Source organism: Saccostrea echinata, unplaced genomic scaffold, assembly GCF_033153115.1.
Source record: "Saccostrea echinata isolate AGI-Se365-2 ecotype Australia unplaced genomic scaffold, CSIRO_AGI_Sech_v1 ptg000003l, whole genome shotgun sequence".
NCBI classification, from domain to species: domain Eukaryota; kingdom Metazoa; phylum Mollusca; class Bivalvia; order Ostreida; family Ostreidae; genus Saccostrea; species Saccostrea echinata.
In genome coordinates, this window is record NW_026889752.1 from 9,703,718 (window position 1) to 9,846,031 (window position 142,314).

Genomic DNA, 142,314 nt, shown 5'->3' on the forward strand with positions numbered 1-142,314 from the left:
CTGGTCGACGCCTTAATTCCTTTGCAAGCACTTTAGTTCAGTCTGAAGGGGTGCCGTCATTTCATACCCTGATATTACAGCACAATCCAACATGCTGAACAGTGATGGAGTTCATCTAATAAAACTAGGTAATTCAATTCTATTGAATACAATACAATGGGTCTAGATCTCGAAGCTACAGATGTATAATGTGTCAAAGCATTGCATACTTTCTGAGTAGTCATTACAAGTACGGTTTAATAATACCCTAGTGCAGCTCTACCCCCACTCCATTGTTGGCGGATTTTCCTACCATTAATGCCAAAGCTTGCACATATGGTAGGAAACTTGTGGCACTTATGAGCGGCACTGTCGGACTTTATGATGAAATATAAATGTGTAGAAGTCCTTGACCCCTGCACCTCCCAGGGTCAAGGTCACGAGCTGCTTGACCTCTGCACCTCCCAGGGTCAAGGTCACGAGCTGCTTGACCTCTGCACCACCCAGGGTCACGCACTCTTTAACATTACTTTGAATTGTGAATGTGGAGATATGTCTTTGTAACTTGGCCTATGAATTTTGTAATAATTTGGAAAGAAAATACGTCGTGTACCTAAATTGTAGATATTTGATGTTAATATGCTTTTTGATGTTGCTTTTGTTGTTTATTGGGGCAAGCCCTTAGGTATGTTGGCTGCCAAGCCATTTTGTTTGTATATACAGCCGTGCCCAAAAACGTCATATTAAAGAATTATATGTACTCCTATTTTCTCTGTTTCTTCATTGCACTGTCCTGAGATAAATTAAGACAAAGACAAGACCAACACTTACAAACTACAAGATGAGGCAAATACCACACTTTATGATATAAACATCTAATTTCCTTGACGGTCTGGCGCTAACTGCACGAATTTTAGAACCGCACGTGATACCAAAGTATTTGGGTATGGCTAATTGCCGTTAACATGAAAATCAACCCCCCCAAACCTGTACACTACCAATCAATAAAATCTTTATTGCTGTAGAAATATCTTGTAGCGATCTCAAAAGCAAATTGCTTCGTGTTCCTCTTTTTTGAAAATTAATTAAAGTGAGGTAATCTCTTCTTCTACCGGTATATGGTAAGGATGGACGTTCGATTGAAATGAAACTTTTTAGGTGCATGACATTTCAAAATGCTTGAACTAAAATGATATATTATAAAAGGTTTTGAAACAATATGGAAACATTTTTATAGATGAACTAATAAAATGAAAAATTTCTTAAGATTCTGTATAAAAGAGAAATGTTCATGTAATATTTATCAATTATCCCACATTGATATTATCTTCTTTTACGAAAACAAGATAGCATCATAATTATTGAACATATTTTATTATAAAATTGAACTCTTTTATGATGATAAATACACAAACTGAATGGATGAAGTGTAAAAGTTATTTTTCTGTATATCTGTTTATTAATGAAAAAGGATAGATATGACACACAAATTAAAATTTTTGCATCTGGCGCATCAAGTCTTTCCCGATTATGGCATCATCGAATGAACTTTTCTGAGCACGATTCTGAGGCAATCAAAAAGAATGAAAAGAAGAAAAAAAGTGCAAAAATCCTGGCTGGTCACAACATTTGTTCCAGATGTCTTTATCAAACTGTGAAGAGCATTATTTATTCAACGAAAAAAGGAAAAAAATGTCCTTGACCATACATGTTAATATTACACATTCGACTCATGTCAGAGTTTCAACTATACGGATCGGGATGTATGTATTTGCCTAAGAAAATCTGAATGAATAAATCCGTGTTTCAATAGGATATATGTATTTGATAAATAAAACCTATATGAACAAATCCGTGGCAATGTATTTCCAAAAGTATCATTTACGAAAATGATTCATGAATGTATCAGGGTGTAATTTGTGATATAGACAACTTTAGTGACACGTTACGTTTTAGCTGATTTAGAAATATACTTCAAAGTATCTATAATTTCTTTTAACACCCTGAAGACTATCCCAATTAATGTTTCTTACTGTGTTACTCAAAATGTGTCAATTCAATCAATTTATTTATCATGAGTTATTCCATCTACGCCATCTGATCTTCATGCTCAAAGTTGCATAAAGTTGCACTAGTTGTCTTTGTTATATTTTTTATTATTTATGTGTTACATACATCTGTGTTAATCAGAGAAGTGAACGGCTTCGGATTTTTGGGGTGCAAATTTTGGATTTCCAGAAACCGACCTAAGTTTATCACGAAGTGCTATTCCATTGTTAGCATTTTTATATTTCATTGTTGCAGGAAAGTTTTATACTTAATTTCCTCCGTGATAATTTGTTGGAGAAATCGTAAGGTTACAACACCCGGGACTGTTGCATGTATTTTGAAGCAGTTTGATTCTGAGTACCAGAAACTAAGCGAGTTTCCCCAAGACGGTCAGCAATTCCAAATAATACATCACCATGCAAACCTAGAGAAAAGGATTTCACTGCTCCTCCCCAACATCTATCCAGCTTCATTGTCTTTCACGTCCTTGAATATCACCAAGAACTTCACGAATTTTCTCTACACATGGATCCAGTCCAAAGTGCTATAGGTGCCGGGAATCCCTTTTCCATGGCCACCTATTCACGTGTCCAGCTACACTTTCCGAGTGTTTCGTGTGCTGAAAACTTCATCATCATGCAAAAGTATGTTTCTCTTCCGCAACTATACCTTACCGTTTCTCCAAAAGGATAACATATCCAGTGGCGTCCATCGATAATTCATCGATCAAAATGATCAAATCCAGGAGTCAAGACGGGCCTGTTTGAAGACAAATCCAGGAAAGCATTCTGTAAGATTGACTGACGAGTCAGTAAAATACGATTCTACTTGAGGTATGTATATTTCTCGGACGGCTACCAAATACAATCCGAAGAGTGTTGCTGTTGCGAAAACTCAAAGGAGGAGTAACCTTTATCTACAGACCAAGTCCGTAATCAAACGGCGCAGAAATTCAAGAAGGATAAAGGAGTATTACAATAGATTGCAGTTAGTGAAATCTTTACTTTTCAAAGACCTAAGTTCCGAAGATATTTGCAATGATTTTAAACCAACGGGCCATAGCATCCAACTACCTGCAATACAGAATAAAAATAAGACTTTAAGACAAAAATTAGTGAAGAAATGAGGAAATGCGAAAATTTTCAAACGTTGAAATCCGCTCTTCATAAGCGCATATCTAAGTTGCATAGACGTTATGCGCGATGTTGATGACATTTAAGGTCAAGATCTAGTAAATGAAAGGTGCCTTCAGATTTCTCAAATTTGAGAAACAAGTTCTTTCAACGATCCTTTACAAATATAGCTTGGCGAAATTAGGTGTATCGGGGCATAATTTTTAGATAAACTCAACGAAAAAAGATACTTTAAACTGTTATATTCAATGAAAAATGAAGGAAGTCAGGTATAAATATGGGAGTTTTTTCCTTCTCAGAGAAAGAAAATGTTTCAATATTGCCTACAGTCTCTCAGAAAACAGTTTTTCATATCTTCTTGACCTCTTCTTTAAAATGATATTAATTTGAATATAGGTATCGGGGTTAATTTTGACATGATTTCAATTGAATTACATGAAAATGTTTCATTTTCTACATAATTCTATAATAGCCGTAAAGTATGGGAAAAATTAAGTTCAAATCAATTATGACGTCATAATGGATCTAGCACCAAAAAGACAGTCTAAACTCATTTACTAGATCTTGACCTTAACGTTACGCTTTAATAGCGTTACGGAAGTATAGACGTAACACTTCTATTAAAGCTACCATTATTTGTTCTTGAAATATGCTTAAAAAATCTTTGACTACTTTTAAAACAAATGAACCAAAAGGAGTGAGTCTTTATGTAGGTGATAAAGTTTGTCAATTACTTATAGACGTATCTTTGTCATTACAATGAAGCAAAACGAATTACGCGTCATATTTATAAAAGAACGTCGACTGCACAAATATGTCGAACCTCCTAAATGTTGTGTAAAATATTCATAAATTGAGTGAAACTATTAGTCTGATATTCATTCTGACCATTTGTTTTAGTATATTGTGCATATTCAACAAAGAACAAGGTACGGTTTCAATGCAAATCTTGCCCTGTGTTTTTCTTTGAAAATGAAAGCGATGTAAAAAATAAAAAAACTCATGCTTTCTGAGTCATTGAAATTACATGCAGAAAAGTCATAAAAATCATTTTTCTCACATAATCTTCTACATGCTAATTGTGACGTCATAAACTTGTGCATTTTCACGCATTTTCTTAAAAAGTTCCAGATGACACCTTTTTTCAATGGAATTTTCTTGCAGATAATATAGAGCACAAGCATCGCCCACAAGGATTTTGAGGTATGTGATTTTTCAAAGAATTTAAAACAACATATCCGAAAATAAAAGTGGGCGATGGATGAAAACACTGTTTTCTTAAGGAAAATAACCCTTGAAATGGGACATTTTGAGGCTTTTTCTGTTTAAAATACATGTAGAGAAATGCATAAAATTAATGACGTCATATTTCCAGAATGGTACTCCTTCATCCAATATTCTTTCCTAATTTATCACATTCATATACTCAAGTAATATTTAAGCCAGTTTCAAAACTGTTTGAAAACAAATTTGTTTTTTGTTTAGATATTGCTGCTACAAAATAAAAGGTGGGAACGGCCTTTGAATGAAAATTTTCAGAAAATGAAATATATGGAGATAATGAAAAGTATTCAAGCTCAAAAGTCCATTAAATATTACAAAATAGGTGCAGAGCAAACACGGACTTCCAAAACATCAGAGGTGGGATCAGGTGCCATGGAGGAGTAAGCATCCCCTGCCGACCGGTCACACCCGCCGTGTGCTTCTTGTTATGAATCGGGAAATAACGGAAATATCCGTCGACAATTCAGTGACTGTGTAAATAATGGCCTAACAATTAGTATGAAAAAACGTCAGTCAGCATTTGACTCAATGATAAATTGTTTTGCTGACAATGTCATTGTATCGACCGTAGAACTTACGAAATGATTTAAAACAAAAGATTATTTTTAAATAATGAGAGAAGGACCTCCTACCCTACTTGGTACTCCTGACCTGCAGAAAATTGGAAAAAAAGAGCACAACGATAATAATTTGACGTAGTGTGTAAAATGACGTTTTTCGTACCTGTGACAAAATGGCTACATTTTTATTGATGCTTGCATTTATTTCATGTAGACGATTACCGTAAAAATATGTTATTATCTAATACAGTAGGAAATGTTCTTTCAAGATACAGTAATAATTGGTATATATATGATATTAATTTATGTATTTTTGATATGAACTGGGACATATTACGTAATAGTACAGCGACTCGTACGTGCATAACAAAATGGCTACACTTAACAAAGTCTTACTAATATTTAGGTATTAGCAGTAATATGACATGTATCAACATAACTAATTTTAGAAACATATGTACTCATCAAAATTTTTCTTTGTTTGGCATTTATGTCTAGTACACTTCGCCATGTGGGCTAATGTCAGCGTTAGGAAACGATTTTTTTCTGTTGGACATTTTACCTACGCACTGGAGATTCATCCCAAACTCATGAAATTGAGAAAATGATGTTAAAAATTTAACAATATCACAAAGAATGCATACATATTATTGTATATCCAAAATTTCATTTATTTTAGAGGATTGGAAGTGGATATTTTTTTCTTATCTTGTAGTTGCGCGAACAATAATTTAGGTAAAGTTGGGCATGGGAATTTCGCCGTAATAACCAATAATGGATAAAGCCATATCATAACTAAAATATTTTTAGATTATTAAAGAGAGAATTTTTGGAACAATTTATTACCTTGGATAAATTAATTAATTTCATTTTTAATTTCTAGTAACTTTAACATCTTAAAACGCCAGTTTCTTTACGATATCTAAAGAGTCAGATTTTAAAGTACCAACACCGTGCGCAAAGTCATAATACAAAACATCTTTTGGAAGTAATAGACCTTAACATCCGAGGACAACATTATAGAATAGACATTGGAATGAAAGCCAAAGAAAGAGAAAAAAGGACTTAAGTTATAGAGTAGGAAAATTGTCAAAACTTTTGTTTTTAATGAGCAAAGCCTACTCGATTTGTAAGTTATATTCTATTTAAGTTATACATCTCTTTTGCTTAATTCATTATCAAAGGTTTATATTTTAAGAATATTATTTTGTTTTCTATTTTTTGCTTACTTGAACTTATTGCTGAACTACAAACACGTGTTATGTCACATTGCTCACCCTATTTTTCATAGATCCTATCGTCTTAACACAAACTCTAACTTTGGACAATATCTTCACTTTATGCATTGCACTTTTTAAACACAATTCTTATATCATTTGCTAACCTCTTTCGTAATTTGTATATTACAAAATTCAGAAATTCATCTCTGGAACTCTCAAATTCATTATCATTTTATGATTCCAGGATGTTTTCTGCTCATCATATGATTTTCCAATGTCCCTACTAGAAAGGGAATTGCAATGAATTCAATTATGATCTTCTAAATAATTCAGTCATTTCTCTTTACACGTTTAAAGTGAACTCTGTTCTAATTTATTTTTTATTAAAAACCACAAAATGATTATAAGACTGAGTATATAAATTATTTTGTTCATCGATGGAGAAATGAGCCTAAAGACGAATCCAAACTTCACGAAAACCTTCGCATATGGAGAAATGATGTTCATTCTGCTGATTTGCATATCGGCCATTTTGGAACTATAATGGCGGCCGAATTTATAAAGGTTTATATAGAGAAAATACAAAAAATCGCGAATTTATATATCATAACTATTTCGGATAAAGTTTTTCCGCCGATGGTTTGATTCTTCTTACTATCTTCTACCGGAAATGACAAGATTGTTGATACCAAAGTGAAAGTTGCGACCGCCTTTTTGATTTGAAAATTCGAAGCGAGGGTATATTGGTTTAATGAAGGAAAGAACACAGAATTGGTGTTTTTATCATTTTTTATGAGGAAATGTAAGTGTTTATTACAAGTTGACAGAGTTCTTCCGCCGATTAAGAGGTGCAGGAGAGGGACTATTTTTATAAAATACATATGTTTTACCATTCCACGAAGAGTTACGACCGCCTTTTTAATTTGAAAATGGCAGTTTTTTGCTTCAGTGTGACCTACTTTATATCGGGAAAACGGTGTCCTGAAACCTTGAAGAAAAAACAAAATGAAACAGGCTTGCAGGTTTAAACATAAAAATTTAAAGAAATGGAATTTCGGGTTTATTCAATATCTTATTAATATTAATGAGAAATAAATCACGTGGAAGCAATCTCATGAATAAATTGCACACAATTTCTCCATATGGGCCTTCATAAAAATAGTGTGCAATTCGTTTTTTAGATTCTTCTCGATAAAGAAAATAATTTATATAATCAATGCTTACAAATATATTTTATTGAAAAAATGCTACTTTTTATGTACATACTCGGTGCATGTATTGAGCAAACTCAACATAATGTGCACGAAATTCGCGGTTAGGATAAGGCTGTCCGATAAATATCACAGTGTACCAGCAGTTGTTACTTCTCCGAACTACCAAGATATGACGTCATAATAGAATATGACGTCAAGTCACTGCAAACTTGAGCAGTCATGACGGGGAAAGTGTCATAATTTTTACATTCCTTCCATGGCATGTAGATTTTATTTCGACGTTGATGTTAAAATCAGGTGGTGTCTGAATTGTTGGTTAAAGTTTCTATGTGCTGTTACATGTATGATGGTGATTATTTGCAATACTATATTCGTTATTCCTTTCTCTTTGTGATAATGTACGTATTCAGACAATAACAAAAAAATGAATAATGACCCCCCCCCTTACAGGTCCGTAGACAGAGTTAGAATTTATAAATCATGCATATATTAGACTGGCACAAGTGATTAATAGCGAGCGCAGCCAGCGGTGCGAAGCGCCGCTCGTCACTGTGAACTCTTAAAGTAACGCGTGGGCGAAAAGAAAATTCGGACTTTGCACATTGATCCAAATGAATTTTTTTTCGCAGTTACCTGTGGTCCCATAATGCTTTGCGAATTGCATCTCGCCGCAAACAACGTTCTCGCAGTAATAAGAAGTTCCAACAAAAATATAAACTCACGTTGATTTAATGGATATATAGCAGATAAATAGAAGATTAAACCTTCTTTATTAAAATAAGCACTGTTCAGACTTCGTTTTGGTAATGCAACTTACAAGCCACGTCATGTGACGTCAGAGTCTAGACGTACTAGAAGTCTCAAAAGGTTCGATCTAAATTAAAATTAATAAAGATAAACTGAAGATGTTCTATGTGAATCTACTAGAGCAGTGTGTCTTTTAACTGAATTTTGCTGGGGGATCGTACGTAAATTATCCTATTTTGTATAAATTGCGATGAAGTGTGGAAAATGCTTCCTTGAATGTGGGAAAGTTGAATTTCTCGTGAAATATTTTCCTAAGATGTAAAACTCAAACTTCCCCCCAGCACTTTATATATACCCAAGAATACGTTTAATTGACTAATGTAACAAACTGTTCTCAATAATTTTGTTTTTCACTTGTGCCGATGGGATTTTTGTGCAACAATTGGGAAAATTTATAAGTGCACACACGTGATCAACAAAGTCATGTGACATCACAGATCTGCTTTTTCACGATGTCTTATTAAACTCTCTTCACAAATTTACTGCACATGTGTACATAGATTGCAAATTGAAATCAAAATCTAGCTTAAAATATAATAACGTTTTTATAACGCATATTAAGCCTTCGGACAGTCTTAACATAGCCATGTTTACATGGCGACAGCTACGTAGAAATTCATCGATAGGAAAATCACACAATTCCTGTAGTACACAAGACGGAAATATCTTTTTTTTTTAGTTATAAAAATGAGGAATTCTCTGCGTTAACATTGATTATATAATTATTTACTAAGTTTATCAATTATGTAAGTAATGAAAATTTTTAAAGCAATTGCAAAAATGAAGCATACAGAAAGTGGCTTTGTTGTCAGTAAACAGTTAGTCAATGGTTACATGTACAAGTCGAGCAGAATTAAATTTAAAAAGAGATATCGTGATGTTAAAATATCATGAAATTAAGTTGCTTGTCGGTACACATTAGTACATATACAACTTGATTTTCAGTAAACACCCTCTATAACGTTTAAGTGCAACGAAATACGAACAGTAAAAATGAGAATAAGACTCACATCAAGCAATATATGGTTCTTTTTATTATTTTATTTTTTCTATAAGCTATATAATAAGTTCATATTTTTTCTCTAGTTTTGCCTTCAATTTGTACTAAATTCAATGTTATGTTACTTCTGAACACAATACGTGAAACACAAGCACCTTTACAGAGTTATACCCCTTCCCATCCCCGACATTAACCAAGGACAGTAATAATATCACTTAAAAATTTACATTTTTTTTCTTTTTTTCAATCAACATTTTTTTTTAATTAGGACATATGATTAAGCTAATTCTTTTAAATCCTACAGGGAGACAAAAAGAAGCTGAATTTAAATCATGAAAAGAACATAACCATTCTTTTGGGACAGTGTTAGAATGACAATGTTATTCTACTACTATTTCGTACTGACTTAAAATACTGACAAACATCATATTGATGCCTACCATAAAAAGTAGTTCGGTCACTTTAGTTACCATTAAATTCACTCGAAAATGAACAATCTCTCCTTAGAATTCCATTAGTTTAAAGTGATGAAATAAAGGAAAATTGAATTATTCGGTATAACATAGTATAAAAGAAACACTTTTTTATAAGTGGGGTTTGGACCTATAGGGCCGGGATCGGTTTAAGTCGTTACAAAAAGCTTGTTAATTTCCGTTCCGGTCATTGACTTAAGGCTACATACATGTACTTATTCGTTTCTCATAAATTATATTATTTCAGTATGTAGAGGTAGGAAGAATCTTTTCATAGAGATTAACTATGAAGCATGATATTGTAAAAGCATTTTGAGTTTGTTATCTCGAAATATTTGATATTTTCTCTACTTTTCATTGTAAATAATGGTAATGGCTATAGTCTTAATTCTTTTCTTGATATATGTTTATTTAACAACACATTTCCTTTGATATAATGAATATATGGCGATAATGTACACAAATTATACAATGAAATCCAAGGAAGTGCAGTTACTGATATGAAGCCCTATACTGTTTCAAAACTTGAGATCTGAGTTTAGAACATTGACTAAAACTTTGAAACTTTGATTTACTATAATAATAAAAACTTTGATACTTTAATTTACTATAGTGAAAACTTTGGAACTTTGATTTATCATAGTGAAAAATTTGGAATTTTGATAAACTATAGTTAACTGTAGTAAACTATAGCTAACTTTAGTTTACTTTAGTATTTTTATTTGTTAAGAAACCCATCTGTTTTAAACGATAATAATAAACTAGATTTTTAATGCTTGGCAATTGAACGGCAATAATAATTGATCTCGACACTAAAAAAGCAAAAACTGACATTGATATCAATGGAATAGGCCATATTTTTTTCTCTTTGCTATCTTCTTCTGTAAGGGTACATGTAAGTGATAATATTGACTTACGAAGCATGTTACCGGGTGTTTGACATGTGTATCTTTCTTGGAAATTCAGAATGGTTTCATTTGTATCCCGTAGCAAATCGCTAAACCAAATCATGTCACAACCACAGTCGAAAGGATTGTATGCAAGACTAAATGTCTCGAGATTGTTAAAAAATATACGGGGAAATTGATGTTTTGTTAATACAGCAATCCTACTCAATTCAAAATTCAACCGAGTTAAGTTTGTGAGGTTTAAAAAAAAACAGTGTCTTTCCATCCGATAAGTTTATTTCGTTTCAAAGAAATTTTTTCAATGCTTTCAAACATTTAAAGGTGTCTTCATGAATGGTGTCCATTCTCTTCCAGGGACAGTGTTGCTAATTTATGTAAGGGCTTTTGAAAGTAGCACGTTTCCTAGAGATCCTGTTGGAAAATGGTTTCTATCAAGATATAGCTTGTTTACAATTGAGCACCATTTAAACATGTGTTCAGGGTAGTATTTTGTGGTAGCCTCAAAATTGAAATCATTATAGGTAAACTTCATAGTAAGTAAGCTGGATATATGAAATGCATATTTAGAAATTCTTTTCAGACTTTTTACATATCCTACTTGAAACCACTTATGAGATCTAAGCGGACTAAATATGTTATTGGAAAGTTGATATAATCGGTACTGACCATATTCAAGGTTTGAAGACACTGAAGACAAGGAAAGTTGTTTTTAAATAGTTATTTTAGTTTTTCGCATCTGACAAAAACAAATCTTTTAGATTTGGGTGTAAATTACGCCCTGATTGATTGCAAAACACTGCCATTTCTGAAAAGTAGCTGAAACAGAGGTCTAATGTTTTCAGTCGTGGTAGATATTGAAATCGATAGCCTTTTAATGTTATTATGCCTGTTTTTGAGAGGTAAAGATTCGTTAAATTTGGGGTAAGGTTTTAACGTCTTTCACCACAAAAGTTTGGAATATATCTCTTAATATTATTCCTAAGATGTAGGATGCGAAGAGCTAGAAGGCACTTAAAAGAGTTATTGCTTAGTTTAGACAAAGAAGAAAATTGAAGTCGAAATCTTCAAGACCTGGAACATTGCTTTTTCCCTCTGGATTGCAAAAATTAGAAAAATTATTAATCTTATTCCTGCTAAGGTACAACTTTTTAAGGTTATTTAGGCATTGGCAAAGTTCCTAATGCACATTTTTTGTATACCAATATTTCCAAGATATAATTCCTCCAGTCTGTTGGTAACATTTTGAGAGTCAAAGCAGAAGTTTTCCAAGTTTTGTGTTTTGTAGATTCAGTATTTGAAGGTCTGGTAGACATTCTAATGTGAAATTTTGAAGGTTTTTAAGGAGTCTCGTTGGTGTAAGTCCCAAACATACGATTTTTGAAAAATTTTGTATGGTGAATTGTCAGTTCACAAGTTAACCCTGTACCAAAAAAGAAAAATATTCCCCGACTAGTTTGTCAGGTAACAGCGCTCAAAATATAGTCATTTTTATTGGTCCTACGTGTAATTTTACAAAGGATTATATAGGGAAAACGGACAATACCTTCTTCATTTTACTATTAAAAAAGACAAAAACATAGGATTTATTTGAAATTTATACCAAATCATCCTCAAATATTCACCTTCTGAAAAAAAAAATTGGGTGTTATGGACTAAATTTTCTTATCATTGACAAAAGTTCAAAAACTTTTACTGGTTTATCTGTTATATTGATTTATCAGGAAATGCAAGTTTTGAATGAATTCATAATAAATGCAAAATGTGTACCCATCAATTCCTACATTTAATTGTCTTTTAATTTTAATCACCTATGTCATCACAATAGATCATTTAATGTTCAAGGTCATAATTATAAGGTCAAGGTTATAAAATAAAATTAACTAGGACTGTCCAAAGTGGACTTATACCCCCCGCTAGGTTTTTCAGAGAAAGTGCCAAGTCATTGATACTAGTATTGGTGTTCACAACTCAGCTACGTTAAGGAAGGCCTGAGTTCACATTTGTGATGCACTGTATGGGAAGTTTCATTGTGACGTCATTAAAAATTTCACAAGCGACAAAAATCTATTTAACTACATGATAATGCGTAAATGATAACTTGCATTCATTTATTTTATCAATTATTTAAAAAAGAATGTAAAATCACAACATTTGATAACAACACTGCCGAGTAATTAGAAGCAAATCTCATGTCAGAAATGACGTCACTAGCCTTGACTTGACGCAGTACAAGTGATCCAGAGGAGTGGATCCATTGGTTTAATAATTACAAAAATGCTTAAATAAATATAAAACCATCGCAAATGTTTAAATCTAATCAATTAAATTGAAAGTAAATAATTTATTTAAAACACATATATAGATTATTATTTTATCTAGGTGCTATGGAGCTGCACAATGACATAGAATGTAAAGAATATCCTTAACACGATAATTGTATTCCTAATTAACCTCAAAAGTGCAAGGGCATAGAATACACTGTTTGAGCTGAAATACGGAATATCAATTGCTTATATCATGTATATTTTAAAAAGTGCTGGGAGCTGATTATGGTCGGCGTAGCATTATTTTTATTCATGACAGAATTAAAGCAAAGTACACATTGTAGGAATTTTTAGCTTTTGTACGCATTTTCAGCAAAATTACGAGTACTTCCGAAGCAGTTCAAACTAGCTCCCAGCACTTTTCGGGTAGCAGATGTAAATCTTTTTTAATATGTAACAATTTTTCTCTCCAAAAACTTGCGTATGCCCTTGCACTAGCGTCATTTTCTACATTCAGCTTATCAATTCTATTTTTATACCAGTCACGTGACACACAGCTGATACATGCGATATAAATGGTACTGTGTGCGGACCCAAACCTATCCATTATGGATATCTATATTACCTTTCCTACATGTTAACAGTTACTTTGTTATAAAGATTTTTAAAAATAATACATTTTAAGAAGGTAATTAGGTCGCATTTTCCATTTCCTTCCTTAACATAGCTGAGAATTTGTTTAAACATTTACTGGTAATTGATCATTATAAATTTTAATAAATGAAACTAAGGCATAGCCTTATTGAACATCAATACTGATGATATGGACCGAACACGAATTTTGAACTTTTTCCTTTCAGTGACCTTGAACTTGCACAAATGACCTTGGATCAAAGTCCTGACACACCCGTAGGTCATAAGCAATCTTTGTGTAAAATGGGAACTCACCAAGTTTATCCATAAGAAAGATATGGACCGGACACGAATTATGAACTTTTTCTTTCAGTGACCTTGAACTTGAAAAAATGACCTGGATTCAAGTTTTTGCATAAGAAAGATATGGACCGGACACGAATTATGAACTTTTTCTTTCAGTGACCTTGAACTTGCCCAAATGACCTGGATTCAAGTTTTTGTATAAGAAAGATATAGACCGAACACGAATTATGAACTTTTTCTGTCAGTGACCTTGAACTTGTCCCAAATGACCTTGGGTTAAGGACATGACACACCTTGAGGCCATGAGCAATCTTTGTGTGAAGTAGAAGATTCTAATTTCCTCCGTAAGAAGATATGAACCGGACATGTTTGCACAGACAGCTAGACAAGCGGACAGACGGGCAAGGTGATACCTATATACCCCCCCCCCCACAAACGCGTGGGGTATAATATAATAATAATTAATAGAATATGCATTTATAGTACATGTATTCTTGCATATGTTTATATACATTGCAAGAGAGAATGCACGATCATATATCTAGAGAAATGTGCATGCTTGCAAACATTTTTTAAAATAAACTTTCCAAATTTTAAGACCACAGGTCAAGGCCAATTGTAGGAGAGTTGGAATAAAAACTTCAATAAAACAGTGGCTTTACATCTTGAATTTTTAGAATATACATGTATATTTTATATGTTATGAGACTGTAGAAAATACAGCAGCACTGATCATGCTGATGTAGGAATAGAATCAAATTAAAATGCATGTATGCATCTTTTAAATATCATGTATAATGACAAAATTATAACAGGTATCAAAAAAATATAGAAATAATAGAACGATGGTTAACAAGCATTCTGTGAGCATTGCCATAGCAATACTAGTCCCCTATTGGCAAGTGAAATCTGGTTCCCATGAAAAATTGAAAATGTCCTAATTCAGTTAAAATTCAATGAAGCGGAATGAAATTCAAACTTGATCTATCAATTAATTTAAAGTCTTAAAACAAAAATTACCTCAATATGTTTAAGCTTTAAAAAAAAAAAATGGAAAACCATTAAAAATTTAAAAGGTCATAATTCCGTCAAAAATCAATGAAGCAAAACCAAATGCAAACTTCATCTATAACTCATCAGGATACATTCACATACCAAAAATGAGCTCAATATCTCCAAGCGTTTAGAAAAAAGTACGGAAAACCAAGTGGGACAGACTGACAGACAGAGAGACAGCTACGCAATTAGACAGACAGACAGATGGGCAGACAGACGAAGAGGAAACCTCTAGTGCCCTCTGGTTTCACTGGAAGGGGACTAATAATCAGATTGCTTTAAAGCAATATTCATTCCCCTTAACACACTGCATACTTTACAAATAATTCCTAAATTGCACGTAAATAAGTATTTCAATCAACTTAATTTCATACGAATATTTTTTAAGACTAGTCAATATATAAAATATTAATTATATTCAACTAGTAAATCTGTATTACAGTCTGAGTCATGTCAATTAAGATATATACCATATTTATAGCTAGATATAGGCTGCTTGAATTGAATCATTATCAATAACATATATATACAGGATGAAAACAAAGGAAGCATAAAACTTGTGAATAAGAAACATCTTCTATGATTTTTCAGCTTTATGAAGACTAAAGTGTATATACATGTATATTCATGGTGGAGGTTATTGAAATGTGTTTCTCACGTTCCAGCATGCACCATGCTTTTGAAATATAATCTCCAAATATTTCATTTTATAATTGAAATGCATACTGCATGTATATATACAGTGTACTTTACATGTAAACAATAATGCACATTTATAATTAACACATCATAACTATGATTATCTTGCTTAGTGCCAGGTTTGTGTCATCATATTGTACAAAAATCAGGAATAAAAAAGTTACTTTCCTCATTTTCATTACACGTTTTTATAATTTATCTAATAGACAGAATTATTTATTGACAAATAATACTCAAGAATATCATGTTTTCTATGTGAGAAAAGTGAGAAAAAATTATTAGAGCAATTAAAAGAAAAAGAATAAAGGTTTTCAACCTAAAGATTCTTATAAACAATTGACTTTATAATTTTGAAAGAAGAAGTAGGGAATAGTGAATCTGCAAACAGAAATATGAGATCCCGGGTTTCTGATTGAACACTGTGAAAATGAAGTTGTTTACCGAAAAACCGGAAGTGCATACATTTATATTTCTGATTATATTTTAATGAATCTAATTCACTGAAAACTCCTAGAAATATTGCTTTCTTATTATTTTAATAAGAATGACCATTTAAGACTTAGCTTTTGTTTAACGACTTATGCGCGTCATCATGCGCAGAAGGCGCGAATTTTTAAACCCACTACCTACCTTGAGCGTTGACTGAAGCTGTAAGCGTTTCCATTTGGAAACCCTCCTGTGTCTACCTGACAAAGAATTCTCAAATCTTTTAAACTGGAAAATAATAAATTTAAAGTAGTCAAATTTAGTCTCAAGCACATCAAAGGTAAAGTTGAACAACTGATTTTGCACTAACACTAATGTTCTCAGACTTGTATGTGAAACATATCTAAATACGTCCGGTATAATTTTCTTCCAATTATTAGAGGTCAGAAGGAGAACCTGTAAGGATGACGTCATATTTTTTAATAATCTCGTAGAATGAAATATATGGAGATAACGAACAGTATTCAAGCTCAAAAGTCTATCAAACATTACAAAATAGGTGCAGAGCGAACACGGACCTCCAAAACATCAGAGGTGGCATCAGGTGCCATGGAGGAGTGAGCATCCCCTGCCGACCGGTCACACCCGCCGTGTGCTCCTTGTCATGATCGGGAAATAACGGAAAAATCCGTCGACAATTCAGTATGTAAATAATGGCCTAACAATTAGTATGAAAAACGTTAGTCAGCATTTGACTCAATGATAAATTGTATTTGCTGACAAGGTCATTGTATCGACCATAGAACTTACGAAATGATGACTTTAAACGAGACTGCTGAAATTCTTGTTTCATCAACTTCTTTGTCAATAATTTACCTCGTTTTAAAAATTGTACATACGTAGAGCATGCTCTTGCATATCGAATCAACTGAGAGATATAAACGCCGTATGCAGGTGATGATGGTATATTGCTGCATAAGTAAGGGAAGTTGACGATTGAAAAGTTAAAGTCATCACGTTTATCATAAAGCTTGGTTGTTAGATTACCATTAACGTCCTTTTCAAGTAAAATGTCCAAATATGGAACAGATGTGTCAGACTCTTTAGTATCTTTTATCTCAAGCTCATCGGGATATATCGTATCGACATAAGAATGAAAATAACCATTGTTAATTGACAATACGTCGTCGATATATCTAAATGTCGAGTTGAAGGCCACAGCAAGTGTTTTCTTCTTTTCACGTATAAGACTTTGGACAAATTCTGCTTCATATGAATACAAAAAAGGTCTGCTGATAACGGGGCGCAATTGGTACCCATGGGAATTCCAATAGATTGTTGGAAGACCTGGTCTCCAAAAACCATAGATATTGTCAATCAGAAACTCAAGCATCTTTCTAATGTCAACTTCAGTGTACTTGTGTGTACAATCAGAATGTTATTTAACAAAATAATTTTGCATATGACCAATGACAAGGTAAGTAAATTCACGAGTTCCATTTTTTTTATTGAAAAAGCAGATGTCAATGATATCAAAAAGCTTGGATTTTAATTTATCGTGGGGGAATGGTTCTGTATAAAGTTGAAAAGTCGCAAGTTTTAAAGCTGTTGATTTTGGTAAAATCTTGTGATTTCAAATTTTCCAAAAGTTCCTTGGAATTTTTAAGTACCCACATCTGATTTACACCACTTCTCGAATAAATTGTTGCATAGTACTCTTGAAGTTTCCCCTCCACTACTGTTAATATCTTAGTGAGGAGTAAAGAAAGAGGCTTGGTTTAACATTTACTGGAACCCGCTATGCATCTTTGTTTGTAAGGATTTTTATGAAGTTTCGGAATCCAATATAGGTATGGTTGTTCAAATTCATTTTGGTTGTTTGGAATATTAAAAATATTCAAAACTGACATATGATTTTGAAGAATTTCTTCCTTAGAAAGAGAACTATGAGTATAAGTTGGATTACCACTTGTAGAATTAAATCCAAGTTCCTCTAAAATACATTTAATATAATGAGCCTTACAAACAAAGACAATGTTGTTACCTGCTTTGTCAGCAGGGACCAGTATGTACTGATCATGTAATCTATCTAATTCTTTTTTCACTTCTGGATTATTGAATACAGAAGAATAGATGGTTCTTATATTGCCTCTCAATCTTTTAATGCGCAATTTTAACATACATCTGATATATTTAATCCATTCTGACAAACTGTCAAGGTCTTCTTTTTCATGTCTGGCCCATCGCCTGGCGTAATCCTCTACAGAATCCATAATATTTATGAAATTCCGACGCCAGTTGAAGGATCGGGGTTCCCTATATTTAGGACCTTTTAAAATTAGTGATCTAAGGTCCTCATTATTAACTATATTTACGTCACCAGTAATAATGTGTCCAACAGGACTATAGTTATAGGGTGAAGAAGAACATGAACACGATGGAGGATTATGTTTCAGATATTCGATATCCAGGCACTGTAAAGTTTTCTTGTAATTAAAAAGTTTGGAAGCAATAGTCGATGTATATTTGTAGGAAATACAAGGTGTAGTCTTTAACTTGAAATATGGTGGAATACAAGACTGGACCCTTTTGTGATTAAAGATATTACTTATATTAACCACGTCAATTCCTTTGTTGGCATATTGAAGTTTAAGGAAAAAAGACCGTTTTAGCGGCTTCTTCTTCGGTAAAACGTGGGGGTCACAGAATCTGTGATGAAAGTTTTTTATTGTGAGTTTTTCGAAATTTTGGAAAATCGTGACTCCAAGTATTCCAAATTCAAATGTTCAAGCCTTAATGTTTCTAAAGGGAGACTTGTCAGACTTTTAAGCTCGTCTGCCGTTTAATTGTGACGTGTGAAATACCGGAAGGATACGTCTGATATGTGTGGGAATCTGGGACGAAACTGCAATGGTTGCTTCTTTTTTGCGGGTCTGCATATGGCTGAATGGACATTATGGTCACAAAAACACTTTCCAAGATTACAAGAGGTAACAGTCGGTGATATGGTTTTGAATAGGTGAAGAAAAAGAGGAAAACACATTTTTCATGTCAAACATTGTTAAAATACAGTTTGTAAAAAGTACATAGAAAAAAGAAGAAAAAAGCGAATATGTTTACATACCTATTACTCTCTCCACCCTCACTGCCTTTCTTATTTTTGGTGGCAGGTTCCCCATCCTGGCACACACTAGTGGTAGTTCGTCTGAGTATTGAAGGGTCCTTGTACATTAAGAAACATGCAAAATGTATTTTCCCCTCGAAATTCTCAACAACTATATCTCCATGTTCTATCATTTGAAAACATGCCCCTGAAATTCATCCTCCAGAACTGCTGAACACAGCTCTTCGTCATATATAACATGATTAACATCAGTTACAAAGGGAGTCTTGTCCTCCTCTGAACGTGCAACCTCACTATAATAGAAGATCAACATAATTGAAAGGCCATCATGTTTCAACTGTAATAACCCTTACCCATTAAATAATATACAAATCTATCTCTTTCCTCACTGCCTTCTCTATATTCTTTGACGAAGTCCACACCCTCGCGAACATGTCTGAGTATTGAAGGCTCACTGTACACAAAGAAGTTTATTACAACGAAAATTGAATATGGTAATGTCAAATATTCATAATATATGCCACATTTAAGTATAATAATTCTCTTTTTCTTCAAAGTTCTCTTCATCAATTTCTAGCACTTGAGACATACCCTTGAAATTCTACCTCCAGGACTGCCAAATCCAAATCTTTGTCGTATAAAACATCAGTTACAAAAGGGGCAATGTCCTCCTCTAAACGTGAAACATCGCTACAATAACAACAACAATAACTATGAAACAATACCACCATCATTGATTGGCCATAATATATATTTCTACTTCACAAACCATTCAAGTAGTCTAAAAAATTTCTTTCTTAAAAGCAGTTTTTTCTGCATTCGTCAAACTTTTCTCGGCAAAGTTTTTATGATGTGACCTGCTCTCCTCTCCATTACATTCAGGTTTTTATGAGATATATATCGGAGATCCGGTGTTGTGAGAAAGTTATTCACTCTCTGGGGTCCTCCAAATGGAGTCGATCATAGCTACATCGATTATTCATATTCTTTTATATAAGGTTTTTAAGATTCTCAAATCAAAAATTGAACAGTTATTTTATATTCTACTTATATGTATTTCAGCTATCCACATCATTTTGAATTAAAAAAGTACCTGCTACAAACCTGGTACTTGCTGTAAAGTTCTGTTGATCCCTCTTGTTGTGATCGATGTATGAACTGCCATACGCAACTCTGTTCATGGAACCACAAAGGCTACATTACAAATAACCATCTAATCCCATCTTCATCTCTCCTTTTGCATGTTGTGGTGTAAAAAGAAGCGGACCCAAACGACGATTAGTGCAGGACTGGAGGTCGTTAACTTGGGAAGCCCATTTTACTATACACGTCCCATTTGCCAGTCATTTGTTTTGATCTTCGTCGAAGATTTAAGTGACGAGAATCCAAGACAGCAAAGGTCACAACTATCCTGATTGTCATCGTGAAAATTGCATAATTTTTGTCTTAACCATTGGCTCATTTAAATTTTTGTTAAATTTTTGTTATTTTTCTTAGGGGCTGGCCTATCTTTTCTCTTTTTATCAGAGTAAAATGGCCCCGAGTGTCTCACGGCACTTTATCACTTGAGCCGCCATTGCTGTCACTGGAGATCACGCTTGCTCGAGATCGGACTTGAATTCGTGCAAATAATTTTTAATTTTGACTTAAATACTATTTTATTTGCATTTCAATCGTTTTGGATGAATAATTGCATATATTGTGTTAAAATAACGTTTTAAAGTTCATTTTGTTAAAATTACGGAGAATATGGACAGGACCCTGAATGTACCGACATGAAAGGATTTGTCAAGTGGTCTAATGTGATTCGGATACCTTAAAATCAAGCTAATTATAGACGCTATTTGTTTGGAAGTCACAGGAAATCGACTGCATGGTTAATGTTTTTTTCAACAATTAACACTATTGCAAGATTAGTGTGAAAAAGTCGTTCCGATCCTTGAAAAATTGCCGTCCGGATGAACGAGTCATTTTTCAATGAAATGCTACGTTTTGTAGAAGAAATCGACCACCTGGATGCGGAGCGCGATTTTCCCGATAAATGAGACAGAACAACATGGAAAATCGGTTTTCAAAAAATATCGTCAGGAACGTGCAGTGTCCGGATTAATTTCGTCCGAATTAACGCGGCGCAACTATACATGTCGGTATAGTTTTTAGGGGGTGGGGGCAATAAAACTTTTTTGGACTCTATTTTGACTCTAACTTTTGAATTTATGGGAGCTAATCATTTCACTACTGGCCTAAAAAATTACTCATAGTGCCACGTTTAACTGATAATTTCTGATAATTACTGATATTATACTGTTGGTACTGAGAATTTCTGATATTTGCTGATATATTTACTGTTGTTACTGATAATTGCTGTTGGTTCTGATAATTACTGATATTTACTGTCGTTTTTACTGTGGGTTCTGATAATTACTGATATTTGCTGAGAGTTACTGTTGGTACTGAGAATTGCTGATAATTACTGAGATTATTTTCCAAGTTCATGAAATGTAAAATTTAGAAAAGACCGGGGGTGGATGGATTTAATAAATTAAACAAATTAATTTAATTCTATAATTTATTCTTTATATTTTTTTTTAAACCCGTGATTATTAAGAATTTGTAACTTGAGTGACAGCAAGGAAAGTATACATTTTGTCATAAAAAAATATTTTTAAAGTAATCATATACATGAAAAAAAAACTTAAATATCTCTCTCTATAAGAAGATTCAATCTGCCACCCCCCCCCCCCCCCCACCCCACCCCTCTCATTTCATCCTGTTCCTTAGTTCCCAGGGACTTACGTGTATTTTTTCAATCGATGACTCGTAGGCCTAAAACGGACGTAATAAATCAGTTTCTTATCATAAAAACCAATTAAAAAAATTAATTGGATTCATATTTAATCTATACATATGATGCGGTGATGTTGGACATGGAGATCGGTCCTTCGGATGGGACTGTACATGTATAAACCGCGGTCTTCTGTCAAAGTAGGTGCTGGCACAAAAAAGATTCTTCGGTGATCAAATACACGAGTAAGTGCAGATTCACGAGAAAGATCCCTCTCTGCTCTTTGTTTATAAGTGCAGAGTACAGATCGAAATATGCAGGAGGCAGATTGCTCATAAATAAAAAATGCCGCCGTGTACATGTCAAAAGTTGAACACGGAAGATCATGCCACTGATTTATGAACATATACATACACATGTAAGTGCTGCGTACAAGTCGAAATTCGCAGCTTTTAATAGGAAAATAATTATAGCGTCCCAATATGAGTGAAACGTTATCTAAAGAACACATGTAAAAAAAAAAAATTAAAACCGTTCATTTTCAATGCCATATAAAGTACTGCAGTTATTTGTTTCAGTAAATTCTTGATCCGCCGCTCTTAAGTATTATAAGCGATTGGATAAAAGTAAGTCAAGATTGATACATCACCAGTCCGTTCACACATTGTAATGTTGAACATTTTCTACAGCATTACAGATTTTCATCGGAAACATGTAACAAGTAGTTCAAAACCTTTACTTGTTAAAACAGATACCGTATAATAATGTTTCTCGAATGCATTGATCATGATTCCATTTGTGTCGTCAAAGATATTTTTAAAAAATAAAGATTTCTCATGGACTGTCAGTAAATATTCGATACTCATAAAACCTCAGCGTAATTATTTCATATCCTTAGAAAAATTAACACAATTCATATATCATTTTACTGAACATGTATTGTCGTTAAAATAAATAAAATTAATCTTAATGCTAATATTTTATATGTTTTAATTGTTGGATATCTTAAAACGGGCTAATTACACGAAGAAGCTTAACCTTAAGTTTGTAGCAAATAAGTTTTGAAAAGGGGAGGGGGGGGGGGGGCACGCGCGATCTATTATCATCCTAAAATGAAGTATTAGAACTTTTTCCAACAGAATTGGTTTCTGGAAATAGCGCTTCCTTAATCAATGATGTGTCTTATTTAGGACTGAGTCTCTTTTTTGAAAAAAATATTTCGAAGATTTTTGCAGAAGGGTAGACATTTACATGTGTAAATGAGGACATACTGTACAAGTAGAATACACACGGAAGTATTGTTGATTTGTATAGGAAAACAAAAGATCTGGAATATTTTTATACAAAGTTTAGCGTCTTGAAGGAGTTAATTGAAACAAGCCAAGGAATATGCAAGGATTTGGCGTCAAATAAAATTTATTTATTAAACTTGAAAATGAAATAGTATTTTCACAATGTCATGTAACAGAGAATTAGCATGTTATATGTCAGTATGAATTATTTCTAACTTAATTCACAATCTATCCCTCATTTACAGTTACTGCGACTTATTTTCCTGTTGCACTTAGATTCATCAGAATATTAAAATAAGATTTGTTTTACATGAAAAAGTTCAAAATCCTGTTTGATTTACCACAAAAATATTATTATTCATCCCAAATGTTACAAGTATAATTATTTTAGTTTCTGAGTTCTGTAGTTTCTGATTACTTTTGAACACAGTGACGGGGTACTACATGTATGGGTATTGTACACAAACGGAAGCGCTGTTACATACACTGTACGGTGGCAAGAAAATAACGCAATAGGTGTCACTACTGTATATATACATGTATGACATGGCGAGTGAGAGAAAAGGGCACTCGAAGGCCGGGACTCACCGGATATCACTAACAGTCAGTTACGCAACAAGGAAATGACAGGTGGATAAAAATGTATGAAATAACGAACATGAAATATCTCTCTGTGTTATATATCTCACTTTCGTTCATGGGTTCGTTCATTTGCGAAAAAAGAACAGAAAGACAACAATTACATGAAAAAATAAAGAATTTAAATGTATCAAAATATGATGTTACATGTATCAACACTATACTTGTAAACTAGAACGTTTAAGCTAAAATTGTAGGGGGGGGGGGGGGGGGATTACTTCTATTTTTATATTTCCGGCTAAGCTTGATGAGTAAAACTCATAATTAAGAATGTCTCTTTTCAGAAGAAATAAATTCGTTACATATAAACAGATAGATAAATGAATGAAAAAAATGTTTATCCGTGTAACAGTCTACTTCGGGGTAAAGGGGAAGTAATTTAGTTTAAGTAAACAAGGGTCCAGGATGTATAGAATATGCAGTGTCAAACTTCATATTTCCGTGGTTCTAATCTTTTTATTTCTCCTCGAGGTTGGGTACATGTTATTGTGCATTATGGGGTATAATAAGCAGAATTCTTAACATGAATATTTATTTATTTGTTACAGGGTGATGGGAATGCATTTTTTTCGGTTTTAAAATTCTTCTCAATATAATTTAACATTACATCTAAGAAATGTTTTATTATTTAGATATTTACTTCAGATCAAGGTATAGACTCAAAGAAGACGTAGTTCAAGAATAATGCCGGGACAAGCACACATCTGTTGCATGTAATGAACTAATTGGAAGGAAATTTTAGAATTCTTTTCTGAAAACAATTTACATCAGGCACCGTTGTGATTAGTGAAAAAAGTACTTATCATTTGTATAATTATATTAATTTTCTAAGACTTGGAAGTACTCTTGAATATCTTCAAAATGAAAAAAAGAAATAAATAGATCGGGATATTGTCTTCTTCTCTAAATTTATTTCTGTAATCAAAGTTCTTTCAGTTGTAAGCATTAGATATAAATTACATCCTCTGTTCTTTGTTTTTGAATTTAAATTAAAAATTGTTTAACACGCCCGTGGGAAGCGAGAAAGAGTGACCGACTTCCAGATATGTTTACTGCAATACTTCCATCAGACTCATTATTATAATAATATGTGTGTGTCTTCTAAAAACGTCCTGTAATATTTGTTTGTTTTGTATTTATTGTTTTATTATTTTTTTTTTAAATAAGTAATCCTTTATTTAATTTTTTTTGACAAGAAATTCTGAAAGCGCTTTCAACAGAACTTTTTTATGTATAACAACTACTGCACTGAAAAAATGAGTACAAGCTTTAAAGGATTATTTTTTAATTACATGTAAAACTATTATTGTAGCAGGTAGAGTTTAACAAGTCTTTAAAAAGTTTCATCTACCAGTTTTTTTTTTTTTTTTTTTCTGAAATCATGTTTTAAAATAAGAACGATTCCTAACGATTTTAACGGATTTTCTTTCCTCATTCTTCCTTTCAACCAATTCCCCTCCATTTGTAGTCATTGTTAGGATTGTTTTACATCTTCTGGGTGCAGAAAAATATTCTCAGTAATTATCAGCAATTCTCAGTACCAACAGTAACTCTCAGCAAATATCAGTAATTATCAGAACCCACAGTAAAAACGACAGTAAATATCAGTAATTATCAGAAATAACAGCAATTATCAGTAACAACAGTAAAAATATCAGCAAATATCAGAAATTCTCAGCACCAACAGTATAATACTAGCAAATATCAGAAATTATCAGTAAAAAGTGGCACTATCAGTAATTATTTAGGCCTGTAGTGTTTACGATAACTTTCCATCATTGCCAAGAATTGTAAATCTACCTGTACATCCAGTGTTAGAGAATCCATAGTGGTATGGCTGACACTGGTCACACTTGAGTCCTGTAACGCCTGGCCGACACTGGCACTGTCCTGTTACCTGATTACAAACGTCTTTCAAAGATCCCAACGGATCACAATTACAGCTCTCACAGCCTGTAGACATAAAGATTTATGAAGTAATCCCTAAAAGTAAACTGGTAAAAGTCATAACAAGAGGCCCATGAGCCACATCGCTCACCTGAGCATTTTGGCTAGGAGAAAGCAGAATTCAGTTCAGTATTCAAAAGTTTAAAAATATAAGTAGTCCCAACCTACATGTATAAAGAGGGGTCATGAATTGAACAAATTTGAGTCTACACTATCTGAAAATGCTGCCATATAAATATGACCAATCGTCGCTTTGCTGTTTTTGGGAAGGGGATTTTAGAGATGTTTCAAATATATTCCAATGTAAAACTTTGGTAGCCTACTGTGACCTCATTCTAGCTCGATGGGGGGGGGGGGGGGTTGGTTCTTGATTTGATTAAAGTTGAATCTACACTATCTGAGGATAGCCCACATGTTTTATATCTTCTGGTCCATCGGATTTTAGGAAGAATTTTAAACGATGTCATAAGCTTTTCACAGTTTCACATTGATCTCCCCTTTGAAGAAGGCGTTGCCTTTCATTTGAAGATTCTTGGATTTCCTTCAAATAAGGATACTTTTTTGCAAGTTTGGTTGAAAATGGCCCAGTGGTTCTGTACAGGAAGATGAAATTGTAACAGTTAACGACGACAATAACAACGCCAACGACGACAGACAACAGACAAATTTTGATCAGAAAAGCTCACTTGAGCCTTCGGTTCAGGTGAGATAAAAAATATAAGCAGAGCTGCATGTTAAAAATGAACTCATTTTTATCCGTAATATAACTTATTTTTAAATCGTTGTGTGTCAAAACTGAATAAACAGTAACATAGCTTATTTTCAAATCTTTATGTGTCAAAACTGAATAAACATTGACATTTATATGAAAATAGAAAATTCTTTGGCTTGGAATTTTTTGCGTACGATTACAAGATTTCTTTCCTGATGGGTCAACTACATGTGCATAGGAACAAGAAATATATTTTTGATTTACGTTGAAAGCTGGAAACACACACAAACAAGGTCATATCAAAATATTTCTGTGGATGCACATGCACGTGAATTGGGCCATTTACCTGTCCCCGTGTTGATGTTCCAGTATCCCTCTTCACATAAGTCACACTGTCTCCCCACCACATGGTCCTGACAGGTGCACTGTCCATTTCTGGAGTCACACTGCAGGCCGCTAATCTCTAGTGTTCCAGGGGGATAGCAGTTACAGGCTAAAACAAGTTCAATGGTCAAGACTTGATATTTCATTAAGACTTAATAAAGAATTTTTTTCATACTGTCAACCATTTCTAATGATTTTATTTTTACAAGACACTGAACTAAACGTAGAGTTCTGAAGTAACCAAATGTTTAAATTTTTAAAAACAGAATTTAACTTTACTTGAAGAAAATCTCAGGAAAATAGATGAACTGGAAAACAAAGATCCTGAAAATAAAGCAATTTACAGCAGAAAATTAATTACCTGTGCAGTTCCCTTTAGGCATGGCTAAGGCATCACCATAGAAATTTGGTAAACATTTCTCACAATAAAATCCATCAGTGTTGTAGATACACCTTAAACATTCTCCACTTCGTCTGAAAGTAGATAATTTCATATCATTAAGCATTATTACACAAGGTTTTTCAGAACATGAAATGGATTTGTTAAATCTTTTATCCTACTTACGAATCACAGTTGCGGATGGCATGTTGGTCAATGTTCTTATTACAGAAACACTTCTGACAAGCTCTGTAATCCGCATGGACCCCATGTCCTTCTTTAGGATTTCCATGGTAACCATCCAAGCAAATATCACACAGATTTCCTATAATTAAATATAGAAATGAACATTACAATAAAGCTTAAGAACTATGTTTTCTTTTCAAAGGAGCTTTAATGCTCATTTGAGATACTCTACCGAATGTCCACTGATAATTCGTAACACCCTCTTTAAAAAATATCGTGACTGCTTTTAAATCTTAACATTGAAAGTACAGAATTTATCAGTCTTTGCCTTTATTTGATATAACGCATAACAATCAATATTTAGCATTTTAAGATGTCCTACATTATACTTAAACCTACTCTGAATATAACTCAGGGTAAATGGCAATACTTACCCCCATGGCCTTCTTTACAGGCTGTACATACAACATCCCCATTGTGTAGCTGGGTACAGGGCCCTCCATCAAGACAGGGACACGGCTTGCAGTCATACTCAGAGCCATTTTTAGGGTTACCATAGTAACCTGCAATACATCTCTCACAGAAATCTCCCTCTGTATTGTGCTGACAGATACATCTTCCTGGAAGCCAAGAGTAAAAATCATGAGTTGAATAAAATAAGGTTAGTTTCAATTAAACATTATTAAAGAAACTTTCTTTTGAATTTCCCATAATGTTTTTATACATATTTCACTAACTAAGCAATCCTTTTTGAAGATTTTTACGATCAACCTTAAAATTTGACAAGTTTTCCTCAGTTTATCTTTGTAATTCTCAATGATTTAAAAGAATAAAATAACAGAACCTGAATCTGGGTCACAGCTATCTGAGTGTCCAACACATTGGCAGGGCACACAGGAAGAGAATGGGCCACTATTGGGAGGGTCTCTCTTGTATCCCCCAGCACATGACTCACAGAACTGTCCTACAAATCCCTCAGGGCATGTGCACTGCTCCACCCAAGTGGCTGGGTCTTTCCCATTTGACCCAGCTCTAGCAGTTTCCAACCTAATGTTGTCAATGAAACCCACTCCTACAAACAGGGTTATGAGAATCATTCTGAACAGTCAAGGTTAATGAATGAATGAATCTTTATATCTGCTTTACCTAAAAGTACGAGGGTTGTTTGGAAAGTTCGTGGACCATGTCAATCTTCGTTATATTACTTTCAAAAAAATTTAAAAAATGAGCACATTATCATATGTGAAAATATCTATTTTGTTGATGTGTAAAGTGTCATACCATTCGATTTAATAGCAATCAATTTACTTAATTTTAAAATCGACATGTTTGGTCACCCCGGAGCAACATTATAACGTAAAAACATAGCGACATGAGGTTCTCAAAAATATTCTCCCTATAAATTTCACAGTCTGATCCAATATTCACTTATTAAGAACGTTTTTCTATCAATTGAATTTTATTTTGCTTAGCATTGTTCCAGGGGCATTATTTTGTTTGTCAATGTTTTTTTACCGCGTAACTGTGCTCTCACAAAATCAGCAACTGTGAAGTGCTTTTCTCTTTCCATCTTACCAAATTTGAGTTTTTTTTCAGATGTTTACAGACAATCCATTACCTCATAGATTGTTCTCGTCTGATACAGAGTCTATACCATTCAAATGCCGCCTGGGCCATTTACACACACACATGCAGGGATCGCTTGACATATTTCCTGCTTCCTCAAGCGTTTTCAGAGTTTCTATTTGAGTTTTCCAGAGTACATCACAAAATTGTATCGTTATCCGCTGCTTCGTGACGTTCTACGACGTCAGCTTTTTACCTTTCTCAATTATGACTACCTATCCTCTGAAATTAGTTTCTTTTCCACGAAGCAAACTATTTATTCATAATTTGGAATATGAAACGTTGTAACAATTCTTAATGTTAACGTTCAGAATTTTTTTGGTTTTGAGCCATTTTGAAAAGGATAATTTAGTGTATTGTTTGTAAATTACTAAATTTGAATAAGTTTGAAATAAATCACGATATCTTTAAAATTTTTAAAACAAATCACTTGAATTTATTGTTAAACATTTCTACCAAGTTTGGATATAATATGACGTTAAATAAAAAAAAAGATATGGCGTAAGTCCGCGAACTTTCCGAACAACCCTCATTGATCAAATTGTACAAACCCTGATTGTTGTAGGTGGCTCTGATCTTAAGTCCAGTCAAGTTAGCCAGTATGGAGATAAAAGCCTGGGAGTTAAGTCTAGGAACCCACTGGGATTCCTGCCTCTCATTCAGTCTGTACTTAAAGGTTTTGGTTTCTATTGAAGGCTTGTCATTTCCCTGGACAAAGATGGCTGTGGAGAATTGCTGACCAGCTCCCTCAAAGAGGATGTCCACCACTGAGGGCCTAGAGTCCTCCTCCCCAATTCTCAGGTCAAAGGTCAGATGCTGATTATAACTGAATCTCTGGTCACCCAAGTAACGAGCTGAAAAGCAACAATAGTCATTTTAACAAGAATCTGTGTTAATATGATTGAGAGTTGACTAAAATCCATACAAGTACATTTTCATAAAAACAAATGTAAAAACTTGAACTACACATTTTAAGAACTGTGCCATTTTCAGTTGTTATTTATTCGTCTTTCTACACAGAGTAATGGACAGTTCATGTATGCAGAAAACTGTAGTCTACACATCATCTCAAGGTGTCAAATATATACATACTATAAGATTAAAAGGGGAGAATATATGATGCCTTCACCAATATTCATTTTTTTGTGAAAAAAATATGATCTTGCATGTAGCAACCAGCATATAACTTACAGAACATGTATCTAATACTGATAAAACAATGAACTTTTCGAATTCACTGACTATTCAAGAAGAAAATTTCCTTGATTTACATTAGTTTACATAAGAACAAAAACATATTTATGCCATTGACACAGCAAGGTCAATAACCTGGTGCTACGAAATACACTTGTCCTGATCCTGGTGCTGACACCTCCAGGTTCTGTGCATTATACTCAGTGGCAATCATATTGTTAGCTCGGTCTGCAGCTGTCCATCTTTGCTTTCCTGTTAATGATGACGTGGTTTTACAATCAACACAGATATTTCCAATTTTTGGTTTAAAAAAAAAAATCTGCTTCAAAAAGTTTTTAATAGAAAAAGATGTATTAGTTTCTAATTCTCCTTTCATTGAAAAGCATACCTGTCTCAAAATCAGAAATAATGCTAGAAGCATAGTATCCCACTGCACTAGAACACTCAGAAGAATGACCGTAACAGAAGCAGGGGATACAACCTTTAGGATCATCCTCCCTCAGAGCAAAGTAACCCAGCTTACACCTAAAAGACAATGAATATATCAAGGGAATGAATACATCAAGGTAGACTCTTTACTGAGTTTTTAAAACAATAACAGAAAAAAAAAAAATAAAATTGGACTCATTCTTAACATTACATTGATCAAATACATGTAATATAATTCCATATGTACTTTTTATGTTAATTAAACATTACATGATCCGCAATGCAAATTTAATTTTCTCATTCTTAAGTTTTACATGAAGGTCTTTTACCACATTATATTTCATTACCTGTCACAGTTGCGACCATCGACATTTTCTTTACACATACATGTCCCATCCAAGGGATTACAACTAGGAATGTGATACTGGCTTCCACTGGCTTTACATCCACACGGCCTGTAAAATACAAATGATAAACTCTACAGACAAAAACCAAATACAACGTCTCTAAAATAGATTGGCATCACTGGCTGTTTTGCATATTATTACTTTTCATTCAAGACTTCAAAATTAAGTTGATTATGTAAGAAATATATTTGATTTTAAGAAAAACTGATGAAACTGAAGCCAAATAAGGGAAAGTGAAAGTAAAAACAGATAATCAAGCACAGAAATCCCTTAGCACCGTTATGGGAACAAAAAATTTTAAATTCAATTCTCTGCCAACATACCTGCATCCAGCCTGTCCAAAATCATAGTAGTTGTTTTTGCACCAGTCACATTTGACCCCTATGACCCCTGGTTTACACTGACAACGACCTGCGGCGTCACACTGTAGAATCTCAGAGCCTTGCAATAAATATAGAATCTCGATCAAAATCACTACCCAGAAACATCATAAAGCTCTGAATTGCACATGAGTCTATATGTTTGAAATCTTTTTAGTCATATGCCAAATCTAGACTTATAATCTTCCAAAAATGATTTTTGCTTTCTCATTATTTAAAACTGTATACAATAGCTACATGTACATTTTACGAGTTGACTCGGATTCCCTTCTTAGTTTCCTTTTTTTGTGGGAATGACAAAAAAGGTTCTAGAGTACTAGTCATACACATATTCATTTAACAGTATTTAATTCTTGCTGAATCATAAAAGGCATCCAAAAAAGATTTGCTACTTACATCTTGATTTTTCTCGACAATAAATACACACTAACCAGTGGTGTTACAATCACAGGGGGTACACTTCCGATCCTCAGGTCTGAGGTAGTGGTTGTCCTTGCACTCCTCACAGTGAGGTCCGTCTGTGTTGTCGCGGCAGTCAATACAGTGACCCCCACTACCCGTTCTCTGGTAAAGTTCCAAGTCAAAGAAACACTGGTCTGTCTTGTTGTTACACTCACAAGCTGTACAGAAAGGAAAACTGTTGTTGATAATGATTGTTGGTGAACATCAAGGAACTATTATTTTTTCTCTTTTCGTCAGCAGTATTTTAGTGTGTATCAACATGATAAAAACCCAATAATCTGTTTGAGTTTCTTGCTGACCTCAGACACATTTAAACAAAACGGTGTAAATGTTTTTTTTTTTATTTTTTATTTTTTTTATTTTTTATTTTCAGCATATAGACCCCCTCTGAAAAGCAAACAAGTTTATTTCTATGTCTCATAACTTTTGCATTTAAACTTCATACCATCAAATAAGAATGTATGCAAATAATATCAATTTTTCCCTTCAGTTTGAATCACGGAGTCAGTTTGATGACAGGCTTGGAGTAAAATATGGAGGATTGAGGCTCCAAAATGGAGTGTCACATAATGCAAGGGGTGTGGCCTCGTTAATTAACTGTTGCAAGGGTTGGGGAATCCTGTTGCAATTTTAGCACTTGCTTATTAGATCTGTCAATTCAATATCTTATTTTCCATGAGAACTTGTTAGAATGTCACATTATCCAAACAATTAAAAGATAAATCCTTTGGAGTTGACTGGATAAATTATTTCATGCCAAAACTCAATTTTGTGTAGACCATTTGAAAATTGATTTATAGTATGTTATGAGAAACAGGTAGGAAACAGTGAAACAATTTATGACCTTCGCTTGTCAACAACGGGAACGGATTTCCTTTTTATTTAAATGTTTAAAATAAGAGAAATTGAATGAAACCGAAACAGCGCCAAAATATCCTTAGTGCATTGTTGTCATTTCTTTCCTCAAAGAATGAGAAATGATCAAGAAACAACAAAACGAGATTCAATCCAAAAATAACCTCTATAAAAAAAAAAGAAAACAAAAGGGGCATACAGCTTGTGCTTCTGATTTAAATTTTGTTTGATGAAAGATGCTTAGTGCAAGGGAAACATTCAACTTTGATAAAATTTATGTTCTGTGCTGCTATCCCACAGTATCTCATAAAGTCTTGACAGATTTAATTAGGTCTAATGGTCCTAAACCGAATGAAAGATAAAATAAGCAATTTTTTTTAAAATTGAAGCTCCACCCCTTGCACTGTGACACTCCTCCGCATTTTACACGAAGCCTTCAATAACATGCCCCCCCCCCCCTTCCCCCGCAAAAAAAAAAAAAACTGATTTTGACATCATGCATTCATTTTTCTAATGAATAAATCTTGCCCATGTCAAGACATGTTCAAAACAAATGCACATCTTCTCCCCCAAAATTCCAGACAACCTCCTCCTGTCAAATTAGATTTTCATTTGCTCTCTTATCATACAACATGAAATCCTAATCCTGTATGTATGTGTGCATGTAGAAAAATAAAACAGAGGTCCAAGGGCCTAAACAGTCATCTGAGTATATTAATACAACAAAGTAAAAGGGTCCACAGAATTATAAAACAAGGGCACTGCAAAGCGGAGCATCCCCTCGCAAAAGAACATGTCAATCCTGATATGAATTATTACTTGGAATGCTTAACTTTTGTGATGCATCCACTCACGCATCCCACCCCCAACATATATCATCTCCAACTTCGTTGCGAGGGTATTTTCTTTTATTTTATTTTTTGCAAGGGAAACACAATTTTACCTTTTGTATTTTCCTTGGAAAATACTTTTATAATTCTAAGTAAATAACCAGAAGTCTCTGATGAGACTGTAGCTCTACTGGTCTGTATGTATAGCAAAAGAAAAGTAGCACTGGGATTTGAAACTTTGCAACATGCAGCAATAAATAGAATTATGTACCTTAATGTAGTCTACTTGTGTGCCAAGTTATATTGAAATCAAACAAAAACCGTAGGAGGAGTAGCATTTTGAAAGTATTTCACAGAAATTTCTATTTTAAGTAACCATGACAACACCACTTACTGAAATCAAAAACCGATAAATACTATTATGTATCGTAGTGTATGCTAATTGTGTGCCAAATTATATTAAAATCAAACCAAAACTGTAGCAGGAGTAATGTTTTAAAGGAATTCTACAGAATTTTCTATATAAAGTTACCATGGCAAAACCATGCATCAAAATCAATAACTAATTCATCAAATTATGTATCTTAGTGTAGTCTACATGTGTGCCAAAATTTATAAAAATTAGACCAAAACTCTAGCATGAGTAGCGTTTTAAAGGAATTTCACAGTAATATGTATTTTAAGTAACCATGGCAACAGTGCTCATCGAAATAAAAAAAAAAAGATAAAGGAATTTTACAGAAATTACTATTTTTGTAACCATGGCAACACCATTCATCGAAATCAAAAACCGATGCACTAAATTATGTATCTAAGTGTAGTCTGCTTATGTGCCAAGTTATATGAAATCAGACCAAAACTGTTAGAGGAGTAGCGTTTTGAAAAATTGTTTACAGACAGACGGAGACAGACACTAGACAGAATGACGGACGGACGACGGACACCTTACTATCGCATAAGCTCTTTTGGTCTCTGACCAGTAGAGCTAAAAAATTTACACAAGGTGATTGGCCACTTCACTGTAAGGGGCAAGCTACATGTATCTAGCTAAATATACAGTGATTATAGAAGAGCTGTTAAGAAGTACATGTAATTGTTTACATGCTTAAAAATACCGACAACAATCGTGGATGCGTACACCTATAATTGACGACTTCACTGTATGTAGGTAATTCAAGCTACATAGCTAAATATGCTGTTAACAAAAATTTCAAACCCGATTGCACACAACTCAATTATAACTTACACTTGGAAAAGCAAAATACTGATTGGTATATTTTATTATTCCCTTTTTCGGTATATATATTTATATATATTAAGGCAACATTCTATCCTGGTGCAAATTACGTCACCTCCGTTTTACACAAGGACAAATTAACCCACCCAGTAACTAACACATACGCAAATAGCGCGTTACTATATCCCCTCTGCAACTCCGTTGTGAGGGGATAATAAAACAAAAACAAAAAATAAAAAGACATTGACCGGAACGGAGCTTGACAGACTTTCTGTTAAGACTAAAACCAATTCCGGCCCTATAGGTAGGCGCTCCATCTATAATGAAGTGTACCTTTCCAAGGAAATCTTACGTTTGCATTCATTAGCACTGGTTTCTGTGGCCCTGGCCCAAGGTTTATTGTTGAACATTGGGAGACATTTCTCACAGTTGACCCCGTCTGTGTTGTGTTGACACCTGCAAACCTCCCTTCTCTCAAAAGTGGGTGCGGATCCCTGTCTCAGGTAACACTCATCGGCATGACCATTACATTTACACCTGAGTAATATTTGAAAACTATCATCAAATTTAAAAGAAACAAGCAGTTACACTTTAAGCATAAACATATTATAGATGCCAATGATTAGTATATACCTTAATCTCTGAAATTCATGACAGAACTAATCTACATCATATGACACTCTCTATCATTTTTGAAATATGAAATATTCTGAAAAAAAAGTTTTTCCGTGGGGGGGGGGGGGGGGTCCCTACCACATTCTTGAGGGGAGAAAAACATCTGTTCCAAGATTTTTTTTTCATATTGACAAGTTTGCAAAACTCAAATTCATTCACTAAAAGAATAAGCTACAATACATGTATGTACTTGGGCTGTGCAGGATCAGTTAAGAAGATCATGAAGCAAGTGCAACCTCTCAAATTTCTATAATGTATAAAAATATTCATCAGGAAATTCTCATGCACATTTTTCTGTTGTTGTGTTTATACCTTTTAATTAAAATGACTTGAATTTGACACATGAAAACTAGCTTTCATTCAAAAACACAAAAGGGTCATTCAACCATGTTAACAAGATTTTTGAGTTTATGTTTTCGAGATGGATCACATGATTTATAAGTGAAAATATGACCCACTCTCATTGTTAACATCTTGATTCACAATAACTTAAAATGGAAATAAAATTTATCATGCTGAAAATTTTTTGAAACTTTGAACAAAAAAAAAATATCATACAGGTACAGTACCTGGCTCCCACAGAAAAATCAGAGATGGCGTAAAAATAGGATTTCAGGACTTTTGCATCACCGAATACTTCATCACCAAAGGTGTTCATGCGTGTCAAGGAAATTCGAATGGCAGTAGCTGTTACCCATTCCTGCAAAATAATAAATCATCACTAGCAAAATTTTTCATCAAAAATTAATATCGTAGTTGATTTCATCCCCATTTTCTTATCATTACATAATGTGCAGGAATTGAAACAACATATTTTTTCTTTAGATTTTAATTCTGAAAATTCAATTCTCAGTCGGGATGATCTTTTGAGATGACTCCTGATAATTCCAGCTGACTGGAAAGTAGCATATGTTAACAGTGCATCCAGTGACCTTCTTTTCAGATGGACTTCCATAAAACATAAAATTTACACTAGCTTACTAGCTGATATTTAAAACTGTCCAAGACACCTCCCATACTTCACTGCTGTTGTTTTAGTTTTATACAATTAATCCCTGATTGAGTAAAAAGCTCAAAAATAACGGAGACCATTTTTCTCAGACCTGAGGAAATCAAGATTGTAAATTACTTTATATATATATATATATATATATATATATATATATATATATATATATATATATATATATATATATATATATATATATATATAGTTATAGTTATATATATATATATATATATATATATATATATATATATATATATATATATATATATATATATATATAATATATATATATTTACATACACATGATACACTTATCTAGGAATGCCAAAACATAAACAATATTCACTTTTTTTACAGTACATTGGCTACCACTAATCATGTAATACAACTAATAAAGAATATTTACATTCAGTGTTATTTTCTTTATAAAATCAATAGGAAATATACAACATTTAATACCATATAACACAGCAAAACCTTGTCACTGCGAGATAGAATACACAGTAGGAACTATATGCATTTTCTATACTTTGAAACACTGAAATGAATATTGTTTTGGCTCAATTTAATTATAAACAAGTAACCTTTTGAATTATCATACAAATATAACAATAATATTGTACATTTAAAATTAGTCATTTTCCACTCGCAATATTCATTTGCGTTATTTAAATTTCCACGTCTCAACTGCTCACTTTCCAAGTCACAACAGCTCAGCTTTCGTCTATTAAGCACAGTTTTTTTTTTCTGAAAGGCCCTTAATTCATTAAAAGGAATAACGAAATTAACAATTATGAAGAGAGAAATTAGAGAATGTAAATAAGAGCATTGAATTCTTATTTTTGGATGCTCGTGCCGACAAATTATTATACCGAGCGTTAGCGTTAGGACCTACGACATCAAAAAATAGGAATTCAATGCTTTAAAAAATGTTTTATGACCGGCCGGGTGTCATTATTTGAAGAAATTTGAATCTACAATACTTGATGATGCTTCTATATTTATATGACTAATCATGGCTTTGCTGTTCTTAAAAAAGATGATTTTTACAGATTTTTTCCTACAAATTCAGGTGAGTTAAAAAGAGAACAACTTTAACAAACAGGTAAAATGCCCTCTTTGTAAAGGTCAGACTTAAAAAAAGTCTCATTGAAATAAGAATGTAAAGGAGAAGACAAATAAAGAATTTCACACTTTCAATAAAATATTCATCCCTTATCACACCCTTGATGTTGTTTTTATCTACTCTGGTAATGCCCCTATGCACCCCTTTTATAAATTATATCTTTATCATTACAGACCACTCTTAGAATGTCCAGCCGATTTCTTTTGACTACAAATCTTTCTGAGGTCTTCACGTTTCTTTCTCCCTAATAAATATTTCTAAATACATCTGAAGCAAACATAACTTCTGGGCCAAAGCCTGTGTGAACTGCTAGGTGTAACAGACTGTACATGTACAGCGTAGATCTTATTTGTCTTATGCCATATATCTGCGATCTTTTAGATGTATACTACACTACACAACCTACAGTACATATAGTACATAAAATATATATCTGATGAATTCTCTCTCTCTCTCTCTCTCTCTCTCTCTCTCTCTGCATTCTACGCATACATTTCTAAACTTATACATATCTCAGAGGTCAAAACTAGAGGTACTGTGAGCACTGAGCTCACTAAATGATACCCCCGTCTCCCATATGATTACAATGGCAAAGTCCATGTTTTGCCCTGAGAGACCCGAAATAAGTGTCAGATCAAAAAGTAAAATAGGAGGTGCACAATGGCACTATGTAACAAAGATTCTGCGAAAGTCTCATTAAATTTCATTCAGTGGTATGAGGAGTTGCGGATAAGAGATAGGTACCCCAAAGCGTAACAGACGGACGGACGTATAGAAAGACGGGTGGACGGACGGACGGACACCCCGATCACTACATGTATATACCCTCCCACTTTTCAAGCGGGGGTATAATAAAGCTAATTTACACAAATTAGTTACACTTGCCACATTTAACATTGTTACTATTTTACGTCAAATAAACTTCGTTCTATTCTTCTTTAACAAATATTACAAGCACTTGACATTTCAAAGCTGGCTTGTTTGTATTAAATATATATGGAATAAAAAAATAATCCTTTGTAGTCTTGAAGTTCATTTTCTTAATTGCTTTTGAAGATGTTAAGTATTTGCAGTTTAGTGAATGACATTCATCTTCAAGTGTAATGCTGTGCACTCTTTGTTAATCGCTCCCAAACGAAATCTTTTTTTTTAACAAACTACCAATAAACTATTCTTTTATGATTTGTTAAAATAATTTGATAGTATAGCATTTAATGGAACACTAACATAGCACTGTTTCTAAAAATAACTTCAGTGGTTTGTTAGTCTTTCACCTCTGCTGATAGTTATTTCTTTATAGTTTGCTGGACTTGGCATCTTGCAAGAGTGTTTTCTTATTATAGCATGTGCATCTAACCGCATAGATAATAACTTATCAGACATGTTTAGGGATGAATTATCTACAGTAGTAAAAGTTTCCAAGAGCTTATCTCTTTACATCCGGTGTTAGACTATTTGTGCCAATTTTCAAATCAGCAGCAGGTCAGAAACAAAGAGATTGGAAAAGGGACATACAAACTGTTACTTAAATATTAGGACCCTGGTTAGAGAAAGCAGCAACACTATTAAAGCATGGAATGATCTGGATACTGAAGATGTATTTACTGTATATTCCTAAATATTCGCGAGGAATAAATTATCGAGTAATTTCGCGAGAAGCATCACTCGCCAAATAAAGTTACTTGCTTTTATTTTTATGATGCTGAAATCCATATGAAACCTTTTGATCAACCGTCCACTAGAGAATTATGATGTCAAAGAGCCATTTCGCAATATCAAATATTCGTCAAAAATAAGGAATCTACAGTTTTGCATGACATTAAGTTCTTTTTTATCTCACATAAGGCTGGACTATAGTAAACTTGAATGTGGATTGTTTTTATTGGATTTTTATTTATTTTCAGATTGACTTATAATCCCTTTACTAGCTTATAGCTTAGATCAGTTAAGCACTGAATTATATAATGAATACTTGAAAATTAGACAAGAAAAAGATCTTACAGATTACATCAAGGCCAGAAAAAAGATAATGCTGCATTTTCAATCATTTTGTAAAATGAAGCAGGGGATATTTTTTTTTATAAAGTCCTGACACACCCTTAGGTTATAAACAATCTTTGTGTAAAATGGGAACTCACCAAGTTTATCCATAAGAAAAACCCGACACGAATTATAAACTTTTTCTTTCAGTGACTTTGAACTTGCACAAATGATCTGGATTCAAGTTTTTATGGTAAATTGATATAATAACCTGTAGCAACCTTGACATTAATATCAAATATTCCCCGACCTTTGACTTTGTCTGCTGGATAAAGCGTCTTTGCTTAATACACTTTAGTAATGGAGACACAATCTTGGCACTGGACATACAGAATCCTTTTCATTGTATAATTTTTCTGATCTACTCTTTATTGAATGCATTTTACAGATGATAAGAATAATAATATCAGGGGAGTAGCTCCAATTGTGGCAACTGCCTCATTAGATTTCTCAGCAACATCCCTTAATACATTGCAGAAAATATTTGTTTTAAAACTAATGGTTTTTATCCCATGTTTACCCCTTTATCCCATGGATATCACTCATTGGATTTTTTTTTTATATTTGATAAAAGGAATGTCCCGTGATTTGTGATTGGATGTGATTTTTATCCAACATGTGTGTTTTTTTCCCCTCGCCAATGCCCAGGGATAAAAAAAAAACCACACAACTTGTTGGATAAAAATCATATTCAACCATTTATCATGGGAGATTCTATATATATAAATTAACATTTAAACTAATCTATAAAATGTATTTTCATATAAAATTAACAAGCATTCTGAGAGTATTGCATTAGCAATACTAGTCCCCTACCGGCAAGTGTAATCTGGTTCCCGTTAACAATTGAAAATGCCATAATTCCGCCAAAAATTAATGAAGTGGGACGAAATGCAAACTTGATCTTTAACTAATCAAGGTAAAGCCACATACCAAAAATCAGCTCAATATCTACAAGCGTTTAGAAGAAAATTGTGGAAAACCCTTAAAAATTGAAAAGGCTGTAATTCCGTCAAAAATCAATGAAGCGGAACGAAATGCAAACTTGATCTGTAACTCATCAAGATACACTCACATACCAAAAATCAGCTCAATATCTGCAAGCGTTTAAGAAAAAAGTGCGGAAAACCAAGTGGGACAGACTGACAGACAGACAGAGGGACAGACAGACAGACGGACAGACAGACAGACAGACGGACAGACAGACGGACGGACAGACTCAGAGGAAACCTATAGTCCCCTCCGGTTTCACCGGTAGGGGACTAATAAAATATGTATTGTAGGTACGTTATGTTGCATTTCCATAGCAAAGTCTAAATAGTGCCTATATTTCTTTATAACAAGAATAAAAAAAGTAAAATGTAAGTATAAGAAATAAAATATCATTTTCAGAGTTTCATCGGGATATGACAGTATAACGTCATTTGGGCATCATAGAATTTGATCACCTGACCGACTTCATGTCATATCCCAATGAAACTCTAAAAATGATATTTTATTTCTTAAATGTGTTAGAAGAACATGTTGAAAAAAACATTTTATATTTAATATATTAAACCTTTTTTAAAAAAATTGCAGCATCTAATGATTATATGCAAACTGAGGTTTGAATATTGAAACTGGTAAACCTTACGAAATTTCTGTCCAAGACAAGTATTATTTTTACATTCTAGGCCTAAAACCCCTACAATGCATTTTTCTTCCGATGGCTTCGCCCCCTGAACCCCCCCCCCCCTTCATGGTTCCTCCCTGGACCTACTGGGGGCCTAAGGTGCTCCCCACACCCCCGACTGCAAAAGTTTTGCCTCACTAGAATTTTAAGTCAAGCTAAGCCCCGGAATATACCTACAGTAATCGTTAACACACAAGATTGTTGTGCTTACCTTGTCATTCATTTTGTAAACACTGAAAATGCAGCACATTACAGAAGTTGTTGAACGTGAATGAATCGCTAAAATGTACATAGAAATAATTCCCATATTCTTATTATTTTAACCGTTCACGGTAGCTCAGTCGGTAGAGCGCTCGCTCCGTGATCGGGAGGTCGTGAGTTCGAATCTCGGCCGCGACAGACCTAAGTCGATAAAAAATAGGTAGCAACTGTTCCTTTGCCATGCGCTCGGCACTTTGAAGTGAAAGTTGCGGGTCCTTCGGATGAGACCTTAAAAACCGAGGCCCCGTGTCACGGCAGGCGTTGGCACGATAAAGATCCATCACTGCTCAATGGCCCTGAGTGCCGAGTAAAGGTCAAAATTTGAAGCCCTTCACCGGTATATGGTGACGTCTCTATATGAGTGAAAAATTCTCGAATGGGACGTAAAACAATATACAATCAATCAATCAATCTTATTATTTTGTTCATCATCTCTGACATTTCATTAAAGCGAAACACCCTGAATTAATGTTGAGATCCCGGGTTTCTGATCGAACACGGTGAAAATGAAGCTGTTTACCGATAAACCGGAAGTGCATACATTTATACTTCTGATTATATTTTAATGAATCTAATTCACTGAAAACTCCTAGAAGTATTGCTTTTTTTTATTATTTTAATAAGAATGACCATTTAAGACTGCTTAAGAATTGTTTTCAACTTAGGTTTTGTTTTACGACTTATGCGCGTCATCATGCGCATAAGTCGTAAAAACAATCTTGTTTGTTAACGATTTAGGGTTGTAGATGGACTAAAAAAATCCTTTGAAAAATATTGAGCGCATTTGCTTATATTTATTGAAATCTGGATTTAATCTTAAATGTCAATTGAAGAAATACGAATCTAATTTTAAATAATATTTCTAACTATTCTTTATAATTAGTTAATAAAGTCTATAAAAAAGGTGTTTGAAGAAGTATTTTTGTGATTTTCTATATTCTCCTCATAACCATGTACCCCTAAAAATGACTGAAAATTATAGTTGCAGGGTATAGTAATCATTAGCGGCTGTACTTCATTAAATAAAAGGAAACATGCCGTGTATTTTTAACTGATTAATAAGCAAGTGCTAATTATTCATTTTGAAAATCCTGTGACAAAGACTTTTCCGATATAGGTTCTGCCTTAAATATATATCCGTATTGCATATCTGCATATGCATCAGTCCTCTTCAAAGCATTTTAAGACAGCTAAATTTTATTTACAAGGTTTAATGTTTAGAAAGCATTCACATACCAATGTGATTATGTGCCGTGGCAGCAATAGCATCATGATTATAAAAGATTGCCAATTTTTAAAATTTACTTTTATTTTTTCAATTATATTTTGCCTGCTCTTTGCGACTCATAGCTTTGTATTTTTCAAACAATTACATGAATTGTCAAACTTGTAACTCAAGTGAACACCAGCAATACTCAAATCCTGATATTCTTCTATTACTCATTTAAAAATTAAGAAAAGAAATATATTGAATCTACTCCATGAAAATATGTACTGCATATATTACATACACACCTGCAGTAAAGTACTATTCTCAAAATCAAAAGCACTGGGTCGTCCCTCCAAAGTACTGAATGGCACTATGCCTCCTTTCAGGGGGGAGATGTTACTGTACTCATCTGTACAGATTGCCTTCCCTTCATTCTTTTTTGTGATTATACCCCGCTTTTCCTTTCCATACGTCCTTTCACAGGAACCACTGTAAAACTGGTAGGGAGTCCAGTCACTATCGTCTGTTGATTTCTTGTAGATGGCAAAACTTTCTGGTCTTGGGGAATGGAAACGTAGCCTTACGTAGGTTACATCATAGGCTTTGTCTGTTTAAAACAATAGAAAAGGGGTTGAGTTATTGTAAAAGCTTTTAAATGTATGCATATATCAATTGCATTGCTATGTGTAAACCTTTATAACGTACGGATTTTCAGAGAGAGATATGCATGGTAATAATCTCAAAAAGATGTACTTTGATTGAATACGAGACTGAATGACGATATTAACCATGATTAACCGTATTACTAGTTTCTGAATCAGATCAATCGCTTTATATTTATTTTGTTATTATAAATCAAAATAAACAGATAAGAATGTTTAGACAACTTGACTGCTGTTGTTCAAGTGCGTTGGCTCTCTCTCATACACACACACGTGCATTTCTTGTATACCATTGCATGAACATGTAATTGAAAACAAAGATCAGGGATGAAAAAGAAAAAAAGCAAGATAATTTCATTTATTCTGCATATTTTCCTTTAAATTATATGATACACTTTGAAGAATATGTTCATGCATAAGGACAATCTCTTTTCTAATTCAGCATTCTGGGGAAGCCTTTCTAGATAGTTTTCATGGCACATTCTAGCAAGTTCAGATGTGGACCTTTTCTTCTTCAAAGGTTGTTGCTGTTGCTCGATCTCGGGATCCGTATCATCATCTGCATCAGATACTGGTATTGCTTGTTTTCTATCTGGTTGATAGCTTGTTGATGCGGGGTTATTGGTTGGAGTTGCGGTATCATATTTTATCTGGCTTACTACAATGTGCAGCAGAATCCCCAGAATCTTCCACCGCGGACGGGGCGTCCGTGCAGCTTTTAAATGTCACACTCTGAAATAAATTTCAAAATTTAATCTCTTTCATGTTAGTTAATACATGTAATTATTCTAAAAATTAAAAATAGTATTTATTTTAGACTTTGAGAACTGGTTGGGGTGAAAATGAAAACATTTTGAATAATTATGGAGTAAACAAAGAAAACATGAAATATATTTATGGGGTTTCAAAAAAAACCCTGATAATTATCGGTAAATTTCTAGTCACTATGAAGTTTTATGTTACCATTCTATTTAAGAAAATATTGCTAAATAGTACATGTATATGTATTATGTATATGTTAGAAAAAAAGACCCTCGTTTTGATCGTTAAATGTCGTAAATAGCATATAAAACTACCATTAATATACATTTCCCTTAAATATGGACGAAAGAAAACAGCTTTTTCTGCTGGTAGCTTTCATGTTTCTTCAGTTCAGACGGAATGCTTTAATTCCTTGCTTTACGAAAAATAGTCGCAAAAGGCTATTTCTAATGATTCAGCTAATCATCAGTTTATCTTCAGTACAAAATTCATTGGACGGTACCGTTTCCTTATACAGAAAACAAAGAAGGGATTGGGTCCCTCCTTGTCTTAAATTTGTGACGCCAATATATGTCTTCCTCACGTCACCCTCCTCCAAGCGATACTTTCAAAACAGAGTCCAGAATATTGCAGAAAACCCTGCTATGTGAGTCCCAAGGAATACTTACTGAGAACTAAGGTCGAGGCCCTTTGAGGTCTGGATACTGAGTTGTGACACAGTTGATTCATTTCTAGAAATAATGAATCGAGTTTTCTTACACATTGAGCTGCATGGAAACCTGAGAAGTGGGCAGTAAATGGAGTTCTAATAACATTAATATGGCTTAGGCATTACCCAACATATCCAATGTTTTGGATTCAGAATTTCGCTGGCCAACAATAGAATGGTTATCCATAGGAGATCCAGGGGACAACATGCAAAACGTAGTACTAGGCACCATACGGAACCTCACATGAGATTTACATTCCATAAACGGAGCCTCAGCAGGAATTTTATAGTGGACACAAAAAAAATATCACTGTATCCAAGCAAATGAAAGAATTTAAAAATGAATATTTGTGAATTATAATTCAAATTTACATTTATATTTATGTTCACAATATTACAGGTAATACAAATTAAAAACATCCTGTTTAAAAATGCGTGTTTTACATGTTCTGAGAATTCCATTAGATTTGAACATTCGGAATACCTTGGACATGAGAATGATGCTCATGCATATGCTAATACCCTTGAGATAGGACCAGAACAAGAGCTTGATTTTCCAGTAGGACTTTTTATTTTAGCAGACAGTGGATATTCTCAAACTGAGCCACTTATAACTTCATACAAGACCGCTGACATCATTCAACAACCAAGAGATTAAAGACGTCGTCGAAAAAGTTTAGTATACGTCATCGATCAAAAGATCTTTGCGTTGAACATTAAAGATGTAAAGACGTTCGGGGTGATCGGATCCTTATATTGACACTCCTACATGGGAACTTGCATCTATTGTTGAACTATGCTCAACTCTTGTAAAGCGTTGTATTGATAATTATTACCACCTATAATACTCATTATCGTTATAAACAAAGGCCATCCTTTGATATAGTATGTATCAACGTTCATTTAATTTAACCAAAGCCTGACGCTAGAGCCTGAACATATGCATGTCAATATTATTTTCCTGATGCATGCTTGTTTTGTTATAACAACAATTAACAAAATCAAAAACGTTGCCCGCGTGGCGCAGTGGTTAGAGCATTTGCTCTAGACTCGCGAAGTAAGGAGTTGATCCTTACGTCACGGGTTCGAATCCCACTGCTGGACGTGGAGACCTATCCTTCGGATGAGACCGTATAAACCGAGGGCCTGTGTCGCAGTAGGTGTTGGCACGAAAAAGATCCATCATGATCACTGCTCAATGGCTCTGAGTGCCGAGTATAGGTCCAAATTTGCAGCCCTCCATCGACAAGTGGTGGCGTCTCCATGCAAGTGAAAAATTCTCGAGAGGGACGTTTAACAACAAACAAAAAAGAAACAAAAAAAAAAAAAAAAAAAAAAAAAAAAAAAAAAAAAAAAAAAAACCAAAACGGAACACCAAAATGATATACTAATCAAATTGACAAATTATTTTTCTATACGTCTGATTTTTCCGTACATTTCGTCAGTTACAGATGTAATCACAAAGTAAACAAGTTTACTGTTCGTAACACAGATATTCGTTCGTAACGTGTTTAATGTTCTCTAGTGATAGTAACTCAATTATATGTATGTCAGGACACATTTTAAATAGCTTGTATCCAAGAAAGGATTGAGGTGACTGAGGTAATAAACAGCAATAAATACAGACCCTAAAATGCGCTACTACACCTCAGAAACAAAACGAACCGTTCCGTGCAAGAAGCGTACTGCACCGTACACAAAACGAAACGAACCGTGCACAAAACGAAACCTACCGTTCAAAAAACGAACCGTATCGTGCACAAAACGAAATGAACCGTGCAAGAAACGAAACGAACCGTGCACAAAACGAAACGAACGGTTCACAAAACGAACAGGACCGTTCAAAAATCATTTTTGAAATAATTATGCAAGCCACGCCCCAAAAGTGTTTCGAACCGTGCAATGACCAAAGTTGTACAATTCTCTTTTATACTTAGACTTTCAGTACGGCGTGGCATTCTCGACGCTACATAATTAGCGTCTCCCAAATGGTGATCTAGATTCTCATTGGTTGCTAGCTCATCAATATTCATAACATAACACAAACAAGTAGAATGAAGTCAGTTCGAATTATTTTGTATTATTTCACGAAATTGTGGAGTGTTGATCATTTATTTCCGTGTGTTGTCATCAGTTAGAGTTTGTATTTCAATGACATTTTAAAAAGAAATTCATAGTTTTTGATGGCAATAAACAGTTCCTCGCGAGGGAGCACTTACGCTGGAAAAAAATTAGGATCCTGCATAGCAGATGTAAACTTGGATGGTCATTCAACAAACACTTTCCAATACGTAGGTTCATCGAAGTCAGGTCCGTAGCAATACTTTTTAAAGTAAAGGGGAAGCTCAAAAATGACGAGAGAGAAAGAGAGAGAGAACTACCTAAACTGCCCCAAGTCCAATTAAAAACACTTAATTTAGCATTTATTTGAAAGGAATCTACCAACACTATATGAAATACCTCGAAGTTAACATTTTAATATCATTACGACGTTGAAATTTTTATGACTTTTCATGAGGGGCTACCGTCGTGTACATGGTGATTTCCAACGGCTTCCTTCAAGTCGAGTCATATTAAAATGTCATCGAAAAGGCTTAAAAGAAGCTTTGAATTGAAATAATATTGATAACTTCCATCAAACACCAAAAAAAAAAATCTGTTACTAAATTTCAATATATTTATCTAAAGATCTAGTCACACATATACAATCATACTGCATACACATACCCCTCAACTCCCGGTCTCTCACCATTTTACACTACTATTTTATCTACAATGCTAGAGCTTGGTCTGATCGTCATTTTTCAAATTTGATTTAGAATTCGGTCAAATTACATAGAACGACAAACTAAAACTTACATAGCTTTTCACGGGTGAAATTTACTTGGGATAGAAAGTCGGGCAAATGTAAACGAGTGTAGCAAGGAATCAATGACAGGTTTCTTACAATAAGGCGGTGGATCTTATGTCATTTCATCGTTTTGTCAACAACGATCTAAAGTTGCTGATGTTATTGTCCCTCGTTTTCATGAAAGCGAGAGGACATTAAATCTCATTCGTCTGTCCGTCTATCCGTCTGTCACAAATACTTTAACCTTGGCCATAACTTTTGAATGAGAAGAGATAGGCCTTTCAAATTTCACATGTGCATTAACCTGTGAAAGACCTTTGACTTACTTTTTCAAAAATATTAACATTACTTAAAATTGGCCATAACTTTTGAAAAAGAAAAGATAGGGGTTTCATATCGCAGGTGTGTTAAGGAAAACTCAGATATTCTGACTTGACTAAATCCCTTGACCGTGATCAGTGACGTCATAATAGTCAATTTTCGAACAACAAGTTTTATTTATATTTGTATTTAGAGATGTTATCAAACTCCCGAAAATGAATAGAAACATGCAAATATAAAACAAAAATAAAATGTTTTTAATTCGTTTTGTCGTACACTGTATCTGTCACTTGGATTAAAATCTCTGATCGATGACTTCTTAACTGTTCAAAAAGTAACTTGAAAATTGATCATGTTGTGTAATGAGAATTTGGCTAAGACGGCATTTAAAAAGATATGTAAAAGGGGGTTTAGAAGTAAGTACCGTGAATATTGTGTGTGATTCATATGGAGTTAAAGTTTGTTAAACAGGTATGCTGATTTATTTTCATTGATTATATCTTCTATTGAAGACAGTCAGCTATTTATGTATCCCGGTCGGCCTTTCTTTTGTCATTCGTTACAACAATAATGCAAAAGAACAACACTTAGCTGGATACTTCAAAACATAAGATTTGTACAGATCGAAAGCTTGCCTTCTATAATACTTGAAAAGTGCTGCTAGAATTGAAGCAATATCTGGGGTTATATGTATGTTATGCAAAACATCGGGTAAGGTTTCGTGGGAATGTGTGGAATAATTATTTTCCAGACCGGACAGTGGCATTCTAGCAGCACTTTTTTAAGAGATGTTTTCAACTATATTATTTACTCATAGAAAATATTAAACCCCGGGGTAGTATTGTTCTGTTAACTTTTTTATTAAGGAATATTTTCCTATCAATAGCAGTCACGTGATGACGTCGTGCTGGTGCACTTATTTGCCTCAGACACTCTGTTGTCTTTATGTCATAGTTAATGATAGTTTACGTTTTATCGGTGGCTTTGATAAATTATCAAACTTAATGTTCTTAAAAAAGTCTAAATTTCCCGAGAAATGGTTTGAATGCTTCCTTAACATACCCGCGATTGCCTTAAACAAGTCCTTTCTAAATATACTATAATATTTTACCCCTTGACCGTGACCTTGAAGTTTGATTTACTTTCAAAAATTTAAACCTTGGTCATATTTTTCGAATAAGAAAAGATAGGGCTTTCATATTTCACATGTGTATTACCTGTTACAAACACTATGATTTTTGACCCCGTGATCTTGAAGTTTAACCTACATTTCAAAAATGTTATCTTTCCTTATAACTTTTGATAGAGAAGAGAAAGGGCTTTCATATTTGACATGTGCATTGCCTGTAACAGAGCATGCTATAATTTTTTACCCCTTCTCCCTGACCTTCATGTTTGACCTAATTGTCAAAAATTTTAACATTGGTGATTACTTTGGAATGACATATGATAGGGCGTACATATTTGACACAATATGCCATAAATAATGGTATCCCATCCACTAAGACACCGAAAGCAGAGGACCACAATTCTTTGAATTTGATTGTTAATTTCTTAATCAATGAGAATCTAGATCACCATTTGACTGACGGTAATTATCAAGCGTCTAGAATGTCATGTCCTACGGAAAAACCCAAGGTTAATAGAGATTTGTACTAATTAAAGTCATTTTCTTTTATTTCTTTCAATTGCGCCCGTTCAAGAAGGACGGAAATTAACCCTAACGATTCAAAACATTATTATCACGTATCAAGAATCTTGACTTACATCTTAAAATAAATAAACTACTTGAAACTAATTACGACTTCAAAACAACTCGACAGAGTGTGAGGCTATTCCTTATTCGCTATGAACACGTTGCGTTTGAGATATATTTGGCATGTTTTATTCTCATCTAAAATGCAATATCATTACATTTTCATGTACATTGTGTAAATCACAGTGAATTTAATACATGTACTTTGTTTAATTCTATAGCTTTCATATACCCATTACCTGTCGCTCTGAACTTTCTCGGAAACCACGACACAGTGAGATACAGTTTGTTGTAAAATGTGCTTTATGAATAAAAATTTAATTTCATTACAACGTGTATTGGTACATGTAACGATCCTCTAATAAAACTAATGTCCAAATAACTGTATCTCACTTCCATTCTCAATGACCGTGTAGTGTAGAGAAGCGCCGCGAGAATTCCATCGGCATCAAAAGCAAGTTTTTGGACTTGCCTAGATAGCCGAGCGATGTAGTGCGCTGTTCCTGTACTGCTAAGAGACAGATTCCTTAGGTCGAGAGTTCAACCCCGGGGCGGAAGTGGGTATCCTTATAAAAGTGAATTTCACTAATATTATACAGTTAAAAATTGGCATACATTAAAATCATTTTTTTTCAAATGATTCATATAAATTTCACTAAAATATCTCTGTATATAGCATTTTTCTCTTTTGTAAACGAATCATTCAAGCTGCCGGCGCAACACCGACCACGTCAAAACATAGCTCGTGGCGTTTTTAGTCCCCAACCGGTGAAACCGGAGGGGACTATAGGTTTCCTCTGAGTCTGTCCGTCCGTCTTTCTGTCTGTCTGTCTGTCTGTCCGTCTGTCTGTCTAGCTGTCCCTCTGTCTGTCTGTCAGTCTGTCCCACTTGGTTTTCCGCACTTTTTTCCTTAACCCTTGCAGATATTGAGCTGATTTTTGGTATGTGTTTACCTTGATAAGTTATAGATCAAGTTTGCATTTCGTTCCGCTTCATTGATTTTTGACGAAATTATAATGGCATTTTCAATATTTACGGGAACCAGATTACACGCAGGTAGGGGACTAGTATTGCTAAAGCAATACTCTCAGAATGCTTGTTAGTACCTTACCGGTGAAACCGGAGGATACTATAGGTTTCCTCTAAGTCTGTCCGTCTGTCTGTCGGTCTGTCTAGCTGTCCCTCTGTCTGTCTGTCTGTCTGTCTGTCCCACTTGGTTTTCTAAACGATTTTTGGTATGTGAGTGTATCTTGATGAGTTACAGATCAGGTTTGCATTTTGTTCCGCTTTAGTGATTTTCGACGGAATTACGACCTTTTCAATTTTTCAGGGTTTTCCGCACTTTTTTTTCTAAACGCTTGCAGATATTGAGCTATTTTTTGGTATGTCGACTTTACCTAGATGGGTTATAGATCACGTTCGCATTTCGTTCCGCTTCATTGATTTTTGACGGAATTATGGCATATTCAATTTTTAGCGGGAACCAGATTACACTTGCCTGTAGGGGACTACTATTGCTAATGCAATACTCTCAGATTGCTTGTTTACTTCGCGAAGCAGATAAATTCCAGGGTTTATAGTACATTTAAAGAACTTGCGTCGCTATTTACTCCTGTTATTTACTTTGCTTAATATACCTTATGGGTGTTTTGAACGTAATAAATAAATATGTTATATATGGACCGAAAATGAAAGGAGTAGAAGTGATTGCAATTGAAATCAGAAAGTGTAATTTTTGTCGTAAACATTTTCAAGGATGGGTTTGATGTTATCGTGAACGACGTCAAAATTATTTGCTTCGCGAAGATAATAACAGGATAATGCCAAAAACATTTGAAGTAAAATTAAAAAAGTTAAATATTGTATTATAGATATGTCATTCTATGCATAATTGATGGAAGAGCCGTTGCTAAAAAATCTATGCAGGTGGATTGCTTAGTGGAGCTTACTGACTGATAAACGGCAATGGTTTTCATAAAAAAAATTAAGGAAATAATATTCAGTGCATGTAAATATCTTGGCATGAACACATAAAGTCCGGTTTAATCTTCTTTACGCATGCTTAGTCCGTGCATGCATGTCCATCTACAAGTTAATAAGTTTTGTTTTTAGTAACACTGTACATCTCTTGCCATGGTCTCGAAAACTTGACTCATGTCTTTCTAAATTGTTGTTGTTTACTCTAAAATGCTATTGTGTAAACCGGCCTTTAGTCCTGATATACCCCAATCACACGTGTATAATAAGTTTACTAAAACAACAAGCATTCTGAGAGTATTGCATTAGCAATACTAGTCCCCTACCGGCAAGTGTAATCTGGTTCCCGTTAAGCATCGAAAATGCCATAATTCCGTCAAAAATCAATGAAGCAGGGTAAAATGCAAACTTGATCTATAACTGATGGTAAAGTCACGTATCAAAAATCAGCTCAATATCTGAAAGCGTTTAGAAGAAAATTGCGGAAAACCCTTAAAAATTAAAAAGGTCGAAATTCCGTCAAAAATTAATGAAGCGGAACGAAATGCAAACTTGATCTGTAACTCATCAAGATACACTCACACACCAAAAATCAGCTCAATATCTGCAAGCGTTTAGGAGAAAAGTGCGGAAAACCAAGTGGGACAGACAGACAGACAGACAGACGGACGGACGGACGGACTCAGAGGAAACCTATAGTGCCCTCCGGTTTCACCGATAGGGGACTAATTAAAGTGCCCGGTTTAATCAGCAGAAAAACAGAATTTCAGAATTTCCAACAATCTATTGGAATTCCTATGGGTACAAATTGCGCCCCGTTATTAGCAGACCTTTTTTGTATTCATATGAAGCAGAATTTGTCCAAAATCTTGTACGTGAAAAGAAGAAAACACTTGCTGTGGCTTTCAACTCGACATTTAGATATATCGACGATGTATTGTCAATTAACAATGGCTATTTTCATTCTTATGTCGATACGATATATCCTGGTGAACTTCAGATAAAAGATACCACAGAGTCTGACACATCTGTTTCATATTTGGATATTTTACTTGAAAAAGACGTTAATGGTAATCTAACAACCAAGCTTTATGATAAACGTGATGACTTTAACTTTTCAATCGTCAACTTCCCTTACTTATGCAGCAATATACCTTCATCACCTGCATACGGGGTATATATCTCTCAGTTGATTCGATACGCAAGAGCATGCTCTACGTATGTACAATTTCTAAAACGAGGTAAATTATTGACAAATAAGTTAATGAAACAAGAATATCAGCTCTCTCGTTTAAAGTCATCATTTCGTAAGTTCTATGGTCGATACAATGACCTTGTCAGCAAATACAATTTATCACTGAGTCAAATGCTGACTGACGTTTTTCATACTGGTTGTTAGGCCATTATTTACACACTGAATTGTCGACGGATTTTCCCGTTATTTCCCGATCATGACAAGGAGCACACGGCGGGTGTGACCGGTCGGCAGGGGATGCTCACTCCTCCATGGCACCTGATCCCACCTATGATGTTTGGAGGTCCGTGTTTGCTCTGCTCCTATTTTGTATTGTATAATGGACTTTTGAGCTTGAATACTGTTCGTTATCTCCATATATTTCATTTCAAGCGCAGTCAGAGCAGATCATTTTCTTCTTCAATGAAAAAAGTGAGTTTGACCAGAAAAAAGGGGCTGCTAAACTCCAAAACTCTATTTTTGAAAAGGGGGCGGGGTGGGGGTGGGGGTTAGTAGCAACGGACATGGACAAATTATTTATTTTCAATATTTTAGAGGAAATACATGCGTGCAGATTATTTATTTTTTTAGATAGATTAGAACCGATTATTTATTTTCAACATTTTGACAGATTACATATGTATTTATTTCGAAAATTTGTCATTGTAGTCTAATGTAATTTTATACAACCAAACATCCATATACATTGTAAATGGAAATGTAATTGCCTTAACTGTTTTCTTGATTATAACTTCCGTTTATGATGCGTTTTTACCCATCGAAAAAAATCAAATAAAAAAGAAAACATGTTATTACGCGCAGAGAAAATTAAGTAATATTTTGTACTAACTATGTGCATTTCTACTGTCAGATTACTTTTGAATGTATATTTTGCTAGTTAGCGAACACCTAAAGGATCGATTAGATTTTTTTAGACATCAATAATTCCTCACAAATAGAATAAAACGTACTTTTTTCATTGCTTGTTTGATCAAACCGTCAAGAAAATATGCTTTTTATACGAAGCAGCAACTAAGCAACTACAAGAACTCAAGAAAAAAAAAGTACGTTATTTTTTTCAATATGAAGCAGCAATGAAAAGAATTTAAAAGGAATGGTAGACGAAATAAAAGCGGGGGTTATAAAGTTTAACTTATTTATTTACAAATCCATTTCCAAAATATTCAACCATAAGGGTATGGTGTACAAAATAAAATAATAAATAAAGAGAAAAAAATAAACAACATAAAAAAAGAAACTAGCTCATACAAAACGTAAAATTAAAACAAAAAGATAAAAAAGACTGCTTACATGTATAACGAAAATACAGTTGTAAAAATTAAATATTCCTGACAGCTTTAATTGAAAAAACAATTTGTTAAAAAAATGCTTGCGACACCGTCCTTTCATTTACATAAAATAGAGAGATTAATAAAGAAAGAAATGGCTTTATCAAGTAGCCAATCATATACTAAAGCGTACAGATTCCTCTCACTTAATTTGCATACCGTTCACCAAAGCATACCGTTCACAAAACGAAACGTACCGTGCACAAAACCAAACAAAACGTTCACAAAACGAGCCGTATCATGCAGGAAACGAAACGAACATTACCTTGCAAGTGGTATATATATATATATATATATATATATATATAGTAGCACGTTTTAGGGGCTGTATATATGTACCTCTGTATATCTACATACTACAATAGTTGCTCTTAAGAACACTTTTGTACCACTAACACTATATTCCACTGAACTCCAGAAAATTTTACAATTTTCCCCACCATGTCCGACATTTACCAGGTTAAAGATCATTGACACAGAAGAAGACTTAGCGTTTCCCAATTTTGGTCAATGAATAAATGTAAGAAGCTCATTTGGTGTGCAAGTAGACATGAAAAACAAGCATTCTGAGAGTATTGCATGAGCAATACATGTCCCCTACCGGTATCCCCTTTTCTTTTAAGGATGTCATTTTACAAGACCCCGTATATGATAACTGCGCCCCCCCCCCCCCCCCCAAAAAAATGTGGACATTTCGGATTACTTGTTTATGAATGAACTGTTGGAATGGAATCTGTCTTACAAAGACATGTTTGACTAAAATCACATAATGTATGATGACATGACAATTACTAACGTTACTCGTTTTCCCTAACCTGGCACTTACCACCCGGTAAAAAATCTCTGCCTTTAACTCATAAATAAATAGGAATATAAAAACAATTCAAATCGGGAAAAATATTCAGTCTTTATTGCATCTGGTATTATTTCGCCAAGTGTATTAAGTATTCGCTGGTAGGAATTGCTGAAAACAATGCACAATATTACTTTATGGTTTACCGTCTTCTGTCACAGTCGACAACCTCGTTTTTGGAACATTTTAGTGCAGCACGAACCCGATCGTGAACCCGATTATAAAAAAAAAGAGGAGTGCTTAAAACTGATTTAGTCTATAGCTAGCACCTGTTGGTCAAACGTGACAGAATTCAAACTTGATTTATAGTTTGTCACTATAAAGCTACCTAGCAAGTTTGAAATCAATAATTTTAAATCTGAAAACCTTGTTTTGTAACATTAATATAGTGCAGCACGAATCCGATCTTGAACTATTATAAAAAAGAGGAATGTTTAAAACTGATTTACTCTCGAACCTTTTGGTTAAACGTGATAAAATTCAAACTTCATCTGCAGTTTATCACTATAAAGGTACATAACAAGTTTCTCAAAAGCATAAAGAAAAAAGTGAGGAAAACCAAGTGGGACAGACTGACAGACAGACAGAGGGACAGACAGACAGACACGCAGCTAGACAGACGGACGAACATACTCAGAGGAAACCTATAGTCCCCTCCGGTTTCACCAGTAGGGGACTAATAACTATACTGTAGTAGGAGTGATCTTGTCTGCTATGTGTTTTAAAGGATTAGCTGCACTTAACGCTGGGTTTTGGGTCTTTTTCCATCGCTTCTGTTGCTTATATATCTTAACCTTATTTCATTTTTGTATATTTACTAAGAAATTTGTCATTTTGGCACCAAATTTAAATGTTAAATTGATTTTAGACTGTGATATAATAAAATAATTCTATATTTTTTTCCTTATTGCTTTCCAAATATAGATAATTTACTCTTGTATCTGCCCTTGATTAAACATTAGGTATGCGTGAGAGGTGGAGCTAAAATTGTAAGAATGGCTCTAAAATTAGACTAGATAAATAACAATGACATGTATAAAAATACGAGATTACTCTTTCCCATCCCCCCCCCCCTTTGTTCTGATGGGCGCAAGTACAATATTTACAAAGGTTTCAAAATGAAATTAACAACAATATGAGCACGTCCATGTGAGTAAAGAATATTTTATTTGATAATGAATATCGATGCCTTACAATTCAACGTGTTTGAGCACAGTGTCATGGTTTCATATAGCAGAAAACATGGTACTGTACCTTACAAGTCAAGTGACGGGAATTAGTATTCACAGAGATACCTGAGGTAAGAAATCACAATCATTATGGTGAATTATTATATTAAACATGTCAGCCCTTGGTTACAACAGAAAAAGTGAATGTAAGTAGAAGCAGGTTTTTTTTTTTTATCTCTTTTAAACCATGAGCGCATGTTTGTCTATTAATCTCCCTTTCACACATCATTATTAATGCAAATATACAACTACTGTTAAACGGAGAACAATAGACAAACATGCGCTGACAATGTATAAAGTCAGTGAAAAAGTGGGCGTCCTTATTATCGTACGGAGAATCAAGAAATTGTGATGACCCCCGCTTTTCAAAACAGCTGCGTAGTAAATACATAGTTTTATTAGTCCCCTACCGGTGAAACCGGAGGGGACTATACGTTTCCTCTGTCCGTCCGTCTGTCTGTCCCTTTATCTGTCTGTCTGTCTGTCCCACTTGGTTTTCCGCACTTTTTTCCTAAACGCTTGCAGATATTGAGCTGATTTTTGGTACGTGAGTATATCTTGATGAGTTACAGATCAAGTTTGCATTTCTTTCGCTTCATTGATTTTTGACGGAATTACGGCCTTTTCAATTTTTAAGGGTTTTCCGCAATTTTCTTCTAAACGCTAGCAGATATTGAGCTGATTTTTTATATGTGACTTTACCTTGAATAGTTATAAATCAAGATTGCATTTCGTCCCGCTTCATTGATTTTTGACGGAATTATAGCATTTTCAATTGTTAACGGGAACCATATTACACTTGCCGGTAGGGGACTAGTATTGCTGATGCAATACTCTCAGAATGCTTGTTTAATGTAATTACGTAAAGTTATAGATTAGATATGCTGAATATTCCTGCAATTAAAGGAAAGAATGCTTGTTTTGAAAGTTTATTTAGTCGCAATTTTTGCATGTTCTTAAGTGCAGTCATCCTTTAAATAAATACACTGTACATACAGTTTGAAAACTGATCTTTCAAAAGAGCATAATGCGGAAAATTGGCCTAGCAGGTTATGAAATAGCAGTAAATCTGTGTTTTCATAGCAGTCAGTTTTGTACGAATACTTCTTTTGGTTTGTTTGAGAAATGAAACCCTATTTGAGATTAAACTTTCACTCAAGACCCAACTGTTCAATTCTCATTTGGTTCAAACCATTGTATAGTCCATTCATTTCTCATAATAGGAATTGTATTGTGATATAAGTTGTTCTTCACTTACTTAAATGAAGAGTTAAGTTGACTACTACAGGGTATTGTATCCCCTCTAACATTGTGTCTGATTGCCACCATGTCCAGTTATAGTTGTTATTAAAATCAGTCATGAATTCGGGGGGATGGCTATACCCAGGCCTCTGGGCGTCACAAATTCGGCATTGCTTCCTGATCCACGCCACCCTCGTATGTAAACAGTATTCCATGGGTCTTGTCAGTCCACACGTGTTGGTGGCATCAATAGTTTTTCCAAAGGCAGCGTTCACAAAAATTGGCACACATCTTTGAGCCTTTCCCTGTGCTTTGTAACATCCTAAACTTGGTAAATTTTTTATTTCCTTTTGTCCATTTGAGATATGAGGTAGAAATCCAAGATATATCACAAGCACAGTTAGCTTACACATTTTACAATCCGTCAAACTCGAAGCGTGTACGCCCAATGAAACTTACATCAGAGCTGTGATGCATCACGGGAAATTCAAAACTTTTACATTGCTACCGAAAGGGAGAGAACTCTTAAAATAACATTACAACATAAACCAACATTGTTCACTGCAATATTCTTTTAGTTGATTATTCTATCCAGAGTGAGTTACCTTATGTTTATATTTATTTAGTAAAATGTATCAATTTGAGTTCCATTAATTACATAGAGATTGCATCAGCATAAAAATACAGATATATTAATAAACATTGTTTTTATCCAAATCAATAAGTATCTTACATTCATACTGCCCCCAGAGGACATTTAATTGGTATTAAAAATATTCTATGTTGGGGGGGGGGGGGGTCGCCATTCTCCAACGGCAGATTAACAATCCTCAAAGCTCAATACCTTTAACGTTCTTTTACAGTTCTCATACACTAGTGAATTTCAAACTAATGAGAATTTTACTTATCAAAAGCAGAACTTATCAGTCCCCAAAACAAGGTCACGAAACCCATAATCATTAAAACAAAGAACTTAAGTAATTTATAAAATTTGGGAACTATAAATTCAGCTAAATCTTAAATAAATTAAGATGCCTGTAATTTTCAAAAAGTGGAATAAAATTGCGTTTTATATTATGATCCATGTCGAATATTGTAGAGCATAATTTTATGTTGATTTATATAGCTAATAATATTATGTTAGTTGCACCCTCCATATTCAAACTATTACCTTCAAATTTCTATTTCCATTTGTAGTATAACTGTCAAAATATTATTTTTTTTCTCACTGTTCACAACGAGAGAGAGAGAGAGAGAGAGAGAGAGAGAGAGAGAGAGGTTTCCTTCTGAAAGAAAGATCTAGGTTCCAAATCATTCAAAACAGTCAAGTTCAACATGTTTTAAACAAACTTATTTTTGTATGCATTGTTTAAGCATCAAATTAGGAATTTTTATTACTGTGTAAACGTAAGTTACAAAGTGAATAATGCTTCATAGCTTGTTAATAAATGTAATATACATTCTTATGTGATGCACATTAAATGATTAAAATGATCATTAATTTCTCAGTTAGTTAGAAAGTTAAAATTCTAGAAAAGATTTACCGCCACACAAACAGTCCGTCACCTTTCCGTAGACAACGAGAAGAATTTTGGATTAGAAAACTAGGGACAGCCTTTCCCTATGGATGTAATGACAATGTCGATAGTGTTGGAAATCTATCCAGTCCACAATGTAACAATGTAAATGTGATGGGACTTTTTAACCATACACAGAGACGTAAGCGTAGTCATGGGCATCGGTCTTGCAATAAACCTTTAATACACGATGTCTCTTTTGATTCATTACTACCTTACGTAAATCAACAGTTAGGTCTATATCATATTCGCACCAAACTTTACTCTGTCCCTTTGAAACGTTTAAATAGTCTTCTTGAAAAGGTCAAGGAAAGTCCATTTTTTGATTCCTCGACACCAGAATATAGGCTCGGATCTGTGATTATGGATATAGCAAATCATGGGTTTTTTAAACCCCAACGTTTTATTGAAGAAAATGCTGCTAAAACAATCCGTTTTTCCTTAGACTTCAATATGCCAACAAAGGAATTGACGCGGTTAATATAAGTAATATTCTTAATCACAAAAGGGTCCAGTCTTGTATTCCACCATATTTCAAGTTAGAGACTACACCTTTTATTTCCTACAAATATACATCGACTATTGCTTCCAAACTTTTTAATTACAAGAAAACTTTACAGGGCCTGGGTATCGAATATCTGAAACATAATCCTCCATCGTGTTCATGTTCTTCTTCACCCTATAACTATAGTCCTGCTGGACACGTTATTATTGGTAACGTAAATATAAATAATAATGAGAACCTTAGATAATTAATTTTAAAAGGTCCTAAATATAGGGAACCCCGATCCTTCAACTGACGTCGGAATTTCATAAATATTATGGATTCTGTAGAGGTACGCCAGGCGATGGGCCAGACATGAAAAAGAAGACCTTGACACTTTGTCAGAATGGATTAAATGTATCAGATGTATGTTAAAATCGCGCAATAAAAGATTGAGGGGCAATATGAGAACCATCTTTCCTTCTGTATTCAATAATCCAGAAGTGAAAAAAAAACTTAGATAGATTACATGATCAGTACGTACTGGTCCATGCTGACAAAGCAGGTTACAACATTGTCTTTGTTTGTAAGGCTCATTATATTAAATGTATCTTAGAGGAACTTCGATTTAATTCTACTAGTGGTAATTCAACTTAATCTCATAGTTCCCTTTCTAAGGAGGAAATTCTTCAAAATCATATGTCAGTTTTGAATATTTTTGATATTCCAAACAGCCAAAATGAATTCGAATTACCATATCTATATCGGATTCCGAAACTTCATTAAAATCCTTACAATCAAAGATACATAGCGGGTTCCAGAAAATGTTTAACCAAGCCTCTTTCTTTACTCCTCACTAAGATATTAATTAACAGTAGTAAAGGAGAAACGTCAAAAGTACTGTGCAACAATATATTCAAGATGTGGTGTAAATCAGATGTGGATACTTAAAAATTCCAAAGAACTTTTTGAAAATATGAAATCACAAGATTTTACCTAAATCAACAGCTTAAAAACTTATGACTTTTCAACTTTATATACAACCATTCCCCACGATAAATTAAAGTCCAGGCTTTTTCATATCATTGGCAGCTGCTTTTTCAATATAAATGGAACTCGTAAATTTACTTACCTTGTTATTGGTCATTTGCAAAATTATTTTGTTAAAAACATTCTGATTGTACACACAAGTACTCTGAAGTTGACATTAAAAAGATGCTTGAGTTTTTGACTGACAATATCTATGAGGTTTTGGAGACCAGATCTTCCAAAAATCTATTGGAATTCCTATGGGTACCAATTGCGCCCCGTTATTAGCAGACCTTTTTTGTATTCATATTAAGCAGAATTTATCCAAAGTCTTGTACGTGAAAAGAAGAAAACGCTTGCTGTGGCCTTCAACTCGACATTTAGATATATCGACGACGTATTGTCAATTAACAATGGTTATTTCCATTCTTATGTCGATACGATATATCCTGGTGAGCTTGAGATAAAAATTATCACAGAGTCTGACGCATCTGTTTCATATTTGGATATTTTATTGAAAAAGACTTTACTGGTATTCTAACAACCAAGCTTTATGATAAACGTGATGACTTTAACTTTTCAATCGTCAACTTCCCTTTCTTATGCAGCAATATACCCTTATCACCTGCATATGGGGTGCATATCTCTCAGTTGAATCTATACGCAAGGGCATGCTCTATTCATGAACAATTTCTAAAACGAGGTTAGTTGTTGACAAACAAGTTGATGAAACAAGAATATCAACAGTCTCGTTTAAAGGAATCATTTCGTTAGTTCTATGGTCGATACAATAACCTTGTCAACAAATACAATCTATCATTTAGTCATATGTTGACTGACGTTTTTTTATATACTTATTGTTAGGCCATTATTTACACACTGAATTATTGACGGATTTTTCCGTTATTTCCTGATCATAACATGGAGCAAACGGCGGCAGGTGTGACCGGTCGGCGGGGGATGCTCACTCTTCCATGGCACCCGATCTCACCTCCGATGTTTTTGGAGGTCTGTGCTTGATCTGCTCCTGATTTGAATCGTTTTAATGGACTTTGACTTTGAATACTGTTCGTTATCTCCATATTTCATTCTTATACATCAGGCAATACCATGATGTGGTGTTTTCTAAACTCAAAACATTATTCGTAGTATAAATCTGCGTTTATTGCAAATGTTGAAGAAATACCGAGGATTATTTTACTCACTCTCAATAGTTATTAGAGATATTTTTGGGTACAAATATGTTGGCGCTTTTTCTGTGGCATGCAATAACTGTCATGATAAACGTCACCTAAAACTATGATTGAAAATATTTTCATTTTTTTGCAAAAGTAAATCTTAATTTCTTTCTTTTTTTTTGGTAAATATTATACCCCTGACACTTTCAAGTTTACTGGAAGTGATTGAAGTTATTGATCACTGGAAGTTATAGAATACAGTAATGAAATTATGTATGTTGTGTCAGAGGCAAAGGAAGTTACATAATTGCAGAAGCTAACATTACACGTATCGTCCCGAGGGATTGAAGGCAAAATGAACAAAATATTATTTTTCTTTTATATTAAAACGGAGAAAACGTACATCTCAACATTTCTTATTCCTTAGAGACTGCTACTGCAACAGGTACAGGTAATTCAAGGAAATGAAAAAAAAAATAGTTTACATATGACCATGTAGTTTAATACAAGGAAAGGACATCTGTAGAGTATTAACAAAAAATGAGTAAGATAATGTGTATATGCGAAATGACTTTGTGAATAGATGGTAAACCTTCGTAAACTTGCTTCCGAGAGCTGAACAGTGACTATGTTATAAATATACAAGGAAGTCGAATGATTACATGCAGCACATAATCCATGCCAAACGATATGCACAATCATATATTTTTAAATGAGAAGAGTAAATGAGTACCAAAGTTATAATATACAGTCCCTTCTCCATTATCTGTGTCAATTTGTAATGAACAACTGGTACCAAAGGACCCTTAAAATTGTTTGGCACAGTATTATGTGGTTTCTGGTTTTAGTGAAAGTAAAAGACTGTTATTCCATTTTACAGACATGCACATGCACATATATAAATTTTAGTCTAGATTTTGCGCCACTTTTCAAACGATCAGGTCTAATTTTATCATTAAAAACATGCAAGAGTTTTGAAAAATTGATTTTGTATATATCCTTTTTTGATAATGAATAAGAATAAACAATACGCTTGTCAATTTATTTTGTTTTTCTTGTGAAAGAATATCATCTTCGCTGTGTTCTACTTCTTCGTCATTCTACAAATTTCAAACTGGAACCGTCGGTCTCTGAAAAAAAAATGCTTTATTTTAAATTATTTCAAGCTTTAGATGAAATTATTCTTATTATAAATAGTTTTCAGTTTTTATGTTACACTTGTAAATCAGAAATCGTTATAGTTAATATGCTTACAAATGATGTGAATCATTAAAAGATTTCATTGCAGTGAAAAAGGAAGATGTATCAACATTTATCCCAATGCATGTTTATAAGTCATGAAAATAATTTTAAAAATGCATTTGGTTAAATCTTTTATACCTACTCATAATAATTGTGGTGAACGCTGTTCACACCTCGCAAAACATACCCCCTTGGGACAAAATAAATGACGGGCTGATCATAATTGTTTAACCAACCTGTCCAGCGACATTGCTGAAAATGATAATCTGAAAGGAAAAATTCTATAATGCATTTTTCATATTGCAAACATGACATAGACTACCATGAGAAGACATTAGAATATATTCACAGTGTTTGAAATTATTCATTCATGATCAGAAGTGAATTTTTAAATCTTAGAAGACAAGATGTGTTTGTGAAGCACTGATGCCCACTATGGCAGCATAAGGCGAAGGTTAAAGTTTCTCAAATGCAAATCAAACTCCAAGGTCAAGGTCAAGAAATCACAAATGATGTTACCCAATGAAATGACATGTGTCAATGGATATACCTGATAAATATGAAATCCCAAGCATCAACCATTCAAAAGTTATGGTCAAGGTTAATATTTTCTAAAAGTGGGTCAAACTACAAGGTCAAGGTGTCAAAATTAATGGTAGACAGGAGATGACATGTCATAAGAAATATACAAGCAAAATATAACTGTCCTAGCACCAACTGTTTAAACGTTATGGCGAAGGTTAACGTTTTATTAAAAGTTGATCAAACTCCAAGGTCAAGGCCAAAGGGAAAATATTATTGGTATTCCAAGGAAGGCTTTGTCACAAGGAATACACCTATGAAATGTGAGAGCCCTAGCACCAATTGTTCAAAATTTATGGCCATGGTTAATGTTTTTTTAATGGTTCAAACTCTAAGGTCAAGGTCAAAAAGTCAAAAATATTTACACCCATGGAAAGGTCTTGTCACAGTATACACATGTGAAATGTGAGAGCCCTAGCTCCAACTGTTCATAAGTTATAGCAAAGGTTAAAGGTCGGTAATTTTCTGCTAAAGTGGGTCAAACTCCAAGTTCAAGAGGTCAAATATGTTGGTACCCAAGGGAAGGACTTGTCACAAGGAATACACATGTGAAATATAAAAGCCATAGTTTTGACTAATCAAAAGTTATGGGCAATGATAAAGTTTTTGCGGACAAACAGACAGACAGACGGACAAACATGGCAAAAACTATATACCCCCAAATATTTGATTACGGGGGCATGGAAATAAATAATTTAATTTTACTTGATCTTTGCGAAATTTTCGAATTTGCCACTCATATCATTTATTTGAATAAAGGACGTAGAATGTGTTTGGAACATGATACGTTTATTTGGTCAAATTTCTGTAAGTGTTTTTTATATTACTTTCTGTACAAATTTATGCAAAGTTGGGCATACTTGAGCTTCGTGGTCCACAGCAACGAAATCTATGGCGTCTGTCCTCATAGTAATTGTGATGGTAACTTGCCATACCGTTAATATATCCTGACCCTGGACATTGAAAGTGGACAGCGTGGTCAAAGTCGTTGACGTATCCTTCGAGATTGATAAAAGTTACACATGATAGAAAATAGAATATTTCCACGCATATATGATACTCAAGTCTTGAACAAAACCATTCATTAATACGTAAGGAGGATTCTCGATTTCATTATCTGAACGAAATAATGTTTGTTAAATTGATTGTCTTGAGATATATATATATATATATATATATATATATATATATATATATATATATATATATATATATATATATATATATATATATATATATATATATATATATATATATATATATATATATATATATATATGTATGTATGTATTGTGTGTGTGTGTGTTTACCAGTCCAATGACAATTCACTTTGTTTCTACGTTTCAAAGCTCTACCACAATGGAATTCGTATCTTCTGTCTTCGTAATAATTATGATGAAAGGATACAACAGCATCAATGAACTCAGCAGAAGACGGACAGTGAAAATTAAGAGCACCATCCCATTTGTTTTTCAGACAAAATACCTCGTTAGAGAGTAGGACAAAATATACAGCAAACAGAATAATTTCCATTATTCCTTTTTGATCGGCTATCTGAAAATGAAAACAAAAATATACATTGATTTGTTGTTGTTTTTTTTCATATATGCACCATCAGAAAATGCATATTAGGGCTATGTAGATGTAAATTATCGTACATACGGCTTTGATTTTGAACAATATTGATAACAAAAAATTCCTTCCATATAACTCACACTCTAAAATATTTACAAGTTTTAGTATTTTCTCAAAATGAAACAAGAGTAATTCATTATGGGAAAATCTTCGCTAAATAGTAAAACAAGTCAGCCGTCAAGTCTATATGAGTGATAGTTTGTAATGATGGCATTGTTAAGAAAATTCAACACAGAAATCGAAATTTTGTACAATTTTGTTTGCACATCTTATAATTATTAAATAGATTCTTTTCTAGACCATTATTTCACCAAATAATAATAATAATAATAATAATAATTTAAAAAAAATTCTAACATGTACACAGTGCATATAAAGCTTACAGTTATAAAAATTTTATTGTTGCAAAAATATTTTGTTGCAAAAATATATTGTTGCAAAAATATATTGAGAGTTTTGAAAAGAAACAAAACATAATCAATATTTTCAAATCTAATTATGGCATTTGCATTATACATGTAATGTAAACTAGTATTGATTTTTAAGATAAACAAAAACGAAAAAGATTAAAAACTATAAAAAAGGAATGATTCGTTGAAAATCATTCTAGAGTATTGTACGCTTCAGATTTCATATAGTGTTTAAATAACTTATCTCTGTTTCTGCGGTATTATAAAGCTGATGTAATCTAAAATTTATTTCATACTATATTTCAATTTTAATTGAAGTAGTCAGACTGAATTTGTGTATTTATCATTTTCTCCTCATTATATAGCTATTTATAAATGTTTTGTCAATTATATCCCCTCTAGATTGATATTTTTCTAGGTTTTAAAAAAAACGTATATTTCTTAATTTGACATTAGCATAAAATATGGATACTTAAAATATCTCAATGACCTAGATATGAGCAGGTATGCATACGTATTTATGATTATTTTCTTTAAACGTACACATTTTACATGTTTTCAGCTCCATTTTTTTTAACATGGGCATATCAAAATTAGTTGCCACGAAAGTCAACTCATATAAATTTATTGTAAAGAAACTTTCACCTATAAATAATGCTGTTTTTTTTAATTACTTCAAGGTTATTATCATGATTTTTTTACAACGGTGAAACAATTGCTTGATTTTTAAAATGGTGCAAGGTCTACAGATTTTTTGTAAAATAAATTTTATTATAGTTTTCAGATCCTCAACTGTTTTCCTTATACTCAGCTTAACTTTTAAAAATATTTACATTCCACGGGACGTTATGATTAAATATATCTTAGAATCTGTACTGTTCATTGTTTGAAAATGCATATAAAAGCTTACTAATAACGTGCATTCTATAGCTTGTATGCACATCCCCTTGATGTCTTTATGAAAAATACAGTATTTGTTCAGAAATTGCTGTACAATAACATAAACAAAGATCACTTACCCACGAACTTGATCAAATGAAATATCATGACAGACTGTAAATTGTTCATTAAAATGTATTTGAATACCTGAAACAGATTGCACATGTAAACTGATATTTAAAATAAACCAAACTATTTACTTTTTCACACTTTTATTGGGAATTCTGAATGCATACAGTATGACTCCATCTCAACAAGACAGAACTGTTATATTGATTTATATACCACTTAAAACGACATTTTTTTTCAACATTTACAGTTAAGTTTTGATAATAATTTAGACTGTAATTTCACCAGATTCAATTAAGATATCTCCCCCAATCTTTTCGCTGAAATACATTTATATTTACCTGTATTACACATAACATTTGTCCACTATCCACACTGTCAAATGTGTAAGTTACTGGAATATTAATCTCATAGTCACAACTATGTACTGCGAATTTGTATAAACATTTTTCTTAGCAAGTTGTGGTACTCATTACTATCAAAATATATAAATATGAAATGATACCCTAAATAAAATATTTGGAATACCATATAGCTCCTTCAAAATAATTTGTCACGCAAATAATATTTTTACTGATACATAGGTGTATATATAGATTAATACGATAAATACGATTAACACATCCGTTCTCTACATGCAAACACCCACTTTCTGAATATGTCACATGAGTAACTAGGGACTACGGTAAATTATTGTTACTTGTACTTGTTTTCGTCCGTTGTAGAGTTCATATCCAAATTTCTCTCAACGTCTGTTTTCCTTACCATACAAGCTAGGAATTAGGATTTAAGCTTTATCCCGGGTGAAAATAGTCTTTCTAATGGCACATAAATACAGCAATTGTTTTAAGAATTACATTATTTATTCACATTTTCTATAATAAGACAACAGCAGAAGCCAAAAAAATTCACAAGGAGGAAGAAATAGCTATTCCGGTAAAAGTTTTCTTCCCAGAAACTGCGAGGGTTGAAAAACTTCAACTGTATATATAAAATCATTCTCATGTGGTACACATGTACATTTATTCCAATTATGACACTTGAACATCGAGTGGGATTTCGTGGAATGCAAAAAAAAAAAAAAAAAAAAAAAAAAAAAAAAAGTGTAGACGGTCGGTTGGACGACCTTCCTTTTTCCATCCCTTGTGAATCAAGTTGTATGTATTATCTATTTATTTTTCTAAATAAATAATACGGTATTTCATTGAATCTGCCATAACAGGCTTATTCAATACAAAGAATTAAAAGCCGTTCAAAAGCTCTTGTGGCGGTACATATTGTCATTTTGTACATATTGTCGTCGACGACAATTTGTACCTACCCTCACTATACATATTGTCGTCCATCGGTACATATTGTCGCCGGCTGAAAAGTTGCATATGTACATATTGTCGATTGCGACACCCTCGCTTTACTTATTGTCGCCCCACAGATATTGTTGCTTAAAGATTTCTTTTTTTTTTTTTGGTAGTTTTGTAAATGTACACTCCCTCTCGAGAATTTTTCATTCATATTGAGAAGTTGCCACTTGCCTGTGGAGGGCTGCAAATTTAGACCTGTACTCCGCATTCATACTTGGCACTCAGGGTCATTGAGCAGTGAGGGATTTTTTTCGTGGCATCACCTCAAAATTGAACGTACGCTATGTAATGTTACTTTTCCTGAATTTAAAAGCTGCTTGAATTTCTGATTGAAAATATATATGTTTTATTTGGAGATCAGGTCGTCAAAAAATCTGCCAGGATTACCATATGTACTTATTCCACCCCGTTATTAGCTGACTTTTTTGTATTCATTTGAAGCAGAATTTGTTCAAAAACTTTTACATAAGAAGAAAAAAAAAGTGTGGCCTTCAACTCAACATTGAGATATATCGACGTTGTATTATCAATTACCGATAGTTACTTCCATTCATATGTCGATTTGATATGTCCTAGAGAACTTGAAAGATATCACAAAATCTGACACATCTATAATATATTTGGAGATTTATGTTCTAGAAAAAAGAAGTTAGTACATGTAGCAACGTAACCACAAAAACTTTAAGATAAACATGATAACTTCAACTTTACTAACGTCAAGTTCCTTATTTTTGAGACATATACCCCTGTCACCTGCATATAAAGTTTATGTCTCCCTGTTGATTCGATATACACGATTGTGCTCTATAAACACCCACTTTCTAAAACAAGTCAGACATTATTATAGTTATCCAGGTTCAATCAAGGGATTTACCCTGAGTTTTATTCCATACACCCTGAGGCTGGGGTTAATCCCCGTACACCCTTGATTGGACCTGGATAGCGAATTTATTTCCTATGTATCCAAATAAATTCTTTGTAAACAAGTCCAATCAACTGTGTTTCAAGCTATCGATAAGATTTACTACGTCCTACAATGCATCGTGACGTCATGTTATTTGTTTTTTAGCATAGAGAAACTATGCCTTGTGAAGTCACTTTTTTTACCCTTTCTCAAGTCGGGTGTACGAAAATCTACACCCGACTTTGTAACCTATCAAAGCTCTTGAAGCTACATCGGAAATAAATACCCCTGTCACCTGCATATGAAGTTAATGTCTCCCTGTTGATTCCATATGCACGATAATGCTCTATATTCGCAAAATTTCTACAACGTCAAGCTATTGACAAACACTTTCATGAAATAAAGATATAAACAGTCTCGTTTGAAGTCAAATTCTAAGGTTGATACAATAACCTTGTCGGCAAATATGATGTATCACTAAGTCCAATTTTGACGGAAAATCTTGATACAAATTGTGTGGAGCTGTTTACACACAAAATTGTTTACGAATTTTTACTTATTTTCCAATGATACAACTTGAATGTGGTTTCTTATCCTTTATATTACATAAAACCATTTCTTAAATTTTCAATCGTACCATTCTCCGCCATATTGGATTCAGTGTACACCTTTCAACACATGCCCTAAATTTGGTGTAAGAAAGTGTACACCGAGTGTACACCAAAAGTCTACACCCCTGCACTTGATTAAGAAAGGTGTACACGGTGTAAGCGGTGTAAGTAAATCAAGCGCGCCCCTTGTTTGCCTTGCTCCCATTCTGTATTATTTTAACGGACTTCTGAGCTTGATTTCTGTCCGTTACCTACAAATTTCATCAATAATTGTCGTTACAGAGAATCAATCATAAAGACAAAGATTTCCTCTGTGTTATTCCCAACATTTGTTTTTAATTTAAAAGTAACAAATACTTAAACAGCTCTATTTAAAGATATTTTTGTTTTTTTTTAAATGAAAATGGACATATATTAACTTGCAGAAAATTTTACAGGGCGATCTATACTTCCTCAAAAACTTAAACACTGTAAACTGTAAAATTTATGCACCATTTAACAAAAATACATCTAGATTAACCTTTTTGTAATCCTTAAGACATTTTTGTTGTAATATTTTTCAAGTTGATACTCAGAATGTACCAATCTGATTTTTATTTAAGGAAAAAAGGATTGATTCAATAATTGATCATATGTTTTTTTCTTTTTCCTCATTTATCTTCTATTTATTCATATTACCCCGGAAATTAAAATACTAGTATATCCGGGTCGGGATGCTTTGAATACCCTCTTCTACATTTTAGTTTATATACGTACGAGAGCGCCACACTTAATACAACTAAATGTAGAGTAGCACACCGGATTTGATTTTGATTCTGACACATTCATTTCCGAAATTTCCCCGGAATATAACGGCAATTTTTAATGTAGTTGAGCTTTATAGTTACTTAATATACATGTAGAGTATAAGTCAAGAAAAAATGAGTTTCATGTTGAATTTGTCGTAAGCCTGCAACGAAATATGGACAAATATTCAAAGAAATAAATGCAGGTACATTGATGATATTGATGATATGATAGCTCCCTAACAAAAATACTATAGTTAACTCTTTTTAGTTTACTATAGGTAACAATAGTGAGCTATAGTGATAACTTTGACACTATAAAAACTATAGTTAACTATAGTGATAACTTTGACACTATGAAAACAGTAGTTAACTATAGTAATAACTTTGACACTTTAAAAACTTTGATTTGCTATAGTGATCACTATGAAAACTTTGATTTACTATAGTGATAACTATGAAAACTTTGATTTACTATAGTGATCACTATGAAAACTTTGATAAACTATGGTGAAAACGTTGATTTACTATAGTGATAACTTTGAAAACTTTGATTTACTATAGTGATAACTATGAAAACTTTGATTTACTATAATGATAACTTTGAAAACTTTGATATACTATAGTGATAACTTTGACACTATATTGATCACTTTTAAAACTTTGATTTACTATATAGTGATAACTTTGACACTATAGTGATCACTATGAAAACTTTGATTTACTATAAAGTGACCACTATGACACTATAGTGATAACTATGAAAACTTTTTTTTTACTGTAGTGATCACTATGAAAACTTTGATTTACTATAGTGATAACTATGAAAACTTTGATTTACTATAGTGATTACTATGAAAACTTTGATAAACTATGGTGAAAACGTTGATTTACTATAGTGATAACTTTGAAAACTTTGATTTACTATAGTGATAACTATGAAAACTTTGATTTACTATAATGATAACTTTGAAAACTTTGATATACTATAGTGATAACTTTGACACTATATTGATCACTTTTAAAACTTTGATTTACTATATAGTGATAACTTTGACACTATAGTGATCACTATGAAAACTTTGATTTACTATAAAGTGACCACTATGACACTATAGTGATAACTATGAAAACTTTTTTTTTACTGTAGTGATCACTATGAAAACTTTGATTTACAATGATAAAAACTTTAATTTACTATGATGATAGCTTTGAAAACTTTGATATACTATAGTGATAACTTTGACACTATAGAAATCACTTTGAAAACTTTGATATACTATAGTGATAACTTTGACACTATAGAAATCACTTTGAAAACTTTGATATACTATAGTGATAACTTTGACACTTTGATTAACTATAGTTAACTAACGTTAACTAAAGTAAACTATACTTAACTTTAAGTAAACTATAGTAAACTATAGTTAACTATATTAAACTATAGTTAACTAAAATATTTTTGTTAGGGCTATTTAAAGGTTGATGACAATTTTAAGATGATGACAAATTTAAAGATTTTATGAAGAAAAAAAGGGTGAAGTTTTTATTGGAACTTTCAATTTTATATTTATTCACTCTTCCACAAAAAGGAATAATTCCAATCAAATTAAAAAAAAAAAACAAGTGCGAGTAACATGACACGTTTCTCCATTTAAAACTAATACTTTGAACAAAAAAAAAGGATAAACATTCATATATTATCTGGACACGGGCGTCACGGATACGTACATATTGGTTATGTTAAAGTTGTTCCGGATAAGTACTCATTTGTTTAAGAAAACGTGATTGAACAAATCGTAATAAATTATCTCCTGACGTACATCTAAGGAAATCGGCGATTGATTGTGAACTTTTAGTTACTGAATGAGAAGTCATATTTAGAAGTTTGCTATACCTTATTCTTATAATAAATGAGTAATTATATATTCCATAGTGTTACATTTATGTAACTGATATACTTCGTATAATGTATATGAACTGTGTCCACAAGAGTCAGAATATATATATATTTTTTCAAACACGTGTGTATTTAATTCATCATTGTGTCTCGTGTACATAGATTTTTGAACTCCTTTTCCAAACGTGATAAACCTATTTTGGGGAAAGAGGGAGGAGACTGTTTAAGCAGATCTCTTTCACTTCTCAAGCTTCATAAGAATATTTCCTTCAACTCACATAATAAGGGTCCGCATTTTTCCAGGTTAATCCAAGGTCATTTATAGTTATTATACTATGTAAAGTTTAATACGTTTAATACCTCCTCAGTCTTTGGGGGTGGGGGTGGGGAGTTGTACGTATGAATTAAAAGCGGAAAATTGACAAATATAGGTTGGAAATAAGGTGTTTCAATTTTTAATATATTTTAGTTAATAATCAATAAATCAATATACAGTGTAAAATATTTTATTCCCACTCTTGCATCAAAAAAATATTAAAAATATAAACCTAAGCGTTTCCTCTATTTTTTTTTTTTTTTTTTTTTTTTTTTGGATCGCCCACATGGCACAATGCATGGTTAGAGCGTTTGTTCTAGAGTCACGGAGTAAGGAGTTGATACTTACGTTGCGGGTTGGAATCCCAATGTGGGACGTGGATTCCGGTCCTTTGGATGCGACCGTATAAACGTACCGAAGTCCCGTGACGCCGTAGTTGCTGGCACCAAAGAAGATCAATGCTCTGAGTGCTGAATGGTCCTGAGTTCCGAGTAAAGATATTAATTTGTCCTCCACTGGAAAATGGTGGCGTCTCGATATGAATAAAAAATTCTTGAAAGGGACGTTAAAAAAACAATTAAACACTATTTAATTTCTTCAATGCAGCGTGGCAGTTCTTTTTATTGACTTATCTGTAAACAGTGACTCTACAACCGTCTAGAAAAAAAATGCCCACAAGCGTGAAAGGAACACATATTAGGAAAAATATTAGGTTACATGGTTTTTGGTACAGAGGAAATAAAAGTAAACAAGAGGTTTATCAGCTCAAAGTCTACGAAATTTACTTTAGTGCATCACCTCTGGTACTTGTAACATTAAAAAGATGGTGAAGGTGAAAAGTTATATTAATGTGATTCTTGTGAGGTTAAATAAAAATTTATGACTTAATTTAAAGAGTCTTATATCGATTTAATAAATTGAATATTTCTTGGGAAACTCTCCATTCGCTACAATAGATCTGCCGATGCATACGTAAATAGAACAAAGCGAGATATTAGTATATGCATCACTGGCTACACGGATATGGATGTATAAGTTTTCAGTGGCAATTTCCGAATGTATTCATCTGTGTAAATAAGAGTAAATGAGTGTTTAGAGTTATGCAACAATCCAAGATACTTATTTCCTTTACTTTGTTCATAGTTTTAAAATGCCAGTGAATTCTAATTATAATCAAGAGTTTGTCAATTTATAGGTGAGTAAAGTTTTTGATTGCTCTTGTTTAAGATAAACAACACCGAAACATATGTTTTGTTTTTTTTAAATTATCATCAAGAGTTTGCCAATTTAAGGGTGAGTAAAGTTTTTGATTGCTCTTGTTTAAGATAAACAACACCGAAACATTTTTTTTAAATTATAAAATTAGTATCTATTCAATATGTTTGCTATAAATTTGGACACTCTTTCCAGTGTGATGTGGGTTAACATTTACAATAAGATAAAAGGATTTGTAGTAACCTTTGTAAGTCTACAACTGAGTACGAAGCACAAGTACGTGTAATCAAAATAATTCTCTGTCTATATAATAGCAATGCATATATTTATATCAATTAGTATTCTATCTGTACACTTTTTTCCATTTTGCTTGAGTAGTAGGTTGTATTTTTTTTTAAATAAATATATATATATATATATATATATCTTTTATGTGGTTATAGAGGTCAAGGGATGCAAAATTTTAATTCAGAAAGGTTTGTTTAAAGTTTTAACCTTTCAAAAACAATCAAAAAGCATTTTAAAAGTTTCGTATAGATTAAGGAAGGGTACATTAATGTTCTTGTATATAAGGTAAAAAAAAATAATTAACGTTAACAAGGTACACTTTGCGAAATGTTTAATATATATTTGCCAATTCAAACACCTGGAGTTTGATGCATGAAGAAACTTTGCATACTTTACATACAAACATCTTGTTGATAACACTAGGTGTATCAGCGGCAGTGATTCAAATATTGGACAAATTAACGGGTTTCATGGAATTGTAAGTAGTAGTGAAACTCTCATGGAACAGTTTCATAATGACTGTCAAAAGGAAAATGAAAGTATTGTAGCTTATGGCTCTAGGTTAGAATCTACACTATGTAAAGCAATTTTAGAGGCTGTGTTTTCTCTGATCACAATTTCTATTGTTGCAATAATACTTCACAAAGAAAACTTAAATATTAATTCAATAAAACACAAGTCGGTTTTTACCGACTGAAGATTTTTGTGTTGTTAAAAGTTAGCGATATGTTATTTTTACAAATACACCAATATTCGAATTAAAGAAAAAAAAATAACTAAATCTTGTTAATATTTTTGACTATTTTGTATCAAATATAGTACTTGAAATAATCAAATTTTTCTGTTTTCAGATTCAAGGATGGGGTCATTTGGTGGACATTTTATTCCTGGCTGTTTTTTGGTATGGGCAGGAATCTGGTACACAATATCCACACTTCATAAATATTTCGATGCAAAGCAACGCAGAGTACAATTCAAATCTTCGCTGTATTATCCATTTTTCTTTAATTTCTACCTCGCAAACTACAATAAATTCACCTGGAACCCATTTTACGATTAACTATGATATCAGCTGGAATTATTGTGGAAGTGCTTGATTCGGTGATACATTCAAAGCCGTTCCGATTGAACAATCAACACCACGTGACCCTATATGCATTTTTCGGACAAAGTGCTGTTATAGATTTACTTTTGTTTTATAGGGTATCTCTCCCTAAAAATGCAGATTACATTTCTCAGATAGTAAATCTTGGAATGAACGCATTTCTGTTTAAATATCATCTACATGGCCGAAATGAATTGGATGTTTTACTTCACACTTTGCTTGTGTACGCAGTTCTGATCAACATGACAGGGATAATACTGGAAATGAAATATCGGGATAACATTCTGTGTGCAATGACTAAATGTTTTGGGGTTCTCTTTCAAGGAACTGGCAACTGGCATTTATACTCTATCCACAGTTTTCATTTCAAGCTGTATGGAAGCAAAACGATCATGCTGGATTGATGTTGGTTGCTCTGACGTTTACCTGGCATATTGCTGCCAATTGTCTTATTATGTCAGTCATTGGTTTATCACTGTCTCGCTGCTTTCGTCAAAATCACAAGACCGTTTATGACAATGACTCGTCTTCTCTAACAAGACTTATTGCAGAAGATTGAAAGGGAGGTTAAATATATTTTTGTTTTCGTATTATACCTACTTTAATCAATTCAGAATATGATAGTTAACTCCCTATTCTATTTCAAGGACTGTTGATAAGAAATTAGCTGAACACTTTATATTACAATTATCTGTTTAAGAAAACAAATTTTATGTTTATTCATCATATACCCGAACAATGCCATTTGAATCATTGTTTTGGGTTGTTTTTTTTTTAAGTTGATCTAAGTTACAAAAAAATTGAATAAATTTCCACATTTCATCAAATCAGATCTTTTTCTTTACAAGAGCTTAATGAAGTCACATTAACTATAGAACACTTTCAAGTGGGATTACATTGTATGTGTGAAAGGTGAAAAATTTATTATCCATTTCTTTATGCTATCAACACAGGATCATAACTATCAATTTAAATGTGGTTAACAAACGCGAAATTAAAAATTTTGGGGCGTACAGGAAATTTTTATCAACATCATCTTCGCCTATTTCAAGAAATCCAAAATAATCATTTAAACGATTTTCAAAGGCAAACATATTGTTTCATTAATCCAGAATAACTTTTGTTTCTCTTTGGTAACATAACCGGTCATGTTAGCCTAGTGATACATGTAGTGCATTTGCTTGGTGATCGGGGGGTCCGGGCTCAATTTACATTTACTAAAACTAAGACATGAATAAAGATATTGTTGTTTCTTTGCAAAACGTCTGGCATTAAAGGAAAAGTCAAGGGTCTTGTTGAGGAGACCTAAAAATTTGAGGTCCCATGTCATTGTACGCAATTGCACGATAAAAAAACCATTACTGCTGAAAGGCCTTGAGGGCCTAGCAATGGTCTTAATTTGAAACTCTGACATTATTGGTATATGGTGACGTCTCTATATGAGATACTATTTTGAACTGTACGTAAAACAACACCCAACCTACTAACGAATAATGACCAGTTTCAAAATATATTTGGTCAGGGGAGGGACAAACTTTGGTAATTGCTTTTCCCTTTGCATTTTATTCTTATCCGTGAAAACTTTAATCAGTTAATTGGTAATTAAGCAATTTTAGGGGACTGCAATGCCAACGATTTACAGAAAACATTCACCTTATATTTCTAATATGATTTTTTTTTAATCAATCTGAATCAGAAAAGAAAAAAAAAAGACTTATTATATCCCTTTATATTTATTATATTTTTTCCTATATTTGTAAACAGTCTTCTTCTTTCCAAGGAGGATGAAAAAGTATGAATTTATATAGGTAACGATAAAGAACAGTGATTGATCTCATAAAATCCATAAACAATACAAATTTCTGAAGAGGACATAAAACACGGACCCCTGTATATTCCAGAGGTGAGATCAGGTGCCTAGGAGGGTGAGGTTCCCTTGTTGACCGGTCACACCCGCCCTGAGCTCTTAATAGCTTTAAAAATCTTTGACCACCATAACCTTTTTCAAAAATTTAAACTTAATGGAAATTAATAGCAGAAATTTAAAAAAAGAAAAAAAAAGCATAAAACATGTCACTAAAATGATGTAAGAATCATATACGTTGAATGTGAAATTAGAATTGTAAATGGATATTTAAAATTTTAAAATGACATTTTTGGTGATTTTAAAATTACACAGGATGAAGCTCTGCTATTCAATAAACTGGGTTGTGACTGAAAGATTGCTGAAAGGTGACTGAAAGGCAGACCTCTACCATTCAGTCACCTTTCAAGACCATCCAGTGACCATTCCGTTGACTGAAAGGTGGAGCTTCATCCTGTGTTTAATTACATTTCACCTACCCTTCTATATCTATGAAAATTTGTTTCCTAAACAATGCCATTTCTTAAAATGAACCAAACATCTTATCTCGCCATTGGTGTTAAATTGAAACATTAATTCAATATACATCGCAAAACATATTCTAAGCTTCGATTTTTGTGTTTCGGTTATTTTTATTTATTTCTTCAGATCATTTTAAAAAAATAATTATGATCCACGTGTTACATTGGAATGAACATTTACATATGTAACAGTATTTTCTTTTCTAATTAAAAAAGCTAAATAAATCAAAGGGCAAGCAGCTCAAAGTCTAAACAGTTCACGAAAGAAAAATCCACTTCCTCTGCTTTGACAAAAAGAAAAAAAAATTGTTAAGTTTTCTGGGTCTCATTTGTACGATTTTTAAAGTGGGGTCCATCAAATTATCATATTTTGAAAATATCTTAGTTATGTCAGCTTCATAGAAAAAAATTGCTATTGTATTCTGCCTGTGTTCCATGCTAAAATGTTCTTAGTCTTTCCAACTTACCACAGAGACCGCTATTATGAAACACCTGAATCCGCCTATACATGTACGAGGTTTTATCAAAATTATCAAAAAATTCATGGACTGGGGTTATCACAGTAAAAAGTAAAGTACATCAAAGATAAGAAAGTCTCCTAAGACATAGGCATAGAGAGCGGACATAAAAGATGTAAAAAAAAAAGTTTTCAACATATTATTTACCTTGTCATAAAATTCAACGGCGCCAGCGCCTGGTATCCGTAATAAATAGATATTTTTTTTGTATTTAATGACAAAATGGTAACAGATAATCATATCAAGCTAAAACTAACAACAGTTCTCCACATTTTGTTGTTTTGAATTCCTTGTATATTTGCAAGCATTGCTTGCATAGTTCTAATTTCATCGTATCAGTCAACGAACTATTTGATGACACCTCGTAAATGTACATGTTATTCAACGCCGGTTACAATTACATGCATCAGTAGTCCAACTGATACAGTTGCTTGGTTTCACAGTGGTTGGATCTTTATGTTTTAATTAAAAAAAAATTACAGTACATAGATACACAGAAGTCTATGATACGTTTTTTCCTCTTAGTAACAGTGTTCATGATTCCCAAATACCTATGAATTAACTGATACCATATTCATACGTACATGTATACCGATTAAGAGGTGAGAAAAATTTGCTAATATCTCTTTTTTTTGAGTAGCCATAAGTTAATCGTGTTCTTGATTTTTATTCATTAACAATCGTTTTCTTCTATTTTCTTCTACAGTGATGTGGCTTGATTTCTAAAGTAAAGAAAACTATTTCAGTAATTGTAATCACAGAAAAATCAACGAATTCAAAAATTTTCTGCATATTTCAAACTTGCTCCATACCCTTTTAGCTTAATTTTAATATGTAACGGATTATTTTGATAATATATTATTATTGATTTATGAAGAGACACGCTTGAGACATTCGGTATATTCCTGTGATCAAAAGCGCCGTTTTAATGGTTAATAAAAATCTCTTTAATACAAATTTCTTTAGTCGCCCGCGTGGCGCAGTGGTTAGAGCGTCTGCTCTAGAGTCGCGAAGTAAGGAGCTGATCCTTACGTCGCGGGTTCGAATCCCACTGTGGGACGTGGAGACCGGTACTTCGGATGAGACCGTATAAACCGAGGTCCCGTGTCGCAGTAGGTGCTGGCACGAAAAAGATCCCTCACTGCTCAATGGCCGTAAGTGCCGAGTATAGGACAAAATTTGCAGCTCTCCACCGGCAAGTGGTGGCGTCTCCATATGAGTGAAAAATTCTCGAGAGGGACGTTAAACAACATACAAACAAAAAACAAACCTCTTTACTTTTAAATTAAAAAAGGGGATTAATTTCAGAATTTGATAAACACTACTGTGCATGGGGAAGAATATTGATAAACCCATACCACAAATATATCTTAAAAAATAATGGATCCCTTCCCTTTCCAGGTCATTATTCATATCATTGGAAAGTTTTGAAGAAAACGATTTTCTTGTTGTATGCTAACTTTTCTTTGAAATTTGCAAACTCAATAATTATAGCTGAACACGACGCTTGAGTGTAGAAGATTTTTCTTCTTAATTTCTGGATCCTGTATAAAAACCAATCAATTTTTCAATTTTCAATTTTAAATGGTAAAATTACCCAAGCGACTATAAAGACGCTTTCTATATGTAACGTCTGAAAAAAAAAATCCATCTCATTTATGCATTTTAGCAATGTTTGACGCGATGTTGATGAGTACGACCAACCACATACAGAGCTGTAGTTTTATTTTCACACGACATAACATAAATGCTTTCTGATCAGTATGAGATCGACTTGAGTACAGGTTTGACAGAGTGTGAAAGTTTGGCACAAACTTCCTCTGTAGAAACACGAGGTTACATGTAATCAAACTATAGCGGAATGGGGACATTCTGAAAACGAATGGATTGACTACAGAATGGGAGTGAGGTTGTCAAAACGATTATTTGCAGTATTTAGACGGGTTGTCTCAACGAATCTAATGGTCAGATGAAGAAAAGATTACGGTGTTATTGGATGTAATAAGTTAAGTACAAACTTTAAGTGGTGTTTACGTAGTAAGACATTAAAACCGGTCATGGAAGCCGAGTGGTAGGGCGTTCGCGTAATGATTGGGAATCCGGAGTCTAGTTCAAACTTCGATGTAAACATGGTGAGTGACTGTTCTTTCGCCAAGCGGCGAGCATTAGAAGTGAAAGTCACGAGACTTTTGGGTGAGATCTTAAAACAGAGGTCCCCTGTCACGGTAGGCTATGACACGATGTAAAATTCCCCGCTGTTCGATGACCCTAATCATGAGTACCGAGTACATATTTCATTACACAGCACTGACTTGTGTAATGAAAGTGAATTGATGTCATGTGGTCATTACTGAACTGAGCTTGGCACATTGCTGCAATGTCTGAAAGGTGCAATTACGATCTGTACGGTGTTAGTGCATTTTACATTTTTTTATTGCCAACAATTGAAAAATATTTTACGTTTTAATTACCTGGCGGTGCTCAATAATCCTGTGGTTCTACGCAGATCTCTTGGTGATCCACTTTACGGCTTTTTCTCAGTCCCATGCAGTTTAAACACTACACCAGACCGGGAATCAAACCGCATTAGTGACTGCAATCAAAGAAGAAAAGCAATGTCAATAGCAAAAGTCAGTAGTTTTCGAACAATTACAGTCGAACTCGCGTTTAGCGAATACCCTTATAGTGACATGACGCTGATAGTAAAGCTATTTTCTTTTTTCATAGCTTTTATATCTATATTGTTAACCTATCAGATATATAAATAAATCTTCCATCCTCGGAACTTCGGTATTATGTTTTTGCTGTATAATTACTAATAATGTAAACAAAAATACTTGTAAGTAAAGAAAGACAATATCGTTAATTCCATGTAGCAACCACACTAGTCTACCTATCAGTGCTCAACTTTAGTGATCCGTAACAAATGCGAATTAAAGGCAACGTACCCATTGGAGAAAGAAAGTTAAATGTAGAGAGAAAAAAAAAAGAAAATATTTTTTTAATCACATTCAGAGTCAAGTAGACATTTTATCAATTTGGAATTTTTAGCGCTCTAAGAGTTCAAAGAAAGCAAAATGGAAAGCTCATGTTTGTAAAATGATTTGATTAATTGGTTTTGAAATTTCCATGATTAAGAAAGGAAAAGATTACATTATGCCGAATAAACACGTTTATTGGAGAAGTTCAAACTTAAAAAGGGACTTCAAATTTTTCGAAATAACAAAATGAAAAATTGTAAACATGTAGTCTCCAAAGGTTTATAGGGAAAATAACCTTATGATGCTGATATTTGCCCTTTAAATAAAGTTCAAAGTCTAGAGCCTTTGAATAAATTATGAAAATAAAGTGCAAATTGAAAATCTATTTAAAAAAAAATATTTTATTTCAGTTTAAGATATTTGTGTGCATAGAGAAAATAAGCAACTTTACATAAAAAAAAGGATCTCATTATATCTAGATTAAGAATATTTCTCTTTGTTTATGCATTTAGTAAGCAAAGACATTTTTATACTTCAATTCAAGCTGCAGAGATCTTATGTTGCCATTGCACAGTGGATGAGATTTTCATTAATGCTTATATATTATTAAAATAGACGAAACATTTTTTCATAATATATAAATCTTCAGAGATCTCTTGACTGAAATATAGCTACTTAAACTTAGACTGAGGTACAGGGGACATTTGTGCAAAGACATCAATGGATTGTTATTCCTTAATAGTCTGAATTGAAATCACTTGAATTGCTGATATCAGAATTTAAGTATTTTTTTAATTCTTCAAGAACAAACTATGCATATCTTTCATACAAGAGGCGTCTCCACATGAGTGAAAAATTCTCGAGAGGGACGTTAAACAGCAAAAAATCAATCAATCAATCTTTCATACAAGAATGTTGATAAATAGAGGATATTACGTACTAAAACAATAACAAATACTTGATTTACATTAAACCACTCGTATAATTTATCAAAATTTTCTGACTCTTCATTTGATTACCTTTTTCACAAAGTGGACGATTGGTGTACTTGTGATTTTTGAAATACAAATATTAATGTTCGCTTTCAAGATGTTAGAACTTCAGTTTATTGCATTCTTATAACAAGCTGAATTGCCTTGAATGTTTAATTTTTGCATGAAAAAAAGAATGAATTTCTGCTATAATCTTCGCTGTTTGATTCTTACTTTTTTTCTTTTGTAACAGATCGTTTTTTGGTTCGTTTTATACGGAAGCTCGCTGAGGCCAGTTGAGAGGAAGAAATATTTTTTTATTGCGCTTAAACACAGTAATATATTTCCGTTTAAACGCAATAATTATTGCGTTTAAACGAAATAAAAGATATTTCTTTCTCTCAACTGGCCTCAACGGTCTTCCGTAGTTTTATCGATTTATTTGAATTCTTTCGTGTTGTTATTTCCTCTAAATATTCTATTTCAAAATATGAATAATAATCCAGAATTCAATACATATTAAAATAAAAAAAAAAATCAATTGATGAACCTATGTTGGAGACATTTATTCACCGAAAATATGTATTTCAATTAAAATCATATCAAGTGAAACATTACAATGTGTTAAAGGTGCTTGGACACAGATTTGAAGTTAATATTTTCTCAGATTTTCTGTATAATTTCATGACTTATATGTTGCTATAGCATTTCATACTAAAATATAATAAAAATCTTATTTCATCTCAAAGTTATTGAAACTTCAAATTTCTGGACGCGTTTGATTGACACATCCTTGCACTTTCACAATTTTTAATTTTATTCTTAATACTTAAGAAAAGTGGCAGTTTTGTTGTGTATAAATGAAAAGTATTAAAACTATAATCCAGAAAATTCAGAGTAGAAATGTTCGAAAGCAAAACCCACTCACAGTACTGTCAGTCCGTGCTCAGTGGTGTGTGCAGACTTTAACAATTGAACACACCCGGTGAATCGTAAACATTAACAATAACAGAGCTCGTGCCCTGTTTACAGAAACAGTTTACGTTTCACGGGTGTATTCAATTTGTTAAACTCTCTACACAACACTGAGCACGGGCTGACGATATTAGTGAGGGGGTTTGCTTTCGCACATTTCTACTCTGAATTTTCTGGATTATAGATGTAATGTTTTTTATTAATACACAAAAAATAGCTTCTTTTCTTAGATATTAAGGATAAAGATAAAATTTGTGAAAGTGCAAGGATGTGTTAATCAAACGCGTCCAGGAATTCGTAGTTCCAATAATTTCCAGATAAAATAAGTTTTTAATTATATTTTCGTGTGAAATGCTATTGCAATATATAAGTCGTGATATTATACAGAAATTTTGAGAAAATATTAACTTCAAATCTGTGTCTAAGCACCTTTAAGGAGTTAGCCTTTTACAAATAAATTTTTGATTATTTAGATATTTTTTTTTATTATTTAATAAACAAATATTATTTTATTAAACAGATTCAAGGATGGGGTCATTTGGTGGACATGCTCCTCCAGGATCTTTTTTGATATGTGTAGGAATCTGGTACACAATGTCCACACTTCATAAATATTTCGATGCAAAGCAACACAGAGAAAAGTTCAAATCTTCGCTGTATTATCCATTTTTCTTTCTGCCTCGTAAACTACAAAAAATACCCCTAGAACCCATGTTACGATTGATTATGATATCAACCGGAATAATTGCGGAAGTGCTTGATTCAGTAATAAAATCAAAGCCGTTCCGAATGAACAATCAACACCACGTGACCTTATATGTATTTTTCGGACAAAGTGCTATTATAGATCTACTCTTGTTTTATCCTGTATCTTTCCCTAAAAATGCAGAATACATTTCACAAATTAGTAAACTTTGGAGTGAACGCATTTTTGTTCAAATATCACCTACATGGCCGAAATGAGTTGGATGTTTTATTGCACAGTTTGCTTGTATATGCAGTTCTGATCAACTTAATGGGGATAATACTGGAAATGCAATATCAAGATAACGTTCTGTGTGCAATGACTAAATGTTTTGGGTTTCTCTTTCAAGGAACTTGGTACTGGCAAATGGCACTTATACTCTATCCACAGTTTTTATTCCAAGCTGTATGGAAGCAAAACGATCATGCTGGATTGATGTTGGTTGCTCTGATGTTTACCTGGCATATTGCTGTCAATTGTCTTATTATGTCAGTCATTGGTTTATCAATGTCTCGCTGCTTTCGTCAAAATCACAAGACCGATTATGACAATGACTCGTCTTCTCTAACAAGACTTATTGCAGAAGATTGAAAGGGAGGTTAAATATATTTTTGTTTTCGTATTATACCTACTTTAATCAATTCAGAATATGATAGTTAACTTCCTATTCTAATTCTAAGACTGTTGATAAGAAATTAGCTGAACACTTTATATTACAAATTATCTGTTTAAGAAAACAAATTTTATGTTTATTCATCATATACGAAGGATGATCAAAAAGTTGCGAACTCATTGGATTACTTCCATAAAACAATAAAATTAGGTTTCAATGGTCATTATTTTGTAAAGTAGGCCTCTCCAATTTTAATGCACATATGACCCCGTTCTGCCCATGCGCGAATCACGTGATCCAGGTGATTTCGTGACATGCTCTGTAGGTTCTGTTCACAGAAGCTAGAAGATTTTTATCAAGTCTTATATTTCTTACCAAATTTACCAATTTTTCATAAGATTAGTCCATTTAACTCAGAAATGGCCAAATTTGTCTAAAGGATGGGTAGATAAGGATATCCGTTCCAAGAATGAGCATGGTGATCATCACAACCCGATTCCTCTGTCTTGGGAGCCTCGTTTATCCAATGTGGATAAAGTATGAATGCCTTCTTTGAATCATCTCTAATATGATTAATGTCTAAAGTAAACGATATTTTTGGGATTTAATAATTGCATTATTGTTAAGATATTTAACTATTTTTCTAAAACTTGTCGATCTTTTATAAAAAATTGCTCATCTAAGGACACATCTCTTCCCCAGCTTGCTTTCACTGGACAAAAGAACAAATATCATTTTTAACCATCCGTCTTTCTTCAATAAAACAATCAATCCAATTAATGATTAAACATCTGGCAAGTCTTTTATCTTCATAAACCTTTTACTAATTATCATATGCCACTGCAAAGGAATTTCCAAGATATAGGTTAAACTTTACAGACGTTTGTTGCGCGGGTACGACTGAGTCAACCATTTTTTGTCACGTCAACTACATATTGACGTCATTTTCACATTGTGACGTCACAAACATTGAGCAAAACATTACCTAACATCTGCTTTTTATAGATCATGTGTATGACTATATGTGTGCCAAATTTCATTTTGATCTTAGTTGTGGTTTTGTAAATCTAGATATAATTCGCGAACTTTTTGATCACCCCTCGTACAATGCCATTTGAATCATTGTTTTGGGTTGTTTTTTTTTTAATTTGATTAAGTTACAAGAAAAAAAAATGAATAAATTTCCACATTTCATCAAATCAGATCTTTTCCTACAAGTGCTTAATGAAATCACATTAACTATAGAACACTTTCAAGTGGGATTACATTGTATGTGTGAAAGGTAAAAAAATTATTATCCATTTCTTTATGCTATCAACACAGGATCAAAACTTTCAATTTAAATCTGGTTAACAAAAGCGAAATTAAAAATTTTGGGGCGTACAGGAAATTTTTATCAACATCATCTTCGCCTATTTCAAGAAATCCGAAATAATCATTTAAACGAAAGATTTTCAAAGGCAAACATATTGTTTCATCAATCCAGAATAACTTTTGTTTCTCTTTGGTAACATATCCGGTCATGTTAGCCTGGTGATACATGTACTACATTCGCTTGGTGATCGGGGGGTCCAGGCTCAATTTTCATTTATTAAAACTAATTAAGACATCAATAAAGATATTGTTGTTTCTTTGCAAAACGTCTGGCATTAAAGGAAAAGTCAAGGGTCTTGTGGAGGAGACCTAAAAATTCGAGGTCCCATGTCATTGTACGCAATTTCAAAAAAAAAAAAAAAACTATTACTGCTGAAAGACCTTGAGGGCCTAGCAATGGTCTAAATTTGAAACTCTGACATCATCGGTATATGGTGACGTCTCTATATGAGAGACTTTTTTGAACTGGACGTAAAACAACACCCAACCTACTAACGAATAATGACCAGTTTCAAAATATATTTGGTCAGGGGAGGGACAAACTTTGGTAATTGCTTTTCCCTTTGCATTTTATTCTTATCCGTGAAAACGTTAATCAGTTAATTGGTAATAAAACAATTTTAGGGGACTGCAATGCCAACAATTTACAGAAAAGATTCACCTAAAATTTTTAGTAGGATTTTTTAATTAATCTGAATTAGAAAAGAAAAAAAGACTTATTATATCCCTTATATTTAATATATTTTTTCTATATTTTGTAAACAGTGTTCTTCATTCCAAGGAGGATAAAAAAGTATGAATTTAAATAGGTAACGATAAAGAACAGTGATTGATCTCAAAAAATCCATAAACAATACAAATTTGTGAAGAGAGCATAAAACACGGACCCCTGTAAATTCCAGAGGTGGGATCAGGTGCCTAGGAGGGTGAGGATCCCCTGTTGACCGGTCACACCCGCCCTGAGCTCTTAATAGCTGTAAATATCTTTGACCACCATAACCTCTTCGGAGGACATCTCCTCTCTTACGAAACTAATTACAGAAAATTGAAGTGGGGCCGTACGATTTTATACACTTTACAGGCATCTAATTTACCTCTAAAATTAAGGCTCCAGATGGCTCCTGATAAAAAAAAAATTAGTCCCCAATGCAAATTTTAGTCGTCAGGCAAATTATTCTTAGACGCTAACTTTAAAAGCTGATGTTAGTCAATATACAGACCCATTTGGGTAGTACAGGAGGTGTCTATTGCAATCGTAAAGAAAAAAATTCAACAAGAAATATAAACCACAAAAGACCAAATCTTTAAACTTGAGCATGCATATATAAAAAAAATCCATCATCTCAATCCACTGTCCGGATACAGCTTTCTCCTATAAGCCAAAATGGGAGAGGATTTACCTTTTGCGACGATGGTAAAATTCTTATTAAATTTTTATCGACAATTTCTTTTAAAAAAAAAATTGAATCTCATGAAATATAAAAATATCAAGAATTGTTTACACGATTTACATTTATTGCTCGTCCGTACGATATTAACGTCTAGACAATATCTTTAATAAGTGAGAATAATTGATCACATCACCCGTTCAATTTACTGCGTTTCACAAATGTCGATTTTCTGGAACTAAACAATTACCTGGGATAGCTTAATGTCTAATTTCGTCTATATGAGCTCTATACGCGTGCACGATGCGAAATTTCCTTCGCGCGTGCGTGATTAAAAACACAAATAACATGAACAAGAACAAGGTGACAAAGAAAACACTAGACTAGAATTTGATGATCGTCAAGTCAATTTTAAGATGGTCGCGAATTTGGTGACTAATGGAGAAATTTTAGGTGCCAATCAAAAATTTTTTGGCAAAAAAAAAAAAAAAAAAAAAAAAAAAGTGGAAATTGTTTTAGTTCTAGAATTTGATGATCGCCAAGTCAATTTAAAATGGTCGCGAACTTCGCGACTAATGGAGACATTTTAGGTGCCAATCAAAAATTTTAGGCGCCATGGTGACTTAATTGTTCGCCAGTAAGAGACCTGATTGATATATTTTGTTTATGATACATATTTAATGGACCTGGTAAATTTGAAGATATAAATACAGTGAATCCCTTTGTAATGGAATTTTAACGAATTAACCTGTCGTTTTCGCTTTGCCCTGTCTTTATTCTTGAATTTTTCTATACTCCAAATAGTTATTATAAAAAAAAATTCTATTAATATTCAGATATAAATTCATTATTTGATAAATATATTATTCTAGTAATGAGACAGTTCATAAAGAATAAAACTCTTAATTTTATTATATTTTGTTTTGAAATTTGTTTTATTCATACATCATTTGATCTGACATTTATAAAAATATTTATGATATTTTACAGGTCTTTCATTGCTCAGTCCGTTTTCTTTTTTGTTCACTTTGTAATAATTGTATACATGTTATTATTCCGAGCAATCAAATTATAGTTATATGTAATAGCAAATGTTATGTTATGTGTTTTTATACTTAATTTGCCAGCAGTTCATTCTGTCAACCTTATCAAAACACGGGGTCAACGGCGGGGAACTCGTGTCTATGAGGGACACTTACTCCTTCAAGGCACATGATCCCACGTATGGAATTTAGAGAGGTCCGTGTTTATGCCCTGTTTGCAAATGTGTATTGTTTTTTTTTTAATCAATTACTGTTCATTATCTTCACCAACTTCTCGAACCTCCCTAAATAAATAGAGAATGATACAAACCCCATTCCATATCACATCCTGTATCCGTCCGAGACACCAATATCAGTCAGAGGTCCAAAGACTGATATTGGTGTCTTGGGCTGATGCAGGATGTGAAGTGGAAAATGGTATATTTTATTATGTGTATGACATACTTAGTAATAAATCATAGTACACATCAACTTGAGAAAAATACAGATAAATAATCATGACAGATTATTGATACATAACTTATTAAATCAAAGAACTAGAAGAATTAAGAGAATGTGAACAACAAGATAGGTGTATTATCATGGGTACTGTTTTTTAAAGGTTTAATCTACTAGGGATGTGATATTTCCCTCCCGCAATGTGCATGTTAATGGCAGAGAATTTAATCTTTTTCAATGAACTACATTGCATATTTGACAACATACTATTTTTTATATTTTTTCTTTCATCAAAAATGTAGTTCAAAAAAGAAACATCAAATTAATTCTCTAACGTCACGTAATCTAACGTTATTTTGACGTTACCGAAATTGATACCAACACCGTGCTTGACGTCTTATAGGTTTTTCTTATTGAAGAAAAAATGAATATGATATACATATGTATGCAATGATTTAGTTGTTGTAAGCACCGAACATTTTAGAAAGAGGGGTCAAAACTGGCCAAAACTTCTGTATCAGCCCTGCAGATCCATATCAGCTCTGCAGGATGCGTATCAGCCATGGAAGCAGATACAATTATTGTGATAAGGTATATCGCATATGCAAAACAAATTGTATTTAATACCAAGAATGTAATAAATACTTAAATAACACAAGCAATCTTATTTTCAGAGCTTATTATATCATTCTTCAATACAACTACATAAAGAGGAAACGACCATGGTGTTTAGACTAAAATATATATTCCAAAAATTTTGATTATTACGTTCAATTAAGATTTTCAAAACTTAATATTCTACACCCAAACCGCTATACAGATGCAACAGCCTTATCAAACAAAACAAAACTGCACTAGGTGAAAAATACTATTTCCCATCATGGGAAACTATATGGAAACCACATGTTAACCTCGAGGTTTTCTTATTTTCCCAGTGGTTTCCATTGCGGGTGTCAAGTAATTCCTTGGCACGGAAACTAATACGCTTCGATTCCATTGGGTTTCCCAAACCAAGGAAACATTGAGAACATTGACGCTTCCCGAGCCAGGTTTCCAAATCTGAAAAACCTGGCTATTCACCCCGTACTGACAAACTACTTTACTTAAAATATCTCAATTTTCGTATAATTCCAATCCCAGTTTGACAATTATCTTTTTGTAGAACATCTGTAAATTTATGCCTTTGATGTTTATAAGAGGAGATGCAGAGAGAACAGAAAAGAATGTCACGTTTCTCACAGTAAAGTTCACAATGTTTCTTGGTGTGTTTTCGACATTTCAGATAGTAAGGAGTTGTTGTTTTGTGATTGTATGGTACAACGTTGTGTATTTTGGATGAATCAAAAAGATGCCTTCCAACAAAAACTATACAGAATTTTGTACATGACAAAATTCACAGTGACTCTGTAATGCAGCTCTTTTTGTTTGTTTAAGGCATGACCCCCCGAGGTAGGGTGGGGTCAGTAATCAAAGTTTTACACTGGAATATAGAAGAATATAGAAGAAAACTCTTCAAAATTCTTCTTCTGAAGAACAGCAAAGCCATAATCATTCACATACATGTCATCAGGCAGTATAGATTCAAGATTGTTCAAATCATGGGGAAAGGAAGGGGCCACAATCAGTGATCAAAAATTTACCTAGGAATACTTAGAAAAAAAAATATTTAAAACATTTTTTATTGGAACTGCAAAGCCATGAATAACTATATATTCATATGGAAGCATCCTAGGGTTGTGTAGATTCACATATGCTCGAATCATGATATTTGTTGGGCCATAATGAACAAAAAAGGTTTACATAAGAATACGAAAGAAATTCTCTGAAAACTTTTCAAAACACCCAAATGACTCGTATTTATATGGAAACATCCTCAAGTAGTGTGGATTCACCTTTATTCTTCTAATGACCCCCGGAGGTAGGGTGGGGCCAATTCAAAAATTCGCCTGTGAATATATTTGAAACAATCTTATAAAATCTTCTTTTAAGAACAGCAACGCTATGAATAGTCATTTGCATGTGGAAACATCCCCAGGCAGGGTTGATTCAAGTTTATTCAAATCATAAGTTTTACATAAGAAAACAATCTGCTGATGAAGAACAGAGGGGACAATATACTCAGATGAGCGTTGTTGCTCTTGGGCCTCCTGTTGTGTTATATGATATCGAAGGTTGACCAGATGTAATCTTTGCTGAGCATTAAAATATCAACTTTTAATGACCAGATGTAACCCTTGTCTTAGCATTGCATTATCTGTGGAAGGCAGTCAAAGATAACCTGTATTTGTTTTATCGTATTAAAGGGTGACCAGAGATGATATCTTTTTGATAAACATTAATAATAATAATCATCCTTTAGCAACCAGAGGTACCCTCTTAGTTTTATGGTGTCAAGAGTTCATCTACATTTGTGTTACGAAATCAGGAGACCAAAAGATATCCTTGAATAATTATCAACTCCCACAGTGACCAGAGGTAACCCCCGTGCATTACATTATCTGAGGAAGTACCCAGTTGTTAAATTTCAGAGGGTTATCAGAAGTCACCCTTCTTCTAATTGTAATTGTCCAGAATACGTATTATTACATAACATGATGACCAGAGGTCAATATTTTCTTAGTAGTGCAATATCTTGAGAAGGTTTAAAGGGGTAAACTACATTGCTAAGATGACATCCAAGGTAACCAAGGAACATCTTTGTCTAAGCATTACAATATGTAATTCTAGAGCGACCAAAGCTTATCTGAGCAATTATGATATTAAATGGTGACAAGGGGTACTCTTTGTCAAAGCATTTATTTAGCATATCCTCTATTTGACTAGAGGTAGTCCTTGTATAAGGTTTACAGTATTTAAGAAAGGGGCCAGGGGTAACCTTCATTTCTGTTATAAAATAATGACCTGTGGTAATCTTCGTTTATGTAAGAAGAAATCATAGATTTACATAATTCTTTTCTTCAAATGATTAAATGTTCAGGTGCTTATTACCCCCTTTTATTCATGCTTGTTGCCTTTATTTTGTTTTTAGAATAACCCTTTGTCTAGTAAACTCTAACTTCTTAGATGAATATTGATGATTAACTGTTCTATTAGATAATAGAGATTTAAAATTATCAAAAAAGCCTTATGTTACTTTCAAAGTCTGTGCTAATCTAATTGGACGGAAGATATAAGAAAATTCCTATATTTTCTGGTAAAAAGAGTTCTACAAGTGAATTTTATGCATGTTAATACGCACAATTTGTAGAACTACTTTCCGGTTACCTTGGGTCCTACCTGAGCGTACGTGTTATCCTCCTGCTATAAAAATGACCTCTAGTCCAGTGTTGACTATCACGAGCTTTAACCTACGTGCATATATACCAGATTTCAAATAATTACATCTTTAAGGCGAATGTAATGAATGACATTGCCCAAACTTCAATAAGCAGAGTGTGAGTAAAATCAAATTCTTGGGAATAGACATCATTGACGATGCTTTTCCTCAATGCAAAAAAATCTACCAAACAGACTTAACAGTATATAGAAACTATGGCTTTGCCATATATAATTTCATGTTTGAATAAATATGAATAAACAACAACATTAAAAAAAACTTACTTGCGTTATTCAACTTGTAAACAGAAATAAAACTCAATTTAGAAAATGATTGTACAATCATAGATAGAGAGAAAAAACTTCCCTACCAACCTGATGGATGTAGATAAAACTAAAGATAATGTCAAACATTAAACCATTTATTTAAAAAAATCAGTTTCGATATTTGTTCACAAATATTAAATATGAATTGATATCTGAAAAACAAACGGATGTTATGGATCACGCTCTACGCAATTAAGCTTGAGTATCCCCATCGTTTACACATTATGGTTCAATACTCCTGTTTACTTTCCATACGTCTACATTTAAATCCCATGATTACATCCTGTTTAAAATAACATATGCTGTTAAAATGAGAAAATTGCAATTATGACGGTAATTAGACCAGAATCAACTTATTTATCATCCAGCAAATCTTCATTACATGTAACATTTGTCTTATTTTTATAGTATTGGGTAGAATTAGTGGCATAAGAATTGACCTCTATCCATTATATTTTTATTTTTGATCGAAGGTGTTATAGCTTTCGGTAACTTAAAATGAATAAATGTTTATTAAAGTAACACATTTTCTCTTTACAGATGAAGTTGCTACTTCTTTTGTGTTTTTGTATCATTTCGGTGAATTTGTCAGAGTGTTGTAATGGTACAATGTACGGTGGCTGCTGTTTCTACTGTTGTAATAGAGTGGGATCAAAATGCTATAGGTGGTGCATACGATCGTGCATTGTAAAAAGACGAGATTCAGAAATCGACATGCCGTCAAACAGAAAAGCCAGAATGATCAAATCATCAATGCAGAGGGGTACATATAACAGTCTTACTTTTTTCATAAAAATGAGACAAAAGAAAATTCACATTATTTGATACAGGTCCTGAGTTCAATCATGCAATAATTACTTTGGGGGAAAATCTCATAAATGTATTAATGCATGAAAAATTTTAACTTGTATCTTTTTTTTTTTTTTTTTTTTTTTTTTTTGAAAACTGTTCTTTAGTTAGAACCATTTCACTATATTTTCGTTAAGCATATAAAGAATGAGAAGTCAACTTTGAAATAAAATATGAAGTTCATTAAATGAAGTGTTTAACCAAAATGCACTTTTCTTACGACATTTTTCAATTTCCTAACTAAATTTGTTCTGCCCAAAAAATTATGTTGTCTTATTGTTCACATTGACACTTGAGGCTTCGAAAACGCCCAAGTAGAATACAAGATTTAACTCATGGCTGGTCCCGTTCGCTGCCTCTAATCGATTCATACAAATCATTTTATTCTTGTTAAAATATAGTGTTTTCATGCCAGATTAACCCGTTTTATTTCTTCGAGACACTCTGTAACCATTACTTTGAATATTTAAAAAAAATCAAAAAAATTAAGGAATTGAAGATACGTATTGAAACGGAATGAAATCAAATTCCATTTCAAGTTTTGTATTATTGATTTTATTTTTTTGTTTTTATAGATGAATGATTTTCTGACATTTCGGGATAAAGGAGTTTCCATGAATCCCTTCAAGTCCGTATATTCTCTTGATACAATTTCTCCTGGTATCTCCTATATATCAAACACTCTCTCCATGCATCTTTTTTGTCATTAAATAAAATCTATTTTCAAATCTTATTGAATTGGTGTTCGATGGATCAATTTTATACTTTCTTTTTATTAATGATATAAAGCGTCCACTATATATATTTCACTGTGCATAATTATTGTTCCTCTTTAAAAGTGAAAAAAGTGAAGATAACAAACAGTGATGGATCACATAGAGCGTTCTCTAGTTAAAATGATGTTGTCCTACGGGCCCGGTTTAACGATAAAATTCGTTTCGTGTGTTGGCAATGTAGCAAATTTAACAAGGGCAATAACCCCAACTCAGTGCATTATATAAACACTATAAACACTCCAAATATCTGAATGTTAACATGGTGTGCCAATTTGAAGCGATATAAAACGTTGAGAAAACAAGTAAAATTTTCGTCCTTATATGGATAATTTTTAAAGATTAAAAGGCAAATACAAACTCAAAAAAGTTGTTATGATTAACTTGGTAGTTGTTTTCAATGCGACTTCTTCTGTATTCTTCAAAATCATTTCGAAGCGGATCCGCTCCGATTTGCAATAATGCTACTATATGAGACGTTTTCTAACTGTGGTGAGGGTTTGTCCCGAGACACAGATGACTTATTCTAACATAATCGAACTTAAAAAAAATCTTTGAAAAATACTGCGAACGGTGCATAAACACGGACCTCCAGAAATGCCAGCGGTCGGATCACGTGTCTAGGAGCAGTGAATATCCATTGTTGACCTGTCATCCCTGCCATGAGCCCTATGTGCTGATCAGGTAGACAGAACATTCCATAGTCAATCTTTCGAATCAAATTTTATCTGTAATTGAAAATGACAGAAAAAGAAGAAACTTCGGGAGTACTGTACAACAATATACTCCAGAAGTGGTGTAAATCAAATGATAACATCAAACGTACGACGTTTCAACACTTTATACAACCATTCGCCACGATATATTAAAGTTCAGGCGACCGTTTCACTAACAGGTCATAAACGTAGGCGTAAACTTGACCATAGCAAAGTGCATTTCACCAAGAAATACGATTTGAATGTTACGATTAAAATTAATCACAAGTCTACGAGCAGTCAGGGGCACTCGTAAGATACTTACGTGCGAGTAATTTCATGAAAAAATCAACACAAAAGAAAAATATAAGCAAGAAAAATAAAAATATTTTGCCACTTTTCACATCTTTGTCTGCTATGTCATAATATTGATAAATTGTGCAGACCGTGTCCGATCTTAAAACTCACACTTAGTAAAAAATATATTTATATATATACTCGCAACATATTATAAAAACTTCTAGTTTACGATTTCATTTTAGAGCTCAATATCCCCCAGTAAAAATGAAAATAAATAAAAACCTAGTCGAAAATCGAGGTACCTTAGGTACGGTCGCAATCCCTTTCAACAATGCAAAAAAGAGCTCAGAGGATAGATACATCTTCTTCACACCCCCTTTACAGAAATCAATACTGACCCAGAACCCAGAAATAAAAATTAAACAAAGAAGGCCCCCTTCTCAACTGCTTTTTTCTTTCTTTTCTAAATAGTAAATCACTGAAATACGTGGAGCATACAGTATACTTGAATTTATGTGAAATAGCGCAAAATTTTCTGTTTTAAAGATTTTTTCACTTGCGTATTGCGGCAAAATAAAATCAAATCAACCCTTCTAACTTTATAGGTGGGGTTACATTTAGATATACAAACTCTTCTAGGAGTAGGTAGTCTGTTAAAAAAAATGTTGAACCAGTGCCTGTTAAAAACTATAGTACCGTGTCAATTTATATAGAGGTTCTCAAAAAGTTAATAATTTAGTTTGATAACTTGGAAATATTTTGCCGCAATTATTTTGCCGATGTTTAAGATTTGCAAGTACGATGGATAATTTGCTAAAATCTTTACGTACATGTCATAGATTTGTGTTGTGTACAAATTGCAAATTCTTAAGAATATAGTGAGAAAGGTAATTGCCCTTTGCATTTAGAAGTTAATTGATGAAGCAAAATGCATAGAAAGAATTGAAATGATACTTATTAAAATGAGTAACTTATTTTTAAAAAATACTTGAGCAATCTTGCATGGGATTATTAGCAATATTAAAAAAATAATAATATTAAGCATACCGAGCTGTATTATTTGTTTACTACATTTTTTTTTATCAGAAACATGAAACAAGAACCGTCAATACGTACAATCGGAAATAAACTTTTTCAAAACTTTTGTTACACCACGAGTGTGTCATAAATTTTAGCTTGATGTAAATTTTAACATTTAGACACCATCATTGACTTAGCTTGTCAATTAAGAGAAGTAAAATGCATTAATTTAGATAATTGATACATATAATTTATATCAATTTCTATGCATAAAATAAATATATAAAATTATATTTTTCTTTTTAAAAATCTATTTTCCATGAATTTTTGTCCTTTTCTTTCGTTATTTTTTTTTATTTTTTAAGACTAAGGAAAATGGTAACATATATTTTTCGTATTTCGTAATGATCTCTTTCTTTTTTATTCTCTCTCTCTCTCTCTCTCAAACAAACAAACAAACAAACAAATACATCTCCTTAGTCAAAAGAGTTCTAAATAGTTGATCGTAACTCGCCGGTCGTAAGTGCTACGTTTGCGATAGGTTTAGTGTAACGCTCCTTTACGTACACGTCTTGCAATCGTAAACGTAATCGTACGTTTACGATTTGTTATTGAAACGGACGCCAGGCTTATTGGCATAATAGACAGCTGCTTTTTCCATTAAAATGAAAATCGTAAATAAACATGAACTTACATTGTCATTGGTCATTTGCATGATTATTTTGTTGAAAAACATTCTGATTGTACACACAAGTACTCTGAAGTTTATATTAAAAAGATGCCTGAGTTTCTTATTGACAATATTTATGTAGGTTTTGAAAATCAGGTCTTCCAACAATATGTTAGAATTCCCATGAGTACCAATTGCGCTCCGTTATTAGCAGACCTATTGTTGTATTCATATGAAGAAAAAATTATCAAAAAAAAAAATGAGAAGAAGAAAACACTTACTGTGGCCTTCAACTCGACATTTAGATATATCAACGACGTACCACAACTAACAATAATTACTTTCATTCATATGTCGATTCGATTTTATACCAGTGAACTTGAAACAGAGACACCATAGAGTCGGACGCATTTGTTTCATATTTGGATATTTTACATGAAAAAGACGTTAATAGTACATGTAACCTAACAACACAACTTAATGATAAACGTGATGACTTCAACTTTTCTATTGTCAACATTTCTTATTTATGTAGCAATAAACCGTTATCACTTGCATATGGGGTTTATGTCACCGAGTTGATTCGATACGCAAGCGCATGCTCTACGTACGATCAATTTTTAAAATGAGCCAAGATTGAAATGATGAAACAAGAATATCACAAGTCTCGTTTAAAGTCATCATTTCGCAAGTTCTATGGTTAATACAATGACCTCAACAGCAAATACAATTTATCGTTAGGTCAAATGCTGACTGATTTTTTTTTCATACAAACTGTTAGGACATTATTTACACACTGAAATTTCTACGGATTCCCCCGTTTACCCGAACATGACAAGGAGCACATGGCGGGGATGACCGATCGACAGGGGATGCTCACTCCTCCATGGCACCTGATCCCGTCTCTGATGTTTTTGGAGGTCCATGTTTGCTCTGCTCCCGATTTGCATTGTTTGAATGGACTATGAGCTTGAATACTCGCAGGAATGTTAAGGCTTCCCATAGAATATTGCAGTGCACTCTATGTCTTCACTTCTCTGAATTACAAATACATGACGTCATCATTGAAACTGACCTCAAGTCACTGTGAACTAGATGTGCTATGACGGGGAGAGTGTCATAAACTTTACGACGTATTAAAACTTCATGTAAAATTTCAGAAAGCTTATGCAAAAAATTCACATGTATTATTTGTATTATTTAGATATTGCATTTCGGAATATTTCAAAATACTTTGCTCAGTTAACCTTGATTGAAATTCAGCTAGTTAAAAATGCTTATGAAAATGTTACATTAAAAGTTTAAAATTTATCACAAGCTACCTGATTGGTTAATGAAACAAGTCCGGTACTGTGCCTCGGTGAAAAGTGAATCTAATAAGTTCACTTTCTACCGAGAGCTCTATCAATAAAGATCGATTTGTGTTAAATCGGACTTTGTTTTCATTTTTCCAATTAGGTAAGCTTGAATTACTTTTTGACAATATTTATCAAATTAAAAAGTTTTTTTTTTCTCTCATAATCAGTTAAGTTTTGATTCTGATTTTTCTTTATATTTTTGATAGCTCATTTTATTTTTTGTTTTAATTAATTAGTGTGAAGTGCATAAATTTCACTTAACATTGTAGCTGTAGAATAATATAATGTTACCTTTTTTATTACGTAATGTTATGTTGAATTATTTTTATATTAACTTTAAAATATCTTGATATCTTTATTTTGGTTTTGTTCTAAATTCTTTTAAACGAATTAACTGAATGATATTTTGTACGAATTGAATTGTACCGCCTTAATTACCGTCTCAGAAGTTAGTTAAGCTCGATCAAATATAATCAAGGTTTCTCACAACGGTAAAATTAGTGTGTTTTGTTTTAATATTTCAGTTTATCAAATCTAATGGAATTTATTATAGTAAGCGTTACACATTACATAACTACTTATTCATGCTAATTACGTGGTTCTCAGACTAGATTCCGTGATTAATTTGTCAATGTTTAAATTATATATTCTCATGTTTATAAAAACTTTCTACCGGGAGCTCTATCAATAAAGATCTATTTGTGTTAAATCGGACTTTGTTTCCATTTTTCCAATTAGATATTCCTGTAGAAGCCGATTGGCAATTGCAGCATTCTCAGAGTTAATTCCCCGAATTCACCATTCAGTATCACGAAGGAATTTATTCCAGTGTGACAAATTTAATGTGTGAACAAAATATACTTTTGAAATGTAATCTGTTTTACACCCGTGATTCTAGGTAAAATTTATTATGTGTGTATAACAGAGTCTGGCGCAGGTAATTAATGAGGATTAATTTGAGATCTTTTGTGGAAAGCATTAAAAGAAGTTTGTTCTCTTATCGAATCTTGCTTGGGAGAAATTTCTGATTGCTTTGTTTTAATATAGATTACGATACTGAGTAGAAAATACTCTCGAATGTGTAGGTAAGTTGAACTTCTCAGGAAATATTTTGTACTCAAGTAATGCTATCACTTTCCCCAAGCTCATTTCGGAAACACAAGGATATGACAAGTTTATTTATACAACAAAATGTTTATAGAAATTGTGTTAATCAGATGCGCCGAAGCGATTTATGTGAAACACTTCAGAAAATTGTAAATTACCTTCACATGATCAATAAAGTCATGTGATATCTTAACAAACACAATTATATATAGCGGAGAAAATCCTCTATCTGAAATGACTGCTCTTAGGTTAATTCCATATTAATCAACAAAACATTGATTTTTCTGTAAATTACATTTTCTTAGAATTTTCCTTGGCATCTGTCTTTTCGTAACAGAGTGAAATAGGCTGAGACGGCATAGTTGAGCAGTTGAGACGTCATAGCTAAGTGATTGCGAGATTGAAAAACGTTGTAAACATGGATTTTTAATTACAGATTTGGAAAAACTTTGGCAGTATATCTATTAGTCTCTGTTAGGATGGCTCACTAACTATCTTACAACAGGCCGGGAATTTTTTTTTTAAAAACACTCTCCTTGAAGGGAAGGAAATTCGTAAGTTTTGCCACACTTCTGATATTCTCACACTGTGAAAATACCATTTTGATATCATTTCACACTGTGTCGAATTAGCTGCAATAATGTAGCCCTCTCTGATTTTTTTTTTTTTTTTTGGGGGGGGGGGTCTACAACTCCTTACGATCTCCGTAAAGGTGCAAGTGCGGGAGTGATTCATTACCGCACAGATTTCAGCTCAAATTATCAGTAAGTGGGTATTTTATTAACATATCTGAACTCATAAAATGTAGTTATGCAAGACATGAATTGATCCAAAAATATACAGAACAATCGGTTATATTTCGTGTATGTCAACATCACAACTTGAATTTATCTGCCATGTTTACTGACCTTGATCGATTTTATTTTGGGACAACCAATGAGATTTCGGGATCTAGGGGAGCGGATCGTTTAGGATTTCCCTTATTTTAAGCATAAATATATAAATTTAAGTTTACTTAAAATTTTTTATTGTAATCAATAAGTGTCCTCCTTGAATGTTCAAGTCTGATATATTGTATCGTGATGTATTATAATGGTTATTTTGTTTCATGTCTTAGGAGAGGCAGAGATTGACCAATCAAAATCAAACATTTAACATTTCGGCCACGCGGTGCGTCACTCTGCCTCTTCTCCCACCTACAGCCTTTTTTTCAAGTTTGTTATTTATTTTATCAAGTACTTGGTGAGTAAAATTATTTTATCATGTCTTCAATGTGCAAAACTTCGGTTGTCATTCTTGGTCATTCAATTGTGCGTCGTTTTCACGAATTCTTGAAACATGGTGATGACATTAGATATTCTGCAAATCTTGGTCTGGGAAAAACGCATTCCGTTTTGTACAGGGGTGTGGGTGGAAGGAAGGTTCGCGATATAATATCTAAGGATATGGAGAGTGTATTTGCTTTAGGTCCCGAGGTAGTTGTTTTAATGATCGGGGAGAACGACATCGTTCCCAGTACAGATCCTACATTGTTGGCCGCAGAAATTGAAACTGTGGTATCGGTGATGCATCGCCGCTATAATGTTGCGAAAATAATTGTTTGCAAATTATTGCCAAGATTTAAGGTTAATTTTGGGTACAATGATGTAGCAGACAGAGTGAATGCAATATTGAGAGGTGCATTGCCATCACTAGGTTATTGTGTGTTTTGGGAACACGGGAATTATTTTGTTTCTCCCAGTGAAGGAGATTGTAGTCGGAAATTTGTATGCGACGGAGTTCAACTGAACAAACAAGGGAATGTACATTTATATAGGAGTATAAGGGGAGCGTTAATTTCAGCGAGAAAATAGATTTTCTAGAAAATGGAACAGGATTGTCACTTTTTCCTTTGTTCAAAATCATTTGGATAGGGTATATGTAACATGCTTAAATTTTTCAGTTTTTGTAAATTAATTATATATTTTAAAAATAGTAATAATAAGAAGAATAAATAAAAAAAAAATTAACTCTGCTTACCAGATATTGGCTTGCCAATCATTGTCCTTTTTCATTTTAATTTCAACCTTTATGTGTGAAATTCAGTATTAAAAAATTTGTGGCTTTTACAGTACTATAGACATGACCTAGGTATGTGTTTCAGGCATTTAATGTGCTTGCCAGTTTAAACCCGTTTGGGTTTTTTCATTTTAGTTTCAACTTTTACCCTGGCGATTTTTTCATCGATTTTATTTGATTTGTCTAGGAATGTATTTTAATTAATACGTTCCGGATTTATCCTTTTTCTGTGAAAGAAAATCGTTGGAGAAATGTCTGCCAATATTTGTTTGTTACGGTATTAGTTGACTACTAAAATATTGTGAATTTTTACAGTACTCTAGGCAAAGCCTAAGTACAAGTTTCAGGCAGTCTTTTGTACTTGGCATTTTGTACCCGCTTGGGTTTTTTCGTTTTAGTTTCAGCTTTTACCCTGGCGATTTTTTCATCGATTTTATTTGATTTATCTAGGAATGTATTTTAATTAATACGTTCCGGATTTATCCTTTTTTCTGTGAAGGAAATTCGTTGGAGAAATGTCTGCCAATTTGTTTGTTACGGTATTAGTTGATTACTAAAACTGTTTAATTTTACGGTACTCTAGGCAAGGCCTAAGTACAAGTTTCAGGCAGTCTTTTGTACTTGCCATTTGTACCCGCTTGGGTTTTTTCGTTTTAGTTTCAGCTTTTACCCTGGCGATTTTTCTATCGATTTTATTTGATTTATCTAGGAATGTATTTTAATTAATGCGTTCCGGATTTATCCTTTTTCTGTGAAAGAAAATCGTTGGAGAAATGTCTGCCAATTTGTTTGTTACGGTATTAGTTGATTACTAAAACTGTTTAATTTTACAGTACTCTAGGCAAGGCCTAAGTACAAGTTTCAGGCAGTCATTGTACTTTCCATTTGTACCTGCTTGGGTTTTCGTTTTAGTTCCTTAATTATCCTTTTTTCTGTGAAGAAATCGTTCGGAAAATGGATGTTTGCCAATTTGTTTGTTGCGGTATTTGTTGATTACTTAATTAAATTCCGTTCTGTATTCGCTGTCCCCTTTTAACATTTATAATATATCATGCACATGTTTTTGTTCCATCAATGATTCACGTTTTTTATTCTTAGATTTATCGTAAAATATGTCTATCACTCGTTTAAAAAAAATACATTTAGGTATATTGATTATAGATGCTTTATTTAAAAGTATGATTTTGAGTGTTTGGACGGCGTTTCTTTGTGAATTATATCTGCTTCGATTATTTTAGGACCACCATGATCAGTTTTATTGCTTGTTTAAGAATCAATTAACAATGCATAGTTGTCTTTGGTAAAGGCACTACAGCCTACTTTGGAATTTGACACGGCACGGGGTGAATCGACTTCAAAAGTGGTGATTTATTACTGATGTCAGCGTTCTGTTTTATGTGGCTGCTAGTTCTTACTGACCAGCAGCGATTCCAGAGAAGTTGATTAATGGCTACTGCAGTCGCACAATGAGTGGTGTGATTTGCTATACAGTAGTGCGGGAAATGTTTGTCTGTTTCAGAACAATATTGGTTCTATTCTTTATTGTGACATTTCCGGGATGAATTTTGTCATCAACTGTAGATAAGTACAGGGTGTGTGGCAACGCACTTTGAAAAAATTACGCACTTTGAAAAAATTTTCAAAGTGCGTTAAAACTGGGACAAAATCAACGCACTTTGAAAAATTTTTTCAAAGTGCGTTAAATTTTGGACAAAATCAACGTACTATGAAATTTTTTTGCAAAGTGCGTTAAGATTGTACATCAACATTTTTTACCATGGAGACACTTAACGCACTTTGAAAAAATACGTATAAAACAAAAATTCTGGAATTAGATTTTCATAATAGACAGCATTAATTTGTTCTATTTCTTCCGAAAAACTGATGAATTGATCTACCCTCATCGAGAACGAGGAGAAGACAGGTAGAAAGTCTCTCAGCCCAACTCTCTATCTTTCCTACACAAATATTTGTATTTACATAATTGGTATGACATTGATATTATTTCTCTGAATAAATTTGAGTGAACAAAAAATAGATGAAAAAATTTATATGAGCTTTTCTGGAAAAAAAAAAATAATAATAATTACGCACCCTATTATATTAAAGAAGAAAGCCACATAACCTTTATTCAAAATGTATCCACACTGATTCCTCAGAAAAAATGCATTTACATGATAATTAAAACATGCTTTTTGACATGTATATACCGGAGCGTTTTTATGATATCAAATTACAGATTTAGAAGTAATCTGACTGCATAACTTTTTTGAGAAAAAGTTATTAGTGAACGAGGTAAAAATTTCAGTCGAGTGAGTAATGTGGCTAAGGTTTATTTTCTTACCATTAAATAAATGAGTCAACCATTGTTTCATATATGTTCACAAAAGATAGATGAATATGATAGAAAAATAGATGAGAGAGAGAGAGAGAGAATTTTCATGGCATGGAAAATCATAATTGCTCCCTTTTTCCTAAGAAAAATGCGATGTTTTAAGTCAGTTATCGACACCTACATCTACCAAACTTATTAAAGACTGGATAAAATTTAAAAAAGAAAAAAAAAAAACCTGTGCTATTAAACAATCATTCCTCCATTACTTCTAAGACCCATTTCCCTTTTATAACAGTTACGAGAGCCTTTGGAAACAAGACAACTCCTAACATTCTTTAAAACGTCTACATCTCAGATCCTGACGTCATCATCGAAAAGTTGTCCAACCAGGTTCAAATAATTATTATAATTATTTATCATACCTAAAATTTGCAAGAATATATTGACCAAGCTGTGCACATTTTTTTAAAGTGCGTTAATATGGTCGATATTAACGCACTTTGAAAAAAAATATTTTTTTTTCAAAGTGCGTTAACGTGGTCCCAAAATTAACGCACTTTGAAAAAATTTTTCAAAGTGCGTAATTTTTCAAAGTGCGTTGTAACAAGGGTGTAATTTAACGGAAAGTGACTGTTGGAAACAGTCTCAGGTTATACAACTTTCTCGTTTGTTTAATAGGATGTACACTTTGTATTCGATGCATTTAAGTGGTTATACAATCATTACAATGTAATTTTAAGTATTAACATGATCGCATACGTGGTCAAGGTACTTATACATCTGATCTGACTCGCGCAGTCCTGGTCAATATTGATATTTAGGCATATATTACTTTGTATTCGATGCATTCAAGTGTTTATATAATGTAATTTTAAGTATTAACATGCTCATATGCGTGGTCATGGTACTGGTGTATCTAATCTGACTCGTGCAGTTCCGGTCAATTGACATTTAGACCTATATTGTGTTAAATATTGGAAATATACTTCTGCCTCAATTTTACAATTCTATAGGTTTACCAACATTATGCCAGGAAAAAGGAATAAATCCCAGCAGCCCAAAACAAGTCAGGCGAAAAGACCACGTCGTGGCCAAAAGGAAACAAGAGGGCCCACCACTACTGATGCTGTGGCAAGCGATACAAGCACTCCACCCCTCAGTGTACCCCCTGAAACCTTAGCTGAATTAACCCAAACCATAACAAAGTCAGTCACAGAGAACGTGCTAGCAGAGATAAAACCATTGCTACAACATCAGGGGAGTATCTCTGTTCATAATATGGGGGGTAAACAGGGTAATAATGCTACCACCTCTGCAAGCAACAGCTTAGCAGCAAACCCTCCTGGGTTGGAGGGCCACACAATGAATAAGTCAGGGGATGCAGGTATTTCAGGTTTGGTATCAAATGTTGTAGCCGAACACAGTTCACAGATTGTGGGTACTGAATTCCCACCCGTAGAAAATGCAGGTAAGAAATCGGGATTTGTGAGCTCCTCAGTGCCAATAGAGGCAAGGGTTTCTGACAAAATCAAATCTAAAATTTGGTCAAAACAATATGTTGATATGGCTTTGTTGTTAAAAAAGGAAAAGGGAAAAAGTAAGTATTCTATCAAAGTGGAAGAACAAGATCAGACAGGTAAGGTGGTAATTCACAATATGCAGTCCACAGATGATGATGAATTTAGGGATGGCTCATTATCCCTGCATGACTGGGTAACTGCATGGAATAGGTATGCGACAATTTATTGCATTAAAGATACACTTGCACAGCCAAAGCTTGCAAAACATATGGAATCAGTTAGGCAAATTGCAGAGGAAAAGGGGGATTGGAGAAGATATGATAAGGAGTTCAGGGAACTCATAGAACAAGGTGAGGTAGAATGGGGTGATGTCCATATATGTCAATGCTCGCCTCAAGCAATCTGAAAAAAAGTTAAGCAAAATAACATCAGACCGGTCGACATTTAGCAGGTATGAGGAAGTCCCTCATGGAGTGTGCTTTGCATATCACAAAGCTGAAAAGTATTGTAGGCTAGGTGCTACATGCAAATTCCAACACAGATGCTTTAACTGTGGTGGCATGCATCCAATCTATTCATGTAAAAAAACTATTCAACAGCCATTTCGTTTCTTGGACAAATTCAGAACCCAGAAACTATTTCAGGGAAATGGGACATCAACCAACACAGGTAATTCTAAATCCTCAAAAGCAACTTATCCCACAAAAGGGTCCTACGCCGGTAAATCCCAATAGGTTAGAGTACTGGTTGGTGGGGTATGATAAAGTAGAAACAGAATTTTTAGTTAATGGGTTTAAATATGGTTTTAGCATTGGATACACAGGGGAAATTAGAAATATTCTTTCAAAAAACTTAAAATCAGCACAGGACTTACCAGAGGTTATCAACAGGAAGTTAGAGAAGGAGATACATTTGGGTAGAATTATGGGTCCTTTCATAGAAAAGCCAATGCCAGTTTTACATTGTTCCCCTTTAGGTCTAGTTAGCAAGAAAACAGAGGGTGAGTACAGTATGATACATCATTTGTCATATCCAGAAGGTAAGGCTGTCAGTGATGGCATACCTGAAGAGGAGTCATTTGTTCAATACTCTTCTGTAGAGGATGCTATTCAAAATATTAAACAGTGTGGGAAAGGATCATATTGTTGCAAAACAGATATTTCTAATGCATTTCGAATTATCAATTTACATGCATCACAGTTTAAATACTTTGGTTTCACATGGCAAGGTCAATGGTATTTTGATACATGTCTTCAGATGGGTTGCAGTTCTTCCTGTCGTATATTTGAAAGGTTTAGTACGGCACTTCAGTGGATAGCTCAGGAAAAATTAGGTATTAAATTTATGACTCATGTATTAGATGATTTTCTAATTGTTGACAAATCTGCTACAGGATGCCACAAAAAACTTGAGGCATTCTTAACAGTTTGTGCTGACATAGATATACCAATGGCTAAGGATAAAACATTCGGTCCTCACAAGGTAATGACTTTTCTGGGTTATGAATTAGACACTGAGATGATGGAGGCAAGACTACCTATTGCTAAAGTTAAAAAATGTAGGGATACAATTGAGGAGCTTTTACCAAGCAAAAAGATTACTTTGAAGGATATGCAATCAGTAATTGGTCTTCTTAATTTTGCTTGTAATGTTGTCTTGCCAGGAAGAGCATTTCTAAGGCGACTTATCAATACTACTATTGGCATAACAAGACCATATTATCGCATTAGACTAAACAAAGAGGTAAAAGCAGATTTGCATACTTGGTTAGCCTTCTTGGAACAATTTAATGGTAGGTCAGTTTTCTTACCAGATAGGTGGGTAGATTCTAATGAATTGAAATTGTATACAGATGCTTCAGGATCCATTGGTTATGGGGCAGTGTTAGGTGGGCACTGGTTCTATGGGACTTGGAATGATAATTGGAAAAAATCTAATATTACTCTCTTGGAATTTTATCCAATAGTGTTAGCTCTTAAGGTGTGGAGTCATATTTTGAAAAATAGGTGTATTTATTTTTACACAGACAATTATGCCCTTGTGCATATCATTAACAAGCAATCGTCTAAGGATAAACGTATAATGTATCTCGTAAGAGAATTAGTGCTCATTTGTTTGCAGTCTAACATTTTGTTTCAAGCTAGGCATCTTGGTACCAAAGAAAATATTCTATGTGACTGCTTGTCTCGTTTGAAGGTGCAGCAATTCCATCAACTGGCTCCTTAGATGGACAAAGAACCAATGGTGATTCCTCAGCTGCCAGCATTACCACCTTTGAACCAGTCTTGAGGAACCTGTTGACTTCAACATTGGAACCAGCTTCCACTCAGGCATATAAACGGGCATGGTCTATTTATAGAAATTTTGCGACCAAATTTAATATCGGTAATGATCTTCCATTGTCTCAGGATACTTTGGCTTTGTTTATCTCTTATTTATTTGCTGATGGTTATGCAGCCTCCTCCATTGTGTCATTTATTTCATCAATAGCATATATACATAGAATTAATAACTTGCCTGACAATACGTCATGCCTCCTTGTTCAAAAACTATTAAGTTCTTGTCGCAAAACGAGACCTTCAATGGATATTCGTTTACCAATAACCATAGTAGTTCTACATAAAATTTGTGATGCATTAGAACATACAGTATCAAACATATATATAAAAGTATTATTTCAAGCAATGTTTTTATTGGCTTTCCATGGCTTCCTCAGAATAGGAGAAATAACATCAGTTTGCACTGCTAATCATGTCTTACAAATGTCACAAGTTACTTTTCAGATAAGCAAGGTTTTGATTCACTTTCAAAATTATAAACATTCAGGCGGTAAAGTTTTTACTCTTACAATTAATTCCTGCAATTGTTTAAAATACTGTCCTGTTGAGGCATTAGAACACTACTTGAAAATGAGAGGGAGGGGTGATGGGCCCCTTTTTTGCTACCCCCCAAACATTGCAGTCACAAGGCAAGAATTTTCAAATGTATTAAAGCAAAGTCTCATGTTTTGTAATTTAGATGTCAATAGATTCAAAGGACATTCCTTTCGAATTGGGATGGCCTCTTACTGTGCATCAAGGGGGATGAGTGATAGTCAGATTAGATTCCTGGGTAGATGGAAATCGGATGCATTTAAATCTTATATTAGAAATGTGACACCATGTTGATATATGCTGGAGTGGAAATGGAGCCTTTTGTTACTCATTGAGGATCTTGTTTTCAAAGTGATTTTCAGGAATATTAACATATGAGGGCATACGACTATCCCTCATCCAGAACAATAGTGCTTAAGTCATTGGTTAATACTTAGGCTGTTAGGTGACAAGACTGCGCACATATAAACTTTGGAAAAAGACAGCAATGAAATTTACAGTGTGATGTATTTTTAATATGGGGGCATATGTCTACCCCTCACCAGGCACATTATTGCTTAATAAGTCAATTATTACATGTAATACTTCAAGCTGATAGATGAAGAGTCTACACACATGTGAACTTGGTAAAAGACGGCGAGGAATGTGATGCTTTGTGAATATTGGGGCATATGTTTATCCCTTATCAGGCACATCAGTCCCTGAGTCATTTGTTAATACTCAGAAGGGCATATGAAATGCATCCCTTTTAACAGTTATCTTCAGATTTTGTTATTATGGGGGCATATGTCTATCCCTCATAGAACATAGGGAAAATTATTATTATTATTATTTTTTATTATTTTTTTTTATTATAATTGAATTGTAATAGATGATACATTATCTTGTCCTATAAGTCTCATGAACAGATGGGGTTTTGTTGCATTATGGGACATATGTTTATTCCCATGTTGTTTAATGTTTGATGTGTGTTGCCATTTTTCTTCATGGGTCTGAACTTTCCCTTGTGCGGTCAAGTCAGTGGCGTTTTCAGACCCATTTTCATGATTTTTCTGTTAAGTCTAAGTTGTAATTACTGGAAATTTGGATTATCTCCCTTTACAAAATTAGTTTATTTCTCATATTTATATTTTGTGTCAGCTAAAATTATATGCCATTGTTAATAATACTTTTGAGAATTTCAAGCAAATTATTAAACGTCACAAAGGTGGCAACACACGACAGACTGTTTTACAGACTTTTTATTCATTGAAGGAGGATAAGATATGGTGCTCTAGTGATGAGAGGATTATGGAAAGAAATAAGCAATTTAATGGGCAATTGGGCTATCAAAATACTTATTGCATTAATATAAAATTGTTTATGAAAAAAATATCCCATGGAATGCTTTTATTTATCGATGTTAAGTGATATCATACAACACAAACATTTATCAACACCGAGATTTACTTTATCAAGTGATTCTAAATTTCAAGCGCAAGTCTCAGTTCATCACACTAGAACTGTCATGGCTGCTGAGGAGAACGACTGGTAAACACGCAGATTTATTTTACTTGGTTTTCGCGTATAAAGGGCTATGATGTTGACAGTGAATAAAAATTCCGTCTCATTGGAAGTAAGTTGAATGCAAAAACAATTTATTTTGCCTGCAGTCGCCCGTATCTAAAAAATACATTTGCAACATTACGGAGATGCAGTGGAATTGTAGCCCTCTCCTGAAAATATCAGATTAAAAAAATCGGAGAGGGCTACATTATTGCAGCTATGTCAGAATATCATTTTTATTCAGTAAATAAATTACAGTATTTCACTGTTGCATAAATCAGCATCAGCATGAGCAAAATAACATAAGTATCCAGTGAGCACTATTATCAGCATTTTTAGAATAGCATTTCCAGGATCAGCATCAACAGGCAGAGGATACAACTTGCATAGCGAGCATTGGCCTACTTAAAATCAGCATTGACGTATTAGCATAAAAAAATCAAACGAAATTTTATTTTCATTAAAAAAATCAGAACAGGGAAAGAAAACTAGTTTGTAGTTTAAAATATCAATATAAAAAAATATAAAACTATTTTATAAAGACTTTTTTATTAAAGTAGTTTTAAAACCAGAATTAAGAACAGGATAAGGATAATTAGCATTAAATTAGCAAGCAAAGGGTTTTTAAATATCAGTATAGATGCTGAAGCGAAAGTAGTAAATTGCACTGTACATGATCTGTAGGTTGCAATAAACTGCGATCTGCTGAGTCATATTATGTTGAATGTATAATTAAAGAGAGTGTTCAAGTAATTTTTTTTTAATTAATTAATTTTCTTTTTTTTTCTTTTGAGAACATACAAAGTAGCTGTATTTGCATAATCATTTAAATGATAAATATTTTATACTCATTATTTCTTGAACAATATCTTATCTTAGAATTAACAAGGTTTCAAATGCATTTTTCTTGTTTTAGTATCAAAAATATTATCCTAGAGAAGGTTTCTGCAAAATATTCGCGTAATAAGTAACTTGTATAAATATCCACGTTTACAGAAGTTAATAACACTTTTTTTGTTGTTCCACAGTTTGCTTGTTGATACTCAATGTCATAAATTCAGCATTAACGCCCGTAGAAAGCAGCTCCTCTTAGGGCCACTACCATACAGAACTTTTTTTCTGTTATGTTATTTGTCGTAATTATCAAGGGGGAGTAAGTTTTGCTATCTTTTGTAAATATAAGTCTATATTGACACATTATTAAAGAGAATGATCATATAAAAATATTTTCTATAAAAATTGAACAAACTTTGTTAAAAAAAAAAACAACTCATCATGTATTTCCTTGGAGGCAGAGTGGGTAGGAGACTTTTCCGTTTTCATCAAAACAGCTTAGCAACTTATAAAGTTTTTTCCTGATTTTCAAAGTACCAAAGGATACCTTGATTAAAACGGATGAGAAAAATCACAAATAATTTTCAGAATCTTGATAAAAATAATAAGTCTATTTCTTAATTTTGGACTAAATTAGAACAATATATGTTTTCATGAAAATTTGCTATGGACAAAAATATATTTTATCATTGAAAAAACTTATCATGAAAAGAACATGCATCAATATACATGTACGTAATTGTAATATTCAATGATTTTTCCTGGTTTCAGTGATATACAGTAAAACTCGGTTAAAGGAATTTCTAGGGACCTGGAATTATTTTTACTATATCTGTAATTCATTATATCCGTATAACGAATTTTTTAAAGTACATGTATACCTAGCTAATTGTATTATGCATGTCCTATTCCAAGCATGATTGCCGGATATCTGCAAGGAAATATTAAATACAACACATACTGAGGGGAATTAAAATTTTCTTATGAATTTTATTTTAAACATGATAATTAATGTAAAAATAATATAAGTTCAACATTTGTTTTCAATATTTTAAATCTGAAATTGAAAAAAAAAAAATATATAAATGATGTAATTGATTTTTTTCTACAGAACACTAGTTAATATTGTTAATAATTCAGAATTCTAAAAAGTATGAACAATTAATCTTTAAAGAATGTAATTTTAATGCATTTTTTTTTCATTACAAGAAAATACTGGTATGAAAGCAAGAATGAAGATATTACGAAAACATTGCACATATTTTCATGTTGCATAGAACGAAACGTACGTTATATCCTTGACATTTAGTCTTTAAAGCAAAGGTCTGATCATCATTGAAGTACTTTTCAAGGAATCGAGATGACTCCATTGAATGTTCTTAAGATCTTTTGTGGCACTATCAGCATACACCCCATTCAGGTGGGAAACGTATCCTGTCTGGTACCACCAACCGCCTTGACGCATTTCAGCACTATTTCCATACTCCCTTTCGTCGTTATCCTGATCTTTTGTTGTAAAATTTGCTCCGCTATGATAAGTTAGTCCATCCCCTTAGATTAAAAATAGGAGAGATATCTTATTTTCAAAAAAAAAAAAAAAAAAAAAAAAAAAAAAAAAAAAAAAAAACTAAACACTTGTCAGTGAACATGGATACGGAGAATTTGTTTTTAAAAAATGAATAACTCAAAATTGAAGACGTACAAGGGTATATGAAAAATCTAACAAATGTAAACTTACCTGCAGTGCCATTATAACCTGATACACTCAGTTTGTATTTGCTCTGCTCGTCTCCTACTGAGAAACTAGAATATCTAGCAAAGGTTTTTTCACCGCTATATCTCTCAATATAAACACGGCGTTCATTCCTGCCTTCCTTTGTGAGTAAGTGTATGGCCTCGTTACCTTGAAGTAAGACATTTTTTTTAATATTCTCCTATGTTGATGCAGTTGGACTTGTCTAAACTGGTGACCACTGATTTCAAAAAGAAGGCCACATTTCTGATTAGACAACATTTTTGTCTACCGATTAAACTGAAAGGGACCTGACATATACATCGTAATTGGCAAGATTTAGGAAAACACAACATCCGTACACAAAAAAAACTCACATTTCAACAAATTAAAAAAATATATATTATTTCTATCCATACAGAAACAAAAAAAAATACATTTTCCTCTGTAGTCACAGAAAACCAATAGATGGAAATGTACAAACATCTGAGGTACTAGAAGAAAGGTGGCACTAGCTGTTTTCTATAGCTGTGTGAACAATAATTCAAATCCAACTAGAAGCCTTTTCTCTTAACGAAAGAAGTTAGGTTTTCATTTTATCTTTCCTAATATTCTTAACAAAGTCAAAATTGAAGAGAGAGAGTGGGGGACTTGTTCATTACAGATATACATATGCTAAAGAAAAACATTTTCTCTGATTAATTAGTATCATTTATTGGTATTCAAAGTAATACTAGTAAGGGAGTTTCTGGCCACTTCGTGTTCAACAGATTATGATATGAAGTTATGTGTGCAATCAACAAACATTTTTTTCTGAATGACTTGATTGTAAATTGAACGAAAAATTACATATGTAACAGGTTGTTACAAATTGCACAATTTTACCAAAATCGTTAACACCAAAGCGTACCCTTTTTTACACTTTATACAACCATTCCCCATGATAAATTAAAGTTCAGGGATTTTGACATCACACACAGCTGCTTTTTCAATAAAAAATGAAACTCGTAAATATACTTACTTTGTCATTGGTCATTTGCAAAATTGATTTGTCAAAAAGCATTCTGATTGCACACACTAGTACTCTAAAGTAGTTATTAAAAATATGCTTGAGTTTCTAATTGATAATATCTATGTAGTTTTTGGAGATCAGGTCTTCCAATAATCTGTCGAAATTCTCATGGATACCAATTGCGCCCTGTTAGTAGCAGACTTATTTTTGATGTCCTATGAAGCAGAATCTATTTAAAAAATCATTCATGAGAAGAAAACATTTGCTGTGGCCTTCAGCTCGACATTTAGATCTATCAATTAACAATAGTTACTGCCATTCATATGTCGACTCGATACATTCCAGTGAACTTGAAATAAAAGTTGCCACAGAGTCTGACACATCTGTTTCATATTTGTATAGTTTACATGAAAAAGACGTTAATAGTAACCTAACAACATTTTTTTTTTCATAACCGTGATGACTTCATTTTCTCTATTGTCAACTTCCCTTACTTATATAGCAATATACCCTTATCACTTGCATATTAGGTTTATATATCCCGGTTGATTCGATACGCAAAAGCATGTTTCACGTACGAATAATTTCTAAAAAGAGACAACCTATTGAAAAATGAGTTAAGTTAATGAAACATGGATATCAACAGTCTCGTTTATAGTCATCATTTCGAAAGTTCTATATTGGTTGATACAATGACCTTGTCAGCAAATACAATCTATCATTAAGTGATATGCTGGCTGACGTTTTTCATAGTAATTGTTAGGCCATTATTTACACACAGAATTGTCTACGGACTGTTCCATTTTTCCGACCATGACAACTAGCACACGGCGGATGTGACAGGTCGACAGGGGATGCTTACTCCTTCATGGCACCTAATCCCACCTCTGATATTTTTAGAAACCCCTGTTTGCTTTTTTTCTCAATTTGTATTGTTTCAATGGACTTTTGAGCCTGATTACTGTTCGTTATCTCCATATTTCATCGTGTCAATAACATAATTTGTTGGTGCTTTACATGTAACATGGTATGTCACTATGAAGGTTCTATGGATGCTCGACATATTACACTAGGTGGCACCGAGCTTCTCCTGGGAAACTTGATATGTTACATTATTTTGGTAGAAGATTCGCTATTAGTCCTGAAAATTTAAAATCATAATTCGCAAACAAGCAAGGAATTAGATTTTAAAGTAAGGTTAAATTCTAAAGAAACACTATTGTTCACAAAAATGACCAACAGATAAATTAGTCTTCAGTTGAAATGAAGATTTAACTACAGAACATCAAACTATTTTTTAAATAAAAACACGGCATTTATGCTCAATGTATTTCCTATAATTTTAGCATAAAGCAAAAGGCAAACAAAGACGCTATGGTTATTTAAGAAAGATAATGAGGTAAAATGTTATACCTATCCAGTAGCTTTTAGAAGGATCGCCGAATCCAGTTTTATATTCTTCCCAAGTACGATAAAAATCTGTTAACCCGTCAACTCGTTTTTGTATGACCTGTTTTTAAAATGATTTTGTACAAGATGAACAAAAAAAAGCAAACAAAAAAATGTTATCAGTGCAAGAATAATACTCAAATAAAACAAATACCCCGAAAAGCAAATAAACAAGTAAAGAATTATGCTGGTAATGTTTTGCATTTTAAGCAAGTATCAATGATTTATATGAAATTTTTCATCTATTTACCCTAAGCAGATTCTGAATTCGAAGTTACTAAAATTTTTAACCCATGTTATCTTTTTTTCTTAATGGACATATATACCTATATACGTGTACTTACCGTCCACCCTCCCCCGTCAGTACTCATGTCACAGTACACGGGTTTCTTATCCCCGTCCAGGTATATTTCGTATTTTCCATTTTTCCCTTTTAAACCGGGATTGCTTTGCAAAAGTTCCATGCAGTCTTGTGGGAAGACTTTTAACAAAAGGAACAATTAATAACAACTATATGTATGACAAGAAGGAAAAAAATATTCAACAGCTAATTAATCATTATATACATGGATCTCAGATTACCGACTGCATGATGAAGCAAATGCATCGAGCTTTTTGATATTTTTTTATTAAATAAAAAAATTGAAAAATCATTTTAGAATGAAATAAGACCAGAACTACAACCAAATTAAGGAATTGTCTCTATACATAGTCCTTTACTGATCGAACTATTTCTCGTTCATTCTAATGAGAATTTATCTGGAATATATTTACAATAAAAGTATTTTTTTTCGTATAAAGAAAATCAGCTTATTATTATTATTCATTTTTATGACTTCCTGTCTAGTTGCTCTTAGGCCAAAAGTTAATTTCCAGCTTAAAGGAAATTTTCATGTAATTATGATACATGGTTAGCTTTATGCAAATTTAATGTTCCCAGCAATGAGACATCAATATAATTTTGAAAAAAAAAAAATCAAAATAGAATGAAATTATAATTGGAGTTGTTCTTTCAACTCATTGCTAAAACTTTTCAAATAATACAGTAATTTGAATGTATTTTTATCGATGTTTTAGAAAAAGAAACTTGAAGGTTCAAGTTATAGTGCAATGGCAAAAAGAAGCAATTACCTTTTGGGAGTCGTGAAGAAATATCAAGCAGTTGAGTTTTGGAATTATGTAGATCTTCAAGAATACTCTCCAATGTTTCATTAACAGATATTGAAAAACTCTTAAAATTTTCCTCAAAGTTCTTAGTAAATCAGATCTTAATTCTTTTTCAAAATTTGAGATTTCATCTTCTATCCTCCGTTGCCATTTCTTCACATTCCTCATTTCTTTTGTTACGTTTCTAAGCATCTTCCGTTCAGTTTGAGTGTTATTCCTATCATCTTTGGCATCCATTGCCAAATTTTGAATTTTCAGAACCATAGACAACCGTACCGAGCTGTCTGGATTGGGAATATCCTGGAAAACACCTGACACTTTTCCAGTACCAGGAGACGACCCCGATTTTTCCAGGGAAGCACTGTCTGCTAAATCTGGAATTATACCAATGATCCCATATAACCAAACAAAGCTAGCCATCAACAAAATCTTCATAGCTGTAGATATATCATGAAGTGAAAGCAATCCTATTTTTTGACGATATATATATGAAGCTTTAGACAATCACTCAACATAAGAATACAATTAATGCTCAATAAATCACTGGAAACATTAATGTGCTGAAAAAAGTAACTAAAAGTACATATGTGTGTGTGTGACCAAGTATTTCTCTGCAGTTTCTGTAGTATTGTTTCTGAAATGTATACAGATTCCTGAGAAAAGTACTTTCATTATAAATATCGCTTTTAATTAATAAACGTAACAGAGGCGCAATTGGCTCAGTAGGAATTGGGTCAGAAAGGAAACGTGCAATCAAAGTCATTTTTAATACTTGGAAGAAATTAGATTGAATTCTGAAATTATCTTAAAGTGGAAAGTTCCAAACCTTGAACTCAATTGACAATTTTTATGCAGGATTAAACATACGCCCTGTACCTTGAATATTTTTTTTTCAACCAAGGCAGAACCACAAAAACAATTTTAAAGATTTTATGAAAAAGCAAGGTTGTTTCCTAAATATGTTAACTTGTCTAGTAAAAAAATGATTTAACATATCTCATTCTTTCTAGTAAAATATGTTGCCTATACACGTTCTAGAGAAATGTCAATCCCTAGAACTATCTTGTTACCATCGTTATGACTTTTTTCGGGTGATCAATATCTGTATTTTATACTGAGAAGGATTACTTTATTTCAATGTAAATCAAACAACGAAACAACATGTCCCATATTACAAATGTTAGTGTTACACAGAACTTGATAACGTTTTCATGTAATCATTTATCTCATATAATGCTTTTTCATTGAAAAGCAATATATCCTGCGATGAAATTTTATGCTGCGTGTATTTCATACAGTCACAGCGTATCTTATTCTTCTGTCTGGCCAAATTGACAGCATTCCATCCTTCTTTTTCTACTTTTGCCTTCATGGCCCTGTATGTCATCCACATTCCATTCAATTAACTTAAATACTGGGATGCATATTGTATACATGAATAAACTCATTTCAGGTATCCGACTTTCAATAATATTAACGTTAATAAGTCTATATTTTTCTTCGTGGAGAATAAGTTATAAAGTCAAACACCAGTATTTCCTCTGAGTTATACAAACATCTGTGTTAAATATAAAGGTAACAAATACTTAAACATTTAAAAAAAAAGATATTCTTAAATTAAAGTATACACATGTATGTCTTTCGTAGATGAAAATTAGTATGTACTTGATTGTACAGGAGCGATCTATACTTCCTCGTCATAGATTGATTGATTGATTGATTGTATATTGTTTTACGTCCCATTCGAGAATTTTTCACTCATATAGAGACGTCACCATATACCGGTGAAGGGCTTCAAATTTTGACCTTTACTCGGCACTCAGGGCCATTGAGCAGTGAGGGATCTTTATCGTGCCAACGCCTGCCGTGACACGGGGCCTCGGTTTTTAAGGTCTCATCCGAAAGACCCGCAACTTTCACTCCAAAGTGCCGAGCGCATGGCGAAGGAACAGTTGCTACCTATTTTTTATCGACTTAGGTCTGTCGCGGCCGAGATTCGAACACACGACCTCCCGATCACGGAGCGAGCGCTCTACCGACTGAGCTACCGTGAACGGTCCTCGTCATAGAAGTAAAACATTATAGAAAATGTGCATTTTTTACAAGGACTTTTTTTTTATTTAGAAAATTACTTTTTGATTATTTTTCTTCTCCTTTAATTGTTATTGTTTACCGTTAGAAAGTCCTTCAATTCGATACTCTGACATCAATCTAACTTTCACTTCAAGAAATAAAACTAGGATCAGTTAAATAATAGATCATACGTTTATTGCTTTTCCCATTCATTTTAAAACCAGACATGTTTATGGCAAAGAAAATCTTTTGTTCCAGCCGATGTTTGTCAACATAAAAAAGAGAAAATATCTGTTTGTAATTAAAAAACCTGAATTAAGACCTCACATGTAGACTTTAGAGATTCTTAGTCTTTAATCTAGTTCATATTTATATAGAAAAAAAAACTTGACTTTTCTTAAGAAATTAAAATGAACACTAGTCAGACTGAATGCTTTTCTAATGTAATCGATATCTATAATGGTTAAAATAAGTTAAAGGCTAACATGTATTTCATTCTTTGAAAAAAAAAAAAAAAAAAAAAAAAAAATCATGAAACTGGTCATATTACGTAAATACAGCTTCATTTCAATGTCCCAAGGCTCACCATTTACCTGGAGGGTTCACATATAATATAATGGATCTAATATAAGATATCTTAGTAATGTTCTTAGAAAATTCTTAATTAAAATTTTTAATTACTTCTTAAAACCTTACACCTCTTGTTCTGTCACAAGTTGCCATCCCCTCATTCTCAAATTATTTCCCATGTTTTTCAGCACATCTATAACATTTTGAGTGTTGTTTTTATTTACAATATAAGTTATGACATCAGTTTCTTCATTTTGATTTCTCTATACAATAAACACCCTACCAAACTTTCTCTATTTAGTATATCCCATATACTTTACAGGTAACATTTGACATATTGGAATGGCTAGAGAGATATGTCTCCTAAATCAGGAAATCCAAAGATTCTATTTAATCAAGCATTTTAAATTCTTTTTTTATCAAACAAGAATACCAAAAATGGTTGTAGATATTGCATTTTGCAATTTCAAACGAGAATGCTTTATATTCTTATTTTTGACGATATATAAAATAAGGAAGATCTATGAACCCATGAATACAATTGTATTAGTTATCTAACGAAATTATTTCTATAGCTAACTAAATATACGTATGAACATGTGCGATGAATTAGCATTGCGCAATCGCTGAAGTATTTGATCACAGGCAGAAAAATAATTGTAGTATATCACTGTATCTAGTAATTTATTTGCTAATTACCCTGGCAATTAACATGCTTATTCTAGCATATTCGGATCAAAATGCTTCTGTCTCTGCTGTCTTCTACATTCTATTGATAAACATATGATAATAATACTTATACTGCCACACATTATACAAAAACACGTAGAGTAGCAAACCGAAACTTACACTCACATTTCTGAAACTTCCCCCAGAAAATAAATGGGATTTTATGCGATCAATCTTTGTAGTTACTAAATAAAGGGTAGATCAGGAATAAGTGAGCGTCAGGTGGAATTTGCCGAAAGCCTGCATTGAAATGTCAACAATTGTTTACAGATTTAGATACCCGTACATTTATGAGATTTCTCTCAGCAAAAGTAAAATGACGAATTCAAAGATTTCATGTAGAAATATGTTAGCATTTGTTCAATCTTTTACGAAAAAAATTATAAACACGTTCAAATAAAATGAGAAAAATAAACAACTAAAATGCCATTATTAGTTTTATTCTGCATGATGACGAATGGAAGGACATATTTCATGGAGGCCCGGATTTATTTCAAAGCCATTGGTTTTCAACTTTCAAATTAAACACGTAAATTTTAAATATGTAGGATGTGGTATAGTTACATGCAAGTTTTACTGCTAGTTGTTTTCTCCTTTTTTGTGTTTTCCTTTTTTATGACTTTCTTATCTTTTCATAGTTTTTAGGAAGGGAAAGGGCTTCCCAGAAATTTGACAACTTCTATTGTTCGTGCCATTGGTCATATTAAGGGGTACATTTCCAGTGCTTCGTATAAAGTTACACTATTGACCTTGTTTCTATTTAGTTTGCAGATTCGACACGATGACCATTTACAATGTTAAGTCCTCTTCACAACCTCTTGTTACTTCCCTAACAAAAAAATATACTATATAGTAAACAATAGTAAACTATAGTTTACTGTAGTTAACTATGGTAAATCAAAGTTTCAAAGTTATCACTATAGTAAATTAAAGTTTTCATAATTATAACTATAGTTCATAGGGATCACTATAGTAAATCAAAGTTTTCAAAGTTATCACTATAGCGAAAGGTGGAATGAGGTGCCTAGGAAGAGTAAGCTTCCTCTTTCGACCGGCCACACCCGCCTTGAGCCCTTTGTTTTAATTAGGTAGACGGAACATTCCATAGTCAAATTTAGTATAAAACAAATGCCTAACAATTAGTATGAAACACATCAACCGAAATACGACCAAGTGATAGGTTATATTTGTTAACAAGGTCATTATAATGACAGTAGAATCTACGAAATGCTGACTTTAAAAGAGGTTATTGAAATTCCTGTAACATCAACTTATATTTCAGTAGCCTCCCTCGTTTTATAAATTGGTCGAAGTCAGAGCATGCTCTTGAGTGTAAGTTGGGAGACATAATTATAAACACCATATGCAGTTGATAGCGGAATATTACTACATAAATCAGGAAAGTTGAATATGGAAAAGCTGATACATCTCGTTTGTAATACAATTTAGTTCTTAGTTGGCCCTTATCGTCTATAGTCATTGAAACACCCAAATATGATTTGGCAAACTCTGTGGTGTCTTTTATTTTAAGTTCACTGGGACATATCGAGTCGACATATGAATGGAAGTAGCTCTTGTTAATTGATAAAACGTTGTCGATATGTCTGAATGTCAAGTTGAAGGCCACGGTAAGTGTTTGCTTCTTCTCATGTAGAAGTTTTTGAATAAATTCTGGTTCATAGGAATATAAAAACAAGTCGGCTAATAAAGGAGCACAATTAGTACCCAGCGGATTTTCAACAGTTTGTTGTCAATGGGGAACTCGAATATCCTTTCAATATCATTTAATTTCTATAAAATAATTGATTCTGATTGGATAAAAAATTCTTTTGATAACTGCATCAATAGAATTTGGAGTTCGCTTGCACTTAGCAGCCGGAACTACTTTGTCTGTCTTTACATGTATATTTCCCGCTTCCAGAAGTTCATGAAGGATCAATTAAATACTTTTTCTCTAATAGATATTTTCCTGAATTTCGAAACTTGTCCGTTGCGTTCCTGACTTATTTTCTACTTTCGTTTCTTTTTGAATTACCCCCCTTTGCTAAACAAATCAGATCGTCTGCATGACAACAATACAGTAATGGGAAAGAAGGAAAGAAATCAGCATACCTATGTTAAATGTTTGACTTTGAGATAACTGGTATGACAAAAATGTTTTCATGCTACAAAAGCGGGAAAATGCCGTTAGGAACCGAATGATCGAGAAAAACGACACTGCATGAATGAGGACGGAATTCTTTCAATGTTAAACAGTAGGCAACAAACTCTTTCAGATTTTACAGCATGGACAGGTTGTGATTCATATTTATATGTTCGGTTTGAAATTCAGATGAAGAGATGCGCAAATGAAATCCAAAATTTCTGTGACATATAGAAAGAGCTGTTAAGATATCCGAGTAGCATCCCTTTAAATTTACGAACCTAGATAGGTTACCGGGGGAAATATACCCATTGGGATATAGCAAAAAAATGATAACACAACAGGTAAGTTTTTTGTGTTAAAGAACTGTTAATCATTGTTAGAAAAGGTTGGTAGTGACACGACAATATTTGAGAACGTTTTTTCTTCGTTAGGCCTAGATAGCCATTTTGAATTTCAGCAACATTGTTCTGATATATTCCTACGCACTGTTTTTGATGCGTAAATTTAATAGCAAGCTGAAGGAAAGTTTCATTTTATTATTTTAAAATCATATAATTAAATGATAAGAAATGAAAGTAATATTTTTTTCTTTGACCGACGTATCAAAGAAAAAATTTGGACAGAAAACGTTTTCATCAATTCGCTACGCGCATTGATGACGTTTTCCGTCCAAATTTTTTCTTTGATACGTCGGTCAAAGAAAAAAATATTACATTCATTTCTTAAATCAATTTCAGAGTATTGTAGAATCAGAATGATTTTTAACAAAGTAATTTTGTTGATGATCAATCACAAGATAAGAAAGTTTCCGAGTTCCATTTTTATTGAGGCAGTTGTCTTTTTTGTCAGTAAGAATCCTCTATACACTGCATACTAAACAGTTATAATTCTGTGGCGTTTTTAGGCAGTTGGAGTATTCTGATTTTATTTTTATAATAAAAGAAATAAAATATTACAAAATATAGCTTAATTTGTAATTAAATTTAAACATTCTCATTTTTTTCAAAAGGTCTAGATAAGTTAGGTGAACACTTTATATTTGAATGCATTTTCTCCACTTGAATTGAATAAACAGTGATTTCTGTTGATTCCTACCTCATTCGCTTTGAATATTTTCCTGGGAGTAAATGCCAGGTTTCCTCATATGTTGAAATGAAATAAATAAAATCAATATTTTCATCCTCATGCGAAACAAAATCATTTTTTCAAAGTCCAAAAAAGTTGAGCTTTAGGGTAAAGATTGTCTCTGACCAAAACAAGATTTCTATCTGAAAATGGAAAAATATTATTACGAGTATTTAACTTTGATTTCCACATTAGCTAAAATAACATAGATGATGACAAATAATTTTCAATTTTTTATTTACATGAAATGTTTTTAATATAACCTGTATTTTAAACATATATTCATTCTTCTCCCTGTGGCTGAAAAAAAAAAAAAAAAATCTTTGAAAAATTACACAAACGATAGATTCATATAAAAAACAAGGTTACTGTCTTAAAATATGAGCGATATTTGGGCGAGGGTAAGAAAACGTGATAGAGGGCGGAGCTTGCCGAGCCCTCTATCACGTTTTCGAACCGAGCCCAAAATATTGCTTATATTTCAAGATAATATCCATGTATTTTGTTTATCCTGCAATATAATTTTACATCAGACCTCATTTTCAACCGATTTGGGTACATCTCTGCAGTTGAAACTAAGACTTCACGGTGTAAACATTGTAATGTGTATGACGTGACAATACTTTTAAAAGTCGGAATACATGCACGAGGTTTTGTTAGGGAATTGACCGAATAAAGCTTTGGATTATTAGGTTACCTTTATTAGGTCAATGCAAGAGGTAGTTGTAGGATAAAGATTATTAAATGAAGACAAAAAGTGAAACAAAAGGTTTTATTGATATATGTATGTATATGCATGTATATGTAAGAGTCACATCTAGAATTTATCTGACGACCTAAATACAGTGAAAAACGAATGTTGTCCATTTAGCATAAACTCTGTCGAATATTAAATATAAATGACCCTTTAAAATAGCTAACAAACAAAAGAAACAAGATTGTGGGGGAGGGTCGAAATATTTCTCACATTTTGAAACATTTACTAATATATAAATGATCATTTTTGCTTTAAATTGTAGTGTAAACAATTGGTCATCTTAAATTCATGGGTAATCCTTATCGTACACAAATACATCATATAAATTACTTTTATACAACATCAGATCACGGACCTGTGACGGTACATATTGTCGTTTTGTACATATTGTCGTCGGCGACAATATGTACCTACCCTCACTGCACATATTGTCGTCCATCGGTACATATTGTCGCCGGCGACAATATGTACCGAGACGAGCCTTAGTTTCTTCCTGCTTAATGGACGACAAAATGTACAGTCAAGCACCAGCACATATTGTCGTCGGCGACAATATGTACAGTCAAGGTCGGTATATATTGTCGTCTATACATTGTTTTGACGAATATTTACTTGAGAAAAGAAAGAGAAATTGACGAACAGACACACGCACGGAGGGGGACAGACAGCATTACTCGCAATACGGTAGGGAGAAAACTTTTTGGTCAGAAAATGTGTCCAGGATTGATGTACATCACTGTGAAATATCAAGATACCGTAATTCTTGAAATATCTGATAAATCAGCTAGTCTTTTTTTCTTGTAATATATAATTGGAGATTGAATACAGGTAATTTTTTTTGTTCAGTAGTAATATTATTTGGAAATTATTCTTATATACGATCATATGCCGATATAATATTATAAATATAATTTATTGTTAATCATAATATAAGAATAACGCAAAAAATAACATTTTTAGATCACCTGAACTGGAAGTTCAAGTGAGCTTTACTGATCACATTTTGTCTGACCGTCCGTCTGTCTGTTAACTATTCATAATTTCAGCTTCTTTTCAAGAACACATTTTTACAACAAACAAACAAACAAAAACAAAATTTTACATAGGAATATATACAGAAAATCTTTAGAAATTTTCTCAAACACCAAAGACAGATGTAGCACCCCCCCCCCCCCTCGCTTGGTGGTTTGATTTTTTTTTTTTTTTGCTTTGGTAAATTCTGTTTGTTTAACTTGTATATACTATATACTTATTCCACAGGTAAAATTTCATAATTTAATAATAAAGTTAACATATACAATAACACTGATGGACGACAATATGCGCAGTGAGGGAAGGTACACATTGTCACCGGCGACAATATGAACAGGACGACAAAATGTACCGTCACAATCATGCTGCATGAAATAGCAAACGAGACACGTCAGTGTGATTCTCACACCAATGACATTCACAAAACTACCAAAAAACAGCAAAAGACATCTTTAAACAACAATATCTTTGGGGCGACAATATGTACAGTGAGGGTGAGGCACATAATGTCGCCAGCGACAATATGTACATATGTAACTTTTCAGTCGGCGACAATATGTACAGATGGACGACAATATGTGCAGTGAGGGTAAGTACATATTGTCGCCGACGACAATATGTACAAAACGACAATATGTACCGTCACACGGACCTAACAAATACGGATGTTTATTTATTTCGCATGACAGGAAGTTACTCCGGATTAAATATTTTGCTTAAGAAAACGTGAATAAACAAACCTGTAATAAATTATTTCCTGAAGTAAGGTTAATGAAATCGGTAAATGATGTGATTTAATTTCTGTGTGTGGGTTTTTGGTAACTAAACGAGACGTGACATTTACAAGTTTGCATTCCAATTTCCTGATCATAAACGTGTAATTATATTTCACAACGTTATAATTTATATATTTCATATAATGTACACTGTACATGAACATGAGATTCAAAATATATTAACATATGTACATGTATGTATTTAGTACATACTTGTGTCTCATGGACCTAGATTATTTGATAACATAATATTAAAAATATAAAGATAAGTGCGTCATATCTCACACACAATGCGATCGATGAATTTGTTTACGATTGAAAAAGAAAAAAAGAAACGAATTCTCCCGAACAAGGTTTCCGCTATAAAGCTGAATGAGCTTGCGAGGTTCTCATGGTTTTGAATTATAAGTATAACATGATTATAATTTCCAGTAAATGAGATTATGACTTTAATACAATCATAAAAAAAACTAAAAACTAAACCAAAAAAAAAGAAAAACAAACAAACAAACAAACAAAAAACAAACGAATAAAGAAAAAAAAAACAAACAACAAACAAACAAAACTAAATAAATGAATCGGAATTTAAATGCTGAGAGTGGTTTGTAAACAAGGGGTTTCAATGTATAATATGATTATATACAATTATTATCAATTAATTAATGTACATGTACACTGTAAAATATTTTTTTATTTCTACTCTCATATCACAAGAAACAAACATAAATGGTAATAATTCGAGCATTTACTCTCTCTCTCTCTCTCTCTCTCTCTCTCTCTCTCTCTCCCAATAATCGAAATATTTTTAAAATTGCCTATGCAGCGTAGCGATTTAGTGATTCGCCTTTTTTGTTGACTTATTAGTTAAAACAATGATATTATATACATGTTATAACGGTCGAGGAAGTTTCTCTACGAGCGTGGAATGAATGAAGGAAAATTAGAAGTTTTGGTTGAATATTTTGGTGAATATTTTAACTTCGTTACAAAGCGTCCACATAAAACAAAAGGTACACACAAGTTATGTTTCAACAGTAACTTTAGTCTGTTGTCACATAATTTAAACTTAATATTTTTACACTCTTTTGAGTTGAAATTGATGAATGAATACAAAGCTAGGCATTTTATAACTGAATTAGTTTTTTTTCGAAGGAGGAGGGGGGTAAACAAGTAAGCAAGGGTTTTTTCGGCCCATAGTCTATGAAATTACTAAAGAGAAGTCTGGCAACATGAAAAAGAAAAAAAAAAAGAGTAGTATTCATGAGATTCTAATAAAAAGTTTAATCAAATTATTTTTTAATTTGAATAGTTTTATATCTCATGGCTCTCATGGAACGCGGGAGGGGAGGGGGCGTGCCTCCCCCGATATTTTTGTCGGTATGGCTACATGTATAGTATAGCTGGTGCCACCCTTTCTCACTGAAAATGTTTGGCTGTGCAACCCCCCCCCCCCCGAACAAAACAAAACAAAACAAAAACAAACAAACAAACAAGCAAAAACAATAACAAACAAAAACAAAATTAAAAAAAAACTGAAATTGATCCCTTGGGCCTAGATCTTGTCGATTTAATAAACCGATAATTCGCTGGAACTGCTCCATCCCCCTCATTGGATCCGCCTATGCATACACAGGTAGATCAAAGCAACATCACTGGCCACACGGATATAAACGCTTAGGTTCACCATGGCAAGTTCCGGATGTATTTAAATGTTTAAATAGGAATGTATAAATGTAAGTACAAATGTGCAACAATCCATTATATTTGTTTCCTCTGAAAAGCATAGTGTAGTTTCATAATGCCATTAAAGTTTAATTAACGCACGGTTAACTGAAACGTTTGCCAATTTTTAGGTGAGTAAAATTTCTGATTACTTTTGTTTGAAATAGTCTAAACTGAATCATGTAATTTTTCTTTCTCTCATCACAGGGTTATATTACATGTACTATCAATATGTGTTTGCTATAAGTTCGTACATTCTTTCCAGTGTGATGCAAGTGAGCTTAACAATTTGCAGTAGCCTTCGTAAATCTAAGGTAAGTACGAGCCACACACAATCATTCGCCTCTTTAATAAAAATTCTCCTTTCCATAATACATATAAATACACATAATAAATGTAATGTTGTATATGAACTATATTCCTTGTCCATTGAGAAAAGGGATATTTTTTTTTATAACGAAACGATAGCGTGCTATCTATACTTTAAGTTCCATCTCTCTCTTATAGATAGTTTTCCTATGAAGTGTTTTGCCTCAGAGTTATTCCCCTTGGCCGCCATCTTGTAGGTCAAAGTAGTGAATTTTCCTCTTTGAGCAACCAATTTTAAATATGCATGCCAGAAATATATGGGGGGAAATGTTTACAATATTGAAATTAGAATTAAATGAGGCTTTTAAAATGTATATTCGTAAGAAAAAACTTATCTTCACCTCAGTGCCTAGTATAACAAATTGAACTTGGTTGAATAATGAAGGGATCTGGGGATGTTGACCTAGAATATGGCGGCCATGGGGAAATAACTCTTGCTTAAAACACCTCGACAGAAAACCATCTATGAATAAAAGGGTGTAAGTGACATGTAAATATGGTATGTTATATGTAAGTGTTCTGACAGGTAACCAAAAAAAACAAACAAACAAACAAACAAACAAACATACAAACAAACAAAACTTTGATTTTTAAGTGTGTCCCTTAAAATATGATTTGCATAATAGGTTTTAAAATTTTAGCAATGATTATCTAATTAAAGGGGAGTAGTTACACATGAACCTAGTAAATAATTCTGTGACGATCAGATTGATCACCTGGAGCCGTCAAAACTCTTCAAATGTTCGAAATTAAAAATCGAAGTATGTTCCTCCAAAAAGTGAGAGGGGTATAACTCGCCAAAGCCCCCCCCCCCCCCAAAAAAAAAATCTGACAAGCAAAAAAGAGGAGTAATTTACCGTCCAAATCCTTGAATTTGCCAGTGCTCGACTCGACCTTGCAACATCAAAAAAAAAAAAAAGGTTGGGGGACTGGGGTTGGAGAACCAGCATCTAAAGGAAAATTTAATATTTCTATACTCAGAAAAAGGGGGGCGGGTTCACCCCCCCCCCCCCCGCGTTTTATGGGCCTGAATAGTAAGTGAAGCAAATTTTTTACCCTTCACGGTGGAAATGATATCAAATGTCATTAAGTAACTTAGTGTAGAGAAGATAATCTATATAGAGAAACAAGCAAATAAAAACAGGTCAAACACAGGGACACCCCACCCCCCGAAACAAAGATCAAACAAATAAAGTATATAATAACATAATAAAAAAAACACACAAACAAATGACACTGTTAAACAAACAGATATGTTAATAGCTCACATGTTCATTAAGTCAGATTTCTGGAGACTGATTTTTATTGGGGGGGGGGGGTGTTTTTGTTTGTTTGTTTGTTTGTTTTTAGTTTTCTATATGTTAGTTTCTATTTGGCTCATATACTGACATAAATTTACATTGCAAAGTTCAGATTTGATAAAATTATGTCATTGGAATGTGACATAAATAACTCTCACAGTTTAAGATTAAGAACTCGGCATTTTAAAGTGAATGTTATCTTTTTCTTCTTTTTTAATCGACTGGTTTTTTTTAAATTGAATATGATAAGAATCAAAATGTTTAATTTTTCAGACAGATTCAAGAATGGGAACATTTGGTGGACATGTTATTCCCGGATCGTTTCTGATATATGTAGGAATCTGGTACACAATATCCACTCTTCATAAATATTTCGATGCAAAGCAGCGCAGAGTACAATTTAAATCTTCGCTATATTATACAATTATGGACCCTTTCGGTGGTGAATATGGTTTGTTATTCACCAGAAAAATATCAATATTGACCGAGGCGAAGCCGAGGTCAATATTGATATTTTTCTGGTGAATAACAAACCATATTCACCACCGAAAGAGTCCATAATTGTTTTATTATATAGTCCGGATTTGAATTAAGAAATTGAAGGCTGCATGATGATACCACTTTCATTTACGAACTTCTGTCGTGGAAAAATAAAAAAAAATGTCCAGATTACAAGTTATAGCTTCCGTGTTTTCCTTTTGCTGTTTGTAAGACATCGAAATGTTTAGAAAATAATCCTGCGATAGGCTTGGCCAATGTTTTTCCTGCTCAGATACACAGCTGGCTCCGGCCGTTGCAACCATTGTTTACAACGTTGTTTGAGGTGTTGATTGTGACGTCACAATGCCGCTGCACGCGCACCGACCCTCCGGTGAATACGGCTTCAAAAGCAGTGAATATGTAGTGTTATGAACCGTTTGCGTTTGTATAGATTATATACGGACTATAAATAGACTATATAATAATATCCATTTTTCTTTTTACCTTGGAAAATACAGAAAATACCACTGGAACCAATATTGAGATTGATTATGATTTCAACTGGAATTATTGTGGAAGTGCTTGATTCATTAATAAAATCAAAGCCGTTCCGAATGAACAATCAACATCACGTGACCTTATACGCATTTTTCGGACAAAGTGCTGTTATAGATTTATTAATGTTTTATAGGGTCTCTCTTCCAAAAATGCAGATTACATTTCACAGTTATTAAACCTTGGAATGAACGCATTTTTGTTCAGATATCATCTACATGGCCGAAATGAGCTGGATGTTTTCTTGCACACTTTGCTTGTCTATGCAATTCTGATCAACATGACGGGGATAGCATTGGAAATAATATATCGCAATAATATTGTGTGTGCAATGACGAAATGTTTTGGGTTTCTCTTTCAAGGAACTTGGTACTGGCAATTGGCATTCATACTCTATCCACAGTTTTCCTTTCAGGCCGTATGGAAACCAGACGATCACGCTGCATTGATGTTGGTTGCTCTGAAGTTTACCTGGCACATTGCTGCAAACTGTGTTATCATGTCTGTCTTTGCTATAATAATGTCGTGGCACTTTCGTCAAAAGCAAAAGATAATTCATCAGGAGAATATATCTCCTCTCTTACGAAACTACATGTACTTACAGAAGATTGAGGTGGGACCATACAATTTTATACACTTTACAGGCCTCTAATTTACGTTTAAAATTTAGACGCCAGCTGGCTTTTAATCAAAAAATAATTAGTCCCCAATGCAAATTTTTAGTCGCCAGGCAAATTCTTCTTAGGCGTCAACATTAAAAGTTGATATAAGTCAATATACAGACCCATTTTGGTAGCACGGGAGAGGTGTCTATTGCAATCGTAAAGAAAAAAAAATCAATAAGAAATATAAGTCAGCAAAAGACCAAATCTTTAAACGTGAGCATGCGTAAAAAACTCCATCGTCTCAATCCACTGTCCTGATACAGCTCTCTCTCCTATAAGCCAGAATGGGAGAGGATTTACCTTTTGGATGTGGTTTGTGATGATGGTAAAACTCGTATTAAATTTTTTATCGATCATTTCTTTTAAAGAAACATGAATCTCATGAAATATTCTTTTAAAATATAAAAATATCAAGGATTGTTTACACGATTTACATTTTATACTCGTCCGTACAATTAACCTCTAGACAGTATCTTTAATAAGTGAGAATAATTGATCACTTCACCCGTTCAATTGACTGCGTTTCACAAAATTAATGTCGATTTTCTAAAGCTAAAAAATTACCCTAAAGGACATCGCATGTTTCTAAATTATTTGAAATTAAAAGCGTAAAACGTCCGTTATGACCACAGTTTATAAATTTTGAGTTTTTACTACGGATAAACCGCGGTAATGCACCAATTATTGACTCAAATGAAAACCCCTGAATTAAAAATCTAAGTTAATTAGATAGCGATCACGTGACCCTGTGACGTCAAAGGCGACAATGACTGATCAGCTCTTCACGTCAATCTTACTAAAATATACGCGATAGAAACTGAATTTTCGGCATTGTGGACGACCAAATCACTGATTTTATCAATATGAAATTGAATATCCAGCCTTATATTTTACAATTGTCAGCAAGAAAAAAAATCTGAAAAATCTGTTAACATTGTGAAGAAAAAGCAGCGACGATAGCGAGGGAGACACGGCGAAGACGAAGAAATTCGTCATCACAATACAATATGATTTGTCATCTTATCACATGTATTAACTTATTTGATTTACAAATTTAATACTATATAACTTTGTTATTCTTCGTTTTAAACATAACATTAATTTACATATGTTATGTAAAGGATGGCGGTGTTGCAACCACTATTGAAATAACGACCACTATTGAAATAATTATTTCAATAGTGGTTGAGAGTGCATTTCAAAACTAAACACAAGTTGTAACCACTTTTAAAATAACGTTTCTTATTGAAATAATTATTTCATTAGTGGTTGAAAGTGCATTTCAAAACCAAAAACTGGTTGCAACCACCATTTAAATAATTATTTCAATAGTGGTTGAAAATGCCTCTCAAAACCGAACACAGGTTGCAACTACTATTGAAATAACTATTGAAACAATTATTTCAAAATAGGCTTTTAATGTTTTCAAAACTTAAACCAGGTTGCAACCACTATTTAAATAATGTTCACTTTTGAAAATTAATAAAGACTTCAATAGTGATTAAAATAATGATTTCAATAGTGTTTGAAATAATTAATTTATAGCTGTTGACAATGATTTCAATACCAAAACCATATTGCAAGCCTTATTGAAACTAGTAGACTAATTGTTCACAGAACAATTAGAGGTCTTTCCACCTTTTTAAGTGTTTCTATGTAATTTGGGCTGTAAAAAAAAGAAGAAAACTGCAAAAAAAAAAAAAAAAAAAAAAAAAAAAATGTTCTTTCAGCAGGGATCGAACTCGGAACCCTTAGCTTGAAAGGCAGGCGCGCTAACCACTACGCCACCAATTCCGATGAAGATGTATGCAGTAAACTACCTATTTAAGAATAAAAAATTGTTGTACAACGTAGTTATCTGAATTGAATAGTTTTGAGAAACATGTTTCCATATCATTTGGCTTTCAAAAGAACAGAAGAAAGAAAGAAAGAAAGAAGAAGAAGAAGAAAAAAGCAAGAAAATAAATAAAAAATCAAAAAAAAATCGTATTTTGCTGTACATTTATTGTCGGGCTCGTTTCTCTGTAGAGTTCAAAAGGTCTTAGCGCATCTCCAAAAAAAGATGGTTTTTTTTTTTTTTTTTTTTTTTGCGATTTAGGGGCCAATTTTTCTCTCTTTCCCCTTCTCTCTTCCTTTCTCTTCTCTCTTCCTTTCTCTCTCTCTCTCTCTCTCTCTCTCTCTCTCTCTCTCTCTCTCTCTCCTTTTTTCTTTTTGCTTCCGTGTTGATGGCATTTGTTTACATAGTTACCATGGAAGTACAATGCATGCATGACATTTGTTTTACTGTGCATATCGTAATTCTATTTTTGTGCACTGTGCATTCGAAGGTTTAATTTGAGGTGTTTAATGTTCTGATTTAGTTAAACTACTTAGAAAAGTACCGATGAAATAAATCGGACTCGAGGCTAATGGTATGTAGGTCGTCATATAGGAAAACATGGACTGGACTCAAAGCGACCTGACTGCGGATCCTAAGATTGTTGCAGGCTCAGTAAGAAGATTCCTGAATGAAACAAGCTTCCATGTGGGTTATATTAAATGCAGCTATGATAAATAAAATGATCTACATGCATTTTAAAAAGAAAACAAGATAATTAAAGCGTGGAATAGTTTATTTCATACATTTATATTGGTTTAACACCCCCCCTTTCATATATTCTGTATTTCTCGTATTTTGGATGACCTTGACCTTTGACCTTGACCTAAATTTTAAGGTCAAAGTCCCTAAAGTAGTCGAAGACACTGTCGAAGGTTTCGCGTCTCTACGGTCAATGGTTTTGGAGGAGTAGCGATAACAAGGTTTTTCGCACAAGGGGCAAGAACTTTTTAATGCGTCAGGCTTAGGGGTTGAAAAGTGAAATCTGAAAATAGTTTTAAAAGGACATATGATGTATTTAATGTTATGTAATATATGTTGTAAGACAAAAGAGATATAAAAAGAGCTATATTTCTCATATTTAGAGTGACCTTGACCTTTGACCTTGAACAGATTTTGAAGGCCAGATGATGAAGAATCCAATGCAGTTGGTTTCGTGTCTCTACGATTTATCGTTTAAAATTTTTTCATTATTCGTGAGGAACAAAAACTTTCAGGGGGCAATAACTCTTCAAAGTGCTCGATCTATCAATTCGCAATACCAAAATTGAAAAGTCTTCTCAAGTAGTGGAAGACATCGGTGAAGGTTGCGTAACTCTAGGGTTTACGGTTTCGGAGGAGTAGCGATAACAAGGATTTATTGCGAAAGGGGTTATAACTCCTCGAGGGTTCAAAGTTCATATACGCAGGGTCAACTGCATAAATCTTTTACCAAGTACATTCTTATGAACCATGAGTCTTTTCGATAAATCTTGAAACTCAAAAACACAAGGCGGAGAAATAATAATAATAATAAACAGAACAATTTCAATAGGACTTTCCACAGAAAGGTGGAAAGCCCTAATAAGATGAAAGAGACATCAAAAGCACTGACTTTTTCATGTTTTGAATGACCTTGACCTTTGACCTTGACCTAAATTTCAAGGTAAAAGTCCCTAAAGTAGTCGAAGACACTGTCGAAGGTTTCGCATCTCTATGGTCAATGGTTTCGGAGGAGTAGCGATAACAAGGTTTTTCGCACAAGGGGCAAGAACTTTTTAATGCGTCAGGCTTAGGGGTTGAAAAGTGAAATCTGAAAATAGTTTTAAAAGGACATATGATGTATTTAATGTTATGTAATATATGTTGTAAGACAAAAGAGATATAAAAAGAGCTATAATTCTCATACTCAGAGTGACCTTGACCTTTGACCTTGAACAAATTTTGAAGGTCAAATGATGAGAAAGCCATTGCAGTTGGTTTCGTGTCTCTACGATTAATCGTTTAAATTTTTTTCATTATTCGTGAGGAACAAAAACTTTCAGGGGGCAATAACTCTTCAAAGTGCTCGATCTATCATTTCGCAATACCAAGATTGAAATGTCTTCTCAAGTAGTCGAAGACATCGGTGAAGGTTTCGTAACTCTAGGGTTTACGGTTTTGGAGGAGTAGCGATAACAAGCAATTCTTGCGAAAGGGGCAATAACTACGAAAGGGGTCATAGGTTATATGTATTGGGTCAAATTTGTTCATAACTTTTTATGACCTTTACGATGATTAAGAAATCTTTTCGATAAACCTCGAAGCAAAAAATCAGCGGAATAATAATAATAATAATAATAATAATAAACAGAAGAAAATCAATAGGTCTTTCCACAGAAAGGTGGAAAGACCTAATAACCCCACTACTGAAAGAGAAATATAAGGATGACTTGTTCATTACGTTTTCCAACATAATAAATTAATTTTTTGAGTTTAAAATATGATGTGCAAATTAATGTTTCCCTTTCTTTTCTAGAAATTACCATTAACATACGGAAATCTTTGATATAACTGACAACCTATAATTCATACAAAGTATGCAAATGTTATATGCAAGCTGCCAGTGAATTTGGCTGACATGGCGAAAACGAACATCAATCAAAATATGCAAGTTTTTAGTAATTTTGTTTCATAAGGTTCATCTTTGACATTGATTTGAAAAGGAAAGGGTCATAAATATAGATAGTGGTAGAAATTAGAAATTCTACATTTAAAAGAGAAAGAAGAATGATTTCTATTTGTAAATTTTTTTTTGATATGGTTATTTTTGATAAAAAAGAATATAGAATGGAGCGAAACACTCGATCGTATTAATGGGCTTACCAACACTACAAATATGGATAGTAAATCCAACGCCTGCTCGTCAAGATATTTAAAAATAAAAAAAACTTCCACAGAAGTTAGTATAAACATTATTATAATACTGGGTGTTATTTCAATAGTGGTCACACGTATAAAACCGCTATTGAAAAAATGACAGCTTTGAAATAATTATTTCATTAGTGATCATGATCCTTATTTCAATAGCGGTTGCAATAATACTACCGCTACTGAAATGATATCTGCTATTGAAATATTTTTTCAATAGTTGTCGTTATTTCAATAGTGCTAGGAACAATGCACCCACTATTGAAATAACGACAATTACTGGAGAAATAATTTCAGAAGTGGATATTATTTCAATAGCGGTTTTATACGTTTAACCACTATTGATATAATAACCCTTAAGGTATTAACGCCTTTACTTAGTTTCCCGAATGGTTGATTTTGATGTATTAACGAGTAGAGACATTGGATTTTCTATCTATCCATATTTGTAGTGTAGGCAATCCCATGAATATAAGTCAGAATTTACTTCTATCTATGTTCCTTTGATTAAAATAAACATATTTTCATCTCAAAATTTGTACAGGCGTTTGACCAATTGCGAATAAAGAACCGATTAGGCGGTGCTGTTAATATATGACGGCATTATTTCAAAATCTATTTTGTTTGTCAAAGTAGTTCAATGACTTGCGGAATTAAATGTTGTTTCATAAAAGTTCAACCTTTCAAATTTCTTTTTATTTTAGTAAGTTAACATGTGAACTCATTTTACTAGTTAAGAATAAGCCGACGAGTTCCGAATACCTTAGCGGTTCCCATGCAATTCGACCCTAAATCAAAAATACCCGTCCCACAAATTATTAATTGACATGCTTAGGAAAAGTTAAAATAAATGCTTACCAGTACGTGAGTGATATTTCCAAAGGATAAAGAGAAATAACAGTCACATTTACAATGAAGAAATAACAGAAAACTAACGTAATATATAGTGTTTAAAATGGTTATTCGGAACTGGTAAAATGACAACAAGAAAATATTCTAATTATTTCTTTTTGACATGATTTTGGTATTTGTTAAAATACATATGAAACTTACTTTTGATAGTTAAACTTTTATGTGAAAAATTGACGTCTTTACAGACATTTTTCTGCAGACAAACGCATCGCGGTGATTCAGATTTATTGCATTGTAAAAGTATGTCGCCTGTTTCAAGTACGATAGCGAACACAAACTGACGGTAAAAATAAAAACTTCACATAATTCTAACACTCATAGATAAGCCCTCATACCATATGTATCAATTTATTTTTACACTTTTGAACTTATTAATTATCAGCTCTTAAATTATTAATTATTCGGAACTGATCAAAATTCGGAACTGCTAAAACGACAGTACACATAGATATCCCATAGATGTCTTCTTTCTCCTTATATTTTTTTTTCAATATTGGGGTTATTTCAATAAGGCTTGCAATGTGGTTTTGGTATTCAAATCAACAAAAATTGTGTCAATCACTATTGAAATCATTATTTAAATCACTATTTAAATCTTTATTTCAAAAATGAATATTATTTCAATAGTAGGTGCAACCTGGCTAAGGTATTGAAATGCATTCAAAGCCTCTATTGAAATCATTGTTTCAATAATGAACGTTATTTCAATAGTGGTTGCAACCTGGGTTTGGTTTTGAAATGCACTCTCAACCACTATTGAAATAATTATTTCAATAGTGGTCGTTATTTCAACAGTGATTGCAACGTGACGGTCTTAAAAAATAATTTAAAATAATAATAAAAATAAACAGTGCTGTAATCAGAGCTACAGGTTCTAAATGTTTGGAATAAAAAAAGGATATCTCAAAAGCCTTATATCTTAGAACTAGTTAATGTTTCTATAGTAATCAAAATCATTAATGCATGTTAGGATTAATTTTTTTCAGCATTTTTCGTAATTAAGCTGCATTTGTCGTTGATAACTCCGTAAATAGTGTGCATATTCTAATCTTTTATCACTGAATTGTCGCCTATGACGACAGAGCAGTATTTCGCCAAAATCTGACTGAAATATGCACCGTATTTGAATTTCAACTCTCAATATCTCTTAAAATATGCTTTCAACAATGTTTATTGTATTCAATATTTTGAAAAATAAAGTTGTAGATAATATTTTTCATAAATTATGAATTTTGAAAGAACATGCGATAAGTCCTTTAATGTCTGACTTGGTCTACATGAGCTTTACGTGTGCACTGACACGATGCGAAATTTCGTTTGCACGTTCGTGATTAAAAACAAAAAACAACATGAACAAGGTGACAAAGGAAACACTAGTCCACTGCTAAGTTTCAAACTTCTTTTCTCCTCTTTACGAAAAGAAAAAAAAAAAATTGGTGGACATTTTAATAGTTCTAGAATTTGATGATCCCCAAGTCAATTTAAACAAGCATTCTGAGAGTATTGCATTAGCAATACTAGTCCCCTACCGGCATAAGTAATCTGGTTCCCGTTAAAATTTGAAAATGCCACAATTCCGTCAAAAATCAACGAAGCGGGACAAAATGCAAACTTGATCTTTATCTCATCAAGGTAAAGTCTCAAACCAAAAATCAGCTCAATATCTGCAAGCGTTAAGAAAAAAATTGCGGAAAACCCTGAAAAACTGAAAAGGTCGTAATTCCGTTAAAAATCATTGAACCGGAACGAAATGCAAACTTGATCTGTAACACATCAAGATTCACTCACATACCAAAAATCAGCTCAATATCTGCAAGCGTTACAAAAAAAGTGCGGAAAACCAAGTTTGACAGACTGACACACAGACAGAAGAACAGACGGACAGACAGCTAGACAGACAGACGCTCAGAGGAAACCTATAGTCCCCTCCGGTTTCACCGGTAGGGGACTAAAAATTCTTTATATAGTAATAACTAATTGGAGTATAGAAAGATTCAACTATAAAATCAGGGTAAAGCGAAAACAACACGTTAATTCGTTAGAATTCCATTTCAAAGTAATTAACTGTATTAATATCTTCAAATATTTTCTAAACACTAGGGAACTTCCAAATTTACTTGATTATTATGTTCAATTAAGATTTTCTAAACTCAATATTTTACTCTCAAAAAGCTGTACCAATGCAACAACCTCAACAAACAAAACAGAACTCCACTTTGTGAAAAAAACTATTTTCCATCATGGGAAACTATACGGAAACCACATGTAAACCTCGAGTTTTTATTATTTTCCCAGTGGTTTCTCTTGCGGATGCCAAGTAATTCCGTCAAGTTTCCATGGTACGGAAACTATTACGCTCCGATTCCATTGGGTTTCCCAAACCAAGGAAACCTTGATAATATTGATGTTTCAATATGTCTGTATCAGGTTTCCGAATCTGAAAAACCTGGTTTTTCAACCTGTACTTGCAAACTACTTTACTTAAATTGTCTCAATTTTCCTTTTTTCCCTAGCATGTCCACGCCTTGACGGGGAAAATAATGTACCTTTTCTTAAATTTGTACGTATATTCAATAGCGCATTTATTGTCGAAAGATGTAGCTATATATGAAATTGTATATGTCAGATGAAAGACAATTTATAGTCACGAAGAATTTAGCCCCATACATGTTTCTCGTCAAAGTTAAACAAATACCACTTCAGTATTTTTTTTTTTAAATTGTACCAAAGCCCTTGCAGTCAAATAGTGCTGAATGCCTGTTTTAATCAGTAAGGGCAAAAGTGTAAGGTCATGATACTGATGACCTTACATGATATTCATGAATGTAAAATACTTTCACCTTTCAACAGTTTGACTTTTAAGTTCTTTACAGAACATCTCAAACGTTACACATAATCTTGAACGTATATAGGCCTATAAAAATTGAGAAAAAAATACAAAGACAACCTAAGTGCTGAAAATCGATTTGACAAAACCTGTTAGACATATTTCATCACACATGTGAAATGTTATTTCTTTTCATCACTGTGTGCATACAACACAGGTTAATAATTTTCCATTAACATAAGGTGGACACTCAAGCGAACCACAGACAGCTTTGATTGCGAATAGAAGATTTCCGTTATCATTATCTCCACCTCCTACAACAAACTCTGGATGTTCATTTAAACAAATGATTTCCTTAGGCGAATACCCAATCGGACCAGACATAAGATATCCGCCATATTGTTTCTTCCATCCCGGATAACATTCGTTTCTTCCTGGGATCATAACAACGGTGGAGTGGATCTTACTTTTGCAAACAGCACATGTATTGTCTTGAGTTCCTGTTCCGGGTCCAGCTACATCGGTATCCAGTTCTGATCCATACATCTGATTTACGTCACCCATTAATGACCAGTTTCCAAATATTGGATCAGGGGAAAGGCAAACATTGGTTACGGCTGATCCCTTTGTGTTGAATTCTGATCCTCCCAGATAACCTCAATAGGACAACAATGTATTTGAATTTTAACTTTTTGCATATGCAGATTTTTTATGAATCTATATATTTAAGTTGTGAATAAAATCGGATTATAAATCATTTAATTCAATGTACATGTACAGGTAAACAATCTCAGCCACAATATGTTAAATTTAGGAATAAGTAACTTTCTGGTGTTTCCTGTATCATATATTTGTTGACTTGCAAATTAATGTGCAGTGCAACATTTCTCCTACCTGAATATACCAATAGAGATGTGTTGTCTGGACATCTTGGTTTGCCCCAGTGAACAAAAATAGCACCACCACCTGTGTGAAGACAAAATTAACCATTACATTGCTTTTCCCTTGCCAAGATCTCAATGTATTAATTTTATGGAAAGAAGATGTAACAGTTTTAATTCATTGATAGCGAGGGTTTGAATCTTCAGGAAATGCATGGATGCCTAACCCCAAGCAGAAAAAAAACAACCAGGTTCGTATATCAACATTTTTTGATAAATATGAATATCTTTTTTTCTACAACAAATATATTTTTAGATTAATAATTTTACCCCTGTGGGAATAAAACTCCCTGAATAATCATATCTATCTATCTATCTATCTATCTATCTATCTATCTATCTATCTATCTATCTATCTATCTATCTATCTATCTATCTATATCTATATCTATATATATATATATTAGGGATGTCAGCGTATAGTCGACTATTCGACTATCAGTCGAATGGACCGACGATGGAATAACGAAACGATATTCGAATAAATAAATTCAATAAAAGAGTGATAAAGAGATGGAATTCTCATCCTAAAATTGAGAAACCGTCTTTCCTCAGAAACAGTCTATAAGATAATTTTCTCGTTAAACTGCTGACTTTACTTGTAGAAAGTAAAGTAATTAGAAATGTTTCACTTTCGAGAGAATTATTTGTCAACTAATGTGTTGTTTTTGTAATAAAATTATCTCGTTATACTGCGCTTTCTTTGTAAAATTATTAATTGGACTTGATCTCATACCATGTACCCATTATAGCCGTGACGTTTGGACACTACGATAATTATTATAAAATTAATATCTTTTTTTTTTTTTTTTTTTTACATATTTTAAAGACGTTTCGATAGTTGGTACAAAAAGGATATTCAAATATTTAACATTATCACAGACACCGTGTGTCCCCCCCCCTCCCCCTCATTTTAATAAGCTTTAAAAAATATATCGTACTGTCATTTTTATGCTGTACACACACGTACTCCAAAGTTGATATTTAAAAGATGCTTGATTTTCTGATTGACAGTATCTTTCTAATTTTTGGAGATCATGATTTCCAACAATTCGTGAGAATTTCCATTGGTACAAATTGTGTGTCGTTATTAGCAGAACTATTTTTCTATCCAAAAGAAAGAAATTTTGTTCAAAAACTTCTACATGAAGAGAAAAAGTCTCTTGTTGTGGTTTTCAATTCAACCTTTAGATGTATCTACAAAGTTTTACCAATTAACGATATTCATGTTTCATTCCTTTGTTGATTCGATACATCTCTTTCTACTCGAAATGAAAGAGTCCGATACATCTGTTTCATACTTGGATATTATATTCGAAAAAAGTTAATGGTAACCTAACAAACAAAAAAAAAAAAAAACAAAAAAAAACGTAATGAGAAACGTGATGATTTAATCCTTTCTATCGTCAGCTTTCCTTATTTATTTAGCAATATACCCTTATCACCGGCATATAAAGTTAATGTCTCCCAGTTGATTCGACACGCAAGATTATGCGCTATGGATAAACAAGTTGATGAAACAAGGTTATTGATAGTCGTTTTAAGTCAACATTTCGCAACTTGTATGATCGAAACAATGACATTGTCCGCAAATACAATCTATCATAAAGTTAAATGCTGACGGACGTTATTCATATAAATGTAAGGCCATTATTTACACACTGATTGACTACTGATTTTTCCGTTTTACGATCATGACAAAAAGCAGAAAGCAGTTGTGAGCTGTTGACAGGGGATGCTTACTCCTCCATGGCACCTGATAGATATACAGGCAGGAAAAATGAACAAATAGATTGTAGTATTAAAATATCCTTCTTCCCAATTCTTAGCAAGAAGAATAAAAAAATAAATTCTTAGATTAGACAATTGCTCCTTAGTTTACATTTAAGCTAAACAATACAGTAATCAAGTTCCAAAGTTCATTGGAACAATCCCAATTGAGAGCAGAGCAAATACGGACCCTTAAAAACATCGAGGTAGGATCAGATGCCATTGAGGATTAGGCATCACTGCATACCGGTCACACCTGCTGTGTGCTCGTAAATAGTTTCAACATTTCATTTCTGGTTGACCTTGCTTTTTTCTTGTTTTTTTTTTTTAATTGTTATTAAGGTTTTTATTTAATCATTATCGATAATTGCTTCAAAGTTTCTTCAGGTACAAGAAATGGAATGATATTCAAGCAACACGCTGCAAACAATTGGGGAAAAATATCAGCCCCGTTGGAGGAGTTCTAATCTATTAAATTTTTGAAAAAAAATTACTTGTTGTATGAAGGCCAGTCTCCAACGAACGATATTTGTCTTGCATATCTTGTAATTTAATTTCTAATTCCTGTAGACGTGTCTGTAAACTATGCAGAACGTTTTGGTCGGTCAGCAAAAGTCTCTTATCTTTCGATGACTGAAATAACAGCAATGATAACACAAAGATTATATAATTATATGCATATAAAGTACTCTTGATGGACTTCCTCTGTTTATATTTCAACCACAGAAATCGCACGGATAGTAGGTTTCCTCTCCGTCTGTCTGTATGCCCAACTGTCTAGCTATTCCTCTGTCTAACAGTCAATCTGACACATATAGATTTATGTTACATGAATGCAGATATTATGCTGATATTTTAGTACGTGTGTTAACCTTGATATATGACAAATATAGTTTGCATTTTGTTCCGCTTTAATATTTTTTATACGAATAACGGCCTTTTTCATTTTTTTTTTACAGTAAGCAGATGACATTTGCCGGTA

General features: G+C 33.2%; 4 protein-coding genes, 1 long non-coding RNA gene and 1 pseudogene across 5 annotated transcripts; 1 reads left to right on the plus strand and 5 right to left on the minus strand.

The window, feature by feature from the left end:
• Nucleotides 1–10,418: 10,418 nt before the first annotated feature.
• LOC133178445 (toll-like receptor 13) lies at nt 10,419–19,190 on the minus strand (annotated as a pseudogene).
• A 114-nt stretch (nt 19,191–19,304) lies between these two features.
• Nucleotides 19,305–58,574, minus strand: LOC133178446 (laminin subunit gamma-1-like). Its single transcript, XM_061313143.1, has 20 exons — nt 58,559–58,574; nt 57,834–58,271; nt 43,178–43,479; nt 36,124–36,254; nt 35,232–35,416; nt 31,927–32,115; nt 31,439–31,556; nt 31,056–31,163; nt 30,668–30,804; nt 30,415–30,531; nt 29,637–29,939; nt 28,304–28,531; nt 27,894–28,079; nt 27,460–27,598; nt 27,256–27,368; nt 26,857–27,003; nt 25,615–25,804; nt 20,240–20,329; nt 19,727–19,825; nt 19,305–19,428 (listed from the first exon to the last, which is right to left on the minus strand). Exons 1-20 carry the CDS (start codon nt 58,572–58,574, stop codon nt 19,305–19,307), a joined length of 3,360 nt encoding a protein of 1,119 aa, XP_061169127.1.
• Nucleotides 58,575–63,465: 4,891 nt separating this feature from the next.
• LOC133178447 (hemagglutinin/amebocyte aggregation factor-like) lies at nt 63,466–69,877 on the minus strand. The gene is made up of 5 exons (XM_061313144.1): nt 69,865–69,877; nt 67,304–67,356; nt 65,220–65,463; nt 64,770–64,907; nt 63,466–63,593 (listed from the first exon to the last, which is right to left on the minus strand). Exons 1-5 carry the CDS (start codon nt 69,875–69,877, stop codon nt 63,466–63,468), a joined length of 576 nt encoding a protein of 191 aa, XP_061169128.1.
• Nucleotides 69,878–111,519: 41,642 nt separating this feature from the next.
• LOC133178860 (ryncolin-1-like) lies at nt 111,520–115,911 on the minus strand. The gene is made up of 5 exons (XM_061313533.1): nt 115,782–115,911; nt 114,995–115,131; nt 114,615–114,711; nt 112,196–112,360; nt 111,520–112,008 (listed from the first exon to the last, which is right to left on the minus strand). The coding sequence occupies exons 2-5, from the start codon at nt 115,112–115,114 to the stop codon at nt 111,770–111,772; spliced, it is 621 nt and encodes a 206-aa protein (XP_061169517.1). The 5' UTR covers nt 115,115–115,131; nt 115,782–115,911; the 3' UTR covers nt 111,520–111,769.
• Nucleotides 115,912–121,592: 5,681 nt separating this feature from the next.
• LOC133178857 (uncharacterized) lies at nt 121,593–128,822 on the plus strand. Its single transcript, XR_009720053.1, has 3 exons — nt 121,593–121,676; nt 127,013–127,061; nt 128,691–128,822. It is a non-coding gene; the product is annotated as an uncharacterized LOC133178857 (long non-coding RNA).
• A 9,981-nt stretch (nt 128,823–138,803) lies between these two features.
• LOC133178858 (uncharacterized) lies at nt 138,804–141,955 on the minus strand. The gene is made up of 3 exons (XM_061313531.1): nt 141,827–141,955; nt 139,516–139,587; nt 138,804–139,277 (listed from the first exon to the last, which is right to left on the minus strand). The coding sequence occupies exons 1-3, from the start codon at nt 141,870–141,872 to the stop codon at nt 138,817–138,819; spliced, it is 579 nt and encodes a 192-aa protein (XP_061169515.1). The 5' UTR covers nt 141,873–141,955; the 3' UTR covers nt 138,804–138,816.
• Between the last annotated feature and the right edge of the window lie 359 nt (nt 141,956–142,314).

Bases quoted from the DNA above. Each gene is read 5' to 3' on its own strand.
- LOC133178858 (XM_061313531.1), bottom strand. From the start codon at position 141,872: ATGCAAGACAAATATCGTTCGTTGGAGACTGGCCTTCATACAACAA. The intron at 139,588-141,826 runs GTAATTTTTTTT...GTCTTCACACAG, and splicing joins GACTGGCCTTCATACAACAA to GTGGTGGTGCTATTTTTGTT. The intron at 139,278-139,515 runs GTAGGAGAAATG...TGTCCTATTGAG, and splicing joins ATCTCTATTGGTATATTCAG to GTTATCTGGGAGGATCAGAA.
- LOC133178860 (XM_061313533.1), bottom strand. From the start codon at position 115,114: ATGGAACTTTTGCAAAGCAATCCCGGTTTAAAAGGGAAAAATGGAAAA. The intron at 114,712-114,994 runs GTAAGTACACGT...TTTTAAAAACAG, and splicing joins CTGACGGGGGAGGGTGGACG to GTCATACAAAAACGAGTTGA. The intron at 112,361-114,614 runs GTATAACATTTT...TCTTACTTCAAG, and splicing joins TTCTAAAAGCTACTGGATAG to GTAACGAGGCCATACACTTA.
- LOC133178446 (XM_061313143.1), bottom strand. The intron at 31,164-31,438 runs GTATGTTGGCAG...TGTATTTTACAG, and splicing joins TTTGGACAGGCTGGATGCAG to GCCGTGTGGATGTAAAGCCA. The intron at 20,330-25,614 runs GTAAACACTACA...TTTGTAATGTAG, and splicing joins GGCAATGATGGAAAGTTATC to CCTTTGTGGTTCCATGAACA.
- LOC133178447 (XM_061313144.1), bottom strand. The intron at 65,464-67,303 runs GTAAATATAAAT...TTTCATTTTCAG, and splicing joins AAATGTTATGTGTAATACAG to ATAGCCGATCAAAAAGGAAT. The intron at 63,594-64,769 runs GTATGCCCAACT...TTTTCCTTTCAG, and splicing joins CTGTGGACCACGAAGCTCAA to ATTATCATTTTCAGCAATGT.